Below are 106,938 nucleotides of genomic sequence, written 5' to 3' on the forward strand. Positions count from 1 at the left end.
TACCTGCTACCTGTGATCTCTGATTCCTAAAGGATGGCCTGAATGTCAAAAGGAAATGCTTTGTAATAGAGCCCGGAGCACCCTGGAGAAGAGATCTTTCCGCAAAAGAGGAAATTCATGTCTGGTACCTTCCTTGGAGGAGTCTGGGGCTGCTACCTGGGATCTCACACTCATAAAGAGTAGGGTGCATCATTCCAAGAAATACTACGATGGACAGACTGTAGTATCCAGGAAGAGAGATCTTCAGAGACAAAAAGAAGCACATCCCAAGTACCTTCCCTGGAGGAGTCTGGGGCTGCTACCTGGGATCTCAGGCTGTTAAAGAAGATCTCAAAAGACTCTGGGAGATGCCTTGGACGACGCTTTGGTGAATCCCAGGAGACAGATCCTCTTGGAAGAGAGGAAATTCACTCAGGTACCTCCCCTGGAGGAGTCTGGGGCTGCTACCTGGGATCTCACACTCCTAAAGAGTAGGGTGAATCATTCCAAGAAACACTATGATGGAGAGCCTGTAGTAGCCAGGAAGAGAGATCTTCATGGACAAAAAGAAGCACATCCCAAGTACCTTTCCCGGGAGGAGTCTGGGGCTGCTACCTGGGATCTCAGGCTGTTAAAGAAGATCTCAAAAGACTCTGGGAGATGCCTTGGACGACGCTTTGGTGAATCCCAGGAGATAGATCCTCTTGGAAGAGAGGAAATTCACTCAGGTACCTCCCCTGGAGGAGTCTGGGGCTGCTACCTGGGATCTCACACTCCTAAAGAGTAGGGTGAATCATTCCAAGAGACACTATGATGGAGAGCCTGTAGTAGCCAGGAAGAGAGATCTTCATGGACAAAAAGAAGCACATCCCAAGTACCTTTCCCGGGAGGAGTCTGGAGCTGCTACCTGGGATCTCAGGCTGTTAAGGAAGATCTCAAAAGACTCTGGGAGCTGCCTTGGAGGAGTCTTGGGTGAATCCCAGGGAAGAGATCCTCTTGGAACAGCGGAAACTTTACTCAGGTACCTTCCCTGGAGGAGTCTGGGGCTGCTACATGGGATTTCATGTTCCTAAAGAGTAGAGTGAATCATTCCAAGAAATACTATGCTGGAGAGCCTGTAGTAGCCAGGAAGAGAGATCTTCAGAGACAAAAAGAAGCACATCCCAAGTACCTTCCCTGGAGGAGTCTGGAGCTGCTACCTGGGATCTCAGGCTGTTAAGGAATATCTCAAAAGACTCTGGGAGATGCCTTGGACGACGCTTTGGTGAATCCCAGGAGACAGATCCTCTTGGATGAGAGGAAATTCACTCAGGTACCTCCCCTGGAGGAGTCTGGGGCTGCTACCTGGGATCTCACACTCCTAAAGAGTAGGGTGAATCATTCCAAGAAACACTATGATGGAGAGCCTGTAGTAGCCAGGAAGAGAGATCTTCATGGACAAAAAGAAGCACATCCCAACTACCTTTCCCAGGAGGAGTCTGGAGCTGCTACCTGGGATCTCAGGCTGTTAAGGAAGATCTCAAAAGACTCTGGGAGATGCCTTGGAGGACGCTTGGGTGAATCCCAGGAGACAGATCCTCTTGCATGAGAGGAAATTCACTCAGGTACCTCCCCTGGAGGAGTCTGGGGCTGCTACCTGGGACCTCAGACTGGTAAAGAAGCTCTGACTATACTCTGGAGTATGCCTTCAAGGAGCCTTGGGTGAACCCCAGATAAGGGAGATTCCTCAAATAGAGGAAATGTATATTGGGTGTCTTTCCCGGAGGAGTCTGGGGTTGCCATCCCGGATCTCTGATTCCTAAGCAACAGTCTAACTGATTCCAGGAAAAGCTATGCAATAGGTCAAGGAGCATCCTGGAGAAGAGATCTTTAAGCAAAAGAGGAAATGCATCTCGGGGATCTTCCCTGGAGAAGTCTGGGGCTGCTACCTGGGATCTGACATTGTTAAAGAAGAGCTCAAAAGACTCTGGGAGATGCCTTGGAGGAGTCTTGGGTGAATCCCAGGGAAGAGATCCTCTTGGAACAGCGGAAACTTTACTCAGGTGCCTTCCCTGGAGGAGTCTGGGGCTGCTAATTGGGATCTCACGTTCCTAAAGAGTAGGGTGAATCATTCCAAGAAATACTATGCTGGAGAGCCTGTAGTATCCAGGAAGAGAGATCTTCAGAGACAAAAGGAAGCACATCCCAAGTACCTTCCCTGGAGAAATGTATACCTGCTACCTGTGATCTCTGATTCCTAAAGGATGGCCTGAATGTCAAAAGGAAATGCTTTGTAATAGAGCCCGGAGCACCCTGGAGAAGAGATCTTTCCGCAAAAGAGGAAATTCATGTCTGGTACCTTCCTTGGAGGAGTCTGGGGCTGCTACCTGGGATCTCACACTCATAAAGAGTAGGGTGCATCATTCCAAGAAATACTACGATGGACAGACTGTAGTATCCAGGAAGAGAGATCTTCAGAGACAAAAAGAAGCACATCCCAAGTACCTTCCCTGGAGGAGTCTGGGGCTGCTACCTGGGATCTCAGGCTGTTAAAGAAGATCTCAAAAGACTCTGGGAGATGCCTTGGACGACGCTTTGGTGAATCCCAGGAGACAGATCCTCTTGGAAGAGAGGAAATTCACTCAGGTACCTCCCCTGGAGGAGTCTGGGGCTGCTACCTGGGATCTCACACTCCTAAAGAGTAGGGTGAATCATTCCAAGAAACACTATGATGGAGAGCCTGTAGTAGCCAGGAAGAGAGATCTTCATGGACAAAAAGAAGCACATCCCAAGTACCTTTCCCGGGAGGAGTCTGGAGCTGCTACCTGGGATCTCAGGCTGTTAAGGAAGATCTCAAAAGACTCTGGGAGATGCCTTGGAGGACGCTTGGGTGAATCCCAGGAGACAGATCCTCTTGGAAGAGAGCAAATTCACTCAGGTACCTCCCCTGGAGGAGTCTGGGGCTGCTACCTGGGACCTCAGACTGGTAAAGAAGCTCTGACTATACTCTGGAGTATGCCTTGAAGGAGCCTTGGGTGAACCCCAGATAAGGGAGAGTCCTCAAATAGAGGAAATGTATATTGGGTGTCTTTCCCGGAGGAGTCTGGGGTTGCCATCCGGGATCTCTGATTCCTAAGTAACAGTCTAACTGATTCCAGGAAAAGCTATGCAATAGGTCAAGGAGCATGCTGGAGAAGAGATCTTTAAACAAAAGAGGAAATGCATCTCGGGGATCTTCCCTGGAGAAGTCTGGGGCTGCTACCTGGGATCTGAGATTGTTAAAGAAGAGCTCAAAAGACTCTGGGAGATGCCTTGGAGGAGTCTTGGGTGAATCCCAGGGAAGAGATCCTCTTGGAACAGCGGAAACTTTACTCAGGTACCTTCCCTGGAGGAGTCTGGGGCTGCTACCTGGGATTGCACGTTCCTAAAGAGTAGAGTGAATCATTCCAAGAAATACTACGATGGACAGACTGTAGTATCCAGGAAGAGAGATCTTCAGAGACAAAAAGAAGTACATCCCAAGTACCTTCCCTGGAGAAATGTATACCTGCTACCTGTGATCTCTGATTCCTAAAGGATGGCCTGAATGTCAAAAGGAAATGCTTTGTAATAGAGCCCGGAGCACCCTGGAGAAGAGATCTTTCCGCAAAAGAGGAAATTCATGTCTGGTACCTTCCTTGGAGGAGTCTGGGGCTGCTACCTGGGATCTCACACTCATAAAGAGTAGGGTGCATCATTCCAAGAAATACTACGATGGACAGACTGTAGTATCCAGGAAGAGAGATCTTCAGAGACAAAAAGAAGCACATCCCAAGTACCTTCCCTGGAGGAGTCTGGGGCTGCTACCTGGGATCTCAGGCTGTTAAAGAAGATCTCAAAAGACTCTGGGAGATGCCTTGGACGACGCTTTGGTGAATCCCAGGAGACAGATCCTCTTGGAAGAGAGGAAATTCACTCAGGTACCTCCCCTGGAGGAGTCTGGGGCTGCTACCTGGGATCTCACACTCCTAAAGAGTAGGGTGAATCATTCCAAGAAACACTATGATGGAGAGCCTGTAGTAGCCAGGAAGAGAGATCTTCATGGACAAAAAGAAGCACATCCCAAGTACTTTTCCCGGGAGGAGTCTGGAGCTGCTACCTGGGATCTCAGGCTGTTAAGGAAGATCTCAAAAGACGCTGGGAGCTGCCTTGGAGGAGTCTTGGGTGAATCCCAGGGAAGAGATCCTCTTGGAACAGCGGAAACTTTACTCAGGTACCTTCCCTGGAGGAGTCTGGGGCTGCTACATGGGATTTCACGTTCCTAAAAAGTAGAGTGAATCATTCCAAGAAATACTACGATGGACAGACTGTAGTATCCAGGAAGAGAGATCTTCAGAGACAAAAAGAAGCACATCCCAAGTACCTTCCCTGGAGGAGTCTGGGGCTGCTACCTGGGACCTCAGGCTGGTAAAGAAGCTCTGACTATACTCTGGAGTATGCCTTCAAGGAGCCTTGGGTGAACCCCAGATAAGGGAGATTCCTCCAATATAGGAAATGTATATTGGGTGTCTTCCCCGGAGGAGTCTGGGGTTGCCATCCCGGATCTCTGATTCCTAAGTAACAGTCTAACTGATTCCAGGAAAAGCTATGCAATAGGTCAAGGAGCATGCTGGAGAAGAGATCTTTAAGCAAAAGAGGAAATGCATCTTGGGGATCTTCCCTGGAGAAGTCTGGGGCTGCTACCTGGGATCTGACATTGTTAAAGAAGAGCTCAAAAAACTCTGGGAGATGCCTTGGAGGAGTCTTGGGTGAATCCCAGGGAAGAGATCCTCTTGGAACAGCGGAAACTTTACTCAGGTGCCTTCCCTGGAGGAGTCTGGGGCTGCTAATTGGGATCTCACTCTCCTAAAGAATAGGGTGAATCATTCCAAGAAATACTATGCTGGAGAGGCTGTAGTATCCAGGAAGAGAGATCTTCAGAGACAAAAGGAAGCATATCCCAAGTACCTTCCCTGGAGAAATGTATACCTGCTACCTGTGATCTCTGATTCCTAAAGGATGGCCTGAATGTCAAAAGGAAATGCTTTGTAATAGAGCCCGGAGCACCCTGGAGAAGAGATCTTTCCGCAAAAGAGGAAATTCATGTCTGGTACCTTCCCTGGAGGAGTCTGGGTCTGCTACCTGGGATCTCACACTCATAAAGAGTAGGGTGAATCATTCCAAGAAATACTATGCTGGAGAGCCTGTAGTAGCCAGGAAGAGAGATCTTCAGAGACAAAAAGAAGCACATCCCAAGTACCTTCCCTGGAGGAGTCTGGGGCTGCTACCTGGGATCTCAGGCTGTTAAGGAAGATCTCAAAAGACTCTGGGAGATGCCTTGGAGGACGCTTGGGTGAATCCCAGGAGACAGATCCTCTTGGAAGAGAGGAAATTCACTCAGGTACCTCCCCTGGAGGAGTCTGGGGCTGCTACCTGGGATCTCACACTCCTAAAGAGTAGGGTGAATCATTCCAAGAAACACTATGATGGAGAGCCTGTAGTAGCCAGGAAGAGAGATCTTCATGGACAAAAAGAAGCACATCCCAAGTACCTTTCCCGGGAGGAGTCTGGAGCTGCTACCTGGGATCTCAGGCTGTTAAGGAAGATCTCAAAAGACTCTGGGAGATGCCTTGGAGGACGCTTGGGTGAATCCCAGGAGACAGATCCTCTTGGAAGAGAGCAAATTCACTCAGGTACCTCCCCTGGAGGAGTCTGGGGCTGCTACCTGGGATCTCACACTCCTAAAGAGTAGGGTGAATCATTCCAAGAAACACTATGATGGAGAGCCTGTAGTAGCCAGGAAGAGAGATCTTCATGGACAAAAAGAAGCACATCCCAAGTACTTTTCCCGGGAGGAGTCTGGAGCTGCTACCTGGGATCTCAGGCTGTTAAGGAAGATCTCAAAAGACGCTGGGAGCTGCCTTGGAGGAGTCTTGGGTGAATCCCAGGGAAGAGATCCTCTTGGAACAGCGGAAACTTTACTCAGGTACCTTCCCTGGAGGAGTCTGGGGCTGCTACATGGGATTTCACGTTCCTAAAAAGTAGAGTGAATCATTCCAAGAAATACTACGATGGACAGACTGTAGTATCCAGGAAGAGAGATCTTCAGAGACAAAAAGAAGCACATCCCAAGTACCTTCCCTGGAGGAGTCTGGGGCTGCTACCTGGGACCTCAGGCTGGTAAAGAAGCTCTGACTATACTCTGGAGTATGCCTTCAAGGAGCCTTGGGTGAACCCCAGATAAGGGAGATTCCTCCAATATAGGAAATGTATATTGGGTGTCTTCCCCGGAGGAGTCTGGGGTTGCCATCCCGGATCTCTGATTCCTAAGTAACAGTCTAACTGATTCCAGGAAAAGCTATGCAATAGGTCAAGGAGCATGCTGGAGAAGAGATCTTTAAGCAAAAGAGGAAATGCATCTTGGGGATCTTCCCTGGAGAAGTCTGGGGCTGCTACCTGGGATCTGACATTGTTAAAGAAGAGCTCAAAAAACTCTGGGAGATGCCTTGGAGGAGTCTTGGGTGAATCCCAGGGAAGAGATCCTCTTGGAACAGCGGAAACTTTACTCAGGTGCCTTCCCTGGAGGAGTCTGGGGCTGCTAATTGGGATCTCACTCTCCTAAAGAATAGGGTGAATCATTCCAAGAAATACTATGCTGGAGAGGCTGTAGTATCCAGGAAGAGAGATCTTCAGAGACAAAAGGAAGCATATCCCAAGTACCTTCCCTGGAGAAATGTATACCTGCTACCTGTGATCTCTGATTCCTAAAGGATGGCCTGAATGTCAAAAGGAAATGCTTTGTAATAGAGCCCGGAGCACCCTGGAGAAGAGATCTTTCCGCAAAAGAGGAAATTCATGTCTGGTACCTTCCCTGGAGGAGTCTGGGTCTGCTACCTGGGATCTCACACTCATAAAGAGTAGGGTGAATCATTCCAAGAAATACTATGCTGGAGAGCCTGTAGTAGCCAGGAAGAGAGATCTTCAGAGACAAAAAGAAGCACATCCCAAGTACCTTCCCTGGAGGAGTCTGGGGCTGCTACCTGGGATCTCAGGCTGTTAAGGAAGATCTCAAAAGACTCTGGGAGATGCCTTGGAGGACGCTTGGGTGAATCCCAGGAGACAGATCTTCTTGGATGAGAGGAAATTCACTCAGGTACCTCCCCTGGAGGAGTCTGGGGCTGCTACCTGGGACCTCAGACTGGTAAAGAAGCTCTGACTATACTCTGGAGTATGCCTTGAAGGAGCCTTGGGTGAACCCCAGATAAGGGAGATTCCTCAAATAGAGGAAATGTATATTGGGTGTCTTTCCCGGAGGAGTCTGGGGTTGCCATCCCGGATCTCTGATTCCTAAGTAACAGTCTAACTGATTCCAGGAAAAGCTATGCAATAGGTGAAGGAGCATCCTGGAGAAGAGATCTTTAAGCAAAAGAGGAAATGCATCTCGGGGATCTTCCCTGGAGAAGTCTGGGGCTGCTACCTGGGATCTGACATTGTTAAAGAAGAGCTCAAAAGAGTCTGGGAGATGCCTTGGAGGAGTCTTGGGTGAATCCCAGGGAAGAGATCCTCTTGGAACAGCGGAAACTTTACTCAGGTGCCTTCCCTGGAGGAGTCTGGGGCTGCTACCTGGGATCTCACACTCATAAAGAGTAGGGTGAATCACTCCAAGAAATACTATGCTGGAGAGCCTGTAGTATGCAGGAAGAGAGATCTTCAGAGACAAAAAGAAGCACATCCCAAGTACCTTCCCTGGAGGAGTCTGGGGCTGCTACCTGGGATCTCAGGCTGTTAAAGAAGATCTCAAAAGACTCTGGGAGATGCCTTGGACGACGCTTTGGTGAATCCCAGGAGACAGATCCTCTTGGAAGAGAGGAAATTCACTCAGGTACCTCCCCTGGAGGAGTCTGGGGCTGCTACCTGGGATCTCACACTCCTAAAGAGTAGGGTGAATCATTCCAAGAAACACTATGATGGAGAGCCTGTAGTAGCCAGGAAGAGAGATCTTCATGGACAAAAAGAAGCACATCCCAAGTACCTTTCCCGGGAGGAGTCTGGAGCTGCTACCTGGGATCTCAGGCTGTTAAGGAAGATCTCAAAAGACTCTGGGAGCTGCCTTGGAGGAGTCTTGGGTGAATCCCAGGGAAGAGATCCTCTTGGAACAGCGGAAACTTTACTCAGGTACCTTCCCTGGAGGAGTCTGGGGCTGCTACATGGGATTTCATGTTCCTAAAGAGTAGAGTGAATCATTCCAAGAAATACTATGCTGGAGAGCCTGTAGTAGCCAGGAAGAGAGATCTTCAGAGACAAAAAGAAGCACATCCCAAGTACCTTCCCTGGAGGAGTCTGGGGCTGCTACCTGGGATCTCAGGCTGTTAAGGAATATCTCAAAAGACTCTGGGAGATGCCTTGGACGACGCTTTGGTGAATCCCAGGAGACAGATCCTCTTGGATGAGAGGAAATTCACTCAGGTACCTCCCCTGGAGGAGTCTGGGGCTGCTACCTGGGATCTCACACTCCTAAAGAGTAGGGTGAATCATTCCAAGAAACACTATGATGGAGAGCCTGTAGTAGCCAGGAAGAGAGATCTTCATGGACAAAAAGAAGCACATCCCAAGTACCTTTCCCGGGAGGAGTCTGGAGCTGCTACCTGGGATCTCAGGCTGTTAAGGAAGATCTCAAAAGACTCTGGGAGATGCCTTGGAGGAGTCTTGGGTGAATCCCAGGAGACAGATCCTCTTGCATGAGAGGAAATTCACTCAGGTACCTCCCCTGGAGGAGTCTGGGGCTGCTACCTGGGACCTCAGACTGGTAAAGAAGCTCTGACTATACTCTGGAGTATGCCTTCAAGGAGCCTTGGGTGAACCCCAGATAAGGGAGATTCCTCAAATAGAGGAAATGTATATTGGGTGTCTTTCCCGGAGGAGTCTGGGGTTGCCATCCCGGATCTCTGATTCCTAAGTAACAGTCTAACTGATTCCAGGAAAAGCTATGCAATAGGTCAAGGAGCATGCTGGAGAAGAGATCTTTAAGCAAAAGAGGAAATGCATCTCGGGGATCTTCCCTGGAGAAGTCTGGGGCTGCTACCTGGGATCTGACATTGTTAAAGAAGAGCTCAAAAGACTCTGGGAGATGCCTTGGAGGAGTCTTGGGTGAATCCCAGGGAAGAGATCCTCTTGGAACAGCGGAAACTTTACTCAGGTGCCTTCCCTGGAGGAGTCTGGGGCTGCTAATTGGGATCTCACGTTCCTAAAGAGTAGGGTGAATCATTCCAAGAAATACTATGCTGGAGAGCCTGTAGTATCCAGGAAGAGAGATCTTCAGAGACAAAAGGAAGCACATCCCAAGTACCTTCCCTGGAGAAATGTATACCTGCTACCTGTGATCTCTGATTCCTAAAGGATGGCCTGAATGTCAAAAGGAAATGCTTTGTAATAGAGCCCGGAGCACCCTGGAGAAGAGATCTTTCCGCAAAAGAGGAAATTCATGTCTGGTACCTTCCTTGGAGGAGTCTGGGGCTGCTACCTGGGATCTCACACTCATAAAGAGTAGGGTGCATCATTCCAAGAAATACTACGATGGACAGACTGTAGTATCCAGGAAGAGAGATCTTCAGAGACAAAAAGAAGCACATCCCAAGTACCTTCCCTGGAGGAGTCTGGGGCTGCTACCTGGGATCTCAGGCTGTTAAAGAAGATCTCAAAAGACTCTGGGAGATGCCTTGGACGACGCTTTGGTGAATCCCAGGAGACAGATCCTCTTGGAAGAGAGGAAATTCACTCAGGTACCTCCCCTGGAGGAGTCTGGGGCTGCTACCTGGGATCTCACACTCCTAAAGAGTAGGGTGAATCATTCCAAGAAACACTATGATGGAGAGCCTGTAGTAGCCAGGAAGAGAGATCTTCATGGACAAAAAGAAGCACATCCCAAGTACCTTTCCCGGGAGGAGTCTGGAGCTGCTACCTGGGATCTCAGGCTGTTAAGGAATATCTCAAAAGACTCTGGGAGATGCCTTGGAGGACGCTTGGGTGAATCCCAGGAGACAGATCCTCTTGGAAGAGAGCAAATTCACTCAGGTACCTCCCCTGGAGGAGTCTGGGGCTGCTACCTGGGACCTCAGACTGGTAAAGAAGCTCTGACTATACTCTGGAGTATGCCTTGAAGGAGCCTTGGGTGAACCCCAGATAAGGGAGAGTCCTCAAATAGAGGAAATGTATATTGGGTGTCTTTCCCGGAGGAGTCTGGGGTTGCCATCCGGGATCTCTGATTCCTAAGTAACAGTCTAACTGATTCCAGGAAAAGCTATGCAATAGGTCAAGGAGCATGCTGGAGAAGAGATCTTTAAACAAAAGAGGAAATGCATCTCGGGGATCTTCCCTGGAGAAGTCTGGGGCTGCTACCTGGGATCTGAGATTGTTAAAGAAGAGCTCAAAAGACTCTGGGAGATGCCTTGGAGGAGTCTTGGGTGAATCCCAGGGAAGAGATCCTCTTGGAACAGCGGAAACTTTACTCAGGTACCTTCCCTGGAGGAGTCTGGGGCTGCTACCTGGGATTGCACGTTCCTAAAGAGTAGAGTGAATCATTCCAAGAAATACTACGATGGACAGACTGTAGTATCCAGGAAGAGAGATCTTCAGAGACAAAAAGAAGTACATCCCAAGTACCTTCCCTGGAGAAATGTATACCTGCTACCTGTGATCTCTGATTCCTAAAGGATGGCCTGAATGTCAAAAGGAAATGCTTTGTAATAGAGCCCGGAGCACCCTGGAGAAGAGATCTTTCCGCAAAAGAGGAAATTCATGTCTGGTACCTTCCTTGGAGGAGTCTGGGGCTGCTACCTGGGATCTCACACTCATAAAGAGTAGGGTGCATCATTCCAAGAAATACTACGATGGACAGACTGTAGTATCCAGGAAGAGAGATCTTCAGAGACAAAAAGAAGCACATCCCAAGTACCTTCCCTGGAGGAGTCTGGGGCTGCTACCTGGGATCTCAGGCTGTTAAAGAAGATCTCAAAAGACTCTGGGAGATGCCTTGGACGACGCTTTGGTGAATCCCAGGAGACAGATCCTCTTGGAAGAGAGGAAATTCACTCAGGTACCTCCCCTGGAGGAGTCTGGGGCTGCTACCTGGGATCTCACACTCCTAAAGAGTAGGGTGAATCATTCCAAGAAACACTATGATGGAGAGCCTGTAGTAGCCAGGAAGAGAGATCTTCATGGACAAAAAGAAGCACATCCCAAGTACCTTTCCCGGGAGGAGTCTGGAGCTGCTACCTGGGATCTCAGGCTGTTAAGGAATATCTCAAAAGACTCTGGGAGATGCCTTGGAGGACGCTTGGGTGAATCCCAGGAGACAGATCCTCTTGGAAGAGAGCAAATTCACTCAGGTACCTCCCCTGGAGGAGTCTGGGGCTGCTACCTGGGACCTCAGACTGGTAAAGAAGCTCTGACTATACTCTGGAGTATGCCTTGAAGGAGCCTTGGGTGAACCCCAGATAAGGGAGAGTCCTCAAATAGAGGAAATGTATATTGGGTGTCTTTCCCGGAGGAGTCTGGGGTTGCCATCCGGGATCTCTGATTCCTAAGTAACAGTCTAACTGATTCCAGGAAAAGCTATGCAATAGGTCAAGGAGCATGCTGGAGAAGAGATCTTTAAACAAAAGAGGAAATGCATCTCGGGGATCTTCCCTGGAGAAGTCTGGGGCTGCTACCTGGGATCTGAGATTGTTAAAGAAGAGCTCAAAAGACTCTGGGAGATGCCTTGGAGGAGTCTTGGGTGAATCCCAGGGAAGAGATCCTCTTGGAACAGCGGAAACTTTACTCAGGTACCTTCCCTGGAGGAGTCTGGGGCTGCTACCTGGGATTGCACGTTCCTAAAGAGTAGAGTGAATCATTCCAAGAAATACTACGATGGACAGACTGTAGTATCCAGGAAGAGAGATCTTCAGAGACAAAAAGAAGTACATCCCAAGTACCTTCCCTGGAGAAATGTATACCTGCTACCTGTGATCTCTGATTCCTAAAGGATGGCCTGAATGTCAAAAGGAAATGCTTTGTAATAGAGCCTGGAGCACCCTGGAGAAGAGATCTTTCCGCAAAAGAGGAAATTCATGTCTGGTACCTTCCTTGGAGGAGTCTGGGGCTGCTACCTGGGATCTCACACTCATAAAGAGTAGGGTGCATCATTCCAAGAAATACTACGATGGACAGACTGTAGTATCCAGGAAGAGAGATCTTCAGAGACAAAAAGAAGCACATCCCAAGTACCTTCCCTGGAGGAGTCTGGGGCTGCTACCTGGGATCTCAGGCTGTTAAAGAAGATCTCAAAAGACTCTGGGAGATGCCTTGGACGACGCTTTGGTGAATCCCAGGAGACAGATCCTCTTGGAAGAGAGGAAATTCACTCAGGTACCTCCCCTGGAGGAGTCTGGGGCTGCTACCTGGGATCTCACACTCCTAAAGAGTAGGGTGAATCATTCCAAGAAACACTATGATGGAGAGCCTGTAGTAGCCAGGAAGAGAGATCTTCATGGACAAAAAGAAGCACATCCCAAGTACTTTTCCCGGGAGGAGTCTGGAGCTGCTACCTGGGATCTCAGGCTGTTAAGGAAGATCTCAAAAGACTCTGGGAGCTGCCTTGGAGGAGTCTTGGGTGAATCCCAGGGAAGAGATCCTCTTGGAACAGCGGAAACTTTACTCAGGTACCTTCCCTGGAGGAGTCTGGGGCTGCTACATGGGATTTCACGTTCCTAAAAAGTAGAGTGAATCATTCCAAGAAATACTACGATGGACAGACTGTAGTATCCAGGAAGAGAGATCTTCAGAGACAAAAAGAAGCACATCCCAAGTACCTTCCCTGGAGGAGTCTGGGGCTGCTACCTGGGACCTCAGGCTGGTAAAGAAGCTCTGACTATACTCTGGAGTATGCCTTCAAGGAGCCTTGGGTGAACCCCAGATAAGGGAGATTCCTCCAATATAGGAAATGTATATTGGGTGTCTTTCCCGGAGGAGTCTGGGGTTGCCATCCCGGATCTCTGATTCCTAAGTAACAGTCTAACTGATTCCAGGAAAAGCTATGCAATAGGTCAAGGAGCATGCTGGAGAAGAGATCTTTAAGCAAAAGAGGAAATGCATCTTGGGGATCTTCCCTGGAGAAGTCTGGGGCTGCTACCTGGGATCTGACATTGTTAAAGAAGAGCTCAAAAAACTCTGGGAGATGCCTTGGAGGAGTCTTGGGTGAATCCCAGGGAAGAGATCCTCTTGGAACAGCGGAAACTTTACTCAGGTGCCTTCCCTGGAGGAGTCTGGGGCTGCTAATTGGGATCTCACTCTCCTAAAGAATAGGGTGAATCATTCCAAGAAATACTATGCTGGAGAGGCTGTAGTATCCAGGAAGAGAGATCTTCAGAGACAAAAGGAAGCATATCCCAAGTACCTTCCCTGGAGAAATGTATACCTGCTACCTGTGATCTCTGATTCCTAAAGGATGGCCTGAATGTCAAAAGGAAATGCTTTGTAATAGAGCCCGGAGCACCCTGGAGAAGAGATCTTTCCGCAAAAGAGGAAATTCATGTCTGGTACCTTCCCTGGAGGAGTCTGGGTCTGCTTCCTGGGATCTCACACTCCTAAAGAGTAGGGTGAATCATTCCAAGAAATACTATGCTGGAGAGCCTGTAGTAGCCAGGAAGAGAGATCTTCAGAGACAAAAAGAAGCACATCCCAAGTACCTTCCCTGGAGGAGTCTGGGGCTGCTACCTGGGATCTCAGGCTGTTAAGGAATATCTCAAAAGACTCTGGGAGATGCCTTGGAGGACGCTTGGGTGAATCCCAGGAGACAGATCTTCTTGGATGAGAGGAAATTCACTCAGGTACCTCCCCTGGAGGAGTCTGGGGCTGCTACCTGGGACCTCAGACTGGTAAAGAAGCTCTGACTATACTCTGGAGTATGCCTTGAAGGAGCCTTGGGTGAACCCCAGATAAGGGAGATTCCTCAAATAGAGGAAATGTATATTGGGTGTCTTTCCCGGAGCAGTCTGGGGTTGCCATCCCGGATCTCTGATTCCTAAGTAACAGTCTAACTGATTCCAGGAAAAGCTATGCAATAGGTGAAGGAGCATGCTGGAGAAGAGATCTTTAAGCAAAAGAGGAAATGCATCTCGGGGATCTTCCCTGGAGAAGTCTGGGGCTGCTACCTGGGATCTGACATTGTTAAAGAAGAGCTCAAAAGACTCTGGGAGATGCCTTGGAGGAGTCTTGGGTGAATCCCAGGGAAGAGATCCTCTTGGAACAGCGGAAACTTTACTCAGGTGCCTTCCCTGGAGGAGTCTGGGGCTGCTACCTGGGATCTCACACTCATAAAGAGTAGGGTGAATCACTCCAAGAAATACTATGCTGGAGAGCCTGTAGTATGCAGGAAGAGAGATCTTCAGAGACAAAAAGAAGCACATCCCAAGTACCTTCCCTGGAGGAGTCTGGGGCTGCTACCTGGGATCTCAGGCTGTTAAAGAAGATCTCAAAAGACTCTGGGAGATGCCTTGGAGGACGCTTGGGTGAATCCCAGGAGACAGGTCCTCTTGGAAGAGAGGAAATTCACTCAGGTGCCTACCCTGGAGGAGTCTGGGGCTGCTACCTGGGATCTCACTCTCCTAAAGAATAGGGTGAATCACTCCAAGAAATACTATGCTGGAGAGCCTGTAGTATCCAGGAAGAGAGATCTTCAGAGACAAAAGGAAGCACATCCCAAGTACCTTCCCTGGAGAAATGTATACCTTCTACCTGTGATCTCTGATTCCTAAAGAATGGCCTGAATGTCAAAAGGAAATGCTTTGTAATAGAGCCCGGAGCACCCTGGAGAAGAGATCTTTCCGCAAAAGAGGAAATTCATGTCTGGTACCTTCACTGGAGGAGTCTGGGGCTGCTACCTGGGATCTGAGATTGTTAAAGAAGAGATCAAAAGCCTCTGGGAGAAGTCTTGGAAGAGTCTTGGGTGAATCCCAGGGAACAGATCATCTTGGAACACAGGAAACTTTACTCAGGTACCTTCCCTGCAGGAGTCTGGGGCTGCTACCTGGGAGGTAAAATACCTAAAGAATAGGCTGAAGGATTCCAGGAAATACTATGCAGGAGAGGCAGGACCATCCTGGAGGAGAGATCTTGGACCAAAAGACAAAGCACAGCTCAAGTGCTTTCCCTTGAGGAGTGTGGGGCTGACCCGCACAGTCTCAGATCCCAGAAAATGCTGAAGGATTTCATGAACTACTATGCTGAAGAGCCAGGAGCATCCTGGAGGAAAGATCTTGAAGAAAAAGAGAAGAAAAGCACATCTCATGTATCTTCCCTGTAGGAGTCTGGGGCTGCTACCTGGGATTTCACGTTCCTAAAGAGTAGAGTGAATCATTCCAAGAAATACTACGATGGACAGACTGTAGTATCCAGGAAGAGAGATCTTCAGAGACAAAAAGAAGCACATCCCAAGTACCTTCCCTGGAGGAGTCTGGGGCTGCTACCTGGGATCTCAGGCTGTTAAGGAATATCTCAAAAGACTCTGGGAGATGCCTTGGAGGACGCTTGGGTGAATCCCAGGAGACAGATCCTCTTGGATGAGAGGAAATTCACTCAGGTACCTCCCCTGGAGGAGTCTGGGGCTGCTACCTGGGACCTCAGGCTGGTAAAGAAGCTCTGACTATACTCTGGAGTATGCCTTGAAGGAGCCTTGGGTGAACCCCAGATAAGGGAGATTCCTCCAATATAGGAAATGTATATTGGGTGTCTTCCCCGGAGGAGTCTGGGGTTGCCATCCGGGATCTCTGATTCCTAAGTAACAGTCTAACTGATTCCAGGAAAAGCTATGCAATAGGTCAAGGAGCATGCTGGAGAAGAGATCTTTAAGCAAAAGAGGAAATGCATCTCGGGGATCTTCCCTGGAGAAGTCTGGGGCTGCTACCTGGGATCTGAGATTGTTAAAGAAGAGCTCAGAAGACACTGGGAGATGCCTTGGAGGAGTCTTGGGTGAATCCCAGGGAAGAGATTCTCTTGGAACAGCGGAAACTTTACTCAGGTGCCTTCCCTGGAGGAGTCTGGGGCTGCTAATTGGGATCTCACTCTTCTAAAGAATAGGGTGAATCATTCCAAGAAATACTATGCTGGAGAGCCTGTAGTATCCAGGAAGAGAGATCTTCAGAGACAAAAGGAAGCACATCCCAAGTACCTTCCCTGGAGGAGTCTGGGGCTTCTACCTGTGATCGCAGGGTGTTAAAGAAGCTCCGAGTACACTCTGGAGTATGCCTTGAAGGAGCCTTGGATGAACCCCAGATAAGGGAGCTTCCTCCAATATAGGAAATGTATATTGGGTGTCTTCCCCAGAGGAGTCTGGGGTTGCCATGTCCTGGAAGAGTTGGGGGCTTCTGCCTGCGATCTCAGGTTGTTAAATAATAGGCTAAATGTGAAGCGAAATGCTTTGTGAGAGAGAAAGGAGCATCTTTGAGGGGAGGTATTTTAGGAAAAGTGGAAATACATCTCTGGTACCATTCTTGGAGCGTTCTAGCATCCATTTATTTATAGAAATATTATTAAAAGAAGAGCTGTGGGCCAGCTGCGGTCTGTGGAGCACATGTCCAGCCGCTTGCTCCGCCCACCCCCCCTGCTGGCGATTGGTGCCAAGACAGCCACAGCCCTGACTCGGCTCCATGGGATAGGAGCAGGGAACAGCTTCTCTTGTCCGTGACCAGGCTCCTGCTGGCCAGAAACAGCCCCGTTGCAAGCAGGAGGAGCAGAACCCCCCCCACCCCCCCAGCCCCTCACTGCTGCAGCTGCGGATTGGCGCAGAGCAGCCAGTCAATGGTTTCCAGCAGATAGGCCATGCTGTAGTGCCGGGCGATGTTCTGGAAGACTTTGACATGATCCATAAAGGTCTGGGGAGAAGACAAGAGGGAGGGAAGGAACAACTCAGCACTCCTTGGGGTTTCAGGAGGTGGCTTGGCAGGGCAGGTGCTCCAGGGACAAGTTAGAGAAGAGACAGAGAAGGAACAGGGCACTGCAGTTCTTGCTGTCCCTCTAAGAGCTGCTGGCATAGGACTGGGCTTGGCAGGAGGGTGCAGTCATACCTGGGAGGAGATGGTGAGAGCAAAGTCTCCAGCACAGCTGCAGTACACCGGCATGTGTGTCTCCTTCACTCCATCACACTTCTTGCACACCTTGAGGTCAAAGAGTTTTGGGCTTGATCTTGTCTCGTGCTCACCTCTCTGCCTGGGCAGAGTGGAAGTGTCTGGCCTCAGCCAGCCAGGAGGATGGACAGAGCTGGGGAGACCCACACTCACCAGATCCTGCAGCACAAAGGCCATCAGCTTCTTCTGCAGGGCTTCCACCAGTGCTGCTTCGATGGCATCGGAGTCGTACTGCATTTGGCAGTTGGAGCAGACCCAGCCAGGCACCACTGACCCATCCTAGGGGCAAGGAGACGGGAGGTGAGCAGCAGAAGTCCCAAACACGGGGAGGTGGTAACTGGTTTTTGGAGAGGACAGAGCATCAGCCAAAGCCAAGGGATGCTCAGACATGTCACAAGCAGCTAGAAAAGGAGGTGAACAGAGAATGGCCTTTAGGTGAGACTGGCCACCAGCAGCAAGCAGAGCTATAAAGCAAAGGAGTTGAGAGAGAAGATAGGTAAGGTGATGAACCGGCCTCCAGCATTGCCATGCTGGGGTATCTGGTGTCCCTACAAACAGGGCTGCACCTGGGAGAGGGCAGGGTCCTTGCACAGGTCCAGGTCCCTGCAGAAGTTACAGTTCCTGCAGATGACTTCAGGGAGCACATAGGAGCGGCAAGGGTCCCGGAACTGGGCAGCTTCTGAGAACTCGCCCACCTCAATGAGACGCAGCAGATCCCGGCGCAGTTTGTTCACCTGGTTGGTTATGTTGGCATCCAGGGAGAGGACCTACAAGAATAAGCCAGGTGAGTCTACCTGCAGAGAAGACAGTGTCCTCACCAGGGCAGCTCATATCCTCATGACCTCATATGGGTGCAGGGCAAGACAAAGTGGACAAGGACCAGAATTTGAGCCCTGATCACAAGCCTTCAGAAATGAGGCCTGTCTCACACTGCTGACCTTGCAAACATATTTGATGAACTCCAAAGCTGGGTTGTTGAGTGGCAAGTAGGAGCCAGGCAGCACAGGGAACATGTCTGAAGGCTCAGTGGCATTTCGAGAACCAGACATCTTCTTCTGGATCTTCTGGGTGATGGTGAAGAAGCTCTGGGTGAGCTCATTGGCCACATAATCCTGTGAGAAGGTGATCATGCCTAGAGAGATGGAGCAGAGAGCACTTGACCCATATGGTGGCATATGGGGACCACAAGGTGGATGGCTCCAGGGCTGCCCCATGGCTCAGCACTCACCAGGCATGGCCCCCATCTCTCCCAGTGCCTCCTGGGACACCTGGCTGGTGCTCCTCCTCTTGACAGGGGTGCTTCCAGGGGCACTATGCCGCAGCTCCTCCTTCATGCTGTGGTACACAGCCACGATGTAGGCTGGGGAGATATGGGCAAGGCTCCAGCTGAGCCAGCAGTGGCCCCACTGCAGGCTCTCCCTGCCACTGGGGAGGCACAAGTGGCCCCATCCCACCCTGGGACAGCTCACCTGACACAATCATCAAGAAGTAACTCTGGCAGGAGGCGGCCTGAGGCAGAAACTGCGCGATGTTCCAGTTGTTCTCCAGCAGCTCCTCCACATTCGGCTCCCCTTCCTCTTCTTCCCCCACTGCTGCCTCCTCCTCCTCCTCACTGTCCTCCTCTTCCTCCAACACTTTACTCTTGCTGGTATCCTTCTTGAGGACCCAGTGATATCACAGAGGTTCCTCATGCCCAGGCAACACCTCCCTACTCATCTCAGCCCCCCAGCACCCTGCTTCTGGAGTTCTGAGCACTTCCAGTCTCTTACCTCCCCGTAGTGGATGCGAGAATCCACTTTTCCCTTGATACCTCCATAATTTGCTGGATCCATCCAGAGTAGGAACTCCCAGCAGCGGGAGAAGGAGATGGTCAGAGAATGGAAGATCTCCTTGGAGTGGATGCTGGGAGGAAGAAACTGCAGTCAGCCACACTGCTGTCATCGTCCCTAACTCAGAGCCTTCCCCGTGGGACTCCACGAGGAGGTGGTGCTGGCAAAGAAAGAGAGGGTTCCCCTATCCCATCCAACCACTAGCAGGGACCCCAGGGGAAGTCATGTCCAAGAAGTCTTGGCTCTATTCTTGTGTCAAGGTGGCTGTAACATGGCACCTGAAAGCCAGCCAGAGGATGAGATGCTGGGCACCTCAAATTCCTCCTGAAAGTCTCTTCCGGGTTGAAGTCTATGAGTACTCTTGAAATATTACCTATAGAGGACAGCTAAGGGGCAGATCCCTACTCCAGAGATGACAGTCAGAGAACAAATGAGCTGGGAAACCTCGGCCCTTCCATAGCTTTGCCAAAAGTATAAAAAATAAATAAATATTAAGAAACGAAACCAGAAATAGAAATTCAGTGCTCAGGCCCATTGAAAGGCAAAGAATCAGCATCCTCCTCCCTGGCCCTGAGCCCTACTCCATCATCCACAGGACGGATCTCCAAGCCTGGCTTGGCAAGCCCCCACCTGTTGATGATGTACTCCATGTAGCTGATGGCATCCTCAATGCGCCGCTTTTTGGTGCACAGAATGATCCGGTTGAAGTTGGCGTAAACCACTGAGGAGCCCAAACGCTTGAACTCTGACACCAGCCTGCACAGGAACAGGAGGCAGTGGGCAGGAAAGCAAAGCCCGAGGAGCAGATGCAACCCATGGAAGATGGGAGGTCCAACTTACTGCCCACCCCTCTGGAGACTGCAGCAGTCATGCCTGTCCCTTCCCCATCCACCAGCCTAGCACATTCCAAGTCTCACTTACTGCAGGAAAAGCTTCTTCATCATGTTGTGGAGCATGCGATGCAGTGCTGGGTCATAGAGCAGGGAGGAAGGAGAGCGGAGCCAGCGGTAGAAGTGAATGACCTGGTTGTCTGCGTAGACGTTGTGATACTGCGTGATCTCCTTCACCCAGCTCACCACCATACTCTTCAGAATCCTGCCAGGGAGCAGAGGCATCACCCACCAGCCATGAGAGACCCCACAAGCCATGAGACCCCTTTCCCCTTCCAGACAGTGATGTGTTCTCAGATACGCTGGAGGATTCTAAGTGGGAACTCTGCCAGAGCAGAGACCTGCGAGACCTCAACACATAAATATGTGCCTCTCTAACTTGGTGGAGCCTGAAAAAAAGAAGGAAAAGCCAACAGGAAAAGGTTGGATCTTCACCAGCATCTCCAAACACCTGCTTCCTGAACCACCAGGCAGTTCTGAGCCAGGATCTCCAGAAGACTGTTGAAGATGTCTGCCCTGCTCTCAAGACCTGAATTTGTATTTAGAGTACCCCACAAGCCCCACTTCTGGCACGAGTCTAGGAAACAATAAAGGATGGGATGAGAGGTAGGACCCTCAGAGACCTGCCAGGATGGAGACCAGGTGCTCCACCTCCTTCTGGCTCCTACAGCCATACCTGAAAGTGTTGGAGCAGAGGGCAGTTTCATCATAGCTAGCTGGGATGTTGGCAGCTTGGTTCCCTGTCACCATGTCTTCTAGGGATGCCTGCTGAATCACATCAAAGCTGATGCTCATGCTGGAACCTCCTTCCATGTCGTTTATGTGGTGGGACTGCAACACCGTGTTTACAGCCAGGCTCTGGATGTCCAGCTCCAGACACACTAACAGCAAACACAACCTCTCAGGGGCAGGGAGGCAAAGGACCAAGCAGGACACTCCCCCTTGCCCCTCTACCACAAAAGCTTTTCACAGTTAAAAGGTGATCTATAGGTGTTGTCACACTGCGTGGGAAGACACTTTTATAGGTGTGACTGTCTTGACTGGCCAAGTCTTCCAGCAAGACTTGCATCTACTCATCCTCTGGGCAACACTAATTTGTTTGGAACCTGTAGCAGAGGAGCTCAGAACTTACTACCACTGGAGCAGCTCCTGCCTCCAAGAAAGACCTGTCCTAGGGTCACCAGGGATGAACAGTTCAGCTAGTCTGTTACTACACTCTCTTTGGATACTGCAGCCATCCTTTTACAGGGCCTGTAACAAGATTCAGTTCTGCCTCCAGACAGTGCTACTACCCTTCTCCCTCCTCACCTGTGGAGTAGCAACCAGGGTTGTTGATCTCCACAGAGGCTCTCTCATCAAACTCCATGACGAGGCGGTTGTCATCAGCCTCCTTACCCCCCAGGTCTGGGCGGGCTGTGGGTGACAGCCACAGCAAGTGGTTGTGACGACGGAGGTGGCGGGAAAAGAACAGGTCGGAGCCAAAGGTAGAGATGTCACTGGGGAGGTTCCCAATGGGGATGTGGTAGTACCTGGGGCACAGAGAGGTGAATGGTCACGGGGTGAGCACAGCTGTAGAGAAAACAGGGACCCCTGTTCTCGCCCTCAGTGGATGAGGCAGCTTCCCATGGTTCCAGCAAGGGCATGGCAGCCCCGGGGGACACAGCTGCCCGAGGCACCTGCTCATCTCGAATGCTTGGGAAAGGCACATGTCCAGGTTGAGGTAGTGGCGGATCATGCGGCGGGCAGCGTGCCGCTGCCAGTCCAGGACCGAGTAGCTGATGTCATCTGCCAGCCGGATGGGGACCAAAGGGAACTCTTCAATGATGGGGATCCCACTCAGGAGCCGTTTCAGGTCCCAGTTAGACTGCACAGCCACCAGTGTGGGGCCTCGGCGCTCATCCTGCATGAAGAGGACATATCCTGATGCACCTCTCCAGGAAGTGCCTTCACTCAGGACACCTGCAGTGCCGGATACCCTGTCCCACGGCAGGTCCCCATGGTGCGGACAGCACACATCAGTGCTCCAGAAGTACCCACCTCTGTGCAACCAGCTTTCTAGCTGAGCACGGGGATGGGAGGAGACACTGAGACGGCCTCAGTGCTGGCACTGCCCCAGGCAAGCCACCCCAAGCAAAACAAAGCCCTTGAGCAACAACCACTTTCTACCTTCACCTGTGGGCCAGCAGCTGACCAGTGCCTTCCCCAGCATCCTCCCCTTCCCACATGCCTGCATGGACAAGGTCCTGCAGAGACCTTACACCTTCATCTCACCTTGTAGCCCAGCAGCAGCCTCTGAATGGCTCTGTAAATGGTCTTGGGGTCGGTCTCAGCACGCACTTCAAAGGTGTGTTTGTCTGGGGGCAGTAGCTCTTCACCCACCTTCTCCAGCAGCGCGCTGCGCTCCGCCGAGAAGAGGGCGGTGAGATTTGGCATCTGGTTGCTGCGGACCTGCACCCAAGCAGGACTGGGTCAGAGCCAGGAAGAGAGGACTCTGCACTCCATGGTGCCATGGGGTTCTTCCCTCCATGCAGCATTAGGTGCCTTTCACCAAACCCTATCAAAATGTGGCAGAAACCTCCCACTGCCTGATCCCCATCATAGAATCACAGAATAGTGTGGGTTGGAAGAGACATTCAAAGGTCATCTAGTCCAATCTCAGGTTGCCCAGGGTGCAACCACCACCACTCTGGGCCACCTGTGCTAATGTTTCACCGTCCTCATGGTAACAAATTTCTTTTGTATGTTCAGCCCGGGTCTCCCTTCTTTTAGTTTAAAACCGTCACCCCTTATTCTATCACAACAGGCCCTACTAATAAGTCTCTCCCCATTTTTCTTATAGGCCCCCTTTAAGTATTGAAGGGCCACAATATGGTCTCTCCAGAGCCTTCTCCAGGCTGAAAAATCCCAACTCAGCCTTTCCTCATAGCAGAGGTGCTCCTCCCTCTGGCCTGGCTCCAACAGGGCTTCACATCCCTCTTGGGTTGTTGCCGCAGAGCTAGATCAGGGTCTCCCCATAGCACAGCAGAGGGGCAGAATCCCCTCCCTGACCTGTCCCTCACGCTCTGAGGATGCAGCCCAGCACTCAGGGCAGGCTTCTGCTGGGACATGTACAGCTTTTTATCCCCAGCACCCCAACCCCCAAAGTCCCATCTTACCTTGTCCAGCACAAAGACGGCAGCTTTGCGCTGTGAGGGGATGAAAAGGCCCAAGAGCGCCTTGCTACCCTGGGAGCTGTGGTAGAGGTAGATGTGGCGAATGCTTCCTAGGAACAGAGCACAGATCATGAGTGGTACCTGCAGGCACCTGGTTCTGGGTGCCCCCAGGCCCTCTCCCAAGCACCTCACCTGGCTCCAGGTATGTGAACTGGGCCAGTGAACGCATCTCTAGGTGCTCGATATCGAAGGTTTCAGCTTCCCGCCCTGCCAGGTGCCCAACAAGCTGTCTGCTGACCATGCACACACAGCCCAGTTGCATCACGGCACGGAAGAGCAGCGGCACCTGTAACAATGAGGAGAGATGGGGTGGAACCATATTCCACTACCAAGCTACTGTTTGGGGTTTCAGACCTAGAACCTGGCTTTAAAACCACAGGCAGGACATAACTGAGGTGCCTCCCTATGAGTTTGGTATCTCCCTGCCTGTGCTGGAGATACAGAACATGTATTTTAGTTTACACGTGTTCTTATCCACCATCAAGGGCAGCAGTAGACACTATGGAGGATGTGTGGAATGGTATATCTAGGCAATCCGGCAAGTCTGCAACTTGTGGTTTGGCACTCCCTCAAGACAAAGGCTTCATCTGAACCACCAGATAACCAGCATGATGGGATATCCACCACTGATTTGTCCTGCTTTTATTAACCCTGCAGCTGTGAACTCCACCGCTGCAGAAGATTGCTCCTGGATGACTTGCTGTGAGACCAAGTCCCGAAACGATTACAAGTAATAATAAACATTTCTTCCGTACTCATACTTTCCTCATGCCAGTTTTTACTTCATAGATCCTGTAGAATATCCCATTTTCAGATCCCTTTAGCAAACTGAAGCATCCCCATGTACCTAAATCCCATCCCTGAAAGGAAATGTTCCTTGCATCTTTCTCATTATTCTCCTGTGCTAGGCCCGTTACATTTTTTGGGAGACTGTCCAGCTGGGTCCTCTGTATCTCTACAATCCTCTGGGCAACCTCCCCAAACACCCTTTGCTGCTTTTTAATGGTTATACAGAATTTACCCCTTTTCAGTTTGTGCCTATTGCCTCCCATTCTCTCCCTGGGCACCACTGAAAAAAGCCTGGCCCCTCTCCTTCACTCCTTCCACCAAGGAGGTCCCCTGAGCCTCTTCTCCCAAGGCTGAAAAGTCCCAGCTCTTTCAGCCTCCCCTGCATGACAGATGCTGCAACCCCTTGATCATCTCACTTCTTTTTATACCTTTAAAACATCTCCATGCCCCTCATTTTACTACAGATGCTAATTTTAATTTCTTCTTAAGATTTCTTCTTGAAAATCTTACCTAGTCCCACTTATTAAACCCTGTGGTTGCAGAGAGGGCTCAGGTTTGCTACTAGATCTCCTACAGATATGATGAATTTGTGTACACCCTAGTAACATCAGCAGAGTAATGTGAAATGAGTTTTGGGTGCTGCTTACTAAGAGTTGCACCTTGCCTTGTGCCTGGACCTTTATCCAGATTTTCTGCAAGCAGAAATTTAAGGTGACTAAAAATGGTTTCTTTTATCATGCCTCACTGTAACACATTCCAGGTCGTAACAATAACTTCAAGAACTGAACTCTCCCCACTCTATGATGCTCTTTTTGTCCTTGCAGCCTCTTGCATCTCAGAAAGCATTTTGTATCTTTTGGCCACACTGCTCACACCAAACTTGTCCTACTTAGACAAAGACTTTTGATCCATAATTTTACATTGCATTTTAGTAGCAAATGCCTTTATGCTTTCTTTAACATACAGGTCCACTCTTAGAATTATTAAATCTTCTCTCCTACTTCCATATAGGTCAGGTCCTGAAACTACAGTGAAATTCCTGTCACCAGGTTTTATGCTGCTGAACAAACCAGGGTCCTCATTAGAAGCATCCCAGTTTTCTTTCCTCATTTTCAGGCTTTCAGCATCAATAGCACTGGGTAAATTTAATTTTGGCTTGATTGCCTTGCACTGAACTGTTTAGTCTGTTCTTGCTCTTCCTAAACTTTCAAGCTGTATCACATTCTTCTCTCTAAAGCTTTTACAACCTTGTTTCAGAAGACAGGACACTCAGACCTGTGTACAATTCCACACACACTGGGCTCTCCCCCATCTTTCAATATCCCTTATCTTTTCTCATTCAAACAACAGCAGGCTGGTCCTTTCTCCTTAAATGATGCCTTTCTTCTTCAAAGTTTCCTAAATCCAAATAAACTAAACCCCCGTTCCCTGACATGCCTTAAACCATGTGCTAATACTCAGTGTCTCTGCCCAGATGAACATGGGTATATTGCCCAGTATTCTGCTTTAGAGGATCTTTGATTTTTGATGTCTCACCAAGGTGTTGAATTTCTAAGAGCCAGGAATCCTCCTGCTCCACTGGCATTCAGACCAATGAGCTGCTACCCAGCAACCCTTCAAAACAAGTACCCGAAGAAGTTACCTGTGTCTCATACACCCCCTCAATATCCGGAGCAGAGAGGTCTGCATTGATTTCATTGATGTGCTCTTGGTACATGTCTTCAGGGACTGAGTATTCATACAGGTTGTAAACTAAGTTTGAGCGGGGCAGGATCCTGTTCACCTGCCAAGGCAAGGGACATGTCACACCACATGGCACCACTGCCAGTAGTGGGGCACTTGTAAGGGCTGCAGGGAGCTGGGGTAGGAGCCAGCCCAGCTCCTGGTATTCCTCTCTCCTGAGGAAATCCGATTTATGCTCATGCTTGTTACAAATTCCCATAACAGAGAACCTGCTTTCTGGGAAGGCTGGGATTAGCAGAAGGACTGGGTACTGGATGAGATACACCCATGGCATGAGAGAGCAAAGCCCTGCAAGGCAGATGTTTGTTTCTCCTTCCAGAAGGATCAGGTCCTCACCTTCCTGTAGGCTGTTCCCTCCTCTGGCTTTAGAACACGCTGGTTGACATAGAAGACCCGGGGAATGCTCAGCCTGATGCAGTGCAGGTCACTTCCGATGACTGCCCACAGCCTGAACAGTCCAGGCTGGCTGGTCTCAGCAATCTGCAGGACACAGTGGTACAGTTAATGTTGGGAGATCCAACGTTATCAGTGCTTATATTTAAGATGTGCAGCACTTTGAGGATCCATATGGCTCAATGGTGGCCACAAATACAGCAGGAGGCTTAAAGAGTTAACACTGGCAGCACTGGAGCCCCGAAGTCCTACCACTGTCTTAGGGCACTATGCAGAAAACCCTCTGGCTAAGTAAGGCTGGCCAGCTAGCTCAAGCTGACCACTGATGTCAGACAAGTCACTCCGACATCCCGGACCAGCTGTCTCATCTCAAGCTCACGCTTTGCACGAGGACTGCCTGCAGCTCTGAAGGTCCTTCTGGAAGATGAAGTGGGTGACAAGGGGCCAGGCTCAGATGGCCACAGGTAATGAGGATTTGTGAAAATGCCTGGATGGCACCATTCCACCTCTGCATTTGTACATTGGCTGATTCCAGACATCAGTGGAATCCTGTGCCTATCACAGGCATGCTGTGCCCAGCTGTGGGATCTGCAGTACAGATTCTGGAGAGAGTCCAACAAAGGGTCACAATGATGGAGGGACTGAAGCATTTTTCATATGAAAAAAGGCTGGGATTGCTGGGACTGTTGAGCCTGGAGGAGGGGAAGCTGCAGGAGATCTCGTCAGTGTATGTAAATATCTGAAGTGCAAAGAGGATGGATGGAACCTGGCTCTTCTCAGTGATGCCCAGTGGCAGGACCAGAGGCCATGGGCACAAACCTGAACACATGAGGTTCTCTCTAAATACCAGGAAACGCTTTTTCCCCATGAGGTGACAAAGCCCTGGCACGGGCTGTCTGGGCCAGTTGTGTGGTCTTCCACCTTAGACACACTCCAAAGCCTTCTGGACAACTGTCCTGGAATACTGGCTCTGGGTGCACCAAGCTTCTGCAGGGGGTTGGACCAGACAGACCCCAGAGCTGCCTTCACTCTCAGCCAGTGTTTCTGAGGTTCTGTGACTACTGCACAGTGCTGCCCCTGGGATGAACTAGAACTGCCCCACTGCAGAGCTACACATATCCTAGATTCCCCATCAAGAATGAGTCTGTGGGCCCTCGTTTCCCTACGGACACGCACGAGCCTGAGGCTCTGCAGCCCCACCAGCCTCCCCAAGGTTAACATAAAGTGGTGTTAGGGTCAGCAGTCCTTGAACATCACCATTTGACTGCAAGCAGTGTAAAACGCGAAGCTCAAGCCCAAGGCTGAGCCCATGGTGGGACCTGACCCCAGTACCTGCACGATCTGCCAGGGCAGGTCCAGGATGCTGCGTGCTGCCTGGCGCAGGTAACTGCCCAGCCCTTTGGAGAGCGCCTGGCGGGCGCCTCCTCCCACCACTGCCTCCCCACCATCCTCCAGCCGCCGCCTCTTGCGCCGCTCCCGCCGCTGCCGCGCCTGCAGCTCCCACTTCTTCTGGTGGTAGCGCAGCCAGACCAGGCGCTGCTCCTGCAGAGGGACAGTGCCCTGAGTCGAGGCAGACACCAGCACCGGCTGCCCAGCCCCCAGCCACACACCCAACCCTCCATTCCCCAGCCCCACAGCATGCTCCTGCCCCCGCTGTGAAGCCATCGCCCCCCTCTTCTCCATTAGTGGGTGTATTCTTCATCTTCTGGTTCTATTTCTCCTTGTAGCCATAACCATGGGCATGCAAAGGGTTTCAGGAGACCTACAGCTTGCTCCTGGCAGCACTCAAGCTGTTTAGGTGGACAAGCACATCCCCAGATCATCTTGCGCCCAGTCTGCTTCACCTACCTTGGTGGTACCCAAGGGCGGTGGTGGACCCAGGATCTCTCGCCAAGACTGGGATAGCTCAAGGTACTGAGACATCTGTTGGCTTTCCTCTGCTGCAGGAACTCTCTTCCGCTTGTTTGCAATAGGAACTGCTGGCTGACAGGTCTTGGCAGCCCCAAAATCCTCTATGTCACCAATCTGTGAGTTGGGCGTCCCCTCTGGGGGCAGGTTGGTGAGGATCTGAGGGAGCAAGGACAGCAGCAGGAGGTGAGCTGCAGGAGAACAGACACACCACCACAGCCAGTACCTTTCCCTCATGCTCTTCACCTGTCTCTTGCCTTCCGAAGTGAAGAGCTCGTTGATTTTTTTCTGTTTGTACACATCATTCTTCTCCAGGAGTTTCTTGTGGAGCCAGTCTGGGTGCTGGACCCGTGGCACCGGGTTCTTTACCTTAAGAATGTATCTCCAAATCACACTGAGTCCCCTGGCCAAAGCCCTCTCCTGTCCAGTGTCCCCCCTGACCCATACCTGCTGCAGGGCTGCGGGAATGGTAATGATTTTCTGGATGGTGCTTCCCAGTCTCTCAATGTAGTAGTCCCAGTCCAGGATCTGTGAGGAGGGCAGAACAGCAGATAGCAAAGAAAACTGAGTCGAAGACCACCAGATGCAGGACCAAGCATCTCTCCAGGACCCCCAGCACTGCACTTTGTGAGTGCAAGCAGCTGCTGTGCAGTGCATTCCTTCAAAGGCATGAGCCCTTGTCCCAGAGCCAGGTCCCACCTGCAGGGGTGCCCCACTCACCGCACGGATGTTGAAGTCCTGCAGTGAAGGGCTCTTCAGCCACTTTCGGAGGTAGTGTTTGCGCACACTGGGTTCAGCTTGGAAGATGGCGAGAGGGATGGCTCTGGGGATAGCAGGGAAGCACCTATTACCCACCCAACAGCACACCACCCCCTCTCCCAGCCTGTGGAGACCCTTCAGACTTCTCCTCCCTCTGCAGCAAGGCCACCACATGGTAGTTGTATGGAGTTACCCATAACTGGTCTTGTTCATGGGCTGAGCCAGCACATGTGGGGCTCCTTGGCCACACATCAGCTCACTCACCTCCTGCTATCCTTTCCTTCCCATCTTGGTTGCCCCCGGCACCATCAAAAGCCGCCCTCAACGTGGGGTTACCTCTCTGTCACCGGAGATCCTTCTGGTTTCTTGGAAATGATGAACCGGCAGCTCAGCCCTGCATCCTTCACCATCTGATCCCCCAGGAACTCTGCCAGGCGCTTGGCAGTGCTGATGGACGTAGACTTCTGCTCCCCGTAGTCCTCCAGCTTGCGTGACATGGACCGGTTCTCCGAGATCAGCTCAAACAGCTCTGAATCAGGCATGTTGGCAGCCTGAAAGGGAGGGGGAAAAACCCAAACCTATCAAGAACCTCATGATCAAACCTTGCTCCTGTCCGATATGGGAAGTGCCAATTCCCAGCTGGTCTGGCTTTTTACAGGGAGCCTGCAGAATTACTCCCTGTGGCAGCTGCCAACATGACTTATGAAAAAGAGTGTGTAGGTCTGAGACTTGGATTGGTTCTGGCCATGCTGGGCTGTGGCAATGCTGCTTTGTGCCACACAGAGTAGTTGGGTTCACCAACAAATTGTTGGCTAAGGTCACCACAAAATGCAAGGACCCACCTAGGCTCTTAGACCCCCACTCTTGGCAGCGGGTCCCCCACTTTATTCCATTTTCTCTGTTCTCCCCCCATTATTGTGTATCTGATGCCTCTGTGCTCCTCATACAACACTTCGCAGAGGCCAGCCACTGTCATTCTCTGCCCCTAGCTAACGCCCCTGGGGGGATGAGGGCCATCAGATCAGCTCCATGAAAGAGATGACTGCAGAAGGACACCACTCACCCATAGCTACAGCTGAATGCAGAGCCCTTGTACTAAAAAACACTAAACAGCAGCCCCAGAGAACCAAAGCAGCAGCAATATAATGGAAGAGACAATCAGAAGAACAGCAAACCACCTACTCTGTGCAAGCCTCTCCACAGTGCCCAGCCAGCCCTGATGCTTCTTCCCCAGCTTGCCTTGGGAGGACACACATGCTGAGCTGCACTTACCTTGCTGTAGAGCACATCCAGCCAGTAATCTGCCACCTTGGCCACAGAAGCGTAGACCTCCTCCAGGGTGCTGCCCTTCAGAAAGGCTTCAAACACTGAGGACTGGAATATCTTCACCAGCTGCAGCTCTCCCCGGCGCTTCACCTCAAACCCCTTCAGCTCGGCCAGGGACCCATCCTCATTGAACACTGCGTACCTAGGAGACACTGCATGGGCAGAGCCTGGCCTGTGCCAAGGGACATGGCCTCCAGGATCCCGCTGGTGTTCCTCCTGCCAGGGCACGTGTTCAGCATTGCTGCTGGTGCTCAGCACTAACAAACTCGGAACATCTACAGCTGCTCTACCAACTGCTTCAACTTGATCTACAGAAGCATTATGGGGAACATCAGCTAGAAGAAGCCACATCACTCTTCTCCCACCTGACCATGTTCCTGTGGGCACAGCCTTTGCTTCCTCCACCAACAGTGGTGCCTGCCAGCCACCTCGAGGCTGAAGAGTGACCAATAAATAAATGCACTTGTAACATCCCCAAACTACAAGATACCAAGAGGCCCTGAGATAAGAGTCCTACGAGCAGAGCCTGCTCAGTGCTTGGCATCACCCTGACCTCCGTGGCAAGGACCTACTGCTTGCAGAACGATACTGACAGGAGAAAGTGAATGCTGAAGCTTATCCAATGGGGCATTAAGTATTAAACAGCACAAGCTGTAAAGACAGGGTGCTGAAGGGCAGTGACAGCATTGTTTGGAGCCAGACCCAGGTCTGTGGGCACCCCTCTAGCTAGTGGTTACAGCTGCTCCAGCTCATGTTCATCACCAGGAGCCTGCAGAGAAATCAGTGGAGTCTGAGTACTACTATCCTGTAATGCAACAGTAATGGCAGGACCTATTCTTGCAGATGGAGGATGGGGAAACATCTAGATGTTTCTGGATGTTTGTGAAGTCCCAAGAGATGGGAAGGCAGGAACTGGTTAGTTTAAACAGATTAGACTGAATATAAGCAGTCCTCAGAAGATAAGACAAAGTTCTCCTGCACACCTCAGAGCAGAAAAGTGAGATCATGCTGGTCACCAAGTTGGACAAATGTTTTGCTGTTGGCTTCTATACTGTCATAGTATCGCACTGGAAACTGGATTCAAAGATGATTTGGTGTAAGGAACTTGCCACTTAAAGACAGCAAATCAAGCATGCTGCCAGCTCCAGGTCCAAAGACCAACATGCCCCACATGCATGAAGGGAAAGAGACCCTCAATGTGTTTCTGGGGGAAAGTGAAAGTATTTCAAGCTTTGGAAACTCACCTTTTCTTCAACTTCTTGCCCTCCTCCTTGGATGCAGGGAGTATCATGGCCAGGTATGGCCCATCCACCTCAAAAAAGATGCTGTTCTCTGAGCGTGTGGTGTAGGTGAGGGAGGCCGGGTCCTGCAGCTCCTGGTACTGATCATTTGTGAAGCCTTCCTATGGGCACAGCCCCAGGAGAACAGCTTTACTCAACAGCTGGGCTGGTTACACCACATGCCCCTCAAGCACCCACTGCCCAGAGGGATCACCGAGCATCCCTCTGAAAGCTACAGCACAGTGTCAAGAATCAGAACATCCAACCTGCTGCTGAGGTGAGAAATGCTTTGGACCCCAAGTTACATTACTTTGTCTTACAGAAGCTGGACCAGCAGAGGGTGGATTTGGACCTTGCTGTAGCTTGGACTGCACCAGCCAGCACAGGCGAGGACACACCAGCCCTGGCCTCTCTCACACCACTCTGCTGCAGGGATATCAGAGCCTCTCCCTCTGCCCAGACGCTCTCTGGGGCAGAGAGCTGTGCAGCAAAGCAGGGCCATTAGCCCCACCATCCCGCTTCAGGAGCGGAGATGGAAGTGAGGCCTTCCTCCCTTTTCAGTTCTCCACCTTCTTTTAACCAGACTGCAGAGCCGGCCTGGATGGAAGCAAGACTCACCTTCACCAGGATGTTCAGCATGGCACCTGGGTAGGAGATTGTCACCTTTGGTTTCTTTGCATTGGTTGACTTGATGACAAAGTTCTCTGGGAAGCTGTTGGGGAGGACGCACCAAATCCCATCAGTATCCAGTTCCAGAGGTCTCCTAAACAAGGAAGGAAGGTCGCTGTCAAGAGGAAAGTGGCTGATAGGTGAGGATCAGCGCTGTGTCCTCCATAAAGCAGAGGCAACCTGTTGCAGAGGTCCCTTCTGCAAAGCAGACCCTGATAATTCAACAGTATAACCACAGCAGTGTCAGCAATCTGAATGTTCAACATTAACTGCTGAAAGCTCAGATGTTTAACATGCTCCCACATCTGTCCCAGCTACTGGCAGACCTCCCTTCCCCAGGTCAGCGCATACTCACCCTATCTGCTCAATCAGTTCCCTGGCCTGGGTAATGATATTTGCTCCTGTGAAGCAGACAATGCCAGCCATTTCCATGGAGTACCAGCGAGCTCTGTGAGCAGAGCAGTCAAAGTAAAGAGCATGAAGTGCTCCCTGCCAACCCCAGCTATGGAAAGGGCAGGAGGACCTCCAGAGGAAGAAGGGCAAGAAATACACAAACACTGGCTCTTGGTAGATTGTTTTCCTTACCCTAATTTCGATGTTTCAGAAAAGCTGGAAACCCACTAACAGACAAGATTCCCGTCACTTACGCCCAACACTTAATGTCTGACAGGGGTCTCCAGGAGGAGAAGTCACTGGTAGAAACAGTGCAGCACCTACTTTCATCCTGGTGCTTCAGAAACAGGGGAAGCAACTGACAGCCTCCCCAGGACAATTCTGTTTCCAGAGGGCACCAGCATTGCCCAGGGAGAAGACTCACCCCTTCCGCATGACATAGCCATAGAAAGAGTTGAGGATGCACTTGTGAGCCAGCTGCAGGGAGTCATACAGGATTTCCATGTTCTTGCAGCGCTTCACTTCAGAGGCATCTCCAGCCTCCACTGCTGCAGACAGCTTCTTCTTCCACACCTGCAAGCCACAGGCAGGGTCAGAACAACCCTACGCATCACTGTTTGTGGTAGCCAGCTGCTGCTTCCCCACCCCCAGCAGAGCATTACAGCTCTAGAACAGGATTTTTGCTAAAGATCGGCATCAGCTGAACTTTCCTTTTTCTTGTGCAGCAGAGGAGTTGGCCAGAGCAGCTGGGAGGGATCACAAATGGCTCATTAATGAACTCTGCCATATGGAGAGTCCCAAGACCTCATTGTTGCTTTCAACACACTCCAAGAATAACTTGTCTTGATCCCCTCTAGCACAAACCTCAACCAGAGGAGAACTAGAACATGCTGGAATCAAATCTTCCTTAACCTGAGGTCTAGGCCTTGCTTCTCAGCTTGTCTCTTTTCTCCATGTAGAGAGAATGCCTCAGGCTGAACCCAGCCTAATCAGACACGGCAGAACAGAGTAGCTGAGAATTTGCTAAAGCCAGTGACAACTGGAGATGCAGCTTTGTTTCTGACAGCATCACAGAGGCACTAAATGCCCTGGCAGAAGCCACTGAAGGTTCAGCAGCAAGCAGCCACAGCTGTCAGGAGCTCCACCATGTTCTTCTTGAGTACAAAGGCTGAAGAGAGCAATCCTTTAGTTTTCAGAGAGAGACAAGAGGTCCCCACCCTTGGCAAGACCAGTTAAACCAGAAGCTGAGCTTGGTACCTTGTGCAGCCCCTTGAACTCGTAGCGGCGGTCTCTGAAAGCTCGCACCGTGTCCACATAGAAAGAGTTCTCTCGCTGGCAGATGGTGGTGACTCGTTCCTCCACTTTGGTGACATGGATCTTCTTGTACGCCTTGCGGCAGTAATCTAGTCAAGGAAGAAGCAGAGGGGAGCTTCTCAGGGATTGGTACTGTACTACAGAGGGATGGGCACAGTATGAACAGGGAGACATCTACGTAGCAGGCACAGTCCTACTGCAAAGAAGATACCAGCATGGAGAGAAGCAGCAGCTCCTTATGGAGATGCAAGGGCAGGTGGAGGAAATAAACTCATCCTGATGCACATAGGACCCATCCACAAACCTAGGCTCTGCCCCCAGCTGGCTGATTCTGCATCACTCAGTGACAGGATAATGTTATGTTCCCCTTTCTTTAACAGGCTTTACATAGCAGCCTTCTGACATGGAACCATTCACGCTTCAGCTCAAATCCATGGCTCTCAGCAGACAAAAGGAGAAACACTGACACAGGCACCAGTGTCTGGCCCCTCTGTGGAAATCACAGGAGCCCTCTAAGGTCCTGGAGCAGGTCTGTCAAAGCTTAGTTAGATACCAGACCCAGGCTGGACCAACCGCACAGCCTAAGAGCCAAGTGCTGGTGAGTGCTGCTCAGGGGCTGGGCTGCACACACTGACCATGTCACCACGATCACTTTGCATTCCTTTTGTTGTGTTTTTACCTGCCAACCGCTTCTTCTCGTACTTGGCCTGCTCCTCCCGGGAGAGTTCATGGAAGGCACGGGGCGCTGCATCAGGGACCAGAGCAGGGAACTTCTCCGACTCCAGCTGCTGCTGGATGCGGTGGTACTCACTGCGGCTGGCGGGCACTGCGGAGCAGGGCACCCATCAGTTTCCCAGTGGAGAAGCAGGAATTCTTCTCCATCCCTGTGGGCTGGACTGCACTTACTGAACTCTCCTCTCCACTGCCAAGTCATCCGGCGCTGGCAGTTGGCACCTGGCTTATTGAAGTCACAGGCAGCACACGTGGCCTCATCCACCATGGCTGAGGGCTGGATACAAGGAAGAGACACAGGTCTCAGGGGACAGCTCTCCAAAGGACAACTCACACCAGAACAGGCACTAGGTGGCCAAAGAGCATAGATGTGAACATCACAGAATCCCAGACTGGTTTGGGTTGGAAAGAGCCTTAAAGCTTATCCTGCCATGGGCAGGGACACCTTCCACTGGAGCAGCTTGCTCCAAACCCCATCCAACCTGGCCTTGAACACTACTAGGGATGGGGCAGCCACAATAACCTGTGCCAGGGTCTCACCACTCTCACAGTAAAGAACTTCTTCTTATATCCAACCTAAATCTCCTGCTTCAGTTTGAACCCATCATCTCTTGTCCTGTCACTACAGTCCCTGATGAAGAATCCCTCTCCAGCACCCTTGTAGCCCCCTTCAAATACTGGAAGGCTGCTCTGAGGTCTCCATGCAGCTTCTCTTCTCCAGGCTAAACAGCCCCAGTGTTCTCAGCCGGTCTCCATATAGGAAGTGCTCCAGGCCCCAGTCATCCTTGTGGCCTCCTCTGGACTTGCTCCAACATCTCATGTCCTTACACTGGGATGCCAGAACTGCACACATAGAGTTCTCCTTTCCAGAGCCTTTTGGGAACACAAACCCCACAAAACCAATGCTGTTTCTCTGGGAAGTGTCCTCAGACTGAGTTGTAGCTCAGCCTTTGAAGACCTGCCAGCCTGCCTGAATTTCACTCAGTCTTATCTGATCCCCCTGCCCTGAGCAGAAAGTTCAGCTTTTGATGTTAAGTAGATCCAACAACAGGAACCACCAAGGTCATCTGAAAGCCAAATTAGAAGAGATGAGATTGATGTTACCCACCTGCAACCTGTTGGTCAGAATGATGTTGGGGTACATGGCCCCCACGTCTAGATGGTAGATAAGGGGACACTCAATTCTGTTTGGAACATCCTTCAGGGAATTCAGTTTGACTTTGATTTCATCACAAACCTGTGGCAAGATAAAAAGACCACCTGTAGTGCAGGTTTTGGGTTGGATCTCCAAGGTAGGCTTTATCTGTAGGGCTATGTGGAAGGTGAAAGCAACTATTTCCTAAAGGTTACTTGACCAAGAACCTTTTCAGTGCAAGTGGGTTTATGCAGAAAACAGCAAAGATCAGAAGTCCCCAGTAACTAACTGATGATGTCCTCCAAGAAAATGCAGACTCAGCTTTGGAGAGGGGTGACCTATACTCTGTAGCTGATAAAAAGCAGGGAACAAGAGGAGCACAAGTATTTGAGCTATCTGAGCAGGTCAGTCTTCTCACTAAATCCCTTCCCAGCTCTCTCAGAACTTTTTGACCTGCAAAGGGGAAAGCAGGAACTGTGTCCTCCAGCTGGGGTAGAGATGCCACATCCCCAGGCTGGGCTCCAGCAGCTGCACAAGGGAATTCCTGACTGGGGCTGCTGGAGGCTGTGGCTGCTTACAACATCCCTTAACACCATCTGCTCTGCAGGTGTCCATAGATGGGCTTCTTGGTCTCTCTCCATAGAGCATAAAATGACCCTAAACTGGCACTTTCAATTTGCCAAGCCCAGCATGCCAGAGGTGACAGACCTCCTGGAAGTTGGTGACCTGATCCAGTGGCAGACCCTCCTCATCCTCGATGGCGTGCCGCAGCGTCTTCTCCACATTCTGCACCAGGAAGTCGAAGGCAGCAGGATTCTGTAGGAGTGTGAGACCACACTGAGACCAGGGGCAGCCATCCCTGGCTGCAGCCTGGCAGCTCCTGCCCTGCTGCCTGTGTTCCTGACTGACCTGGGCAGCTCCAAGCGTGACCCTGCAGCACAGGGCAGCATACTGAAACACGGGTAGGTGCAAAAAAAGAATGAAGGGAAGAGACAAGGACAACTGCAGCTAGTTACATTTGGCTGTGCAGCACCTCTCATGGTCACATGCTGACATGGTCACGTGCTCCAAATAGTCAGACTTGGTCTAGATCCTTTTATACACAGTGTATGCTCCCCTGTGATCATTCACTACATGATACCCGTCAAAATGTCCTGCACTAAGTGGCAGAGTGAAGCTGCCTCTGGAACCCATGAGCACAATACAAGCATGAAGCAGGGCAGGGGGAGGTGATGGTGATAACAGCATGAAACAGAAACAGGTGAACAATGCCCAGGAAGGGTTCAGAAGAATCTTTGGGCGGGAGAAGGACAGAGGACAGGACCCCAAAGGGAGCAGAGGCATAACTTCCAAGAACCACTGGCTCAAAACCAAACCCAAAACCCCACTTTGTCATTTTTCCTTGTTGTCAACAAGGTTTGGCTTGCTTCCAGCATGTGACACATATGACACTTCCTCTCCCATTGAAGCACAGATGGCCAGTTGGAGGCCTCTTCCCGTCCCTTCCCAGCCCAGCACCATACAGCTTCAGGTGCTTAAGGTTTCCTGAAGTATGATAGGCACTGCCCAGGGACACACAGGAGACGTTAACACCAGAGGGTTATTTCTCACCACCACGCTCCGCGAGGACATGAGTGGGCAGCACAGCCCCTTACCATTCTGAAGCGGCAGGGGATGTCACTGCGGAAGACCCCTGACTCCAGAGCTTCCACGTGGCCTCCCACGTATGTCTCCGAGTCCAGCACATGGCCATCTTCTGTAAGTTTGTTGAATTCCTGCTCCTGCTTGTTGGGGAAGATGATGTTGGCATGATAGGCCTGAACCATCAGCAGTGCCTCACACAGTGTCCCAGATCCTTTTCTTAACACCTAAATGACATTAAAGTCAGTTTTAAACTCAAAAATAATGGAGTTAAGTAAGGAGGAAATTATTTAGTTAGCAGGGTGGAATAGGTTGCACAGAGAAGATGTGGATGCCCCATCCCTTCCAGTTCAAGGCCAGGTTAGATGCAGCTTTCAGCAACCTGATCTGCCTTCCCTATGACAGGAGTGTTGGACTATGTGATCTTGGAAGGTCCTTCCAACCCAAGCCATACTGTGATTCAGCAAGAAGGGACAGAGGGACACTTCCTATATGCTTACCACTAACAGCTTTCTAACCATCCCCCCTACAGCTGACAGCAGTCATCAGGAGACCCAACTTTGCATGACCACAACTGCAAGTAAACTTGGCTGAGCATGGAGTATGACCCACACCTTCTTGCTCCAGACCTGTATTGCCAACCCTGAGATCTCTTGTTTTTTGGCACCTCTCTCAAAGCCTCCTGGAGCTGTGGAACAAAAGGAGTAGCCTCCAAATCCACTCTCCCTGACACAGATGGGAAAATGCTCTAGCAGAAGGAATCAGGTCCATGGCCAGAGCATCCCTGCAGCATGGGAGATGTTTTCTTTGCTGGGTGAAGAGCCACGTTTCAGGAATGCACCTACCTCATCCGGCTCCATGGGAATGATGGTGCACAAGGCAAAAATGAAAGGATGCACGTACTTCATATACATGTAATAGGTAGCAACTGCATCGGACACTGAATAGGTGGCCAGGGTCTGCCAAAGAAGGGTGACAGGCAAATTAATCACAATCACGTGACAGAGCAGCTCAGTGACAACATCTTTCACTGCTTCCTGCTGGACTCACTTGTATGAGTGGGAAGAGGGGAAAAGTGTATTTCCCCATCTCTTAGATTGTAAAGAATAATCTGTTCACTTCCAAGGACATCCTGCTCTAGCTCTAGTTAGACCATCATATATCACCTTCAAATGACAAGAAATGAGGAGGATGAGCCCATGACACAGACGCTGCCCTGTTTGGGAATCAGGAGGCTGCACCAGAGCTTCAGCAGAAATCTCCTGCCTACAACACCCGGACACTAAGCCTAGTTCTTGTCCCTCCTCAGCAAGTCATGGCCCTTTCTGGTGCCTGTGTTTGTGCCACCTCCCATTGGCATAAACACACACAGAGGATGCACTGTGCAATGCCAGTGCTACAACCATTTCAAAGAAACCCTGTTCTTTCTCCCCACAAACTCAAGTACTTCTGAGGCATCAGCAATCTGGGGAGACAAAGAGAGTTAATTTCTCAGAATGACTGCACTAAGCAAGAACATTTTGAAACCCTTTAAGTTAGATTCAGTCATATTGCAGCTACTCTACACTTGTTTTCCAATTGCTCAGAGGAGATACAGCACAGAGAGGGAATACCTGAGGCTCCTCTGTAGCCATCCGGCACATCTCTTCAGGGTCCAGCTCCACTGGATCATAACCCAGTTTAGCTTTAGCTGCTGCTTTCAGGTTGTGACTTCCCACTGGCAGGTAACTGTCCCTCTTCACCCACCTGGACAGAATTATGAAAATAGCAGTTTGTGCAGAGGAACAAACTCTGCCTTTCAGAAAGGGCCTCAGGCCTCCAAATGGGATCTTGACTGCAAAGGGGACCTCTCACCAAGGACATCCAAGAGCCAAGCATCCAAGTGTGAGAGGCTGCCCAGCTTTAGGTATCCTGCACCTCCACCAACGCACTTGAGTTCCAACCAGGACAAACTCCACTATCCATGCCATCACCACTGCTCAAAATTAGCACCCTCCAACTCCCTCAAGTGCCTTTATATTAAATATTTAACCACTGGAGATGTCACCAGAACTGCAACTGGAGATGCCTGCAGAAGAAGCAGCCACCCTCCAAAGTCCAGACACTGCTCCAGGGGAAGAAACCCACCTAAACCCCAACTTCTCTCTCACATGCATGCACATGTCCTTTCATCTTCTGTCTCTGCCTGGAGGCTACTGGGTTAGGACACAGTTCCTTCCCCACTCCAATGGATCCTATCCCACCCTTTCCCTGCTCCCTCAAATCAGAACTCAAACACCCAAGGACAGTCATCAGCAGGCTGCAGGAGAGAGATAGCCCCAAGAGCACTTCATGGGGAAGGCTTGGCAGCTTCTGTGGTATGCAGAGTGCCAAGGGGAAGCAGCACAAAGAAATGGACTATCACATCAGCCATAGGAGGTGCAAGAGATGAGAGCTTCCAACAGGCAGGAGGACAGTATTCAAATGCAACTGTAGGATTTTTATATAAACTCAAGAGAAAGATGCAGGGTACCTGGTAAAAGGGCAGCATTTGATACCTTAGACAGTCCATGTGGATGCACTGGGATGCTTTGTATTCTCCCTGGCTGTCCTTCTGAAACCCGATTTCCTGGTACATATTCATTCCATGAACGGTTGCTCTTGCTTCTACAAAGGGCCTGGGGAAAGAGGCAACATAAGGAGTGGGAACAGAGCAATCATTTCCCTTCAGCTTTGACAACAGTTTCACAGCCGCTTTGTTACCAACTTCGTTACAAATGAATTTTTCTTCCAATTATCTGGTTATGGGGAAAACTTCCCCAGAGCAGAACTGCTGCTGACCCAAAAGGCAACGCTGCTCCTTGCATCCTGCACCAAGACCTTTCCCCTTGCTTCCCAATGGCTTGCCTGCACTCCTCTCCCCAGTATCCTCCAGGTGACCCAAGATTGAGCTCATCCGTACACCAACACTGCCACACGGACAAGGGCTTTAAAGCAGCAAAACCAAGCAGATGGGACTCTACAAAAGTTCATACTTCCAAGCCAGCAGCCACAGGATTTCGTGAGGTGTTCAAACTAGCCAGAGAGTTGGCATGGATCACACACTGTCATCAACTACTGTGTGAGCTATGGAAGGATGTCAAGCCTGCCCCACAGCTCAGGTGACACCCTACCAGCTTAGTTTTCATTCTTCATCATACCAGTCAAAGAAGTCTCCATTGTATGTGACAATGATGTTTGGTTTGGTCTCCTGGATATGTTCAAACCATCTCTGGATTAAATGAGCCTAGGATAAAATAGAAGAGTAGAAAATATGTATACATATAAAATAACTTCATCTCCTCCATGGAGAGGTGGTGGATTCCTTCCATCTTCTCCCACCCTTCCTCTCTCTTCCCCACATAGCCCAAACCCAACCTCATCCTTTTTGCCAAGAAATCAAAGCATGACCAGCTCTGCTCAACCAACCATGTTCCCCAGAGAAGCAGCCCACCAAGCTCTTAGCTCTTGTTGAACAAGAGCCCCAGGCAGGTAAAATGTTAGCTGGAGAGAAATGACTTACTTCATCTGGTTCATTAAAGACACAAAATTGCCCCTCATACTCTGGCTTGGGAGTAAACTCAAAGTCTTCAATATCTTCAGAGACAATCTCCCTGTTTGTGATGAGGTAGCCCTGTGGAGGTGACAAAGAGGTAGTCAGGACAACCTGGCCTGCAGACAAGACAAAAATGCTGTCCAAATGATGGGACATTTTGCCTCTTGAAAGACAGAGCTTCTGTCAAGTGTGAACAACTGTTTGGGAGTTATCTGCTGAACCACCACTGGCCATTGGCTAAAGAAGGCCACAGAGAGACAGCTTGGGACAGCAGAGTTGTCCCTGTGCTCTCCAGGTCCCCCAGAGGAGCACCAGCAACCTGACCTGGGCACCACAAAACTATCTCATGCATCATTCAGACGTTAATTTCATCTCCACACACCAAACAGCCAGCAACAAGACAAGCCTGGAGTGGGCTGGGTTAGAGGGGAAACATTGGCCTATTCCCCAGCTCTGCTGCTGAAGCATGGAGGAAACCACTCTGCTGTCCCTTACCTGCCCATCAATCATGTAGGAGATCATCATGATCTGGTCTGTCTCTGCGTCAGGAAACTTCAGAGGGAGTTTGGTAGTCTCAATGTCAAAGGCAAGAACGACAGGATCCTGAGCAGGACCAAATCCATTAGAAAAACATTCTAAAGCTGACTTGAAGTTCAGCACAATTCCCATTCCAGCAAGTGAACCAGACTCTCCCCAGTAATCATTTTACTGCTTTAACAACCCCAAAATCACTACCCAAGACCAGAAACAGGGCTTTCCCCCTGCCACCACAGCATGACACCTGCAGCTCATCGGAAACCAGCTCCTCGGGGCAGGCCTGGCTGCGCGCTTGGACAGACAGACACTTACCCAACCAAACCCATCCTATCCCAACCCAGCCCAGCTCAACCTGCACTCACCGGACGCTCCATGAGGTCATCTCGGCGAGTGATTTCAGGGGGGTAGGTGCTGCCCCGGTACCGCACGTTGTACCAGTGAGCCTGTTGGGAGAAGAGGGTGGGCAGTGTGACCTCAGGGCCAGCTCCTTGGGTCACTGCTGTTCAGCTGCTGGGGACAGACGTTTAAATGCATGAGTTTAAATGCAGAAAGGCTCAAACTGAGGCTGTGCATCAGTCATTTAACTCTGCTTCATGTCAGTAACTACGGAAGAGGCCCAGCAGTAGGGGACTAAGCTTTACACATGAACTTGTGGTCCCCAGCACCTTTGCAAAGGTCCTGGAGAAAAAATGTTTCTCCCTGGCACACACTTCAGGAGTGCAGAAGCATTTCCAGCTTCCCTATTCTTTACTCACCACGTGGATCTTCAGGTCAATGGACAGGCGAACGTGGTAGGGTACATCGTACTCCCGCATATCCAGGATGTTGTCCATCTGGCTGGCCACCTTTCTGGAAGCTCCATCTTCATCCATGGTCAAAATGCCTCCACTCAGAGCACTGCAAGAAGCAGAGCAAAGCAGCTGCTTTACCTGAGTGCACAACTCCATAGCCTTGGCCTCAGGTGACAGCCACATGGCACTGTGACACCCAGCAGGAGTCAGAGACAGGAGAGAACAGGAAACACTTCTCCACTATGCAGCCCCCTCTGCTTGCAGGACAGGAGCAAGTACAGCCCATTGCTCCCACCTAAATTCACTTTTCTTCACACTTCTGAGCTGTGTCTGCTCACAGATATAGGCAGACAAACCCCACGTGTGCCTATAGAATGAACAGTTCTTATGGCACTGGATTTATAAGTAAGATAATGAGTCTAAGAATGAGGCAACATGGGAAGGACTTGGAAGAGGGACAGTACACCTTCCAGGTGAGCGGGGGCACTCATCTCACCTGATTCTTCCTCAAGTTTCAACTAAGATCAGACTTTAGGGGCAGAAGCCCAAAGACAGGGCTCATATTTCTATACTAGGTGGCTTTAAAAAAAAATAAAAGAGGTTTTGTTTTGGGTTTTTTTTCTGCCTGCAATCGTGCTCCCAACCTTGCAAACAAGCTCCTGCTTTTCATTCAGATAGAACATGTTGGTTGGGGCTTTCTTCCCTTTAGTCATTGCTAGAAGGTTGCCCAATGCCTCTGAGTATTCTTTCTCAGGAGACAGGGTATCTATGTGCCAGGCAGGCAGAGGTACCACCACACCACATCAGATCCCTGAGGCTCTGGGCCTTCTAATGTGCAGCACTGAGGTGGAAGAACCACCTCAGAGAAGGTGGTATAACTGGGGACAGACCCAGGCAGGACAACAGCTCTCTGGGCACAGCTAAGAAATAATTAAGGGAGCCCAGTTAATAAAATGAGAGGCCCTCAGGAGAGCTCCCACCTTGACAGCATGGCCATGTAGACATCGCTCGCCTGGTCCCGCTCTCTGTTTTTCCTCACGGCAGGAGAGATCTCCTTACGCACCTTTACCAAGTCATCTACCGTGTTGAAGGACAGCTTGATATAGTTCCTCTTCAGACCCACCAAGTGGTTTGGCTGCAAAGCAGCAAGACAATGCCAGCTCAGGAGGATGAGTACTGCCATCCTTGGAGACATTCAAGGCCAGGCTGTATATGGTTCTGAGCAACCTAATCTACTTGAAGATGTCCCTGCTCGTTGCAGGAGTTTGGACTAAATGACCTTTGAAAGTCCTTTCCAACCCAAACTCTTCTATGCTTCCATTTAAGAGTGTGGGGAAGGCATACTAGACTGGTACAGGTGGCAGAATTGGCTAAAAGAAAAACCAAAAACAAACAAGGTGCCAATGGGTGGGAGAGTCAAGCATCAAGAAGAGACATCAGGGAAGAGTGCAGAAGCTGCAAGAGCAAGGACACAGCTAGCCCTGCTGCCCATGCAGGCAGGACCACCTAGGATCCACCCAGGGAAGAGGAAGAAGAGCAGGTCAAGGATGAGCAGATGCTCCCTCCCACCGTAACCTCTCCTCCTCCAATTAAATCCCAAAATTTAACACCTTGAAGATGCTGTGAAATGGCTGATGTGCTCAAGGAGAATAATGTAATTAGTCATAGCTACCCGTTACTGACAGGCACCACAGCAGCACTAGGAGCCTGAAGCATGCTGTTTCCCTTTACTCAGTCCCTTCCTACTTCACTAGAGCTGTGCAATGTCCAAAAAACCCCATTACTCAAGAGCACAGAGGGCAGAGGAATACAGACCAGGTCCAAGTCTTCTTTGGGGACAGTTTCAAGCTTTGCAACCTTCCCTTGGAACTTCTTGGAGAGGAAGGAGGACACCTCTCGCTCGCAGCCCTGCCGAGAGACCCCCAAAACTGAGCAGTTCACTGTCCTTGGGAGATGGCCACGAAGTTTGATGTGCAGGACATCTCGAGCTCCCCAGGGGCCTGCTGTCCCCTTCCCTGGATACCTCAGCCCTCCCACGATCCCCTCCTCACCTTCTGAGTGGCGACGTAGAAGTAAGGCTTGTAGGGCAGGGCCACCTAGGAGAGACGAGACCGGTGACGGCAACAAGTCCCACTCACGAGATCCCGTGTCGCACCCGGACCCCCGGGGAACTCACCTTGAAGCGACTCCCGTCCTCCTGGATGAAGTAATAGTCCACAGCGCTCACTGACCGCCGGTCCTCATCCAGCACCTCCGTCTGCCCAGGGGCACAATGGACTCAGCAAGGGGCTCCGTGAGGCCTCCCCGACTCCCCCCACCGAGTCCTACCGGGGGCCTCCTCCCCATGCCCCACGGGTTGGCTGCTCGCCCCACGTCCCGCCTGTCCATACCGGATGCATGTTGATGAGCCAGCCCGTCCGCTCGCCGGGCTCCGCTAGTCGCTCGAATCCGAACAGCGCGTCCAGCCGATCGGTGCGCTGCGATCGCTCCAGGCGCTTGAGAGCGGACAGTGCGGGGCCATCGTCCCTGCCAGCCGCAGCGCCGTCAGCCCCCGCCGCAGGCCCCCAGGGCCCGCCAGGCCGCCGGCCCCTCCGCGCTCCCTCGGGGTCTCCGCCGCCCGGCAGCACCATCACGGTCCGGTCCAACCCGCCACCGCGGGAAAAATTTCCCGCGCTGTGCCCTGTTCCCGCGAGAGAGAACTCCCCCCACTCCCCGCCCCGCGGAGAGAGAACCAATCAGAAAGAGGCTCCTCCTCCCCCGCGGGCACCTCCCACCAATGCCGGGGGGTACACCCCCGCGCGCCCCGCCCAGCCCCCGGTGCTGCCCTTGCCCGGGCAGGGCAGGTAACGGTGTGGGCGCGCTCGCCCTCCCCGCAGGGATCTCGCCGGCCCCGCCCTTGCCCGGCCGCTGGAGCCCAGAGATCCTCGATCCTGCCCAGGCCGCGGCTGCGGCTGCCGCTTTCCCCGCTGTGGATTCACCCTGCAGAGAGGCTGAGCGCTTCTCCCAGGGACACACGCACGGACACACGGGTGGCCACCGGCTTTCGTTGTCAGCACCCACACACCCGACTCACCTCACACACCAGTACCGTGCCCTCCTCCTCTGGGGTGGCAGAGGCAGGAAGTCACTGGTGTCATAGAAGTGTCACAGAATCAACCAGCCTGGAAAAGACCTTGAAACTCATCCAGTCCAACCGCTCCTCCAGCACTGCCAAGGCCACCACTGACCCATGGCACTGAGGCCTCATCTCCACAGTGTGTGAACACTTGCAGGGACGGTGACTACAGCCCTGCCCTGGGCAGCCTGTTCCAATGCCTGGCAAGGCACTGTGTGAGTGCACACATTCAGGGTTCACAATCACACGCACACTTGGGGCTCCACTGAGCACCAGCACAGCCCCTCAGTTTCCCTGGCATCCCCGCCTGCATCCCAGCCCTCCCACCCGCCAGGGATCCTGGGCTCACCACCTGATCCAGCTTGAATTTCCGTGGTGAATGCACAACCTCCCCCACACCCAGTCGTGGTGGGGATACTCTGGTCCCCAACCAGACACACGGGCTATGACACGCGATCCAGCTCCAGCTGCACAGAGCATTTGCATCACGCTGGTCCCCTCCAGATGCGAGTTTTGGTGATACCATTCCCACCCCATGCCCGGAAGTAAAAGACCCACTTCTCGATGCAGAATGTGACACCAAATCCCCTGAGGCACACACAAGTCTCCCCAGTAGGTGGCACCTGGTCCTTGCAGCACCCACTCAAACTCAGATCTGGGAGTGAGATGATGCAGAGAAATGATTACAAAAACGTTTAATATGAAAATATAAAAAGCCAGGACAGACTGTGGTGACCGGCACAGGGCTCAGCCTGGCTTATAACCAAACGGCCCCTTTTAAAACACCTTTCTGTTTCATCCCGCTTTGTTCTTCCTGGTTCCCCTTCCTGTCTGCATGGGTCCATTTCTTCACCCCTCCCAGCCCGTGTCCAAGTGTTGAGTCAGACTTTCCCTGAAGATGCATGAACCTGAATCATAGAATCATGGAACAGTTTGGGTTGGGAGGGACCTTAAAGCTCATCCAGTTCCAATGCCCTGCCATGGGCAGTGACACCTTCCACTGGAGCAGGTTGCTCAAGAGTCTCTTCTGTTATTTTCTATGGCTCCTTTGAGAGGTGCTCCTTCACCTGCCAGCAGCTGCATGGAGCTTTTGGAGAGGTAGGGCCCTGACTCAGAGGAGCAGACAGATCCAAGGTATTGGCACTGGATTTGGAACCAAGGTCTCTTGTTCCAGCAGTTTCTCACCAGGGCTGTCATGACACTGTTCACTGCTGGCAATAGAATCAGCCAAGTAATGCAGGCCTGGGACCAGGAGACTCAGAGGGATTATTGCATTTTCCATTGTAACGTTGGGATTCCGCACTTTAACTGCCCTTCCATAGTTCCCATAAGCTGAGCAATGGGAGCAAAAGCAATTCTGCTTTTCCGGACCTAGCTGGAATTCTCCAGATCTGCAATAAGATATGGGTCTTTCAAACGGAGGGTCTGGTAGAGCTGTTCCTGGGCCTCCAGACCCTTCTTCTCAATTAGATCCAGCCAAATTAGGTTCCTTGTTACACTCTTATTTTGACTTCGCAGCTCCTCTTCTTCATCACTATTGATGACATTTGCATTCCTCAAGTGCAGCAGAATGGTGAGCTGCCTCATCCTGGAGCAAAGTTTGGCCTTGTGCTTCTTCAAGAATGCTTCACCTAGCAGAGACAGAGCATCCATTACTGTGCTGCAGCAGCCGAGTGCTGTGCTGCTGCATGTGGCATCCAAAGGCAGCAGACACCACAGCTGTGCACTCTGTCCCACAGCCGTGTGGCTCCAGCCTCCACCAACAAGGATAAGCACCAGCTGCAACAGCAGTGGGAGCACTGGAAGCAGGGCAAGGAAGGAGGAACCAGTGGTGGGAGCACTAGAAGCAAAGCAAGGAGGGAGGACCAGTCTGCAGGGTCACCTGCACCATGCCACTTTACCTGTCAGCATGGCACAGAGTGTGCTGCCAACAATGTGGGAACAACAGTTTGAGGTTGCAGCTTTGAAGGCTTTTTGTCTAGAAACTATCATAAGGATGGGAAGAAAGGCTGATAATCTGCTTTAAACCAGAGACTGGTGAGCTCCAAAGAAATAGATTTAGATTCTAAAAAGGTAGCTCTGGAATGCTGTACTGACCTGACATGTTCATAAAGGCAGAGGCAGGAGGATTAATATCACCTGAAAGTGAAAAGAGAGAGATCACTGAAAATGCCATCACTGAAATGATGGTGCCCAGTCCTTCACAACATCTTCCTCAGGTGCCCATTCCTCCACAAAGCTCTTGGCCATTTCTCCTATTGTTCCAGCCTGTCTGTGCAGTACTCAGCTGTAGGTGTTACTCTTGGGGGTGCCGGATCAGACCAGCAGAGGGCGGGGGGTCTCAAGGCACGACAAGCACACTTCTCCACAGGGGACTCAGGGGTGGGTATTGCTGCGTGATGTTAATGGTGGGTGCGGCGGCTGCAGAACTGATCCAGCCATGCAGAAGTGCATGGAGAAGGCAGGCTCTGGTCCATCTGGCCTTGACTTAACCCAGTGTGCTCTGGGCATTGTGTCACACACTGGTGTCATACCCAGACAATCTGGAAGAGAAATGCTGGCTGAACATGCAGCTTTTAAAGATAGAATCACAGAATAGTTTGGGTTGGAAGGGACCTTTGAAGCTCATCCAGTCCAGCCCCCCTACAAGGAGCAGGGACATCTTCAACTAGATCAAGTTCCCAGAACCACATCCAGCCTGGCCTTAAATGTCTCCAGGGATGGGGCATCCACCACTTCTCTGGGCAACCTGTGCCAGTGTCTCACCACCCTCACAGTAACAAACGTCTTCTTCTTGTTCATCCTCAGTCTCCCTTCTTTCAGTTTAAAAATGCCACCCTTCATGCTATCACAACAGATCCTGCTAAAATGTCTCTCCCCATCTTTCTTATATGCTCCTTTTAAGTATTGAAAGGCCACAATATGGTCTCCCGAGAGTCTTCTCTCCAGGCTGGACAACCCCAACTGCTTTCACCTTTCTTCATAGGAGAGGTGCTCCAGCCCTTTGATGATCTGTGTGTCCATCCCCTGGACCCATGGCTTCGCTGTATTGAGGACTCCAGAGCTGGGCATAGACTCCAGGTGAGGTCTCCCCAGAGCAGCGCAGAGGGGCAGAATCACCTCCCTTGACCTGCTGCTCACACTCCTCTCGCTGCAGCCCAGGATACAATTGGCCTCTGGGCTGCAAGCGCACAGTGCTGGCTCTTGTCTAACCCTTCATTCCCCAGTGCCTCCAAGTCTTTCTCCTCAGGCCTACTCTCAATCCCTCCTGTATTGATACCAGGGGTTGCCCCAATCCAGGGGCCAGGACCCTACACTTGGCCTTGTTGAACCTCATGAGGTTCAAGATGCTGATTTTCACTGATGTTAACCTCCTCTGTATTGTACCGTGGTTGCACTAGGAGATCCCCAGGTGTTCCTTATGTTCATGGACTTAAAAAAATAAGTCAGCCTTCTACGTAAACAGTAGCCAAGAGAAGAGAGGCTGATAGCACTGTCATGCTCTTCTAAGCCCCAGGCATATAAAATTTCACATAAATGTGAAGCTCTAGTCTGATGTATATTGGGGTGTCCTTTCAGGTCCTTATATCCTCAGTGGCCTGGTTTTGCACACATAGACAGCGTTTGCTATTCCTGCAGGATGTGTGGATGACTGTGACCACAAAATATGTAAGGTCTCTTAGGTGATGCACCTCTGCTTTTGCTAAGATAAATGAGCTCCTAGATGGACCTGCTGTTCCTACCTGGTCTCAACGATGCCCTTCAGACCTCAGTATTATCACGTGTGTTTGTCATAAGGAGCCCAATTTCCTCTTCCATGTTGTTGATGTAGATCTCAACAAAGAGCTGCTGTTCCTTAGGACTCTTGTAACAAAATGGCAAGTGTGCCTGTAAAGACAATTAGCTAGTTCAATCTCATTGTGAGGAGCTGCAGTGAATTCACATCCTGTGTTTCCTGGCTATACCAGCAAGAGAAAAGGGAAGATGCATATGTCAGTGCTCTGCTATGCTGTCAAAAGCATTAATTTTGGTGGGAAAAGACCTCTGAAGCATCTTGTCTGACCTACCTCCCAAAGATGGACTGATGTCCAGTCTAGATGTGCTGAGAAATGGCTTTGTCTAGCTGAGCACTGAAAACCCCAGGATGCAAGAATGTAGCCACCTTCTAACCTGCTCTGATGGCTGCATCTCCACTGGGTAATACATTTTTCCCAATATTCAGCCTGAACTTCCTAGGTTGCAAGTTATGGCTTCTATTGCTTTTACCTGACACTGCCAAGAGCTTGGCTCTGTCATCTTTAAAACTGCTCTCTGGGGCTTTGGGGTGTGCTCTGCAGTCGTTCTGGGGATGTATATCATGAAGTAACTTCGCCACTTGGAAGCAGTACAGCTCCAAGCAAGACAGGTTCTGGCAGCAGAGTATGGCTGAAGACAGAGCCTTCTAGCATCTTCTAATTCACTGGGGGGGGAGGGGGGGAAGGGGGAGAGAACAATTCCACTTACTTCAGGTGTTATCACCACCAAATCTGTACTGGTAACCCGGTAAATGCAGCCAAAGAACAGAGGGCTGAATGGAGGAGGCTTGAGAATAAGCCTTGAATTCCAGTTCTTTTCTTGGTTTTCTATGGCCTGTAAACATCAAGCATGGCTTTTGAGAGAGAAAATTAAAACACCAGAAAAGCTGTGACCTGGAGCTGGTCCTGGGGAATGCAAGAAGATATTGACCAAGTCAGAACAGACCAGCTAGTGTGTCGCGGGCAGTGCTGTGCTTCAGGAGCTAGGCAGCTCCCACTCCACACAGGCAGGAAGCTCCTGTGTGCAGGCAGGAACATGGGCAGGGTGATGCAGTGTCTCTCTAACAGAGGGTAGGCGCTTGCAGGCAGCAGAAGAGCTGGTGAGCAGCCACCTAGGGCTGTGCCTGGCAGTGGCTCCAAGTCCTACATCTGCTCCGTGCTGCAGAGCATCCTGTGCCATGGCTTTGCTTGTGCTAGGACATGCTGCCCCAGCCAAAAACATGGACAGTGATTCCTGGAGGTGTTTGTGAAAGAGAGTGGGGTAGGCAGGAGCAAGAGTGCTGTCCTGCAGTGGGAGATGGGGGCACAGAGCTGTGTGTGAATCAGAGGCAGCAAACCTGGGAGGCATCTCTGCTTATCAAATCCAGCTCCGGCTACTGCAGCCATACAGATGTCATCCTTTTGTAACCCAGTCAAGCTCCTTCTGTCTTACCTGCTTCACAGATTTGTCATCTGGGATCAGGTAGAGGTGAAAAGTTGTGTTTGCAGCCCTGAGCTGCTGATAGATCAGCACCAAAGAATGCATAGGAAATGAATTTAAGGTCGAATGTAACTTCCTCCAAAGCACCCCAAGCAGTGAGAAGCTGGGATTCCTCAGGACAGCAGAGAATGTAACCACCCTGGTTGGTCTCTTCAGGATCATATTCTTAGATTTAAAATGGGCAATGGAACATTGGCTGGTGTCTACGCCTTCTGTGAGAGACAGCAAAAGCAACAAGGTTCTGTTTAGTTGTTCTGGCACCCTCTTAGGCTGTCAGGCTTGAGCAACAGAAAGGGAACATGCCCCCACACATGACAACATGCTCTTCTTTTAGTCCCAGGTGTGCTTTGGGCTTTTGGGCTTTGTCAGGGAGCTGCAGGCCCAGAAACCTGCAAATCTGAACTCTAAGGACAGCTCTTTGCTCTGCATGGCTGTGTCAGCGAGGAGTGCCTAGAGCCACTGTCTGGCTGACACGACTGTGCCTGCAGGCGCTGGCTGGGAGATGGAGGCAGACAAGAAGCTCTTTTTGCAGCTTGCTCTTTTTCAGAAGAGGACATAGATTTGCCACAGGAGTCTCATCCAGCACACCCAGTGCCTGTGTTAGGGCCACAGCATGGGGACTGGGACTCCTCTGCACACTCAGGTGCTGATGATCCTTCTCCACTCATTAGCTGTGCCTTGGTAAGATCACTGCAGGGCAGAGGACCCAGATCCAAGCCTTGTAACTCCTCATGTTGCCTATGGGAAAATGGACAATTCCATTCCACTTTGTCTTCTGCCTGGGCCAGGTGTGACCTACTGCATCCTACCCTGGAGTGGTCCAGCCTGGGGGTGGGTGCAGTTGGCTGGCTCCTGCCCAGGTGGAGCAGAGCAGGGGCAACCATTGCCATCACAGCTGCCATAATGCAAAGAGCTGAGGAACTCCCTGGGGGAGCCTGGGGTAGTGCCTGGGGGGTTCATCAGTGGGAGGAAAGGGTGGGTGAGGAGGCACTGGTGGTGAGGGGCCAGAGCTGGTGAAGGACCACTGGGGAAAGGCTTGGTAGAAGATGAGAGGAGGAAGGATTCCAAAGCAAAGCAGAGGAATACAAAGGAGTACAGGGAATCTCAGAGGGAAGAGAGAATTTAGTGCTTTCTGAGGAGATGTCCGGGGGGCACCGGCAGGGGAGTGGTACCTGTGAGGCAGATGAAGTGGGGCAGATGCACCTCCAGCACTACCATGGGCTGCACCTTGATGTTGAAGAGGGGTCCAGCAGGAGCCCACATTTCCTCATCGGCCTTGCTGAGGTGTCTGCTCCAGGTGGCATATCTTTAGGTGATGGTCACTGCTGAATTCACCTTAAAGCCAAGGCCTGTCATGGAGCACTGGAAGATGCCTGCACCAGGGAGGTGAGCTCTGCAGGTGGAAGGGATGACAGGATCATGCCACCAGCACTTACTGATATGTGATGCAGTGCTTCAAAGCCTCTCGGATTATCTCTGGCACCACTTGTGGAAGACCCTGCAACACAAGTGTGGCCAGTTTGGATCTGAACGGGGTGTTGTGCTAGGATTGACAGTGAGGGGTGGTGCAGCTTGGAATGGGAGCTCAGTGCCTGTGCCTGGTGCCTGGAAAGGTATTGCTCTCATCAGTGACAAGTCCAGAAAAATCAGTAACTGGCAACTCCTCTGCCCTGGGAACCAAAAGAAGCACTGGCTATTTCTGAGCCGCGTGACCCCCTTAATGCATGCAGATCCCTGCAGCAGTGCCCAAGAGAGATCACAGCCCCACCTGGGTAGATGCCACTGGGCTGAGGAAGGCATTGGCTAGTCCATGCATCCCCCATGCAGTAGTAGGACACACAGCTCCCAGAGCTCCAAGTGATGTGTTTCACCCACTGAGTTTTAGGAAGCATTTTGCAAATGGAACTTCAGGATAGGAAAGCTGCTGTTTCCTAAGAGAAAATGTATGCTGCTGACTTCCTTGTGAGTGAACCTGGGCTATTCAATCTCTGCCATCAGGTATCAGCAGAAGAGACTGTGGCCACAGGCGGCTGGAATGTTTAGCAGTGAGAATAAATACAGGATGCAAGGAAGTGGGGTTTGTCTTCCTGCAAACTTGGAAACTGGGGCAGTGCATGGTGGGACAGTGTGTGGTGGGTTAGCACAGCAAAAGGGGCTGGACTCTCCTGGAGGATGAGGAATTGCTGTGAGTAATGGGTTGTGAAGGTGCACCCAGTGACAGGCAGCCTGGCTTCTTCTGTGCCACTTCCCGCTGGTGTGACCTGCAAAGCCCTTACCTCTCTGATGCAGCTGCAGCAATTTCCCTGCAGTAGTGGGTCTGGGTTCGGCTTCAGCTTGTCATCGCTCTCCTGCAGAGGGAAACACAGAGAAAAGCACTTGCATGCTGTGTTTGTCTCCTCCAGCCATGCTTGCTGCTGAAGGAGAGGTCTGAGAATATGAGCAATATTCCTAGTGCCAGCTAGTGCTAGCCCTGCTCCCACCTCCTGCAGGGAGGAAACAGGCTGATAGCTGAGCTGTGCCAGCCTGGCCTGTGAGCTCCATCTCCTGGGCCCGAGGGCAGCACCCACCAGCTCCTGACACCCAGCGCGGTAGTGATGGGCAGCCCCGGAGCCCCCAGCCACAGAGCCTTCCTCCCCATCCCTGCATGCTCCTCACCCAGCCTTGGGCATCGCATCTTGCAGGACCTCACCTCTGAGCTCCCCAAGGCTTCACCTGCCAGAAGTTTGTAACGGCTTGCCTCGCGTGTCCTTAGGACTGGAAGAACAGGAAGATGCTGTCAGTTTTGCCTCATGTTTGGGAGAAGAAGGCATCTTCAACCAGCCTTCACCCCGCCTTCCCAAAACCATCAGCCACACTGGTCCCCTCATGTACCATCACATGCTTCCACATCTACTGCATCTTTCACGTCCTCCTCCACAAACCATGACAGGGACATGCTCAGCACAAGGCAGTCAGCTGAGGTGTTATGCTCACCACTGTGCAGCTCCACAAGCCCCACTTCACCAAGCTGAGGTGAGGACCTGGGCATAACCTTACCTAAAAATTCAGGATCCAAATCTTCCCCGTAACTTCACACTACAACGGCAACAGAAAGCAGAGAAGAGCCCAGGACCAACATCATGTCCAGAGGAGTTTCCTATCCTCTGCCCGTCCTCCCTCTCTTCATGTCTTTACTGTGAAACCTCTTCCTGCTCGTTTGTGCACTGTCCCAAGGCAGGCAGGCACTGTGCGGCCAAGAACGTGCTCCCAGACTCCTTATCACCCCCCGTTGCCACACAGAGAGCAAACTTCTTGCTCAGCTTCCAGTAGCAAAGTCCTTCTCTCTCCTGCCCTCCTCCTCCATAGGGGCATTCCTGAGCCTTTGCCTCCTCTCACCTCCCTGTGCATGTGTGTGATGGCAGCTCCCTGGTGCACAGCCTTGCCCCTTCCTTCCTGCCTGCAGTCCTAATGAGGTCCCTCCCTTGGAGACACCTCAGTCTGCACCTGCTTGCCCCTCCACTGCCTCCAGAGAGATCATCTACATCCCCAGGCCACCCTGCACTTACACCTTAGGTTACAGTACAGAAGGCAGTTGGGTTTGATTTCGCAGTGTCAGGTTGTCCTCCATCTGTTTGTAATTATAGAACAGCTTCTAACATTCTGGGGACATGATGGAGTGCTATGCGTTCATCTTGACTGTAAGCTCCTACAGAGTCCTCCAGAGACATTGGCACTGAAAGTGTTTTGCCCCACAAAGTCTTACTGAAGACACTAAACTCGTTGAACTCACCAGAACTGTGGATTAAGGGTCCATCACCCTCCTTGGGGTCTCTTTCAGCCATCACAAAAATCCAAGGCTCCTTGCTTCCTCACAAGATCTTGGCTTCCTTGCTTCCCTACAAAACTGGAACTGTGGGTGACATCAGCGCTGACCAAAGCAGCATCATGCCTCAGCTGAGCTCTCCTCCACCTGCACCTCGCTGCCTCCCTGCCTGAGCTGGCTTTCCTCCCTGGGCTGCTCCATTCACAGGACCTCTCCCTTATTACCTTCCCTTTCCCCTTCGCCCCCATCAGCTCCTCTTCTGGGATTTCCTTTTGTGGGGAAGGCAGGGGTAGAACATTTCCCCAAGGGAATGGTGCAGCAGAGGCCTTGATCCAACCTGGAAAGCAGGTCTGAGGATGCCAGAGGGTCCCCACTGAGTTAGCAGGTCACCCCAACACCTGCCCTTCATCCCAGCCCTCCCTTTTCTGCCAGCCCTGAGTGTGCCCAGGCTGGGCAGGACATGGCTCTGGCTGCCCCAGGCTGCAGGAGTCCAGTCCATCCTGTCCCTGAGGCAGTGGGGGTTGTGTGAGGGAGTAATGGTGCAGGGCTGCACCTCTGCGGACCCACCAGGATCAGAAGCATACTGGGCAGCCCAGGGGCCAGGCAGGAGGGGCTGTAAATGCCAGTGACATCCAGAGTTCCCTCTGCCCTCGCAAAGGGGAAACAAGAACATTTCAGTGGCAAATGCTGCAGTCCTGTCAGTGCCAAATGTGGGAGTGGTGGAGTCAGTGCCTAGAGCCTAAGATTGTACCACAAGAGAGCAGTAACAAGAGTATGCACTGCCCAGTAGCTCTGTGGAATCCCAGCCTGGTTTGGGTTGGAAGGGACCTTAAAGCTCCTCCAGTTCCAACCCCTGCCATGGGCAGGGACCCCCTCCACTGGAGCAGCTTGCTTCAAGCCCCTGTGTCCAACCTGGCCTTGAACACTGCCAGGGATGGGGCAGCCACAGCTTCTCTGGGCACCCTCACAGGCAAGAGCTTCTGCCTAAGAGCTCATCTCAGTCTCCCCTGTTCTGGCAGGTTCAAGCCATTCCCCTTGGCCTGTCCCTGTAGGCCCATGTCCCAAGCCCCTCTCCAGGTTTCCTGTAGCTCCTTTAGGCACTGGAGCTGCTCCAAGGTCTCCCCTTCAGGAGCCTTCTCTTCTGCAGGCTGAAACAGCCCAGCTCCCTCAGCCTGGCTCCACCATGTGCAGGATTGCTCTTTCTCTGCTGCTTGTGCACGTGCCCAGTGCTCCACAGTCCCTCTTGCAAGGCCATGGAGGCACACGGAGCACCTGTGTCCACAGGCTCCATCCATGGATAGTGCTTCTTACCCTCAGTGAACATCACAGCTGAATAGCCCAGTTAGGCCTCTTGCTTATTTGGAGCAGTGAGCAAGTAACTAAAGCTGTGTACCAGAGGGCAGTGACCCACCTGGACAACCTCGAGGAGTCATATCATCAGGGTGTCAGCAGTGACACAAGACAATCTGTAGCCAGGTGAGACAAAACCTTTCTCTGTACCCAGAGTGGTCTCAAAGTCCTGGAGACAAAAAAAGGCATACAGGGATCATGAAACGGTTTGTGTTGGAAGGGACTTTAAAGCTCATCCAGTCCCAACCCCCTTCCACGGACAGGGACACCTTCCACTAGAGCAGGTTGTTCCAAGCCCTGTCCAGCCTGGCCTTGAACACTAAAAACCTGAAAGATCTGGAATGCTGACACTCGTCCAAACAGGGTATGACAGGGAAAGAAAACAGTTCACCGGGGAGAACAGTGACGTGCCAGTCAGTCAGGAGAAGGAGATCGCTGGGTCCGAGGGAGACCAGAGAAACGGAAATTCAGGACGAAAACGTGGAACACGGGGCGAGGGATGGGACTGGGCGGGTTACACCGGAGCAGCCCCGGCTGCGGAGCACCGCGCTGCTCGGTGAAAGCATCGAGTGCGCTGACAGCCGGGCCAGCAGGAACCCCCAGCCCCGGGACCGGAGCCGGTGCCTTGTCCCGGGCCGAGGCTCCTCCCCGGCCCGCCCCGGCCCGCCCCTGGGGCGGCAGCGCTCCCGTCCGCCGCACCGGCCCCAGCCTCGCCGCTGCTGCTCGGGTAAGCGCCGGGGGCGGTGAGCTCCGTCCCGGCGGTGGTGGAATGCGTGATGGGGAAAATCCTGGTGCGGGGCCGCTGCCGCATCCGCACCTCCGGTCCGGTGGGGGGTGGGGAGCTGGGCGGTGAGAGCTGGGATACCGGAGGGTGGCGGGGTTCTGAACAGGACCCGGAGGCTTCTCTGCGGGGCCGAGGCTGGAGCATGGGCAGCCGGCGGCTTCGCGGCCGTGCGGCTGAGCCGGTGATGTTCGCACTTCTTGAGATGCGGCAACGGCTTAAGAAATCAGCGCAGAAAAGAACGGTCTGTGAAGGGTGTTGGGTAAAAGCCGCGGATCACCCGAGCCCCTGGTTTGGGGTCTTCTCCCCTCCCCAGCGTGTTCTCCAAGCTTGCTTGTCGCTGATTTGGGGGCTGTGATTCCATCTGAGCAAAAAGAGCCTGGGTGTCACAGCAGCGCTGGGGCACTGGCAGGATGCTACTTGCAGGTGCCTTGCTTGAGTAGTGGGGAAGCAGCCTTAGCAGAAGTGTGGGTGATGGCATGGTCTCCTTTGAGAGGGAACATCCAGTGCTATGGGTGGAAGCTGAAATTTGGTGGTGTGCTTTAGCTGTTAGTCTTGGAAAACACTGCCACGATAAAGTCCTCTTGCACTGCTTGCAGCTTCTGTAGGAGCACGGGTTTTTCTTGTGCAATCCTGAATGGGCGGCGATCGCAGGGAGAGGATTTGGCAGCCTGGAACAGATGGAGAATTAAAACTCCTCTGTGTTGTGAAGTGTTTTGATTTTTTCATTAGGCAGTCTGCACCTGGGGAGCATGTTCAGCCTTTGCACTTTCTGCTGGCATTGCTTTGAGATCTGAACGAAATCCAATGTTTAATTACTTCCAATCCAGCTTGCAGAGGACATGTTTGGAGGGGTGGCAATGACAGCGCTGCTGAATGAGCCTTTAACCTGGAGCCTATAAACTGCTGAAGCAGCTGCCAGTAAAACAATTGTGGTTAATTGTAGTCTGTCACTGTGCTCCCGCTGCTCTGCTCTGGAAGCTGGCAGGGCACGGTAAACGGCAGCTTCAGAACTCCCTGTGCTGCTGCTGACACAAACTCTCGGTAACAAGGAGACAAGGTGAAGTGTTGCCAGGACGTGGGCATCCGTGGGGCTGTGATGCAGTCCCGGCACTTTGAAGCATGAGTTTTGCTTCTGTTTCTTGGGGCCATCCCAAAGCAAATTACCTGGGAAAGCCAAACCCATCTTTGCTCCAGGGTGGTGCAAAGCAACTCCCAGTGCCCACCAGGATGCAACTGGAGAGGTGAAGATTCTGTGGGAAGGGCTGTGCTGAGGAGGCAGCAGGGGCTGGGGGCCCTGGGGCGGCACAATGGTGGAGGGGCATGAGGGGAAGGAGGAGACAGGTGGGGCTCTGCTGGTTCTGGGGATCAGCAACTGAGGGACCCCTGGAGCACAGTCAGGACTGGTATGGAAATGGCACAAGAGTGGGAGCAGGAGAGCTGAGTAGAGGGAAGGGGGAACTGGCTGGAGAGCTGTGCAAGGAAAAGAAAGGGGGCGTAGAGCTGCCGAGGTCAAGGGGAGGTTGGGGTGCCAAGGAGAGGAGAGAAGGGAGAAGGGCGTTCCAGGGCACCAGCCCCGTTGATTTTGGCTCATGGTGCTGCGCAGGCAGGGTATGGGCAGCAGTGCACAGCATGTCCCTGCGAGCAGCATGGCTGTGTCCTGGGTGCAAAATCCTCTAGGTGGAGGGACCAGAGGCAGTCACACTAATGAGGGTGTTTCCCCATGTCTGGGCAGGTGCCAGGCTGGGGTGTTGTGGGAGCCTTGTGTTCATCGTTCGTAGTGCAATTTCTGAAAAGAATTGACAGCTTCAGGATGTAGACAGTCTGTTTTCACATCCAAATGACTTTGCAATACAAATTCTTCCTGCCCTGAACCCATCGTCCCCCATCACGCTCTTGTGTGACTTGATTGTCTTCCCACCGGCTTTTTCCAGCTTTTCTTGTGGCAGGCAAAGCCTATGCACCTCCTTGGGGTAAGAGCCTGGCTGCTGCGCGCTGCCTGGACAGCACAGGGCGCACAGCATGCTCCGTGGGGCGCTATTCTCCTGCCGTGCCTGGCTTGTGCTGAGTCCCACATCCAGAGAAACCTGCTTTCCTTGGCACCAGAGCCCAGCCCGTCCCGGGGATGAGGCGGTTTGACTCTGCTGAGCCGGTCCTTGCTCCTGGTGCTGAACTGCGGAGTTTCTTTTCGTGGTTGTGGGTTGTGGCAGCTTGGCCATGCCCCTAGTGTCAGAGCTCGAGGAGGACAGACCGCTGCATGGGCAGAGGGAGCCTGTGGGCAGCTCGGGGGGTCAGCAGGATTTTGTGCTGGCAGCGACCGTGGTTGTCGATGGAGTTGCTCTCTGCAGGACTCTGGAGGCAGGACAGAGAGCTATGGAGCAGCCATTAAGTGTGCCCACAGGTAGGCATGCTGGCCAGTGGGGCTGCACCCTTGGGACACTTAGATACTTTTCTTAGTGTCCTCTGCCCACAGAGCAGCAGAAACTGGTGAGAATTGCTGAGGAGGTGGAAGTAAGAAGCGTCACCGATGGCTGGAGGTGCCCCACTGAGCAGAGATGGAGGAGAAGTGAGGCATGAAGCTGTGCACAGGGGGACCAAAGGTGAAAACAGGAGCTGACTTTGAGGATGTGATGAAGGAGGATGGTCTGAGTGTACTTGTCAGGCATGGGGGTAATGGAGGCCTGGGAGGGTGGTGGTGATCCACCGCAGGGCTCTGGCAGTCACAGTGCAAGTCCAACCAGAGCAAATCCACAGAACAGGAAGAGAAACGGGCAGCCCTTGTCTTAGGAGGGCACCAGGAATATGAGCCTGGTGTGTGGTGGGTCTGGGTGGGTCCGAACCTGTCTGGAATGGAGCTACACAGAGTGATGGTGGGGCTGGGAGATGAGATGTACTGCTCGGTGCCACCGCATGGGGTGAGGAGCTGGGTGGGAAATGGGGGCCCTGGGTTGCTGTGAGGTTCAGGACCCGATGGGCAACGGCGGTGCCCTGTCCCCGAGGCACAGTGCTTGCAGGACGGATTGTGCTGTGTGCTGGGCTCTGCTTGCTGTGCGCAGGGTGTGTCTGAAGCGGGGCTGCTAATGGGGCTGCTCCCCGCTCCCTGCTGGGCCTCGCGTTAAAGGCAATATTTGCACGTATGAGAAGCGGCAGGGAGGCAGCGCTGCGGTAGAGGGAATGGTCTGGAGTCAGGGGTAGTTATTTGACACAGCGGGGACCAGAGCCAGGGGCAGATGCTCTGAGCCTCCAGCTGTGCACTCCTCCTGTGCTCTGCTTTGGGGCTGCAGCCCACAGAGCTGGGTATCACTGGCTGGCACAATCTTCACTCTGCAGACTGTTTGCACACAAGCAAGTTTTCCAGGAGATGGGGAGCTGCCTTGTGTCCTCTGGCGCACATGGCATTGTGTGCTGGTCGAGGGGGAACCCAGGGTCACAGGGCCGTGTGTGTCCTGTGTTCAGGCTTGTAGATAGGCTAGAATCGTAGCATCCCAGCCTGGTTGGTAGGAAGGGACCTTAAAGCTCATCCATTTCCAATCCCCTGCCACAGGAAGGGACACCTTCCACTAGAGCAGCTTGCTCCAAGCCCTGTCCAACCTGGATAGTTTTGCTTTCTTGTCTTTGAAGATCAATGCTGTCCAGAATAGAGTTCAGGTGGAGAACAAGCCATGTGTGACAACTGGAGAGAATCTCTCACCTGAGCAGCAAGTGTGGTAGAAAAAGATATTTGTGGTAGAAAAAGACATTATTGATGGATATCAGAGGCCTTCCTAAGACACCATGTGTCCATTGGGATGCTACCCCTGAGTACAGACACCTGCATTGACTTCCTTCTCCCAGCCCCAGAGCCTTCTCTCAGACCTGGGTAGACTGTGGCAGCTGGTAAGATTCACGTGTGCAGAGCACAAGGGTGTTGGTGAGACCCATTTTAGGTGTCCTTACACTGAGCAGGAAAGAAATGACTCATGTTGTGATACGGACTCTTCAGAGACATCCACGAAGGATGTCCTGAAAGTGCTGAGTTCTGCAAATGGTGGTAACATCACTGTGAGCTCAAAAATTATCTACAGTAACAGATAATGCTTCTGAAAGTCAAAGTTCTGGAGCAGAAGCAGGCAAATTTGCAGGCAACAGAACTAAGATACAGTAAAGAGATAATTTCATTGTATGCAGGGGCAGTTATAAACCAGCAGCTCCTTTTGAGTATGGAGCTGTGGGACATTGCCTGATGTGACCTCCACTACAAGTCACTGAAAACTAGAAAAACAAAGCTGCCGCAGGGAAGGAAGGTGGAGATATCACAGGCACAGCGGGAGCCCTGGTCCTGCAGGAGCAGCAGGACATCACTGGCCAGAAATGGCCCCAGGAGCCTGGCCAGGGCCAGTGCTCAGCACTGCAAAGGGAGGTGAAACCCCACTTTTGTCCAACAGAAACAACAGGGAACTTGTGCTGGGCAAGAGGGAAAGGGACAGGAAGAGCCCTCCCTGCTTCTTCCTCTATTGGCACCCGGGGTTGACCTGACCAGGACCAGGCAAGGGGCATCTCGGGTCAGGATGATGCCTGGGAAAAGGGGAGGGTGCAGCCAAGAGCTCAGTGAGGGGATCTGGAGGAACCAGGAGAGGCCACAGCCGGTGTCCGTGTGTGCCAGCACCCCTTCCACAGCACAGGAATCATGGCTGTTCACTCCCCGAGCAGTGCTCTGTGCTCCCCATGGAGTGGTCTCTGGCTGACAACCCCAGCTGGAGCGAGCTGGGGTGGCACACTGGTAGGTACCCATGTCCCCGTGCATGGTTCAGTGCTTGGGTGGGTGTGAGGCTTCCAGGCAGGGAACCAGGAATAGCCACAGCAGCAGAACAGATGCCTATTGTGAGATGGTGTAGCTGGATGGGATGGACCTCGGTGCCCAGGTGATGAAATGACAGTGTTTCAATAGACACAAACTGATACTCAGGGGGAAAATACTTATTCTTTCTGCAATGTACAATGTACTTACAAACACTAGCGCTTGGGAAGGATTTCAGAGTCACAGCAGATGCATATCCCTTACCTGTGGTAAAAACTTGTTGCAGTGTTGCAGCTTTACTGCTGTGCAGTGGAAGTGCTTGGGGTTAGTAGCACTGGATTGGTTTCTACCTTTTTCCTGTTGGACTGTTTTTCATCTTCTGTCTGGGAGCAGGGTGGTTTCTCTGGTTCTGTGCTCTTGGACAGTGCTCTCTGTGGGTGATGCTGGAGTCCTCTTTTGCAGACAGCCTGTTGCAGGGCTGATTCCCCATTCATGAGGGACTGAGTATGTTCCCAAGCACCTCAACAATAACCTCATATTTTTGATACCTGCCTTCTTGTTGCCCTCTTGGAGCAGATGCTGAAGCTGTTCCTGTACAGCTGTGAAGCACAAAGTTCTGTTTTGCTCAGGCAAAACAGAAGGCAGAGTCCCCTTCAAGTTGTATTTATCTCATTAACTGATGGTGCTCTCAGGTAATCACAGACTAATCATGGAATCATAGAATGGTTTGGGTAGGAAGGGACCTTCAAAGGTTACCTAGTCCAACCCCTGAAGGCTAAGAATTAGGACAAAACTGTTCAGTTATACTCCTTTTCTGAAAAAAGCCATATTCACACAACACAACAGGCAATAAAACAGAACATTGAATTAGTTTTGCCCATTCACACCTGTACTTGCACTGATTTGCTCTGGGCTCTCCATGTATTTCCCACAAAGCTTTCCGATCTGGGCAGGAAGTTAAAAATGTTTCCAAAGGATATTTTAGCAGAGGTGAAGAGTGTGTTCAAGGTCTCTCCAGCGAGAAGACGACACAGCAATGCCAGGAGGCAGCACCAAGCACTGCAATTTCTCCCCTTTACTTAAGCACCAACACAAATATCCAGACACATCCCCTTGTTTTCAGCTATATCTTTCTAAAACAGACACACTCTTTCCCACAGACCTTCAAACTCCACTTTGGCCATGCACGGTGTGAGCTCCACCAAGTCCTCGGTGCATTGCAGGAGCACCTTCAAAGCCTGATACATGCTAAGTAATCCAGGCTATAGAAGAAGGGGAGATGGGTGCCCTGTGTGCCAGGCAAAGCAGACACTGAGGAGTGCCAGAACAAAACCAGGACAAAACAGGACAAAGCCCACACAAGCTTGCCTGCAGACTACAGAGAGTGATGAAATGTGTTGGGAGCCACCAAACGAGCTCATTTGCAAAAGGGGGAATGTGAAATAGAGCAGGGAAGGGCCAAGACCCCTTCTTGCAAGAGCAGCATCATCTAAGGAAAGCAGCACACCAATATTTACACAAATGAAAGAAAATGCCATGTAAGAAGGTGCATAAACACAGAGGAAGTTTTGGGAGCACCAGGGAAAAACTGAGCAGTCACATGCAGTAAATGCTGTACCAAAACTGGCAGGAAGAAAGGAAAAAAAGGCTTTGTACCAGAGAAAGAGAGACTCAAGCCATTAATGTGTCAGTGAGACAGGACAATAAATTGGTGTAAAACATAGAATAAAATGGCATGAAAAGGTTGGCAAAACTGGAGGCGGGAGGTGGGTGCCAAAGAGGAGTCAGTGACCGGGATAGGTTTCCAGCTGGTATGACTGGTTTTAGAGGGGCTTTGGGGGAATGTCCTGTTCCTAAGTGTCAGCCATTGTTTGAGATGCCCTTGCTTTGTTTCACCTTAAGGACAGCAATCTGCAGCCATCCCCTCAGGCTGGCATCACAACTCCTGATTTCCCCACTGATGGTCCCCCTGGGCCCTTTGGAGATACAAACTGTGCTCAGGCTGACTAAGCCACCCCCAACTTCCTAGGGCAGAGCACGGTGCATCTCTAGGGGTCCCTCATCCATTCCTGGAGATAATCAGGCAAAAGCAAAATGGTTCTTGTAGGATTCCAGCTGATGCTAACAGAGAAGGGGTTGCCCACAGCCTCAGTCCCAGCTAACACAGAAAGATGCTTCAGAAATTCACCCAAGACACAGATGGTTGCAAGAAGGCATCAGCCTGCCCTGCCAGACCAACATGAAACACAATGGGACCATGTCTCTGCTAGCAGCATCCAGAGGTATGGATCTGGAGTTGGATCCTGCAGGAGTCATGGCAAAATCTTCTCTCTGTTAGGGAAGGGAAATAAGCTCATATCTATAGAGCCTTGCTAGCTCTTAAAGGGTAATGCACTGACCTATACAAAGTCGGGGGCTGATGTCCATGCCTCGGTAAACCAGTTCATAATCAAAAAGTCTTGTCTTAATAATACAAAAAAATGTGTTTTGGTGCAAAATGGCCTCATATTGAACCCCCTTTCCCAAAGAATTTGTTTCAAAGTGAATTAGTTTTCTGCAGGAATGAGCATTATTGGAAAGGAGGAACTTAGAGCACTGGGCAATAAAGTAGATTTCTTTTTCCATCACCTACTAATGAAAGAAACAAATCTGATTAGAGATGTGTTTCTGGTTTAACCATTGTATCTGGGCTGTGACCTGCATGCTTAGAGATTTAATTCCCAAAGGCAGGGCTTTGGAAAGTGACTAAAGTCTGAATGTGAAGGATCGGAGGGGTTTTGGAACTTTAAACTTTGAAAGGATGATTGAAGTTTTGAACTTGACACCCGAATTCATTGCGACTCCAACATGAAAATCCCAGTGTCACATCCATCCCCCCCCCCCCCCCCCGTCATTCGTGTCATCAGGGTGCCTGGGGCTCGGTGTGACTTGCCCCTGTGCTCCGCCACCTGTGGCTTGGCGCAGGCGCTGGCGTGAGCACCGCTCCCTGCAGCGCTCACATTCCCTGCTGCTGCCAGTGCTCATGGAGCTTTTCTGCCCGGTGCAGGTTGTGACCAACGTCGAGCCCAGGGCAGTGTGAACAGTGAGCAGTCGTGTATCAGCTGAGATGTGCCTGCAGCCGTGCTGACCTGCCCGCTAATCCTGTCTCACCCAGCGCCATGGGAGGATGCTTCTCCAAACCCAAACCAGGTGACTGCTTCCATCCCATGGGGAGAAGTAGGTCAGTGGCAGCCGCTGCCCGGGGGAATGTTAATTCTTTGCTCCCGCAGGGAGGATTACCAGCCCCTTAATCCCCCCACATTCTTCCACACACTCTCTCCTGCAGGAAGCTGTGCTGGGGCTGCAGAGGTGCTAGGGGGGTGCTGGGGGTGGGTTGTACCCTCCAACCCATCCAAACACCCCCTGTCAGGTCTTCCCTGTCCCGTCTCCTCATGCCCCCACTACCCTCACTGCCTCTGCCCCCTCACACCCCAGGGTGGGTTTGCCTGTCCCCGTATGGTCCTCATACGTGTCTCCAGCACCTTCCTTACTACCCCAGCTTTGGCACTCACTGGGCAGCCCTTAGTTTTGTCCCTGCTGGAAGAAAATGACAAGGGAAGGAGCAGGACCACCTACTGCTTGATTTCCTGGTGCTTTCTCAGTCCCACCAACCAGGCCAGATCCCGGGGCTGTGTTCCACACTCTGGATTTCCCATGTGCCATGAGTGTGCTGCACTTGCACTCTCCTTTACCAGTGATGCTGTGACACAGTTTGGTCAAAACCCTTTCCTGGATAATTCTGACTGAAAGAACAGAGACTGAGATGAGCTCTTAGGCAGAAGCTGTTCCCTGTGAGGGTGCTGAGGCGCTGGCACAGGGTGCCCAGAGAAGCTGTGGCTGCCCCATCTCTGGCAGTGTTCAAGGCCAAGGTGGGCAGGGCAAGCTCATCGTACCCAGCAGCACCCACATCACCCCAGTGCTGGTCCTCTGGAAATGGATGCTGATGCAATCGGTGTAACCAAAGCTCCCTACGAGGAGAGCTCTCATCCTGCAGCTTGTTTTGGCCACCTAAGAGGGAGCTGAAGGATGACCTTGTCCTTGTTATGTGCTTGTGCCCAAATGTGAGGGGAATCACTCAGCATCCACAATAATAAGGTGGTTTTCTGCCCTAGACCTGCACTGTGATGACTTTATGGGTCACTGCAGAGCCAAGGTAACAGCGTCAGACACTGTGAGCTCTAGGTTTTCTTTTGTGAAAACCCTCACTGGTTATAGCCTTCCTTGAAATGTTTAAGGAGTGAAAATGCATCCGGGAATAAACTCCTTTGTTGACAACTTGTGACAAACTCTGCTGGCAGCTCCACTTTATTTCATGTACCATCAACAAAGTTGTGTTTAGTCTTGGGCCAGTGGAGGGATAACGGCACTCTGCAGGCACATTTCCTGAAGGGCAGATTTTCACAGAGAGCTGTATTTGCATAGCAGGGCTGAATGACTGAAAATGCCACCCTGCAATGTAAGGCTTTCTCTGCAGCTCTGCTTTTCATTAACAAACTTCAAAGGCTTTTGACAAGCCTTTCCCCAGCCCTGGTTAGCGCACCGCTGTGGTTATACAACCAGTGAGGTAAACATGCATTTGCAGATGCTGATTGTTCTGGCAAAGAGGTTTCACAGCTTTCAGTTCTGTTTGTCACTACCCTGCACCACCAGAGCAGAGCAGTGGGCTTCCCACTTTCTGAAAACCCACCTACCCCCTGTATGCAGGAGAAGCAAACCATTTGGGGGGGCAGAGCAGGGCTGTTTTCTCCACCAGTGCTGTTGCAACATGAAGGGACTATTTCAGATGCAGCCTGGAGTCATAGAATTTATTTAATGATTTTGAAATATGTAGATGAAGTCCTTGTCTGTTCCGTCTTCTTATATCTGAGAGAGACCCTCGGTCCCCTCCCTGGCCATCCTCAGTGTATCTCAAGATAACCTTGACACTGCACACACACTGCTGTGTGCCAGGAAGAATTGATGAGCAGATCACAAGTACCAGAGCTTTGGGGAGTGGAGTCCTGCAACAGTAAGTAGCTGTGCTAGCTGTACTGGAGACCAGCCCTGAAGTGCTGCAGCAGCGTCTGAGCCCATCCTGGTACTGAAGTGTTTAATTATATTCATTATATTCAAGTATTTATTATATTCAAGCAGTGACGTCATCTGCTGTTCCCTCTGGTGCTGCAGAGCCCTGTGCAGCCGGATCCTCTGCTGCAGGCCCCCGTCTCAGTCTCTGCATCATTTTTGCCCTGCTTTTCCCTATGCGAGCATGGTGCATCCGCAGTAGCTGCCAGCTGGCAGCCTGTGTGGGATCCCAATGCCTCTCCGGGAGAGGCAGTCAGCTGAAGGGACCTGTGGTGGGGCAGGGGCTGCCTGGTGTGAGCTGCAGCAGCACCATCACTGCACCGGGCATGGGAGAGCAGCTTCCACAGCCTGGTGGGTGTTTTCCTTTGCACTCTGCTGGGCTCAGCTCGTGATGGGGGGGCAGCTCCAGCACAGCACAGCATGTCTGCAGGGTGCTTTGTCCTTGCACAGGGTGCACTTTGGCTCTGAGCAGGGGATGTGTCCCCTTCACAGGGATGCTGCCTGCTGCTGGAGGGGATGCTTTGCTCTGAGGTGCCACCAGGTTTGGCTGGCAAGTCCTACCTCCTGTTTTTTGGGAGTGTGGCATTTGCTGAACAGGGCATCTGGAGGAGGAAGGTAGAGCTGGGCATGTCTGACATAATTGTTTTGTTGATAGCTCTGCTGTTGTTAATAAAAATGGTTTGGAGTCTCTTTGAGACCACCTGAAGTTGTTGTCATCGAGGTCTGCAGTTCAGAGACAGCATGGTTGAGCCTGGGGGGTGCCTGGAGAGCTCAGTTCTGGGAGGGACAGTGAGCCCCCAGACCTATCCCATGGTGATGGGTTTACTCTGTATTGGCTATGGGAAGATGTCATGGTTTAAGCCCAGCAACCTGGAGCAAGCTGCTCCAGTGGAAGGTGTCCCTGCCCGTGGCAGGGGGTTGGAACTGGACAAGCTGATCCCTTCCAACCCAAAACAGCCTGGGATTCTATGAAAAGCAAGGATAGCTGTTTTACTTCAGTGTACACCACTGAACAGATTTGACAACAAGAGCATCCCTTACTGTGGACCAGGGGACCCAGGGGCAAGCAGGAACTGCCCCAGACCATCAGAAGGGACACCAGGGCCAGTGAGACCCCTCAGCCCTGCCAGCCACCCTGCACAGCTGGAGGTGCCCCTTCGTGTCTTCCTGCCAGACAAGGATGTGCTGCCAGTCTTCCCATCCCCACGCAGTGGTGGGGGAGCCCAGGGACTCTCCTCAGTCCCCCAGGTGAAGGCATGCAGATGTTCATCTGAGCTCCCCAGAGAGCAACACACAAGCTCGCACCCCTGTGCCCGGGGTGGGCTGGCTACAGGAGCACCAGAGGAAGCCAGTGATGAGCTCTCACGTTATAAGGTCAAACCCATCACCTCAGCTGCCAGGGATTTCATAGAACTAAACCCATTAATATTCATAATAAACCCCAGGGAGTTCTATGGAGAGCCAGGGGGTAAGTGCCAGAGACCGAAGAAGCATCTCAAGCATCTCAAGGTTGCTGAGCTTTCCTCATCCTAGAAATGTCATGAATAGGAGAAGCTGTGCAGAAGATAAAAACTAAAGCTCATGACATAAACAGGTTAAGGAAAGGCAAAGGGAGGGAACAACATGCCTCAGAAGAGCAAGACAAGCCCTGCAGCAAGAGAAGGGTGCTGGGTCTTCCCAGCTTCCCGTGTTGCCTCATGCTGCTTGTTTCAAGTCCCTTGAGAGGACAATGGAAGAAAAGGTCAAGGGGGAGGTTGATCCAAGTTTCAGACTCACCAGGGACAGGATTCACCAGGGGATCTGATGAACAGATCCAGTAAAGCCATTTTCTGTGTATCCACACTGAACCAACAGACAGTGTGAACCTCTCTTGCAGCAGGGCACCTGCAGGAGCTCCTACAAATGTTCAAATGTGCATTAAAAACCATTAAGATAAAATATGGCTGTGAGCAGGTTTGTTTTGGAGCTCCACAGCAGTAACGCAGCTCCCAGCAGAGGGACTGCCTTGGCATCACAGAATCCCAGACTAGTTTGTGTTGGAAGGGACCTTAAAGTTAATCCATTTCCAACCCCCTGCCACAGGCAGGGACCTCTTCCAGTGGAGCAGCTTGCTCCAAGCCCCTGTGTCCAACCTGGCCTTAAACACTGCCTGGGATGGGGCAGCCACAGCTTCTCTGGGCACCCTGTGCCAGCTCCTCACCAATGGATTTTCTCACTTGATGCTGAAGGTTCACTCCGTGCAAAATGATTTTGGATATTTCTAGTGCTTTACTAAATGGTCTCCATCTGCTGAAGCATCTTTACCCACCACACAGTTCTGCCTTTCTTGTTCAGTTAGTGTAACCTACAACTATTCAAGGGTTTGCTGAAGTCGGAGCCCCATGGCCTCGGCATGCCTCACATTTAGCTGCCTGAAGCTGTTTTCCACAAAACAGGACAGCAACTGTGACTGAGGGCTTGTTTAGCACTGATGACTGATGTTTGCTTGCAAGAATATGTACTTTATGCATACAAAGGTGCTTGATGGAGAAAGAACAGTGGAACAATGGGCTGGGTTAATCAAGCTGAGTTTGATACTAAATGTTCTATCTTCCCAAGGAAGTCAACAAAGGAATATTCTGGTGTGTGTCAGCCCTTTTGAATCCCAGGGAAGAAGGGAGAATGGCCACAAAACCTCTGGCTTAATTTGAATAAAGGTGTCTGCTTACTCCTGCAGTTGAAGTAAAAATTGAAGTTGTGATACCTGAGAAGGAGAGAAGCAAGGAGGAGATGTCACCCAATGGGAAAGCCAGCCCTCTGATCTACAAAGTCAACGGGACTGCCCGGCATTATCATCTTGAGGAGCATTCCATTGCCAGCAACCCTTACCACAACCCAAAGGATGTGGTGGAAGCATCCGTGTGCCACGTGAAGGACCTGGAGAATGGACAGTAAGTGCCTACAATTTTTACAGGTAGAACTGAGAGACCTTCTACCCTAAATTGAACCTCGTGTCTTGTTCTTCAGAGGCTCTAGAGATGATAACTTGACTTGGTAAAATAAGCTTCTTCACCTTAAAAAAATGACATCATGGACAAGTGACAACTTTTCTTTAACCAGACACTCTGCTGCTCCCTGCACAATCTGCACTGGGCCTCGTCTTCAAAAGATGGGATGTTCTGTAGCAGATTGTGAGATCCTTTCCAACTTAAACCGTTCAATGATTCAATGATTCAAAAAGCTCTGCTGGTCACAGGGATGGTGAGGAGGGAGCTGGCTGCAGCCTGTGAAAACCTGCCTGGCTGCAGATGGCTGTAGCAGGGAGCTCTGCAGCAAAAACTGCCACTGGTCTGGAAACAAGGCTCACACTTCAGCTGTGTGTGCCCTCAGGTAGGAACACGCCATCAAGTGCAGTACAGGCTTGCACCATTTGCACTTCAAGGTGACAACAGCTTTTTTCTGAGCAGGCTGAGTCTAGCTGCAAAAAGAGGTGCTGCAAGAAGGTCCCGTAGCTCATGTAAGCAATGGGCCAGACCAAAGGAACCCCTTCTGACTCTGATAACTGGAGGGATTTTCCATCCTGGAAAACCTTCTCAATCCCTCCTCCCAAGGGGGAATGCTGGGCAGGGGATGCATAGGCACAGCAGCAACGTAGGGCACTGGCACAAGTGTTTGGGCACCTCTACCTTGTGCTAGTGGAGTCTGGAAGCACTCAGCATACTCTTTCATGCCATAATTTCTGTCTTTCTGGTACCAAGATGGTCTCAGCATAGCCACAAAAGATACTGGATGATAAACTCTGGTGCTGCTGTGCCTAGACAGCCTCCCAGCAGGCTCACTGCAGGGCCATCAGTGAGCTACAGACAGAAAGAAGCCTCAGTGCTCCCTCTGAGCAAAGGTCTTTTGCAGACCAGAGGTGAGTTTTAGCTGGTTCTTCCCAGGTGTGGGGTGGAATAGGGCAACAGGGCAAATTCCCAACTGTGTAAATAGCTCAGTAGGGAGCAGTGCAAGCACAAATCATCCTCTGCAGTGAGGGTGGGATTAGGAGCTTGCAGGTGGCTGTGTGCTGCCTTGAAGACACCAGGTCTTCTTTTTGACTCCCTCAGGTCACACAGGTCCTTGGGTAAGTTGTAAACTCTTGCAGTTATCTTATCTATCTTCCCCTAGAGTTATGGTTGTCATTTAACCACAGGGTTTATCTGAAGTACTGCACAGCTGAGGAATGCAGCAGGACTTGTACTGCTCTATTCCCCTTGTGCTGACCAAGGGACTTCCAAGTGCCAAATGTCCTGCACAGGGAGGGAGCAGAGCTGCATTGCTCTGGAGTGGGGCTGACATTACTGGGACTAAACAGCTCCCAAGGGCAGGAGCTCTGCTCTTGGTGAGCTCTGCTGCAGTTCTCACCTGTGATGGCAAGGACACAAGCATTTGCTGTTACTACAGTGAGACAGTTGATGCAGGTGGAGCAGGCACCTGCACAAAGACTTGCCCAAGATGGATTTGAAGGATGTACAGGGGTGCTGGTGCATTGGGCCCTGGTCTCATCTCCATGGCTGTGAAGTAAAGAGCAGGACAAGCATCTCTCTAGCCTGGGTTCAAGTGACAGGGCTCTGTTGGGATGTTACCCAAATAGGAATGAGCATGCAAAGTGAGTCCCATTCTTCTGAGACCCTGGGACCTGTAGTACATGAACAGCATTCAGGGCTCACACATGGCCAATAGCTTTCTTAAGCACATGGGATCTGCTGTGTGCACAGTGATGTACTCAGCACACCAAATGCAACATGCCAGGTTTGCTGTAGAGATGGTGCGATGGGAACAGCCAGGATTTCCAGATCAAGACAAAGTGGGGACAGGTTTTCTGTCTGGAAGAGAGGAAGTTTCCAGGGAACAGTGGCTCTGTGTTCCAGCTGTCTGCAAAATGAGGGCTCACTCCTTGTTTCCCAGCTTTCCTCCATGGTTAGCTGGAAGGCTCTACCAGCAGCAGCACAGAAGCAAAGCCCTTCCAGGATGCAGAGATTTCCTCTGCAGAAACAGCAGCGGGAGGTAGTGAGGAGGGTACATGGAGGTGCCTGGAGTTCTGAGGGAAAGGTGACCCCCCTTGGTGACCTGGGAGTGAGCCAGGCCCAGAGCACAACCCCAAGGCTGGAATAGACCAGGGGTCAGAATGGCCTGTCCTGGATTTGAAGCCTGAGAACTGTTGTGTTTGCTTTGAGTGAGTGAACACCAGCCTGGCAGCACTACTGGGGTAAGGAGGGGAGGTGTCACAGTGGAACCAGTTTGGTTTCTTGCTCCCACTACGTGCTGGAAAGCTTTATTCTGACCCCCTGCACTTGGGTGGAGACATCAAGTCACTTCCTGAGCAACTGAGGGGGTGCTTTGGGCCACTGCTTGACATAGTGATGGATGAAGAAGCTGCCCCCAATGGCCCAGCTTGGATGTGCCCAGGCTGGGAGCAGTAGAGCCAGCTCCAAAGCTGGCTTGGTGACAGGGGTGACCCAGGCCTATACTTCCCCTAGAGCTGGTGGTGAGCAGGTTGAAGGAGAGGGGGAGCCTGATGGGACCAGGGCTGGGAGAGGGGGTGGCGGATGCTCTGCATTATGTTTTCCATGCTCCTCCTCCCCAGGATGCGGGAAGTGGACCTGGGCTGTGGGAAGGCTCTGCTCATCAAGGAGAATGGCGAGTTCCACGCCGTGGGACACAAATGTCCCCACTATGGGGCTCCACTGGTCAAAGGTCAGTCTGTGTCACCTCCTCAGAGACTGAGAGCACCGGAATGTTGGCAGGAGCCAGCCCAGTGTCCATCTGGCTGCTCTCCTGGGCACAGGGCAGTGCTGTGCCCTCAGTCAGCATCACCTCGGTATGTTCTCACTGGGTGAAAGCATGTGCAGGGAGCTGGGGCTGCACAAACCTCCTGGGAGCACTTTGCCACATGTCTGTTTTGCTGGTGAGCTCCACTTGCCTGTCCCAGCTTGTCAGAGCCTGTCCCAGGGCTGTGCGTTCCTTGGGTGACTTTGAGTTAAGAGCTAGCATGGGCGCCATTAAATTCAGCTTGTGCTTCATTCTTCAGCTGGAGCTGAGCCTCTCTGGATGGTATGAAAGAGCTGCAGCTCTGTCCCCTCACAAAGCCTGGTTTTATGGGGCTTTTCACATTCTGTTCACCAGTTCCAGCCACTGAGTTTGAAAAATGCCTTAAAGGGGAAAAAGCATCCTCTTATGTTGTTTCATAAAAAAATCCCACAAACCCACAGCTCCTGTAAATCACATCGCGGGGGGAGCTCTTTGGGCTGATGGGATCCTTTCAACAGAAAAAAGAAATGTTGCTAGTGGGATTTGGTGGAATGGTGGGATGTTGTTGTGGGATGATAGGGTGTTGAAGTGGGATGGTGGGGTGTTGAAGTGGGTTCCCATGTTGCACAGTGCTGGGTGCAGGAGGGGATGCTCTTAGCCCCTCCAGGGGCTGGGGAGCCAATCTGCCTTTCAGAGACCCGCAGTTGCAGCCCTGACACTGACAGGCTGGCTCCTCACACAGGGATCTCACTGGGGAATACAGGACTTGCTCCTGCATCCCAGCATGTGGATGATGAGATGTGGCACTGCTGTGCCTTAGCAATGGAAGGTGCAAGCATAGGACCAGTCCAACATGGCTGGACTGTAGCTGTTCACTCTGCCCCAGGGCTGCGAACCAGGGCTCTCAGGCAGGAAACGCCTAAGTCCAAGGTAGCAGCCTCTGAGCAAGCACTTGTGAGGAACGAGCTCATGGCTCCAGCATGTCCTGTGCTTCCCTGGCAGGGGCAGGCCCCATGCTGTGTGAGGATCTGTTCTGAAACACACCTGCTCTAAATAAGGGATGCTCTGCTTGAGGCACTGCTTGCTCTGGGTGCTCCTGGGGCTTGTGGAGGCCACAAGAGCCTGGAAGCTGCAGCCCCAGGCCCTGCTGCAGAGCAAGGTTATATTCCAGGCAAAGCAAACAGCTCTGGAACTGTGCTTAGATGTGCTGGAAGTGCATTGTCAGTGAGGACATTCCATCTGGGATCGCTTATTCAGGATCCCAGTTCATAACTGTTCAGCCTCTATTGCAGTCCCACATGTGAGGGACTCCACATCAAGTAGCCAAGGTGCTGTTGAGTATCCAGATTCACAACACCTGACATATGTCCTGTAGGAAAGGTCACACCTCTGGGTAAAGGAGTGTCATGGGACATGTCACAGGGTGTGAACTTTGAGCACAGCTTCTGCCACTGCAGGAGGCCCTGGGCACCAACCTTCAGCTGTCAGGAGGTCAGCCCTGCTTCAGTCGAAAGCAAGAAGTCCACCACCACAAGGACAGCTGGAGGGATACCTGCCTCTGCCACCCTGCCCTGTCCATGTCACAGCAGCTTCACCTCCATGGGCTGCAGGCAGGGACAGGAGACAGCTGCAAGGCAGCACCAACTCTGCATTGCCATGTTCCCTGCAGGGGTTTTGTCCAAAGGAAGAGTCCGCTGTCCCTGGCATGGAGCTTGCTTCAACATCAGTACAGGTGACATAGAGGACTTCCCTGGCTTGGACAGCTTACCCAGGTTCCAGGTGAGACCTCCATTCTGCAGAAGCAGAGGAAATCACAGAATCCCAGCCTGGTTTGAGTTGAAGGGAGCTTAAAGCTCATCCAGCTCCAATCCCTGCCACAGTCAGGGACCCTTTCCACTGGAGCAGCTGCTCCAAGCCCCTGTGTCCAACCTGGCCTTGAGCACTGCCAGGGATGGGGCAGCCACAGCTTCTCTGGGCACCCTGTGCCAGCACCTCAGCACCCTCACTGTAAAATGTTTCTTCCCTATGTTCAATCCAGATATCCCCTCTTTCAGTAAAACCATCATGCCTTGTCTCATCACTACAAGTCTTTTTAAAAAGTCTGTTCCCGTCTTTTCTGTAAGCCCCCTTTCAGTACTGAAAGGTTGCAATGAGGTCTCCCTGGAGCTTTCTCCAGGCTGAATAACACAAACTCAGCCTTTCCTCATAGCAGAGATGCTCCCCTTGCTTCCACCCGTGGGCACTGGGCACCTCCTGGGAACCCAGAGGTGAATGTGAACTGTCTGGGAGGTCTTTGGTCAGCAGTGGGGTGGGACTGAGGAACCAGCCATAAGCCAGAGGTAGAAATCAGGTTTCAGACTGACCATCAATGCAGAGCTGATACAAGACAGGAAGCATCCCACAGCCTTGAGCTGGGCTGAACCCTGCCATGGCCTGAGCTGCTCTCACAGGTGGGACCACTGCACCATTCATGAGCTGTTCACAGAGGGAGCAATCACCCTCCTCATGCCAGAGGCATTCAGTGCCCTGCAAGGCACTGCTGTTCTGTCACCCTCAGGTGAAGATTGAGAAGGAGAAGGTGTACATCCGAGCAAGCAAACAGGTAAGGGGCCATTGGTACCCCAGAATCAAGCCCCATGCTTTTAGTTTCTGCTCTGTGTGCATCAGAGTGGGTGGAAATGCTTTTCTTCTGGTCCTGTGGCAGGGAAAGCAGTGTCTGAACATGAGGATGCAGGAGCATCCAACATGGGTAAACCAAAGGTCCACCCAGCCTGGTCCTGTCTGAAGCAGCAGCTTGTACAGAGGCATGAGTGGAGCAGGGCAGAGGTGGTGTGTCCCCCTCCCAGCCCCCTGCAGCTGCTGAAGCCTGAGCTGGGGTGTCCATGGATCCAGCGCTTACTGGGTGTTTGTCCTGTATTTGTTCGTGTTTCCTTACACTAACAGCAACATTTAATTTAGTTGGCCTATGGAAACAGGACTCTTCCAGCAGCCTTGCTGAGTCTGAATGTGGCAGGGCAATGATAGATGTCATCTGTGCTCCCTCTGGGGTGTGAACGGGGGGGCTCTCATCCCCCCACATGTGAAGCCCATTCAAGCCACTTCCACCTTTCTTTCCACTAGAAGCCTTCTTTTGATGCACATTTGCACATACAAGTGTGCGAGTCCGGTGGCTCAGAACAAGATGTACCCATACAGCACTTGGGTTATGTCCAGAGAGGTCACCTGAATGGCAGCACTGCTACACCAGCTGATTTGGGTGGGATATGATGAGGAAGATTGAGCCTATTTCCTCTACCAGAAATGGAGTTTGGCCTCCAGTGGCTGGGAACAGGGGCTCTGTGAGCAGGGCTATAGTGGCGTAGGTCTTTGGGTATGCTCTGGTAGGCTGGACAAGTCCATCAGCTCCTGTGGGTATCAGAGGTGGAAAATTCTGCTCAGGTGGAGGATAAAGTTCCTGACAGGACTCCTCCATTTCCATCTTTCCTGTTGGTTGTGCATAAGAGCACACCTGGGCTGCTTCTATCCCCCCTCTCCAGCTCTGTGTACCTGGATCAATCTGCAGAAGACAATGGATGAATTTTTCTTTTACACCTTGTAAAGGGGTGATACACCGGGTGGTGGGAGCCTATTTGGATGTGCTTGGGTTTGCAGTCCTCACTGGCTACAAAGGTGCGGTTTCCTTTTGATCCAAGCTGCTTTATGACAATAATGTGGCTACTCGGGTTAAAGCTGAGAAAAGATAATGCCTTTTTTTTCCTGTTGTTGGTGGCATAGGCTCTTCAGACACAGAGGAGAACAAAGGTGATGGCAAAGTGCATCTCCTTAAGCAACTACAACCTGAGCAGCACCAATGTGCTGATCATCGGCGCAGGTATTGTGTGGCACATGCTGGAACCACCATGTATGTCTCCTCCTGCTCTGTGGAGCTTTGTAGTTCCCTGTTACAGTCCTTTGTAGTGGGTGCCCTAAACCCTCTTCCTTCTGCACCCTCCCCATGTACATCAGTAACCTCCGATTTTCACAGCTGATAAGTGTAAAGTCCGCTGAGGTGATCCTGTGATGTGGATACACCTTTTCCTCTTGGAGCCTACACATCTCCGTCTCAGCCCACTGCAGCTGCCTGCAGCTCCAAACCTCTCACCCCAAAATGCTTCCCAGAAAAAAATCACTCCTGCATGAAGTAGCAAAATTGTCAACTTCTTCCCTCTTGTCCCAGCTCCAGTTGTGTAATGCAGTTTTTGTAGAAAGCTGGACTGGAGTTTGGTGGAGTGAATCCCATCTACTGTGTTTGCCTGTTTCTGGGATGGGTTGGAAGCGAAGCTGGTTGACTGAGAGCCAGGGTGTGACACTGTGTCCTCGAGGTCAGCTGCACTGTGCTGCTGTGCGGCACAGCTGGTGGGTTTTAGGAGCAAAGGGTTCAGACCTTCAGATGCCCACTGCACTGCTGTCACCAGTCTTCCTTCTCCCTTAGGGGCAGCCGGACTGCTCTGTGCAGAGACCTTGCGCCAGGAAGGTTTCTCAGACAGGATTGTGATGTGCACAATGGACAGGCACCTGCCCTATGACAGACCGAAGCTCAGTAAGGTTTGTATCGCTTTGGGAATGTTACATTCCTTCCCTGCTTTAAAACTTGCTCTAGGACCTTTCCCCATGTACTGCGGCAGCATGTTTCTACTTCCTTGTTCATCCCAAATGTGGTTCTCCCTTGAATTTCATTTTCTGTTGGTGACTGAAATATTAAACATAACAGGAATTGTTAAACCTCTGAACTGAGTGCTCCAGCACAGGAACAAGGGAGCTCTTCCCTGTGAGGGTGCTGAGATGCTGGCACAGGGTGCCCGGAGAAGCTGTGGCTGCCCCATCCCTGGCAGTGTTCAAGGCCAGGTTGGACACAGGGGCTTGGAGCAGCTGCTCCAGTGGAAGGTGTCCCTGCCCGTGGCAGGGGTTGGAACTGGGTGAGCTTTAAGGTCCCTTCCAACCCAAAACATTCTATGAGTCTGTGATTCTTCACAGGCCTATCTATAGCTGACTTGGGCAGCTTGCACCTAGATGGATCCTTTTATCGTGTTTCTGGATCAAAATCTTTAGGGCAATGAAATGTGACGTGAAAAAAAATGTGTTGCCTGCCAGGTCTTTAATGACTGCACAGTTCTTCCTGCCCAGTGGTGCTCCAAGCCTTGATAACTGGGATTATCAGTCACTATCACAACTGGATAACTTGATTGCAGTGCAAAGATCACTTTTTCTGTCAATCATTTCATTACATTTTGTTGTAGACACAAGATGATCTTCTAATTGCATTTTTTATTACTGATTCTTAAGTTTTACATGACACTAGGGAGCAGCTCAGGTTGGATAGCAGCATTTGGTCTCAAAGACTGGAGATAACCTCAGAACAGATGGTGTATGTATTACCCTTTTTGTCAGGGTTTCTCTGACTCTGCTTCCAGATCCAAGGCAAAGTGATTTTCAAAGGAAGGCAAATATACACATGATTTTTTGAGAACATTTGATGAATTCCTGTGCTTGAACAGGACCCACTTGGGGTGAGGAGCAGCTGCCTGAAACCTGCATCCAGGAGTCACAGGGATGCGCTGGGGAGCTCAGAGAATCTGTGTCTGTCCCAGCCAGGCAGCTCTCCCCACATTCATCCCCATCATGTGAGTCTCTGGCTGCCTTTTCCCCTTGCCATTAAATAGTAAGAACATCTCACACAGCAGAGATGTTCTGCATTTTCTGTTAAACGCTCCACTCAACACTTTGGGAAGGTGCCCATGGAAGAGGAGGCAAAATTTTCAGGAACAGGCTAGAAAACAAAGGGGTTTTTTCTTACTCCTATAGTGAGTGGGACTAACCTTGGAAAGAGTCTTTGGAGGAGGAACATGTAAAACTGTAAGCAGCAGACTTCTTGACTCCTGGAAACTACAGCATTGTCCTTCGTCTGCTTTGCTGAATGATTGATACCAGTCTGTCCCAAAGTCCCACCAGGCTGCTCCTCTTTGTCCCCTTTGGACCATGACCTTCCCCCTGGTGTGCTGCACCATCCCCATTGTCTCTGGAGCACTGAGCAGGAGCAAACCCATGGTGGCTATGCACTGCCCTGAGCTGCCCTCCCTGCACATGCTCCCAAGCTGTAAATGTTGGGTGTTGACAGACTTTGCAGTATGATCTGTACGAGCCAGCTCGTGCCTCAAGTCGGGTCGCTGCTGAGCACAGCGTCACCTGGAGTAACAGTGAGGGGGTGTCCTGCAGGGCTCATCCCAGCCCTTGACTGAGCCACTACAGCAATAAGGAGCTTGCTCTTTTCCAGCTGGTTGTTTTTCAGATAACGGGGATTTTCTTTTGTCCCTATGGACTATGAGGAGCCTCAGTGAGAGATGCTTTGCACCCAAAAGCACTTGCTGTGATCCTTCCTTGGCCAATCAGTGCCATCTGAGTGTCAAACAGGAAGAAGGAACCAGTCTGACATATTGTGATGAGTTTTACATGATCAGGCTTTGGTTCCAGCCACTGTGCATCAACTCTTTTAGCCCATGCCATAAGGACTGACTTCAGGCTACTGACTTGGGTTCATAACAGGTATTTCTCCCCTTGCCTGTTCAACCGCAGTGGTTGACAGGAGAATGGCTTTTTTACAGTCGATGGATTCCCACCCGGAGCAGATCGCCCTGCGCCCCAAGGAGTTCTTCTGCAGCTACGACATTGAAGTCCTGACCGAAATGCAGGTAAGGAGAGTGCTGTGTGTACTTGCAGGCTGTGTTTAGGTGATGTGGTAGCTGGCTCTCTTTGTAGCTCACTGGTTGCATTGCAGAAATGTTGGGTCACTCCCAGCACAGAGCACAGGTTGCCTGTGATTGTTCCAAACTACAGTTAATGCAGTTCCTCTTGTGGCAGGAAGGACACCCTGTGCAAACTCTACAGTGACCATCATTCCTTACCTGCCATTTGGGAACTTCCTTGCATGGATCTGGGGTGACCAAGTGGACTCTGATGAGGATAACCAGCCTGCAAGCAATGCAGACAGTGATGGCTTGAACATTTCTCCCCAGTATTTTATTTATACTGTGAGATCTTCAAACATCTGTGGAAAGGCAAACAGGAATATTGAAGGTCTGGGTTGGCTAAGCTGTGCATAAGTCCAGGGGTCTAAGAACTAACAGATAGGTTGGTTTGGCCCAGTTAGAATTAAACATGACTAGGGATGTGAAAGATAACAGGAAGGGATTCTATAGGTACACTGCAAACAAAAGACAGACTAGGGACAATGTGGGCCCTCTCCAGAAGCTATCGGGAGAGCTGGCTATCCTGGATTTGGAGAAGGCTGAGGTTCTTAATGACTTCTTTTCCTCAGTCTTCACTGGCAAATGCTCTGACCACACCACCCAAGACTTGGAAGGCAGACACAGGGACTGTGAGAATGAAGACCTTGGGCCCACTGTAGGAGAGGATCTGGTTCAAGACGATCTTAAGAACCTGAACATGCACAAGTCCATGGGACCTGATGAAATCCATCCGCGGGTCCTGAAGGAGCTGGCGAATGAAGTTGCAAAGCCACTGGCCATCATATTTGAAAAATCATGGCAGTCAGGTGAAGTTCCTGATGACTGGAAAAAGGGAAATATAACCCCCATTTTCAAGAAGGGGAAAATGGATGACCCAGGGAATTACAGACCAGTCAGTCTCACCTCTGTGCCTGGCAAAATCTGGGAGCAGATTCTCCTGGAAGCATGTTAAGGCACATGAAAAATAACAAGGTGCTTGGTGACAGCCAGCATGGCTTCCCTAGAGGGAAATCCTGTCTGACCAATTTGGTGGCCTTCTATTGTAATGTGTGGGGTTTGTTCATCAAAAGGTTTAAAGGGAAATACTGCTTGCTACACTCTTAAGACACTCTCTGTAACTGTCACTGTATGGAACCATATTTCTTTTTTTCTTTTTTTTTTTTTTTTTTGTAATTATTGTGCTTTGTGAGTTATAAAGGGGAATTCAGTTGTATTGTTGCACGGGACTGAGGGGGGAGAGGAAGCCCCGAGCCCGGTACTGATGTTGGAGCCAGAGAGCTCGAGTTGGTGTTCAGAGCGCTCCCTGCTGCTGGAGGGAGGGGGAGTTAGGGAGCATGGTTACATGCACCATATAAGGAATAGAGGTTCCGGTGATGGTGAGGCTGGTAACGGACACTTCTCGAAGCTTCTGGGAGCTTCTCAAAATCTCTCGACAATGAGACCCCAGCAACAGAGGGAAGCAATGGAAAAGCGCCATGTCAACATCCGGGTGAAAGGAGGCAGCGGGATTGGCTGAAGCCTTGAATCAAGAAGGATAACGGAGAGCCCCCCAAAGACCCGGTGTGCACGTCTTGGGCGGAGTGGAGACTCCCCGGCTCACCCAGTGCTGTTTTTTTTATCTGCTATAGCTTGCTCAATTTTATAAATTTCTAAATTTGCGTTTTGAAACGAGATTGGCTCACTCATTGATAACACTATGACGGGGCTACAGAACTGATGGACAGGAGTGGAGCAGTTGGTGTCATCTACCTGGACTTGTGCAAAGCATTCGACACTGTCCCACATGACATCCTTGTCTCTTAATTGGAGAGAGATCAATTTGATAGGTGGGCCACTCGGTGGATAAAGAACTGGCTGGATGGGCACACACAAAGTTGTGGCCAATGGTTCAATGTCCGGCTGGAGACCAGTAACGAGTGGTGTCCCTCAGGGATCGGTGTTGGGACCGGTCTTGTTTAACATCTTTGTTGGTGACATGGACAATGGAATTGAGTGTGCCCTCAGCAAGTTTGCCGATGACACCAAGCTGTGTGGTTCTGTTGATACGCTGGAGGGAAGGAATGCCATCCAGAGGGACCTTGACACGCTTGTGAGGTGGGCTGTTGCCAACCTCATGAAGTTTAACCATGCCGAGTGCAAGGTCCTACACCTGGGTTGGAGCAATCCCAGGCACAGCTACAGGTTGGGCAGAGAAGAGATTCAGAGCAGCCCAAGGAGAAGGACTTGGGGGTGTTGGTCGATGAGAAAATGAACATGAGCCAGCTCCAGTGTGTGCTTGCAGCCCAGAAACCAGCTGTGTCCTGGGCTGCGTCAAAGGGAGCGTGACCAGCAGGTCAAAGGAGGTGATCCTGTTCCTCTACTCTGCTCTCGTGAAACCTCATCTGGAGCATTGTGTGCAGTTCTGGTGTCCTCAACATAAAACAAGTGCAGAGGAGGCCACGAGGATGATCAGGGGACTGGAGCACCTCCCATATGAAGACAGGCTGAGAAAGTTGGGACTTCAGCCTGGAGAAGAGAAGGCTGCATGGAGAACTCATAGCAGTCTTCCAGTATCTGAAGGGGGCCTATAAGGATGCTGGTGAGGGACTATTCATTAGGGACTGTAGTGATAGGACAAGGGGTAACGGGTTCAAACTTAAACAGGGGAAGTTTAGATTGGATATAAGGAAGAAATTCTTCACTGTTAGGGTGGTGAGGCACTGGAATGGGTTGCCCAGCGAAGCTGTGAATGCTCAATCCCTGGCAGTGTTCAAGGCCAGGTTGGACAGAGCCTTGGGTGCCATGGTTTAGTGTGAGGTGTCCCTGCCCATGGCAGGGAGTTGGAACTGGATGATCTTAAGGTCCTTTCCAACCTGAACTATGACTCTATGATTCTGTGTTTGGGCTGGGAGCTGAGTGAATGTCTGGGGTTTCATCCCTTAACATACTTTAGGAATGATTTCAGGTTGCGGCTGTGGATGTCAAGAACAAGACAGCTGTTTTCAAGGATGGATTTAAGATGGAATACAACAAGCTGCTGATAGCAACTGGAAATACGTAAGCTGTGAACAAACATTTTAAAGAGCAGGAGAAACATATCTGGGAATGTGAGGAGCTTGTGCCTGGGAATGAGGGATCAAATGTAGTGGTTGAATATGTTTGCAAAGACTGCTTGCTTGCATGAAAAGCAAGGGATAACTATTGGATAAGTCTGTATATATCTTTATCCATCTATCTATATCTATCTATATCTCTACTTAGGTATGTCTATATCATCTTTATCTATATATCTATCTGTATATCTACATAACCTATATCTCTATCATCTCTGTGTCTGTATCTATCTATGCAGGGGGGTTGGACTAGATGACCTTTAAAGGTCCTGTCCAACCCAAACTATTCTATGATTTTATGATATATCTATACGATCAATACAATATATATTTCTATCTCTATAAACCTGTACTGGGTATGTCTGCTCAGCCAAAGCTGAAAAACCTCTGTGTCACCCAAGAGCACCACCCTGAAAGTAGTGGATTGACTTGTTCTCTAGAAGGGATTTGTCAAAGCTGGCACTTTAAGATGAAAGTGAGGCACCCTGGCTCCCTTTCCTTGTGCTCCCAACACTAGGGCACAAAATGAAGTAGAAGTGCAGCCCCTGCAGAATTTAATCTGGTAAAGGGATGCTGTAGAACAGCCAGAGCAGGGGCTCCTGTTGCCACCCTCTGTGCCACCAGTAACAGCCTCACTAAATGCGAAGGGCTGGTGCTGGGGTCTGCAATAATAGTGTCATCGGGCTCAGGAGGATTAAGCCTTCAGTGGTAATATCAAAATCCTTATGCACAAGCTGACTCACCACCCTCATTGCTTGCAAAGCCATGCCCAGCCTGTGTTGTGCTGCACTGACCAGGACTAAGCTCACCTCAGCCTCAAGGGCTCCCTGGCCCATGGATGGGGCCAGGACAGCTCTGCCCATGGCCCACCAGCATTTGGGGTTTTCCATGTTATGTCTCCAGCCCAGACTAAGATGAAAAAAGGGAAGATGTGAGATGCTGCTGGAGTCCTGGAAAGAGAGCCTGCAGTCCCAGCTGCCAACATGGGGTCAAGAAAAGCACCTGTATTGCCCTCAATGCATATTTTTCAGGCCCAAAGCTCTCAGCTGCAAAGGCAAGGAGGTGGAAAATGTTTTCAACATCCGGACACCTGAAGATGCCAGCCGTGTGGTGAAGCTGGCCACAAGCAAGAACGTGGTTATTGTGGGAGCATCCTTCCTGGGTGAGCGCTCATTCCACAGTATCCATGTCTCGCTGTCCATATCTCACTGCAGACTTCATCCACTCCCTTGCTCAGTTTGTCACTGCTTGGTTAGAGGTAGATCCTTGCCCAAACTGGACCTTAGGGTTGTCCAACTTCCAGCCCCAGGTGGAAAAGAGAAGCTGTGTGGAGACCTCAGAGCAGCCTTCCAGTACTTGAAGGGGGTTACAAGGATGCTGGAGAGGGATTCTTCATCAGGGACTGTAGCGATAGGACAAGGGAGAATGGTTTCAAACATAAAGAGGAGAGATTTAGGTTGGACATAAGGCAGAAGCTCTTCCCTGTGAGGGTGCTGAGGCGCTGGCAGAGGGTGCACAGAGAAGCTGTGGCTGCCCCATCCCTGGCAGTGTTCAAGGCCAGGTTGGACACAGGGGCTTGGAGCAGCCTGCTCTAATAGAAGGTGTCCCTGCCCATGGCAGGGGTTGGGTCTGCATGAGCTTCAAGATCCCTTCAACCCAAACCAGCTGGGTGGTTGGAACCCCAGATCTCCCTGTAGAGCAGCTTCAGCCTCCTCAGCTGGGATGGGGCAAGGCTGCTCCTCTGCTGCTGTCCCCATTGCCGCTTGGACCTGCTTCTGTTCCCCAGGGATGGAGGTGGCTGCCTACCTCACAGAGAGAGCCCACTCAGTGTCCGTGGTGGAGCTAGAGGAAGTGCCCTTCAAGAAGTTCTTTGGGGAGAAGGTTGGCCGCGCTGTCATGAAGGTGACCTTGCTTTCCCACCGGAGGTGGTTTTGGTGACAGTGGGATCTGCTTGCCTCACTTGGTGCACTAATTTATTGTTATTTGATGCTTATTGACTAAGCTGTGATGGCAGCAGTGACTAGACAAGATGAACAGGCTGTGTCTTCCCCTCTCCTGATCCATGTGTGCTGTAGAGCCACCTTCTTCTGGACACACGTTGGGGATGGAGCTGGTGCTGACCCCTGTTTGCAACTTGGGTTGATGAGAGCCCAGAGGATGGTCAGGGCAGTGTAGGGGGCACAGGAACAGTGGGAGCAGTGATGCTTTGGGGTCCTGATGTCCCCTGCTTTGTCCCATGTCCCTTCTCCAGATGTTTGAGAGCAACAGGGTGAAGTTCTACATGCAGACAGAGGTGTCGGAGCTGCGGGAGCAGGAGAGCAAGGTATGGTGCTAGCATGGGCTCCCCGGGATCACCACCACAGCCTCCCCTGGGGGGCTGCTCTCTTCACTGCTGAGGTTCTGAGCTTTCCTAGCCCCCGAAATTCATATTTCTGGGGGTTGTCCCCCAGGAACGTCGTGCTCCAGTGTGGCATGCGGGGTGGTGCCATTGCTCCCACCCTCCTGCTGCCATATGACCACACTGCAGATCAGAAGTGGAGCGAGCTGTCAGTTTAGCTTGTTCCTATTAGAGGTTTGGGGGAGTTTTTTGTCCCTAAAATAACTGTGCTGTCCCCCTGTGTCTCACGCAGCTGAAGGAGGTGGTGCTGAAGAGCGGAAAGGTGCTGCGTGCTGACGTGTGTGTTGTTGGCATTGGTAAGGGGCTGTGCCTGCAGGTGCGGAGCCCATGGGGCTGCTGGGGCTCTGCTTGGTGGAGGGGCCACGGCAGCAATGGGTCCTGGGGCTGGGGAGCTGGGGGGGGGGGGTTGTGATGTGCAAGCCCTGCACGGTGGGAGTGGTGGGGCTCTGTAGGGCCTCTCTCCCTTGACACAGACAGGTTGTCCAGGCAGGGGGCAGATGTGTGGCCTGGGGGTCACCCCAAGGCTGTGGGGGTGCCCGGCTGCCGTGTGAGCAGCTCTTCCCTACTCCCATAGGCGCAGTCCCAGCAACGGGCTTCCTCAAGCAGAGCGGCATAAACATCGACTCCAAAGGCTTCATCGTGGTCAACAAAGTGAGCCTGGAGGGCAGCCCCTGCCAGAGGAGAGCAGGAGGAGCTAAGTGCTCTCCCCCAAGATGAGCTTCTTTGCAGCTCCAAACTGGTGCTGCAGGGGGGGTTTATCCAAGATGCATAATGCTGGAGTGCCCGGGACCTCCCCTGCAGCCCTGGGTGCTGTGGCTTGGGAGCTTGAGCTGCCCTGGGATGGTGTGGGTTTTTGGGGGGGAAATCATTTCAAGGATCCCAGAGGATCTTATCTTTCCTCATCACCACCAGTGGCTCCAATACAAGTGATGTTGGTGCTGATGATGTTGGTGTGTACTATGAGGGAAGAGTGTGTGGGGGTGCTGGGGCTCCTTGCTCATATGTGCAATAAGCCAGGCTCTATTTCAAACCTTGACAGACCCCAGCCTTCTAAGAGAGGCTCCAGGACACCAATCCATGTCTCTCTTTACTGGGTAACCCACTGGCAAGTCATCTCTGTGGTCTGCTTGGAAGTGCTGGATCAAATCCCACCATGGGCTCTCAGAGTTGAGCAGAGGCTGGTGTTCCTGGGAATCGTGCAGATCTGGAGCAGTTCCCTGTGTCTGTTCAGGGAGGATGCAGACCCCACTGATGCCCACTTCTGCTTCCTCCTGCAGATGATGCAGACCAACATCCCCGGAGTGTTTGCGGCCGGTGACGCCGTCACATTCCCACTGTCCTTGAGGAATAATAAGAAGGTGAACGTCCCTCACTGGCAGATGGCCCACATGCATGGTAGGTGCTTCACAGCCCCTTGGCTTCACAAAAACAAATTGCTTATGGGAAAAAGCCTTTTCCATACCCCCAGGTGATTTTGAAACCCACTGCCAAGAGAATGAGGCAACTGCCAGGAGGGGAGCTGGGTAGCTGTGTTTAACAGTTTGAAGCATGTGTATTTGGTGCTGTTCTATGTCTTCATTTGTCAGCCTCTTGACGTGCATTGCCTGACAATGCCTGAGACCTTTCTTCCCTCCATGCCAGCAAGCCTGGAAACTCTGGTGTGATTGTCTGCCCTCAAGCTTTCCAAAGCCACAACCCCCTGAGGAGGCTGACCTCTGTGAGGGTGTCCTGGGTGAGAAGTTTTGGAACCACACCTCCAACATTAGCCTTTGGACACAGCCCACTTTAATGCTGGCCCAGACACGCCAGAGGATGATCAGGGGCTGGAGCACCTTCTGTATGGAGCCAGGCTGAGAACACTGGGGCTCTTCAGCCTAGAGAAGAGAAGCTTTGTGGAAACCTCATAGCAGCCTTCCAGTATCTGAAGGGGGACTATAGGGGTGCTGGGGAGGGACTCTTCATCAGGGACTGGAGTGACAGGACAAGGGGTGATGGGTTCGGACTGAAACAGGGGAAGTTCAGGTTGGAGATCAGGAAAAAGCTCTTCCCTGTGAGGATGCTGAGGCGCTGGCACAGGGTGCCCAGAGAAGCTATGGCTGCCCCATCCCTGGCAGTGTTCAAGGCCAGGTTGGACAGGGCTTGGATGAAGCTGCACCAGTGGAAGGTGTCCCTGCCCGTGGCAGGGGTTGGAGCTGGATGATCCTAAGTTCCTTTTCAACTCGAAAACCATTCTGTGATTCTGTGGTTCTATGCCTCTGGGGATAAGGACTGTCTCCTAACAGCCTCCATGCCCTCGGGGGTGGAGGGTGGTTATCCCTCCCATCCCTGTTTGTGGTGGGAACTCGGTGAGCTCTCAGCCCTGCCACTGTTACAGAAGCTGTGTTGAGCCAGGCTCAGTAGCACATAGCTCATGTCAGTGGAGGTGACGAGTCAGTAGGAGCTGCAATGCCCAGAAGGAGTCCAAACCTAGCCCTGGGTGATGCCATGCACTGCGCTTTCTTGTTGGTACTCTTGCTTGTTGCTGTGTAGTCTTTTATGTCCCCTAAGCAGAAGGTCCTAGTCTCCCTGTACTCTGGGACTGGAGATGTCAATGCCGTCCTGTGGCTGAGGGCAGAGCACAACACCTGCCCCAGCACGGAGCTGACCTGCTTACTCTGCTGCTTTTCTCTTTCAGGCCGTGTCGCTGCACTGAACATGCTGGCCCATGGCGTGGAGCTCAGCACAGTCCCATACCTGTGGACTGCGATGTTCGGGAAGAGCATCCGATATGCAGGTAAGGGGCTCCCTGAGCCTGCTGAAGAGTTTGTGCTGATGGAGGTGTGCTGGGATAGAGCAGCCACAGCCACCTCCCTTGCTGCAGACCCTTTGTGCCAACCTCTGTTTCAGGTCTGCTTCCCTTCCTGCCTCCAAAACCTGGTCTGCTCATGGCCATGTGTGCAGGCCAGAGGGATGGCTGTGGTCACAGAGGGTGGCCCAAGCATGAACAGTGTCCCTCTGCTCTGAAGAAGAATGGGTGCTTTTTGGTACCCTCCTCTAGTGCTGGTCTCTTGGTGACTGCAGCATGCTCTTCTTGTAGCTCTGGATTGAAACATCCTGTCTTAGGGACTAGAGTGGGATCCAGGGGAATTGTTGCTGAATCCACTGCTTCTCTGCCTTCTAGGTCATGGGGAAGGATTCGATGATGTTGTCATTCAGGGAGATTTAGATGAACTGAAGTTTGTGGCATTTTATACCAAGTAAGTCTTTCTCTTCTCAACATTCATCCACAGACGTTCGTCTAATCTTGTTCTGTTAGGCTGAAATGTATTTTGGCCTGAGGTTTTGCTCCTCTCTGGACACTGAGGCTGCAGGACATTAATAAAGGGCCCCAGAGAAACGATGTGCTAAGAGTAAAGCAAGTTAATCTGGTCTTTGGACCTAATGTCTCTGCCAGGTATAAGCACTTGGTCTGTTCACAGAGTGTCTGAGAGCAGATAATAGCTTCTATTAATGGATTGCTGGAAATTCCCATCCAAGTTTTCCTCCCCCTCTCATCACTGTGTTAATGATTTGTGACCAGGGCTGGGCTGAGAGCACACATATCACTGCTCCTGGTATGGGTTGACAGATTAAGCTCAAAACCCCTCTTTTGGCAAGCTGTGAAGGTCAGCAAGAGTTCAGGAGCTTCTGTTACACCTGTGTGAAACTCAGCTCTCCCCCCACCTGGGATCCTGGCTGGGAATACTTGCCAGGGATGTGCTGACAGCCGGGATGTGCTGCCCTGGTGTTCCTGAGCCATGAGAGCCACGGCAAGACTGTGCACTGTGGATTTATCCCAAAATACCTGCTGCTCTTTATTCTTGTGCTGCCCCTGTCCCATCCCAGACTGAATTCTTTTGCCACAGGGACTCCTCATGCCTGGAGATGGGTGGGATTTCTTCAAGTGCTTTCTAATATGGGGATGGGGAGAGTGAATCCAGGGAAGTGAAGGTCTGCAGGGTGCAGTGATCAAACCACCTGTGGCAGCATGAGGCAGAGCTCATCTCACCAGAGCTCATCTCACCATCTCTCTGCCCCTCTGTCCCTTGCTCGGTGTCCCTCACAGCATCCCCTCTATGTCCCCCTCTCCAAGAGCAGCCACTTGCTCCCATTGCCTGCAGTTGGATGTGGCCATCGGGTTTGGAGAGACACAGGGCTTTCTTTATCAGGCTATGGCAGGAGCAGCCAGGTCCCCAGCACTCACCCTCCTTCTCCTGGTGCCTTGGACAGAAACCTGCTGCAGGCAACAGGGCTCCACCATCTGCCACCCTTTGCACCTCTGAGCTCCCCTTGGCCAAAGCCTCCTAACAGGGTGGGTTTGTGCCCATGCAGGGGAACATCCCCCTTCTGCAGCCTCAGCCACGGGGCTGTGGCTCCCTACTCTCTTGATGTTCTGAAGTTCATTTAAATCACACAACTGCCAAAGCAGCGTTTTAAAATGCACCGTTTGTTCCGTAGGTGTCAGCCAGGGGGGGATAAAACCCGGGTTTGGCAGTTTTGCCGGAGGGGTTTGCAGCACTGTGTGCACTGCATCCTTGTGAAGCCACGGCACAGCCACTGTGCAGCATGACAGGGCCAGGCACCCATGACCTGCCCTGGTACACATTTCTTTCCAGCATATCCTCTTCTTTGAAGCCTTGCTTCCCCCTTTCCATACCAGAGCTTTCAGTCATTTATTCCAGCCCTGATTAGAGAGGAAATGTCAGGCTGCTTTAATTAAACATCTGTAGAGCCTGTTCAAAGGAGAGCCCCGCAAAAGGTGCATAATCCCTGCTCTGTGCAGCCCAGCTCAGCATGCCTGGGCAGACCCACCGGCACACAGGGGTGCTGCCCAGTGCTCTGATGTTCTGCCACCCAGGAGGGGCTCTGGAGATGGCTTTTGGGTGCCAGGGTGGCATCTCCCCCTGAGAGCCAGAGGTGCTGGAGGAGCGCTGGCCAGCTTTTCTCGGCTGCAATCCCAGTCCCTGCTTCTGTGAAAGCATTTCTTCCTCTTTTCTTGTTTGGTGTCAGTTCTTCTGGTTGTTGCTAATGCTTTTTTATTGAGAACGCTGCCCCAGATGAACAATCCCCTCGTGCTTCCTTCTGCTGTGCCCACCCGATGGTTCAGACTCTCCTCCTCCTTGTGCACGCTGTCAGAGAAATCCTGACCTCCTGCCTCTCCCCTCTCTCAGCACAGGGCAGCAGCACTAGGATCACCTCCCTGGCTGGCAGCAACCATTGGGAATCCCTGCTGATGTCCAGGGCTTTATCCACCTTTGCGGGTGTTTTCCCACAGATTCCAGGGTGCCCCGAGCTGTCTCCATCCCCTGGGCACCCTAGTGATGCTCACCCCTCCAGCACATGTGAGAACATGGAGGGGGCCAGCCTGCTGTGCCAGCTCTGAGCTTTCTCTTGCCCCTCATCCCACCCCATCAGCACAGGCCCCATGGTGTCCACATCTTGGGATAGGTCCAGGATGTTTCTCTGCTTCCTGCTTCTCTCCAGCATGTGCTTCCTGGGTGCTGGAGCTGCACTTGTGCAGGGCTGCTCTAACCCAAGCTCTGCCTGGCCCTAGGAGTGACGAGGTGGTGGCCGTGGCCAGCATGAACTACGACCCAATCGTGTCCAAGGTGGCCGAGGTCCTGGCTGCTGGCAGAACCATCCGGAAGCGCGATGTGGAGTAAGTAGTGGTGCTGTGGGAACTGGCAGTGCCAGGGCAGGGGCCCAGGGGCCGGGGGTGCAGGGCAGGGCTGAGCACCCCAGGGCAGGACCCTAACGGCACTGGGCAGCTCCTCCCACTGCTCCCCTCTCTGTAGCCTTCTGCCCCACTTGTTCTGTCCCCCTGTCACTGTCCCCCCTCCCCCAGCTGCCTCCAGCTCTCACATTCTGCACACAAGAGGTTTGTCTTGAACATCAGGATCCAAATCCTTGCACAGATCCTATGGGACAGTGGTGCTCAGTGCACCAGGCACCCCTGGGACCATGCGGAGGGTCCACCCAGCCACCAGGCAGCATTGTGCCCAACGCCCCTAGTGCATCGGGAAGCGCTTGCTGACTGGGAGGGAGGTGGCATCTCATGGGCAGCCCGGCTGGCCCTTGTGGTGGGGCTCAGCGAGCCCGGAGGAGGCCAGACCACCTAAACCTGAATGTCTTCTCTCTCTCTGTCTCCTGCTGCTTTCGCTCCTTTCAGGCTGTTTGTTCGTCATGGCAAGTACGTTCGGTTTGGGATCCTGGGTGCACTGGATGTGGGGCTGGGGGTGGCTGGAGCTGGTGGGGGTGGCTGCCACACCCCCTTTGCAGCTGCCTTTTGGCTGGGATGCTGTTCAGAGGGGGAGATGCCTGTCCTTGGGTGGCTTCCACAGGAATTCCCAGCTGAATGCAGGAAGGGTTTGTTTTTGGTGAAACCTCCCCCCCAGGCACCACTGTTTGAGCTCAGTTTGAGCTGGAATTTAGGATCTGCACATGATGTTTTGGATAGGTGTAGTGACATAAGAGTGAGGGTGGAGGATGAGGCACGGCCATGGCGACCAGTGTCCAGCGCTGTGGGCAGTGCCCAGGTGCATCAGGAACAGTCTTGCATGTGCTGGGAAGCAGCTCACAGTGCTCAGGTTTGTTCTCTCTTTCAGAACTGGAGACATGTCCTGGCTGACAGGAAAAGGCTCCTAACGCTGCTGGTGGCTGTGCCCTCCTGGTGCTGCACTCTCTGGGCCCATGGGCTGGCAGCTGCACAGAGGAGTGGGACCACCGCAGCCGAGTCACTTCCCCTTCAGACTCAGATGAGCCTGGCCCTGGTCACTGCGTACTCACTACCCCCTGCCCCGCTGCCTCCTGGGCTGGAGCTCTGCTGCTGCAATTCCCATGGGATGCTGGAAAAGCAGCCCCCACAGAGAGCAGGGTTCAGCACTGGTGGTGGGCACGGATGCTGCAGATGCTGACAACAGACTGGGAGTCCCCAGCAAGGCCCTTGCCCCATAAGCAGTGAGTGCCTTTTGTTGCTCCCTGTGCTTTCAAGCATGTGGCCCCATCCCCAGTCCCCTTTGTTCCTGCAGAGTTCTGATTTGCATCCCTGCAGAGCCGGACCTCTGCTCCCCCTCCGCATGGCTCAGCACTGCCAGGGCTGTCCCCCTGCCCACCCAGCTCAGGGAGCGTGGGGACGGGCAGGGGATGGAGTGGCACTAGGGGGTCTCTGTACGGCCCATGCTGGCATCTTGCCCCTTCCCCAGGCTGCTCGCCCAATCCAGCCCTAGCAGAGGTGGTCCCTGCCCAGGCCAAGGGCTCTAGAGCCCATCGGTCTCCATCACCAGCAGCACCCCCTGTGCCAGCACAGCCGAGGGGCTGGAGCTGCTCCCAGCTTTTGGGGCAGTTCTCAGTCAGTGTCGGTGTGAGTGCAGTGTGGAGCGGGGTCTCCCTGCAGAGGTGTGGTGGCAGCCCCCAGCCTGGGGCAGTGCCTCAGCCCTGGGCTCTCTGTCCTGAACAATGACTGAAGGATAGGTGCTGCTGATGGGGTGTTCCTCAATGAAAAGTAGCTGGAGGGGATCCTCCGGCCTCCATCACTCCTTGCTCCTGGCCTCCTGCTGCCTCCTGAGAAGGCGTATGTCTCATCTTGGCTTCCCATGCCTGTGCTCTGCTGTTGTGTTCTCTGCCCCTTGTTGAAGAAGAGCCTTATCTCCAGCTCAGGAATGGACCTGGCCAGCACATAGCCCTGTGCCAAACAGCCCAGCAGAGCCAGGGGGGCAAGAACCCTCCTTGGAGAGCCCCCAGTGCTCCCCCAGCAGTCAGCATTTTACTCTAAGCCCAAAGCAAGATGATTTATATTTTTAATTGGATCCCTCCCTGTGGATTAAAGTAGTGCTGTTCTTGGGATCTCGATCATCTCCAGTTCCTTCCAAGGTCTTGGGTCATCCTTGCAGGTTGGCCGGTTGGTGCAATCACTACTATGGAGGCTTCTCACTTCTGTCCAGGTGACCTGGATTTACTTCCAGACTTCCTGCTTTTTGCTGGGTAGAAATAGCACCAGTTGTCTGTGCTTGGGCTCTTCTGGCTTCACTGCAAGGCTTTTCCCAGACGGTGTGACCAGAGGGGACAGCAGATGGGGATGTGCGTGCTCCAGCACTCAGCAGCCAACAGAGGCCTCTTCTTGAACCGTTACATATCTGCGGGACCCACAAAGGGATGTGAGTTTGCAGGTCTCATCCTAGGTCCATGGGGCAGCCACAGCTTCTCTGGGCACCCTGTGCCAGCCCCTCAGCACTCTCACAGGGAAGAACTGCCTCACAAGTTAGGGTTGGAAAGGACCTGAGGATAATCCAGTTCCAGTATCTGGGAAACCGCCTAGTGAGGAGCAGAGATTTTGTTTTAAATGAAGGCTTAGGGCATGAGGGAACTAGAGAAAACCCTGTCCCTTGGTGTGGTGCCACCAGAGGGGTCCTGGGTTTGTGGGGAGGAAAGGGGTGCTGTGCCCAACATGTGACTGCTGGATCCTGCCAGCACATGGAGTGAGATGTGGGCAGGGCAACAGGCAAAAGCCTGGCATCAGAACAGCACCAGCTGTGGGTTTCAGGGGATCACATCTGAGGGGCAACCCAGGTGAGCATCCTGGAAGGTAGCTGGGTGATGTAGTGAAGCCACAGGTGATGGTGCCATGCAGCTGGGGATTGTGAATAAGCTTCCTGAACCCCAACTGGGTTTAGATACTGGTGCTCATTGCCAGTGGGAAGAGGGGGCTTCTTCAGAGATGGAAACTTTCTCTCCTGATGTGGGGGAGTTGAGAGGTGTCCATGAAGTGGTGGCAGAGATGACAACGCAGCTTTGCCCAGCTCCAGGACATGCTCACCACTGGTAAGCATCAGCTAAGGTGCTGGGCAGGATCCAGCACATGACCTAAGGAAAGCCATGGTGGTAACTGGGGTTTCTCATGTCATGGGGTGATGTTCCTAGCTCAGCTGAAACAGCTCCTCTGTAGAAAGGGGCAGTGGGACTTGGCTACAAGAGCACTGAGGAGGGGCTTTGGACAAGGGCCTGTAGGGACAGGCCAAGGGGAATGGCTTTAACCTGCCAGAAGGGAGATTGAGATGAGATGCTTTGAAGAAGCATTTCTGGCAAAAAGCATCATCCTCTTCTGGGGCAAATAATTGTCAGGGAGTTCTGAGCAGGAACTGTTGGTACAGCCTGGCTGGAGAGGGATGCAGCAGAGCAGGTGCTGCCGACAGGGAGCACGGGCTGGGGACACAGTGGTTGGTACCACAGTGATGGAGGGGAGATGCCGTATCCTTGTGGCTCCCCCGGGGGCTTGGAATGCCGTGCCCTCCCTGGGAGCCGGTGGCCCTGCGCATGAGCCCAACCTGTCATCCCGTTAATCCCTCCCGGCTAATCCCTGCTGAGCCACGCTGGGGCGAGCAGGGCTCGATGCTGCCATGGCTGCGCACACGCCGCTGCCCCGCAACCTCCGCCGGGGCTTGGTGGCCTTCAGCGGCTCCCTCTTCAGCGACAACAAGACGCAGGACAGCGGCGCTGCCCAGAGGTGCAGCCCAGGTATGCAGCAGGGCTCAGCGGGGCTCGGTGTTGTTCCATCCCTGTGAGCCTGCCCAGCACCTCACTGAGCACCCAGGTGCTGCTGAGCAGGGTCCCTGCACCCACCCACCAGTAAGTGCATTTACTGCTATCAGCTGCTCCCCGGAGCCCCCTGAGCATGGCAGAGGCTCCCTTGGGGCAGTGGGGCCCTGTGGGTGCTGAGCAGCCCTGCCCACCCCTGTCTGCCCTGCCTAGCCCATGAGCTGCTGGCCAGCCTGCCCCTCCAGATGATGCTCTATTTCAACGCCTGCTACTTCCCGGTGTGGTGCCTGGCAGAGGGGATGATGCTACAGCTGAAGGTACCGGTCCCAGGGCGCACGTGTGGGGTTGAGCCTGCTCCTGCCCAACCTGCCTGGGCCACACTGAGCAGGGGAGAGGGGACACTTTTCAAGCCTAATGGGTTCCCCACAAGGCACAATGGCTCACCTCTAGGTCCCAGAAATGAGAACCACCACTGAATTCTAGGCAAGAGAAGGTTAAAGTGGGAGGGCAGAATGGACAGCAGCACAGATCTGGGCATGGGGCACAAGGAATGGCACACAGGGGACAGGATGCTGGGCATGGGATGCAGGTATCAGGGCTAGCTGGGATGAGGCTGTACCCCTGTTGCAGTATCACCTCCTGCCTGGCTACTACCAGTTCCTGCTGGTCACCACCTTCCTCATCCTCTTGCTGGTTGAGGGCTCCCGCCTTTACCTGGGCTACATGGGGAACCTACAGGAGAAGGTAAGCACCACCTCTGCACTGGCCTCGAGTCCCCTGTTCCTGGTGAGGTGTGGTGTTGCTGTGGCTTTGCTGGATGTCCCCTCACTCAGGACCTGAGCACCTGTCACAACCCATTGCTCCTGGAGTCCTGCCGGGAGCTGTCCTGGGACATGCAGGACCTGGAGGCAGGGGACAAGGGACCCACTCCCTCTCCTGCTGTACCCCTCCCTGTGCCACGAGTGTGATGCTCCAGCACTGGCCTTTGCAGTGTTTGAACACACACAGGCACAGCCCCCTGTGGCAGTGATGTCCCAGTGCCCGAGGTGCCAAGGCCAGCAGAGTGGGATAGTGGTCTCTGTACCCCACTGATGGCTTCTGCACCCATGTCACCAGCTCTGCTCCTGCAGGTGCCTGAGCTGGCCGGGTTCCTCCTGCTCTCCTTCCTGATCCAGCTCCCACTCCTGCTCTTCCTGCTGACGGACAGCAAGGTCCTGTGCCTGCCATTGGAGCTGGCCGTGCACAGCCTGCTCCTGGCCTTCCTCCTGGCCGAGATCGTGACTGCCTTCCTGGTGCTGCGCACCATGAGCAAGCAGCTGGCGGCACAGTTCTACCTGCGGCAGTGGGAGGAGGGCAGCCGGGGTCTGCCAGGGCAGGCAGCCAGGGAAGGACCCTGCTGCAAGACTCCCCCAGTCCACGCTGTCAGCCCCTGCAGGGAGCAGCATTAAACAGTGCTCACAGCCCCAATGCTCCACAGTGTGTTTGTGAGCCAGGCAGCAGGAGGGTGTTCAGAGCAGCCCATGGCACAGATACCACCCCCCCCACCGGGCCTACACAGCCTAGGGGAGAGGATGGGGTTCAGCACCCCCAAAATGCTGCATTCATCCTCCAGATCATCCACCCTGGCAGGGGGCAAGAATCACGAGCTGCTGCACTCTCCAGCAAGCAAGTCCCAGCCCAGGGCTGCTGGCTTCAGCTCAGTTCCTATACCCTTCCCATGCACAGCAGAGAATGGGATAACCCTGCTGCTCCCTGCAGAGCTCCCTTGGATGTGGGTCACCTATCTCAGCTGGAATCACATAATGTGCTGTGAGGTGCAAGAGGCGCACCAGAAACCCTTTGGAGCTAGCCCCAGTGCTACAGAGTGAGCAGAGCCACCTCCCACTTTCCAAGTAGCTTTATTCTGCTGGGTCCCTGGTTTTCACAGGAACTCCAGGCCCATAGCCATGAGGAATGGGAAGAAGTGCAGTGCTTCAAGCCTTGCCACCAGATTCCCAGCAAGCCTGAGTCCCTGCAGCAGCTCCGCTCCAGCCCTGGCTGGGAGCTGCACGTGGGGTTCATACATCAGGAGCCAAGAACTTCTGCTGATGCAAATGTGGCTCCAGGGCAGGCAGAGCCCCAGCCAAGCAGCACACACTCCCTGGTGCAGGCCAGGGCCTCTTGCACCTGGGCTGCAGCCATGTCCCCATCACATCTACCCCAGGTTGCTCTGGAGCACAGGGTGCCTGGTGGAGGGTCCCCACTGGCGCTAAGCTGCAGCTTCACTCTTACCTTTGGGGGGGTTTGCCTGCAAAATGAACAGGAGCATCTTAGTTGCACTAGAGAGAAGGGGAAAGCCCAGGCAGGGGGTCTTGCTCTGCTCAGTCCCATGGGCCAGATCCATTGTTTGATACTCCCACTCCACTCGTGACTCAGATCAGGCATTAAGGATAAGTTTTTCCCCTCAGTGGAATGGTGCAGCCCTGGGGCAGGTCACCAGGAGGTCTGTGTCCTCAGAGGCTTCTAACACTTAGCCAGATAAAGCTGAAGATGAGCCAAGCCAAGGCTGGCAGCTCTCCTGCTCTGCAGGCCCCACTCCCAGCCCACCCCTTCTGATCCCCCCAGTTCCCCAGGGCTGGGCAGTGCCTGAGCTGACAGCTCCAGCACCCTGAGAGAGCTGCCCTTGGCACATGGAGTTTGGCGAGATTCAGTTTGGAAGAGGGTGAATAATGTCGAGCTGGGTCAGGTTCTGTGATGAGGTCCCCTCAGGGACTCCCTGTTTTCTAACAGGTCATGGTTCAGGTTTCCCTGCAGCTGGGGCACTGGTCTGGTCTCTCTCCTCCACTGCCACCTGTTGGCATTAAACTTGGAGCAGTTTAGTCTGTCAGGCTCGGCTCAGACCAGCCACCAACAACCAGAGACTCAGAACTGCTCCACTGGAGTTTTCCCAGATCTCGTGACCAGAGTTTTAACCAAGGGGCAGACAATTAAACCTACTCGCAAAACTTGCCTCCAACCTCATCTCTCCAAAGTGGCTCCATCCTTACCTCCTCAAACTTCTCCTTCCAATAGAAGTCAGCCTTTGCATCCAGGTAGAGCAGAACCAGGTCACAGACCACCGTGGCCTGGAGCCAAGACAAGCACAGCAGCATGGTTAGTAGCAGCACTTCCTATAGGAAAACCAGGCCCCAGCTCCCACCAAGCCCTGCAAACATGACCTGCCTCCAGCACAAGCCACCCAGGCAGGTCTCTGACGCAGCCTGCTCCCATGTACTGCAGAGGTTAGATGAAATCAGCTGGACAGCAATGCATGAAAGCAGAGCCAGGGCCACATGGTCTGGGATGAGCACATCTGTGAGGAAAGAGGGGCCAGAGGGATCTAGGCTCCCCAGGGCTCTGCTGGAACGGAAGAACTGCAGAAGTGCTCTACAAGAGGCTGCCTCACCTCAATGACCGCAACAGCATGATTGTGCTGGAGCGGGACACTGGCTCCCTCTAGTCAAGGCAGACACACAGAGGAGGTGCTCACTCCTGCGGGCTGAGACAGCTGGAACAAACCAGCCAGCAACACTCCTTTCCAGGGGCACACAAACATCTCCCTCCATGAGCTGTGTCCCAGCAGTGCTCAGGATCCTTGACCCAGCAGCACAACAGAAGGGCAGCTAACACCCTGATCTGGACACCAGGGAGCTGTGTGCCAGGGCAGATGGGGTAACAATGGGTGAGAGACAAATCACAACCCACAGGTCAGAGAAGCACAAATAGAGAATACTCACAGCACCAAAGAATGCAACGCCAGTGCCAAAGCTCACAGCAGCAGGAATTATGCTGAATTTCCCAGCCTGGTAAAAACAGTGAGTGGAGAGTGGTGAGAGGTGTGGAACAAACCCTGCTGACAGACTGCTTGAAGCCAGGGAGGTGCTGGATGACACCAAGGTCAGTTCTCCATGCCTAGCTGTATGAAGTCAACTTCTGTCACCTTGACTCAAAACCCCTTTGGCTGCCGAAGAAGGGACTGAGGCAGCTCATGCCTTGGTGGCAGCAGAGGTTATTACTGTGACCCCCTACTCCTGCAGGCACAGTGGGAGCCTCCCTCTTGCTGCAGGATGCCAGCAGCTGCCACCCACAGAACACCCCAGTGACCAGCAAACAGCCCTAGTGTGATGTGTCCCCCCTGCTCAATGAGTCTGGTATCTCAGAAGAGATTTCCAGGCTCCTGTCTCATCCCTAGCTATTCAGTCCTGCTCCACATCTCCTGGACCTGATCTCACTACCCAGAAGTGGTGCACCCTGTCTCAAACATCTGCTTCACCCTCTTCAGGTGGAAAGGCCACTGCTAAGCATAACAGACCAGCTGTTTACATCTCTCAGGTGGCAAATTCTCTCAGCACAGGCCCCATCTGGCACAGCTGAGTGCTAAGTTTGTCAGTAATGCTGTACACTGTGGTGTCAGCCATCATTATGCCCATGGGTTTTCTCAACAAGGGTACAATTAATCAAGAAATCAGAGATGTCTCCAGTATGTGAAGTGCCTACAGGGATGCTGGAGAGGGACTCTTCGTCAGGGACTGTAGCAATAGGACAAATGGTGATGGGTTCAAACTTAAACAGGGCCATCCCTAGCAGTATTCAAGGCCAGGTTGTATGAGGCTTGGAGCAACCTGGTCTGGTAGGTGTTCCTGCCTGTGACAGGGGATTTGAACTGGATGATCTTAAGGTCCTTCCAAACCCAAACCGTTAATTGCCCACATTCAGAAAAGTTCAGGCTGATCTCCCAGACAACCTCACCTTGCCTACAGGGCCCAGTGCTTCACAACTCACACGTCATCAGTGAGGGAAGCCTCCCTGCTCAGGGCATTATCAAGAAACTTCCCTTCAAATGGGAGAGATCATTATCTCCTGCTCTGCTTGGAAAACTAGGAAGAGGAGAAGAGCTCACCAGGGTGAGAAGCCATGCCAGGAAGGCTGCAGGAGAGGGCAGGTGGGAGCAGTGAGGGAGTCAGCCCGGTGGGGGCAGCAGTACCTGCCCGTGCACGGAGATATCAAAGCGGATCCCATAGAGCTTGAGCAGGGTCCGGTAGAGCCGTCGCTGGGAGTCCCAGTAGTAGGAGGCAGTTCTGTGGGAGACACCGGACATGGCTCAAAGCCAGTGCAGCTCTGTGCAGGCAGCGGTCCAGGGGCCTGGGACTGCTGGAGCCATGTGCCTGTGCACACCATGCATCCTACAGCGAGCTGGGACACAGGTGATGCACCAGCTTGGCATCAGCAGTGGGGCATCAGCATCCACTCATTACCCAGCCTGGGGTCACTGGGAGCACGCAGGTCCCAGTGTGTCTAGTTCAGGGTCAGCACAGCCGTGAGCTGCCACATGTCCCTGTCCTCCAGCAAGAAATGCCTTCACAGCTCCAGACAGAGCAGAGCCACAGGGTACAGGAACTATCACAGCATCCCAGGACTGTTATCGCATCCCACTGTCCCTCCTGCTCCTTTCAGAGCACCCATCAGGAAAACTGAGAGCTCAAATGATCACTGTGTGCTCAACCTATGGGCCCATGTGGCCATTGTCCCAGCATCCTCACCTGAAATTGTACCTCCTGTCCTGCAGGCTGAAGGAGTACTGAGGCTGGCAGTGGGTTGCGGGGCGATCCAGGTCACAGTTCCACTCAATGCGAACTCCGATGCTCCCTCCCTACAGAACACATTGCGCCAAAGATTTCATTTGAGATAAGAGATTTGACAAGTCCTTCACTGTTCCAACAGCCACAGATCACACATTCCCTTAACAATTCACAGGTCAGACCTGTCCCCTGTTCCTTGCACACATCCTTGGGGGATTTGGAGTCATCTTCTGTATTAAAGAGAACAAGTACCAGCAGTGCGAGGTCTCCAAAGGTCTCTCCAGCTGCCTCCACCATGTCATGCACACGGAAGATGGGGCAGGAGGGGCTGAGAGATGGGTCATATGTGCAGCTCTTGAAATAGTACGGGTCATTGGTTTGCAGAACATTGCATCTGAGACAGGAAAGAGGGAGGAGCTGTCATGGGTGGAAAGGGAGGTCAGGGAATCCTGCTGCAGGGCTGAAAAGGAGATCCTCCCGCTGGAGTGGGACTGCCAATGCTCCTGCTCCAAGGGGGAATAGTCATTGCCTCTCCTAAAGCCTCAACTGAAGAGAGGGTGGAAGAAAACCAGCCCAGAGCAATCACACGGAGTTATCACCCTTCACATCTGCCACAGACCTTCCACTCTGTCCTGGGCTCAGCTGTAACAGTTATTTTTCTCCTTCTTAGTAGCTGGTGCTGTGCTCTGTTTTGAGAACAATGCTGATAGCAGCAACTAAGTGTGCTACTTAACACTCACTTCGCCCCTTGCAGGGGGAGGGATGGGGAGGAGAATGGAAAGAATGTAACTCCCACAGGTTGAGATAAGAACAGTCCAGTAACTAAGGTATAACACAAACCACTACTGCTACCACCAATAATAATAATGATAAGGGAAATAACACAGGGAGAGACTAAAATTACCCAGCCAGACCCAAGCAGTGATCTGGGCCTCCCGTTTAATTCCCCCCAGTTTCTGTACTAAGCATGATGTGTTGTGGTATGGAATACCTCTTTGGCTAGCTTGGGTCAGGTGTCCTGTTTCTGCTTCCTCCCGGCTTCCCGTGCCCCTCACTGGCAGAGCACTGAAAAGCCTTTGATGGGAGTAAGTGCTACTGAGCAACAACTAAACCATGGGTGTGGTATCAGCCTTGTTCTTCAGGCTAAGGCTGAAAACACAGCACTGCACCAGCTGCTAAGGAGAAAAGTAAATTACAGCTGAACCCAGGACAGCTGAGCCCTTGGGAATGAGTGGCCTCTGTGTGCTTTGCACAGGCAGACAGACACCAGGATCTCTCTCTGAGGGCTCCCCATTCCATTGATCTTACATCTGCCAACACCACCTGTGGTGGCACAGGGCTCCGAGGACACCCTGGCAAGGCTGTGGGCACAGGGCGGGCTGTGGGGGTGTCCTACTTACCTGGAGAAGTTGAATTTGGTGAAGTGGACAGTATTTCTTATGAAAAGAGTGAAATTCTCTGCCTCAGCCAGAAGAGGTTTCCTGGAAAACAACCACCAGTGAACTCAGACTGGGCACAGAGGCCAAGGCACATTCCTGCTCCCCTTACTTCACAGTCTCTGCCACAATCCCAGGACTTTGGCTACAATGGACAGTCACAAGAATGATCTTAACTGACTGGTAGATCAATGACTAAGGTTTCCCTGGGCCTGGCTGCCCACTGGGCAAGTATGATCAGGTTCCTGGTTACACAGAGGGAAGGAACCAAAGCTCTCAATGCCGGCTATCTCCTCAGCCTGTGCCTTACCTGGACAGGGTGTTGTTCTCCACAGGACACCAGCCATAGATCTCACAGGTGGAATGTGTGGTGTTGAACATGACACATTTCCCAGTTTTTATCCCTAGAAAGGAGATGATGTATATAATTGCTTTTCCTTTTTGAAACAGCATCTCCACAGCTCCCCTCCTGGGACAGTGCCCTGGCCACAGGCTCATTCTGAACCACAAAGACAACACTGGGATCATCTTCAGCCTTTCATCCACCCACCACTTTCCCTGTGAAACCTTCCCTCGAGGCTGCTGTTGTACAAAGTGCTGTTTGCTGCTGTGCCCCACGGCCAGGCTGTATTATGAAAGGAAGGTCTGCCAATCACACAGTACACTGGTTTCAATTCCAGCAGCCAGTGTCATAAACAAAGCACTCAACATTTGCTGTGACAGCACCTTGTGCCTGCTCGTGCAGCCAGGACAGGTCGCTGGATGGTTGTGCCAAGAACAGATGGCTGCAGAGCACTTCTGTGCATGATCCCAGAAAGCAGGAAACTTGTGGCACCTCTGGGGGCCTGTTTGTTATGAAATGTGAGGAATTCAATGATTTTATAGTTAGGGGTATTTATTTCACAAAATACCCAGTACCATTGCCATGAACCACTGGCTCTCCCATGGTACAGTCTGCATCTCCTGTGCACATCCCAGCAGGAACAGAGGGGCTCTGAGGGAGACAGAGAGAAGCACTGTCACTGCTCAGCACCCAAGGTCACACGATCACTCACCCACATCCCTGTGCTGCTGCGCCTGCTCCTTTGTCCATGTCCCAAACACTTATAGAAGACATCTGCCGTGTCCAAAACCTGGGCAGGCTCCAGGCAGCGAGGGGAGAGGCATCTCCAAGGGACAACCCTTCCCTCCTGTCTCCCTCCTCCACGCTGGAAGCAGAGGAAGCCTCAGGAGCTAACTTGGATCTTTTGGCTGCGACTGGGAACAAGCAAAGTTAGGTTCAGAAGGCCTTAATGGCAGAGCCTATTAGGCACCTTGTAAAGCACCAGCACAGTTCCCCTGGGAAAAGACCCTACATACAGCAGGACACATGGAAAGAGACACACATAGAAACCTTCACCCTCGCTCTGGACCCATCTGAGTGTTGGAGACACAAAAAACTCCTAACACAGAAAGAGGCAGGTGTGGGGGGTAACACTTTCCTCCAGCTACTCCCAAGGCCATCCCAAGAGTCACCAGCCCAACAAACCCAGCTCCCCAGGCCCAAAAGCAGTGGGAAGCCCCAGTTATCAAGTCAGAAGGGGGGGAGTGTCTATTTCCCCCCACCCCACGCCTCCCAGGCAGCCTCAGCCCTTTGCTCCAGGTGTGAGACCCACTAAAACAAGCTCTGAAGCACCTTTGGACTGGGGGATGAGATGGTCACGGTCTCAGGGTATGGGGATCTTTTGGCTGCATCTTCTGTATCATGGGATACAGAAACACATTTTGGGATTGCAGAGGATGTTGAGGGGATGGGATGTTCAGAAGAGGAAGAAAAGGCATGGAAAAGGCAGGAATATAGGCAATCTAAGAGGGAACAAACATTGGAAAACAGAGGGATACAAGATGCAAAGAACTGGTGTACATATACAGAGCTGGCTGGTCACTACACTGGGCTGCCCATGGGCTGCATCTCACCAGCGCAGTCTGTCCTGTTGCAGACTCAACTCCATTCCTAACTACTTTCCCAGTTGAGGGGCTCTATCCTGTTGTGTGTAAGGGGGTCTGAGTGCCAGCACCTGGAGTGGCACCACTGGTCACAGGGGCCCATGTGCCTGGCAGCACTGCAGGCTGTCCAAGAGGCAAGCCCACAGGACTATTGGAGGGACCAGCAAGTCCTGCCTGACTGCTGGAGAGGGCTGGATACCAGACTCATGCCCCGCGTCCCCACTGGTGGCCCACCCATAGGTTGCAACACCCCCTTGCAATGCTGTAATAAGCACTTAGGAGAGCACTTCGTCTTCCCAATCCAAATCGGATGTCAAGGCTTCAGCCTCCAGAGGGACCCACACAACAGATATTTGCACATCAGCAAATCAGCCACTTTCCAGCTCCAGGTAACAAGACACATGGCAAGCACCACTTGGCAGACAGACACTTCTGTCCATTAGGACAAACAATGCTTTGCTCAGGCACAAGGTGCCAGCAGTAGCTTAGCTTGAGTCATCTGCTCCTGTCTGCCAAGCAGAGCGCAGCCTGAGAGAGTTCAGTGCAGGAGCTGGCCTGAATCCAGCCTTAAAGGGAAGATTTCTCCCAGAGAACATATACCATTAAGTGCTGGCTGACTGGGAAACCTCCAAACCTTGTGCTCCATTCCTTCTAATAATAGAACACAAAGATGGAGAAGATTCCAGTCCTGCAGCAGAATTATAAAGGAAAGATGACCCAAATGTCCACAGCAGGTGTTCAGGAGCATCGGGGAAAAAAGGCAGGACAGAGATTAGAGAATGTAGCAAGTCAAGAAACCAAGAATTCATGTGAGGCTCAAGAAGGAACACAGGTAATAGAGATGTTAGCTGCGGGTGGCAGCACTGGTGCCAGCTGCACTGCAGAGATGGAACAGCAATACCATAACAGCTCGGCCCTTCCGATCAGCCCTTGCTCAAAGGCAGCAGGAAGCCTGCAGCGACCGCGCAGTGCCACCACCGCTCACGAAGCCCAGAGAGCTGTTGAGCTCCAGCAGCGCATGGCCTTTGTCCTTCCACAGATGGTTCTGGCCGCACCACGCGGATCCGTGTCCGTGCGGGTCTGACAGAGCAAGGGACCGAGCAATAGCACCGCCAGCGCTGCAGGCCCCCCGGCGCCGCGCACTCACCTCGGGGCAGGTGCCCTGCGCTTGCCCGGCAGTAGCGATGAAGTTGGTCACCAGGAAAAGCACGTTCCCTCCCTAGGGAGCAAGGAGGCGCCGTCAGCGAGGACCCGCATCTCGCTCCGCTCAGCACCGGAGGCTCCCACCTTACCTGTGGGGGTCGGGCGTAGTCCGCCGCGTCCCACAGCCGCCGGCCCGCGCCCTTCACCTCGGCGGCCGCCGCCCCCTTCAGCTTGGTGAAGACAGAGGCGCGGGGGGCTCGGTCTGTGTCCTGGTAGCCCTTGCGCACCAGCAGCACCCACCTGCGGGGGGCAGCGGGGGGATGCGCGCTGAGGGGACACCCCGGCCACCCCGCCTCCTCCGGGAGGGCCGGGCCCCGCGTGAGCCGCCCTACCCGAGCAGGTAGCCCAGCACGCCGAGCTGGAGCAGGCGGTGCAGCAGCCCGACCCGCCAGTTCCGCGTCAGCGCGAACTTCGTCGTCTTGTAGTCCAGCAGCCCGCGGCACGGCGCACCCAGCATGGCGGCGACAGCGCTCCGCTCACCGGCTCTGCCGCACCGGCCCGAGCGCACTGCCCGCCGAGCCGCGGCCCCGCCCCCCGGAGCTATGCCCCGCCCCCCGGAGCTATGCCCCGCCCCCCCGAGCTATGCCCCGCCCCCCCGAGCTATGCCCCGCCCCATCGCCCTGGCAGCAGCGCGGCAGCCATGGGCTGAAGATGGCGGTGCGGGTATCGCTGAGCCCCGGCTGCTGCAAGGCTTGCGGCGTGACTCGGCCTCCTGCGGCACCGGGGCCTGGCCCGTGGAGGAGGAGGGGCGGCAGCACCATGAGGCATGAGGGACACCCGGGACAGGGCGCTGGGGCCAGCCGAGGCTGTCTCCTCCATCCCCCTGCAGTCACACAGGGCTGTGTCCCTCACCCGAACCAGCTCCAGTCCCTGGATGGCACGTGGGATTTGCATTACAGGAGAAGAAAATGAAATTATTACAGTGGCCCCTTTCAGCCTCTGAGGCTGAAAAAAACTGTTTCTTATTTTAGTGAGAATGTCTTTCTTTTAGTAAAAACTGTACAGAGATTACAATTCCTGTATTGATTTGTGAACCAGGAGTGAAATGAAACAAAACTATTAAAACTACTTATAGTAATGTTGACTCTAAAAAGGGGGAGATCTAGAAAAAGAGAATTGAAAACATCTGCAATATGTCCATAGACAATGATTTTACTTATCTCTAAGGTTTCTACAATCTCAGCTCATAGGTGGCAGTTGGATAGGCAAGGGCACAGGGCAGACGGCACAGCATGGAATTCACACTCCTTTCAACAGAGAAAGCTTCAGGTGAGATCTCAGAACTTAAAAACTGGAGTGAAAACACCTCCAGCCCCCAAGGCTTTGGCCAAGGCAGCAGCCCCCAGCTATGGAAATGCTTCCACTTGATTGTAAATTCCTTTAATCCAACCTTTCCTGCTGCTGCTGTTCCAAGAATTTCACCTAAGGGAAAGCACATGAAGCCAAACACTCTAAAAGGTAAACAGTTAAAAGGATTAAGGTTAAAGGCAGCTCAGGTCAGTTCAGGTATTTCTCTGTATAACCTCTAGGCAGGCCATTAAAACCACAACAGATCTCTTCTTTCGGAGCTCATTTACCATAGTCACAAAGCAGGAGCTGCTGGACAACAAAGCGCATGTGTGCTGTGAGCACAGGCTGCAGAGGCAGCAGAGGGGAGAAAATGCAATGACCTGATCATGAAGCCAGGCTCTGCTGCTCCTGCGTGCAGATCTGCCCACACTGATTCCTGCTCCAGCCTGGGCTGAGTCTGAAAGCTGGCTCCAAGCAAACAGGTACCTTCCTGCAGCATCACCCTCCCCAGCCCTGGCCTCCAGCAGCTGGGGCCTGGGGTGTGCTGCTGGCACAGAAACCAGTCCTGCTCCCCCTTTAACCCTGCCCAGAACTCCTGCCATTGGAAACCTGAGCAGGTTTCCTGGGCACATGTCCTGTGAGCTTCCAGTGATGCAGGGAAGAAAGGAGGCTGTCAACCAGCACAGGAGAAAGCCATTCCTGTGCTTGAAGATGACTGGAAAAGCTGTTTGACTGCAAAGGCAGCAGGGGGTGAGCAAACAGGGGTGGAGAGAAAAAGGAAAGCAGCTGTTTTGGCCTTCAAATTGAATGTATATTTGGATATCTGTTCTCTGGGGAAGGCTAAATTGTACCACATGCTGCCTACCTGTAGCAATGTGCCCCCCTCTAGGACATCCCTGTGAACAAAGAGCTTGCGGAGCGATGTGATGCTGTGAAAATGCTTCTCCCAAATCTTCTCAGAGATGGTGGAATCTTCGAGAAGTTACAGAGAGGTCAGCTGAAGGCTGAGCTTTGGGCTCAGCCTGGGACCCCCCCAGTGGGGGTCTCTCTGGGGCTGCTCCTGCGGCATCTCTGCGGAACACCAGGCCCATGGCACCAGGATGAGCAGGGCAGTGCTGGAGCAGCATCTGTGCAGAGATGGGTGACTTCATCACTGCCAACACTTGGCAGATTTCCTGTCTTTTTGCTCTAAGATTTCTGCTACAGCCAGCCCTGAGTCTCTGCCAGCACATGCAGGGCCAGGGCTCCTTTTAATCATCATCTCTGTGTATAGGGGCTTTCATCTAGAGGAACATCATGTGCTGTGTTTGCTCCTGGTGCTTGGAGCCACATCCTGCTGCAGTGGGGTCTCTGCAGCCCAGGAGTGCACTGATGGTGTAGGAAGCAAAGTTCTACCCAGAGATGTACTGTGAACAAATGCTTCCTGCCTTAGGCTTGTTCTCCTGTTCCACAGTGGGATTTCCTCTGTTGAACTGGCTGTCGCATCCACTGCTGACTCACTTCAGCTGCTTCCTTGTGTAGTTCCTCAGCAGCCTTACATGGAGCCCTTGCTCTGCAAAGTAGAGCCGCTGTCCAGGGGCACGG

The 106,938-nt window shown here is 52.4% G+C and overlaps 5 protein-coding genes across 8 annotated transcripts; 2 read left to right on the top strand and 3 right to left on the bottom strand.

The window, feature by feature from the left end:
* Nucleotides 1-16,760: 16,760 nt before the first annotated feature.
* Nucleotides 16,761-44,680, bottom strand: POLE (DNA polymerase epsilon, catalytic subunit). Its single transcript, XM_031043442.2, has 48 exons — nt 44,441-44,680; nt 44,227-44,307; nt 44,102-44,146; nt 43,866-43,958; nt 43,031-43,185; nt 42,015-42,156; nt 41,622-41,702; nt 41,218-41,325; nt 40,690-40,800; nt 40,328-40,413; nt 39,686-39,805; nt 38,762-38,894; nt 37,994-38,107; nt 37,163-37,375; nt 36,216-36,323; nt 35,481-35,609; nt 34,547-34,649; nt 34,320-34,466; nt 33,584-33,729; nt 32,751-32,899; nt 32,289-32,381; nt 31,883-32,027; nt 31,229-31,386; nt 29,931-30,126; nt 28,995-29,209; nt 28,620-28,722; nt 28,347-28,427; nt 28,146-28,268; nt 27,840-28,058; nt 27,324-27,533; nt 25,935-26,078; nt 25,498-25,638; nt 23,199-23,352; nt 23,010-23,116; nt 22,126-22,302; nt 21,531-21,754; nt 21,163-21,383; nt 20,531-20,735; nt 19,886-20,059; nt 19,595-19,720; nt 18,905-19,037; nt 18,605-18,791; nt 18,364-18,495; nt 18,074-18,267; nt 17,702-17,902; nt 17,289-17,414; nt 17,076-17,165; nt 16,761-16,883 (listed from the first exon to the last, which is right to left on the bottom strand). Exons 1-48 carry the CDS (start codon nt 44,678-44,680, stop codon nt 16,770-16,772), a joined length of 6,897 nt encoding a protein of 2,298 aa, XP_030899302.2. The 3' UTR covers nt 16,761-16,769.
* Nucleotides 44,681-46,536: 1,856 nt separating this feature from the next.
* On the bottom strand, nt 46,537-54,260 carry LOC101881400 (caspase recruitment domain-containing protein 8-like). Its single transcript, XM_013127393.2, is given in 10 exon segments — nt 46,537-46,796; nt 47,263-47,304; nt 48,909-49,053; nt 49,669-49,794; nt 50,392-50,648; nt 51,612-51,832; nt 51,876-51,937; nt 52,716-52,787; nt 54,104-54,125; nt 54,127-54,260. Coding segments are annotated over 10 exon segments (1,341 nt in total).
* Nucleotides 54,261-64,307: 10,047 nt separating this feature from the next.
* AIFM3 (AIF family member 3) lies at nt 64,308-90,956 on the top strand. Of its 3 annotated transcripts, XM_005142783.2 has the most exons (20): nt 64,308-64,338; nt 68,969-69,182; nt 71,858-71,967; nt 73,691-73,800; nt 74,579-74,623; nt 75,796-75,892; nt 76,493-76,605; nt 78,660-78,746; nt 81,748-81,839; nt 82,927-83,057; nt 83,682-83,797; nt 84,147-84,218; nt 84,526-84,589; nt 84,868-84,944; nt 85,571-85,688; nt 86,968-87,066; nt 87,454-87,529; nt 89,866-89,970; nt 90,481-90,501; nt 90,917-90,956. In XM_005142783.2, exons 1-20 carry the CDS (start codon nt 64,308-64,310, stop codon nt 90,954-90,956), a joined length of 1,818 nt encoding a protein of 605 aa, XP_005142840.2. The 3 variants fall into 3 exon arrangements, with proteins under 3 accessions (XP_005142840.2, XP_005142839.2, XP_005142841.2); XM_005142782.2 differs by lacking the exon at nt 90,481-90,501 and having other exon boundaries at nt 64,308-64,341; nt 68,954-69,182; XM_005142784.2 differs by lacking the exon at nt 90,481-90,501.
* Nucleotides 90,957-93,703: 2,747 nt separating this feature from the next.
* Nucleotides 93,704-95,290, top strand: LOC101881562 (transmembrane protein 17B-like). Its single transcript, XM_005142786.2, has 4 exons — nt 93,704-93,821; nt 94,056-94,159; nt 94,473-94,586; nt 94,973-95,290. The coding sequence occupies exons 1-4, from the start codon at nt 93,704-93,706 to the stop codon at nt 95,288-95,290; spliced, it is 654 nt and encodes a 217-aa protein (XP_005142843.2).
* A 434-nt stretch (nt 95,291-95,724) lies between these two features.
* LOC101881735 (P2X purinoceptor 6) lies at nt 95,725-104,545 on the bottom strand. 2 transcript variants are annotated; one of them, XR_004550193.1, is made up of 12 exons: nt 104,397-104,545; nt 104,154-104,304; nt 104,009-104,080; nt 101,794-101,869; nt 101,186-101,279; nt 100,840-100,920; nt 99,692-99,833; nt 99,401-99,510; nt 98,845-98,938; nt 97,598-97,663; nt 96,869-97,511; nt 95,725-96,129 (listed from the first exon to the last, which is right to left on the bottom strand). XR_004550193.1 is itself a non-coding variant. In XM_034068539.1 (12 exons), the coding sequence occupies exons 1-12, from the start codon at nt 104,519-104,521 to the stop codon at nt 96,091-96,093; spliced, it is 1,128 nt and encodes a 375-aa protein (XP_033924430.1). In that variant the 5' UTR covers nt 104,522-104,545; the 3' UTR covers nt 95,725-96,090. The 2 variants fall into 2 exon arrangements, 1 of the variants encoding a protein (XP_033924430.1); XM_034068539.1 differs by having other exon boundaries at nt 96,869-96,946.
* Nucleotides 104,546-106,938: the final 2,393 nt, after the last annotated feature.

This window comes from Melopsittacus undulatus, chromosome 12 (genome assembly GCF_012275295.1).
Source record: "Melopsittacus undulatus isolate bMelUnd1 chromosome 12, bMelUnd1.mat.Z, whole genome shotgun sequence".
Lineage (NCBI taxonomy): Eukaryota > Metazoa > Chordata > Aves > Psittaciformes > Psittaculidae > Melopsittacus > Melopsittacus undulatus.

Bases quoted from the DNA above. Each gene is read 5' to 3' on its own strand.
- POLE (XM_031043442.2), bottom strand. From the start codon at position 44,680: ATGGTGCTGCCGGGCGGCGGAGACCCCGAGGGAGCGCGGAGGGGCCGG. The intron at 42,157-43,030 runs GTGGGAGCTCTC...TGCTTCTTGCAG, and splicing joins TACATGGCCATGCTGTCAAG to TGCTCTGAGTGGAGGCATTT. The intron at 32,028-32,288 runs GTGAGTATGCGC...TTCCTTGTTTAG, and splicing joins GAACTGATTGAGCAGATAGG to GAGACCTCTGGAACTGGATA.
- AIFM3 (XM_005142783.2), top strand. From the start codon at position 64,308: ATGGGAGGATGCTTCTCCAAACCCAAACCAG. The intron at 69,183-71,857 runs GTAAGTGCCTAC...CCTCCTCCCCAG, and splicing joins AAGGACCTGGAGAATGGACA to GATGCGGGAAGTGGACCTGG. The intron at 89,971-90,480 runs GTAAGTAGTGGT...CGCTCCTTTCAG, and splicing joins ATCCGGAAGCGCGATGTGGA to GCTGTTTGTTCGTCATGGCA.
- LOC101881562 (XM_005142786.2), top strand. From the start codon at position 93,704: ATGGCTGCGCACACGCCGCTGCCCCGCAACCTCCGCCGGGGCTTGGTG. The intron at 94,160-94,472 runs GTACCGGTCCCA...CCCCTGTTGCAG, and splicing joins GGATGATGCTACAGCTGAAG to TATCACCTCCTGCCTGGCTA. The intron at 94,587-94,972 runs GTAAGCACCACC...CTGCTCCTGCAG, and splicing joins TGGGGAACCTACAGGAGAAG to GTGCCTGAGCTGGCCGGGTT.
- LOC101881735 (XM_034068539.1), bottom strand. From the start codon at position 104,521: ATGCTGGGTGCGCCGTGCCGCGGGCTGCTGGACTACAAGACGACGAAG. The intron at 104,305-104,396 runs GTAGGGCGGCTC...TGCCCCCCGCAG, and splicing joins GTGCTGGGCTACCTGCTCGG to GTGGGTGCTGCTGGTGCGCA. The intron at 96,947-97,597 runs GTGAGTATTCTC...TCTTGGCTCCAG, and splicing joins GCGTTGCATTCTTTGGTGCT to GCCACGGTGGTCTGTGACCT.